The sequence below is a fragment of the Vipera berus genome, assembly GCF_964194415.1.
Source record: "Vipera berus genome assembly, chromosome: 6".
Classification (NCBI taxonomy): domain Eukaryota; kingdom Metazoa; phylum Chordata; class Lepidosauria; order Squamata; family Viperidae; genus Vipera; species Vipera berus.
The window spans coordinates 51,332,146-51,469,833 of NC_138208.1; the positions used below are offsets into that span (position 1 = coordinate 51,332,146).

The window sequence follows — 137,688 nt, forward strand, 5'->3', positions numbered from 1 at the left end:
GCTACTATTCATTATAATCCATCATGAAACTGCATTCTAGCTGTTCAGATAATACTGATTTTCTTTTTTGAGACCTACAGTCAATATGTAACATGGAACTGTTGTGTAAGGAGCACCATAATTAAGACTTTCCTCAGTAGCTGCTACAGCATGATATAGGGATTGTAGAAAAGGTTATTCTTGTTATTAGCCTAAAAACCACCATTTTTGCTTCTGTGCACTGTGTATGTGTTAGAGATGCCATTTTGTGAAGGCAGAAAGATCACATACACAGACCCAGAGATAGGGGAAAGAGTGGGAAAGTAATAAAAGATTATTGGTTAATCACAAGTGTCACCTTTTGGTTGGTTGTTACCTGTATATAAATAGAAATGCCTAACTGACCACCATGTGGATCATCATCATCATCATCCCGCAGAGTCGGCCTCCTCACAGTTCCGTCGGTTAAGCAATGCCGGCTGGCGACCCCTAGGGGGAGAGCCTTCTCTGTGGTTGCACAGACTCTCTGGAATGAGTTGCCTCCGGAGCTGCGGATGGCCCCTGACCTTCAGTCCTTTCGCTGTGACCTGAAGAGAATGGAAGTTTCAACAATTGGGCCTGGACTGACTATGGTTTTAAATTTGGTTTTATGGGGTTAAATTACTATGTATTGAACATATCTACTGTTTAATTCTTTTTAAAAGAATTTAAATTATCGCTGCTGCTTTGTCAGCGATAAGTGACTGGTTTAATTTAACACAAGCGAGATTATTAAACCTTGAGGGTCATGATTTGTTATTTGGATGGCATGCATATTTATTGTATGATAAGAAGGTGGATAATGTGTTTAAGATACATATTTTAAGGTATGCTTTGTTGCGAGTCTGGAAAAAGTATAGACATAAGTTAAATTATAAGATACCTATTTGGGCAATACCTAAACACGCAATAGAAAATATAAATGTGGGATCTAAACATGATGTGACTACATATAAGGAAATTTTAAGTTTTGAGAGGAATGTATGGCAATTAAAGCCATATAATATTTTAAAAGAAGAAAAGATTGTACAAACTTGGTTTCAGTATGGGCAATTACAGGCTAGATGGAAAGAGGACCAGAAAACTGGTTTTTCAATAATTGATGAAAATTTGGTAAAGCAAATTAGAGATCAAGTTCAAGCACATATAAAAAGGATATATACTGCATTGATAGAAATTGATTCAGAGACGGAACTTGTTAAAGACTGTATGATAAAGTGGGCTCAGAATTTTCAAGTTATTACAATGGATACTTGGGAATAGATCTGGGTTAGAAATGTAAAATTTACACAGGCCCAAAATTTAAGAGAGAATTTTTATAAAATGTTTTATAGGTGGCACTTAGATCCTAAAAAATTAGCAAGTATGTATCTGAACTGCCAGCCCAAATGTTGGAGGTGTGGTTGTGAGGATGCAACGTATTTTCATATATGGTGGACTTGTAAAAAGGTTAAAGCTTTTTGGATTAAAATTTGGTGGAACATGCAAAAAATATTTAAGAAAAGGATAAAGTTTTCTCTGCAACTGTTTTTATTGGGTATTATTACAGATACCACCGTTGTAGATACTAAGTTGATGTTGAATTTAATTACGGCAGTGAGACTTTTAGTAGCGCAATATTGGAAGAAAGAAGAACTGCCGACTATAGAAGAATGGACTTTAAAAGTTTCTAACTTGGTGGAAATAGCAAAGATCTCAGCGTATTTGAAAGACCAATCGCAACAGAGATACATTGTGGAGTGGAGGAGATGGATTGATTATATTCAGAATAAATATGGGACTAAAAAGTTTCACTTAGAATTTGAATAAGTAACGGATTTATATGATGTATAACTAGCTTGTAGTTATTTTACTAAGAGTTAAAGTGCAATAGAATTTAATATTTTATTGTTGTTTGCATATTTTAGATTATGTTTGTTTGTATTTCTATACCCTGTATTTAGCTCTGGGAAGTCGGGGAGGGGGGAGGGAAGGGGAGGGTTGGGGAGGGTTGGGGAGAGGGGAGGGGGAGGGGGGTTGTATTCAAAAATGTATTGTAAAACTTTTCAATAAAAAAAATCTTTTTAAAATTTTGTATTTTCATGTTCTTTTTTAGTTTTTATTGTTGTGAGCCACCCTGAGTCCTTAGGGAGAAGGGCGGCATATAAATATAATAAATAAATAAATCAAATCAATCAAAGTTGGAAGGGATCTTGGAGGTCATCTAGTCCAAACCCTTGCTTAGGCAGGAAACCCTACACCATTTCAGACAAATGGCTGTCTAGTCTCTTCTTAAAAACCTCCAGTGTTGGAGCATTCAGAACTTCTGGAGGCAGGTTGTTCCACTGATTAATTGTTCTAACTGTCAGGAAATTTCTCCTTAGTTTTAGGTTGCTTCTCTTTGGTTAGTTTTCATCCATTGCTTCTTGTCCTGCCTTCAGGCACTTTGGAGAATAGCTTGACTGCCTCTTCTTTGTGGCAATCCCTGAGATATTGGAACCCTGCTATCATATCACCTATTGTCTTTCTCTTCATTAAACTAGACATACCCAATTCCAGCAACTGTTCTTTATGTTTTAGCCTCCAGTCCCCTAATCATCTTTGTTGCTGTTCTCTATACTCTTTCTAGAGTCTCAACATCTTTTTTTACATCGTGGTGACCAAAACCGGATGCAGTATTCCAAGTGTGGCCTTACCAAGGCATTGTAAAGTGGTATTAACACTTCATGTGATCTTGATTCTATCCCTGCTGGCTCATATTTAAGTGATTGTCCACTAGGACTCCAAGATCCCTCTCACAGTTGCTACCGTTGAGCAAGATACCACTATGTTATACCTGTGCATTTGGTTTTTCTCACCTAAATGTAGAACCTTATTTTTTCACCACTGAATTTCATTTTGTTAGATAGTGCCCAATGTTCAAGTTTGTCCAGATCCTTCTGTATCTTAAGCCTATCTTCTGGAGTGTTGACTATTCCTGCCAACTTGGTGTTATCTGCAAATTTTATGAGTTCCCCATCTATCCTCTCACCCAGATGCACTTCCATTGAGGGCCACATGCTGAGTACGGCCAGTCAGCCAGCTACAAATCCATCTGGTGATGATGCTGTATAACCCACATTTTTATATCTTATCAAGTAGTAGGATGTGGTCTACTTTCTTAATGCCTTATTGAAGTCCAAGTAAATTATATCCACAGCATTCCTCTGATCCACTAATTTTGTCACGTGGTCAAAGAATGCAATAAGATTTGTCTGGCATGATCTGTTTTTGACAAACCCATGTTGGCTTTTGGTAATGACTTTGTTTGCCTCTAGGTGTTCACTGATTTGTTGTTTGTTCTAAGATCTTCCCAGGTATTGAGGTCAGGCTGATAGGTCTGTAGTTTCCTGGATCCATTTTTTTCCCCTTTTTTTTGAAGATGGGAACTACATCCACTCTTTTCCAGACCTCTGGTAGTTCCCCAGTGCTCCAGGATCTTTGAAAGATATAGTTCAGTGGTTCTGAGATTACAACTGCCAGTTCTTTCAGAACTTTGGGGTGTAGTCCATCAGATCCTGATGGACCAGAATGCAACTGCCAGTGTTTCAGACAGTGTTCCACCCAGCAAGTTCACTTAGCCAAATAAAATTCTGTTTGACTTGAAGCCTCTGCTTGAGTCTCCTAATTTGCCCTCTTGGAACTTCAAGTTCTTCTGGTAGCTGCTGACCCTTACAATGAGAAAATTGCCCACAATTTATGATAGGACAATGGACATAAAGAGCTGCAGTTTAAAATTATTTAAAATAAAGTCTATAGGACTCTTCTTTTCTTTGGTTTAAAAATTATTTATAGTATTTAAATATAACAGCAAATCAGGTTAAGGCTTAACATATTAGTAGATATTGGAGCAAATGGGACCCAGTAACTGAATTAGGTTTATTTTTAATGTGATAGGCATTATAACACAATGCTGCCACCTTGTGGGAGGTCAGTACTGTGATGGTTGATGGAAAATGGAGCGTACAGTAATTTTCCCTTTTTAAAATGTAGATTATAAAGTACATATATAAGCATGTATACTAACAGGAGTAAAAGCCTTGTTTTTATCAAATGAAATCTAAAGATTTTGAATACTAGAAATATAAGACTTAGTACTTGAAAGACTGATACACATAAAACATATGATCATCACAATTTTATTATACAATTATACAACTGCTTTTCACCAGAAAAACTCCCATGAAGATTTTTAAGAAATATTTTATTATGAAGAGTTTCTCTTCTGAGGAATGAAGGCAAGGTTTCTCTTCTTTCCACTTTTTCATTTTTATTTAATTGGTATCTGAATATAGCAGTTAAACAATTTATTCGTGGTTGCAACAAAATTGAATTGTGAGACATATCAGAGTACTTTGAAAAAACTGATAGTTCTGTTTAATGTATTGTATTTTTCAAACAATTTTAAAACATCTTCTTAGTAAAATATATCAAGTGTCTTAATCAAAGCTAAAAGTAAGCAAAAGGATACTTGATCCAGAAGCTGGATTCTATTTTACATTTGCCTTTCTTAATTATGCTACAGAATTCAAATATAATTTTATCGGAAGACCCGATTAATTTTAAAATTTTTGGAGGTGTAGTAGTGGTGGTAAGAGATCTACATGTTCCTGCTCTGGTTGATCATTCCATTCCACCCAACTGTTGCTAATGTAATCATAAACAGTCTTTACCAATAAACTATTTTTAAATCCCAATAACTGAAAGTTAAGCGTTGGAATGATATAAAAGCACTACGTTAAAGCAGTGGTGGGATTCAAGTATGTGAACAACCAGTTCTCTGTGTGGTTGCCGCTTCCGGATGTCCATTTTGGGCCTGGCAACAAAAAAAATTAGCTACCGATTCTGCCGAAGTGGTGCGAAACGGCTGGATCCCACCACTGCATTAAGCTCAACTATTGCTTTGATATAGTTTCCTAATACTTTTAACGATGGCTAGTTACCTTTCAACAGGGAAGGGTTAGAGGGGAGTCGAAAATGGGGGTAAAGTTTCTGTTGGCGAACGGCCACGAAACTGCAAAACGAATGTCTATTTTGAATAACGAAAAGGGGTAGAAATATCTCCAGAAATACAGAGCCTTTCACTCCCAACAAACCAGCCGCTGGTCCTCCACAGCTTGCCTCTTTGCTTTCCTTCTATTCCGGTCACTTTGAGCTCCCATAGCAAAGGCGAATCCGCCCACGTCTCCTGTCACTATGGTTACACTTCCTGCAACAGTGAAGCTCGCTGCTCTGAAGTCTTGCATTCTCAATCAGGTGGGTGATTAGCGACGTCAGAAACAAGTAAAGATCAAGGGTTTCCGATAAACGAGAATAGGGATTATTCTAATCAATCTTCAAATAAGAAATATCATGGAACATTTTTTTAAGCGTCGTGATGAAACGGGCCAGTCTTTACCTGAAAACAGAACTCGAAACTACGACTCCCAGCATTCAACAGGATACTTTCAAATAAGCTTTTCAGGATTGCTTTTCAAATGCATCATGGAACTGGTAGTCCTCATGCACTTAGAAGAAAGCGGAGCTCTACGGGCAGGGTAGGGACGAGTTAATTGAAAATCTGAGATAAAGAAAGATAATTCCATCTATCTTTCTATGCCTATGTAATAGTTACCGTGAGAAAGAAAGAATGCTTTCTGGTCGTTGTTCATATTTAACTGAATTGTGCACATGCCACCTCAAACTTGGATAGCCTTAAATTGGATAGACTGTTGTTACTTTAATGTAAACTTGAACGCTCCTATTTTTTAAAAGATGGGAGTTGCAACTTCATATGTACCACACAGAGAGACACGTAAACACAGGCAATATGAGAGGAGATGGATTAACGAGCATTTTACAGGTTATCCAATTAATGACTGGATAAATAAATATTCATGCAAGAACTATTCTCAACTTTAAGATTTTGCATGTTTTAATTATTTTTCCTACCATTACATTCACTATTTGTGAGACAAGTTCTTTTTTATTTTAATATGGCTTTTGTAATTAAGGGCTTAAAGATAACACTAAATAGAAAAATGAATATTTTATATATAGATTTAGATAGATGCATACATAAATAGATGTTTATATGTATTCTTTGTTTTTACAATAGAAAGGATGGAAGAAGAGTATGATGATGTAGGAATTGAAGAAGAAATAGAACTTGACTTGAGGAAAATTAACTATTCTTCATATGAAGCAGACGATTGTAATACTGATTTATCAGCAGAAAGTTCAAGTGATAGTGAAACAGTAAGTATTCCAGAAGAATACTGTGGAAGCAATAAAAAAGATTTTACTATATTAACATTATAAAATAATCTGTCATGTTCTATATGTAAATATTCTTAGACTGACTGATAAAATGAATGTTTACAGAGCATTTTGTGTCTGTATATTGAAACATGCACAGCAAACGATGACACACATCATAATGCAAATGTAGTTATTACATATTTGTATCCTTATGCCTGACACAAATATGTTAGTTGCAGCATTTGTGTAATAATGTCACACATGTTTTATCATTTAGTCCCCTTGCTCCATATGGTCTTTTCATGTAGAATGCTTTTTTTCCCAGTTTCGTTTCCCTTTTCTGAACCTTTTTGGAGGTGTATTTTTATTTTTCTGACTCCAATTTAGGAATTAGACCCTTGTCCTTCCTTGCTGGTGAAAGCCTTCAGGACGATGACCAGCAGGTGCGGTTCATGCAGCAATAAATTCTTCACTGCAAAAGGACACATTTTCAGGACTTTTTAAGGTCAACTCCACCTACCTAGACAACTTTTGTCCAATTTCCCATCATCTCTTTTTATAGAAGATGGTAGAAAAGGTGGCTGCTTGGCAGCTTCAGGGGGTCCTGGATGAAACTGATTTTCTGGACCCCTTTCCATCAAGATTCAGATCCAGCTATGGGACAGAGACAGTTTTGGTCACCCTTATGGACAATCTCTGGCAAGAGCAAGATGGGGGCAATGCAATCATTCTGGCTCTCTTTGATCTCTCAGCTGCCTTTAGCCATGGTGTCCTTTTGAGCTAGCTACGGGTGTTGGAGCTGCCAGGTACAGTTTTGTGCTGGTTCAGCTCCTTTCTCCAGGGCCAGTCCCAATTGGTGTTGATAGGGAGTGAAAGATCCATTCCCCGACAGCTCACTTACAACATTCCTCAGGACTCGCTACTTTCTCCTCTCCTATTTAACATCAACATGAAGCAGCTGAGTGAGATCATCTGTCACTATGGGTTGAGATATCATCAGTATGCTGATGATACTGAGCTCTACATCTGTACACCTGGTGACTTGAATGATGCTGTTTCTACACTCTCATGATCCCTGGAGGCTATTGGGATCTGAATGGGAGACAACAGGCTTTGTCTGAACCTAGAAAGACCAAATGGCTTTGGGTGCATGGAGCCTCAAAATCTGAGTTTTTGTCATCCTTAGTTCTGGATGGGTTGCACTACCTCATTCAGATTCAGTTCTCCTGAATTCACAACTCCTGCTCGAAGAGCAGGTGGTGGGCATGACTAGGAGAGCCTTTGCACAGCTTTGGTTTGTGCACCAACTACAACCCTACCTGGATCTTGACTCCCTTCACTCAGTAAGTCAAGCCCTAGTCATCTCTCATGTGGATTACTGAAATGTCCTGTATATTGGTCTACCCCTGAAATCCATTTGGAAGCTTCAGTTGATTCGAAGTGCAGCAGCAAGAGCAGTCTTTGGGGGCCCTAGAATGACCCATATTACACCACTGCTCCACAAAATACACTGGCTACCAGTCTGCTTCCAGGTACAGTTCAGGGTGTTGGTTATGACTTTTAAAGCCCTTAATAGCATAGATGTAGACTACATGATAAACTGACTTATCCCACTAGGACAAGCCTACCAATTTGTGCCAGTAGAGAGAGCCTACTTCGAATCCCATCAGTCAAAAAACTCTTTGACTATTGGAATCCAGAAGAACAGCTTTCTCTGCCATAGCACCCACTCTTCGAAACATCCTACTCTCCAAGGTGAGATCTGCCTCCAATCTTTCCATAAGAGCCTGAATACCTGGCTCTGCCAGTTGGCCTGGGGACCCAATGGGGGAGTAACACATTAGAGGTGGCTACTAGATTGATATCAACCTTCGCTCCCTGCTTCCCTACCTGTCCATTTTTTATTCTCATATCACTGTATCATTTTCTTTTTCATTATTTATTCCATTATGCTTACACTTCTTTTCATTTCTCCATTTTTATTGTTGTAAGCCCGCCTAGAGTAGCCCCACAGCAAGATAGGCAGGATAGACATTTAATAAATAAATAAATATATGCTTATTTCTCTTTTGGCAATGCTAAAGACCATTTTAAATCTTATTTAAATTTATTGTTAAAATTCTTTGTTTCCCTATGGAAGAGAAGAATATCCTTGTTTATTTGTGTTTTTTTTTAACTCAGAGTAAGTAATTTTTTTCAAATAGAATTACAGCAATGTCTGGGGAGCTATTTAGACTCTGCAGCAATTGGGGGCAGGGTATGGGAGAATATTCTCACACTTCTTCCCTGTTTCATTTTCTTTCCCAGAAGAATCTACTTCTGCTTTCATAAATATGTTTTATATTCTGCATGCAGAGATGACTAATAGACTTGCATTCCATCAACCACCAAAGAGGTGAATGGAAGACCTGGGGAATATAAATTGATAGGAAAGGCTTGGACATGATGGTGGGGTCTATAGAGGCCTTCCACATGGTTGGATTATCTCTACATGAATTAAAGACAGAATGCTGAGTTAATATACGTAGATCATATATTTGGGACTTTGTAGATGAAATGATTGACTATGCTTTTGCCTAAAAATGCACTATAATAAAAAGTTTAGTTCTACTCCCTTCAGTAATTTATTTTACCTTAAAAGGAGAGTAAGTCAAGCTTTTCTTCAAACTATCAACATAGATCAGGCTAATTCAATTTTCCCCTTCCTCTTTCTAAAATTACTGTTCTGTCTAACAGGACTACTAACGTTTGGCTGCAAAAGTTCTAGTTCTATCTTGCACATGTAGGGACAGGTTGAAGACAAATCTAACCTAAATATAATTAATAGTAATAACTGTCAATTTTACATAATGTAAAATCTACATCTAGATTCCAGAAGAATTACCAGAATCTGTTCTCCAGTATTTAGATTTTGTGAGAAGCAGAAGTCAAAATGCAGAAAAGCTTCTGTTGCAAGATTTGGAAAACGTTGAAATCTCAAGTAAGTAATGATTTAGCAAAGTGTTTTTTCATCAGTATATGGCATATACTGACTTAAAGCGTCAGGAATGTCGGCTGGTGGCCCCCAGGGGAAGGGCATTCTCAGTGGGTGCGCCAGCCCTCTGGAACAGCTTACCAACCGAAATCCGGATGGCCCCCGACCTCCGCACCTTCCGGCGCGACTTAAAAACTTACCTGTTCCAGCAGTCCGGCCTGGCCTGATAGCTCTAATTGGGGTCCCAGTTTGTTTTTTACTATTGTTTTATTTTCACTATTGTTCATTCTGTATACCTACCTTATTCTGTACACCGCCCCGAGTCCCTCGGGAGAAGGGCGGTTTATAAAAACAAACAAATAAATAAATAAATAAATAAATATATTCTATAAAAGTTCTTCAAGTAATATTATTTTGCATCTATATTCAACTATTTAAATATACCGTATATTTCTACAAATAATAACCACCATTTTTATTCTGAAGCAGAATATTATGAGGCAAAATAATAGATTACTGCATAATTTCTGCTGAAGTGTCTAGTGATCACATGTTAGGGCATACTGGACCTATTTTCTCAATAATTGGGTTCCAGGGAGAAAACTGCTAGTGAGTGTTTGAGGACAGGGAGGAAGAATGATACTTAACCAATACTTGTCCTATTAAAGGAGAACTGATTTGGTATGAAATATATATAATCTTTGACTTGATGGAGATAGAAAGATGAATAATAATTTCAGATAGACTGACTATTACAACAAAATAGGGAGAATAGAGTGGTATTCTCTCTTTTTCTTGTTTGTTAGACGATGAAAGTCCTGGAAGATTTTGGCCAATCCTGCAGTTTGGAGTGATACTTTTGATTGTCTTTTGGCAAGTTCTTGATATAAAATTAGAAATGCAGTAGTTTCAAGACTAATGAGTTGACACCAACACCCTAATCCTAAGCATGTCTACTTGGAAAAAGATGCTAAGTAGATTGCCTAAAACTGTCTGAAGTATTTCATTTTTGTTTAATTTTGTTATCTTTGAGATATAGAATTATGTTCATCAGAAATTCAACTGGCTTGCAAGAAATATTTCATTTGAATATTCAGGAATTAAAATTAGTGTTCACAAAGTCTGACTAATGATTTTTTTCATTTGCAGGTGATATCTATTATATTGTTCCAAACAATGCTTCTGAATATTTAGCTGAATTAGCTTCTCAATATAATGAAGATCCAGAAGAATTCAAAAAAAGGGTATTACATATATTTTTAAAAAAGCATGTACCTGATTGCAGCATTTTATTTCCCTGCACCATTTTATAGCACTTTAATATTTTATACTGGGTGAAATTGAAATAAGTTCAGCAAGAGCAATTTATGCTGTCCTGTAATCAAATTATGTTGGTGAAAAGAAATCATTCAGCTGAATCTGAACAAGGAAACTCTTATTGCTTGAAACAGTGCATGAAACGTGAATCTGAGGCTTTTGAGTACTGAACAGATGTTTTAAGGACTAATAATCTTTGCGTAGCAAATCTTTAGAGTATTTTTCTTTTTACTTAAAATTTAATTACAGTATCAATAAATAGCTATTTTGTCTTTGTTTGCTGAAAAGAGCCTAACTTAGTTCAGTGGGAATTAAGATAATAATTCTCTGATAAGCATGCATTGGATAGCTTCTTTAATCTTTTGCTTTTTAGAGATTTGGGGCTAGATCATCTAAAGGATACTTCATTTTCCAAGAAGTATATTTCATTCAGACAATCATAAAAATCATTCTAATTAGAAATTGAGTATAGAAAGGTTAGATAATTGTCTCTTTTTTCTTGTGGATCTCAACCTCATTCATCAACCAGAATTCTGGGAGTTCAGTTCCACACATCTGAGAGCATTTGGAATGGAAAAGACTGCTACATCAGTGAGATTCTTTGTCCACATAGTGAACTGTTGGTGATACTGAACTATTTTAGGAGATAAATGATTGCAGTGATTCTTAGTTGTAGGAAGAGATGGGAACAATTGAATCACAGATTTGGATTTTCTAGATTCTGAGTATATAGTCAGCAATTAAGTAATATCATTACCCAAAATAGAATTATATAAATTAGTTTTTATATTTCATCTTCATACAATTAATTGAAATTATTTAAACTGACAAGTTATCAGTCTAAGATCATTGAACAAAATGTGTAAGTAATAAGATTTAGATCTTATATTGTTTTTATTTAAATAATGTATTCTATAATAATCTTTAGTTGGAAATTAATAATAGAAAGAATTTTAAAATTTAAAATGCCGCCCTGAGTCTTCGGAGAAGGGCGGGATATAAATGGAATTAAAATAAAATAAATAAATAAATAAAATAAAATGTATTTACATTATTAAAGTTTGTCTAGATTTTTAAAACTTGTATATATGGTTTTTATCTTGAAATATACTCACATAACACTAAGCCAGATGTTGATAATCTGTGACCTCTGCATCCTTTTAAGTGATCCCTAGAACCCTCTTTGTACATGCCTGCTGAAAACTGAAGGTCATTTTAGGATGAAATGCAGAAGGAAAGAGTTATACAAGGGATAAAATATGTATATCACAGTTTAGAAAGCTAATAATTGTCCAGTGCTTCACCCAGTCCCACCAACATGTTTGATAGATCCCTCAGCCCCTCCCCAAATTCTGATGTGGCACTTAGCCACCAAAAGTCTGCCAACGATCTTACTAAGCCCTGTTGTGGTTGTTTAGTCTGGATTGCTACATATTTAATGTGGCTTACTTCTGAAACAGGGACGCGGTGGCTCAGTGGGTTAGGACGCTGAGCTTGTTGATCAGAAGGTTGGCAGTTTGGCGGGTTGAATCCCTAGTGCCACGTAACAGAGTGAGCGCCTGTTACTCATCCCAGCTTCTGCCAACCTAGCAGTTCGAAAGCACATAAAAATGCAAGTAGAAAAATAGGGACCACTACGGTGGGAAGGTAACAGTGTTACATGCACCTTTGGCATCTAGTCATGCCGGCCACATGACCACGGAGACATCCTCGGACAGGCGCTGGCTCTTCGGCTTTGAAACGGAGATGAGCACCGGCCCCTAGAGTCAGAAATGACTAGCACGCCTAGTGCGGGGGAACCTTTACCTTTACCTTACTTCTGAAACAGATGTATAGGATTGCACATATTTTTATATATTTTTCTGTGAGAGAAAATACATATACATGTACATCAGGTCCTTATAATTATTTCTTTTTTATTATTTCAGCAGTATTTATTTTTTAAAGATGTAGTTGCATTTCTTTTGGTTAATAAACATGACATATGAAAATATTTTTCTATTTAGAAAAAAAAAATAAAGGGATAAGATAAATTTTGGCAGTTGCAACTAGTATAGTGTATCATGTCAGACCATAAATGTTTTGGTAGCATTTTTATGTGGATGTGTTTGAATAAATCTTCATTAATCAGATGCCACTAATTGGCTAAGAAATCTTAAATCCAAACCTATGCTACACTGCCTATGCACACAAAATTCCCTATGAGAAAATTAGTGATATTTCTGACAAGCAGTTCACAGAGAGTAAGGAAGCAGAATCCAGCTCTTCTTCAAACAGTTGAGCAATAAGTGCTACTTTTCTAACAGCTCTTTGTCCAAACATATTTGGATTGTGGCTGATACAGGTACTCTAGAAGTTTTCTTTCATAACAAAAAGTGCCTGTTTTTTTTAAAAAAAATTCTATGCAATAAAAATCCTTTCATGTAGTACTGAGCTTTCATTATTTTAAGATTCAAAATATTTGCTGGTTTTTAGGTACTATCTGAAATAGAAGACGAGCAGATGAGCGAGGCATCAGGCAGTACTATTGAGTTAAAAACCAATCAAGATATTTCTTCTAAAAATATAGCTGACGGCTATTCTTTGACAGGTAAACAAATATGCAATCAAATTCTAATTGCATTAAATTTGTTTTAAATAAGAATTAAGGAACACCTTTCTTTCTTTCAGGTCCCAGAAGTCTACCTTTTCCCCCCACCACCACTTTGATGAAATAGCAATCCCATGATTCTTTTCAGAACAGGCATTGTTAAAAACATATAAGTATCAATTGAGGTGAAGGCCACTGCTTTCTATATCACTTTGCCCAATTTTAAAAAAGCTTGGTCTTTCTTAGAGTTGTTTTAATTGTCTGATGAAATTATATACTTTTACTTAACTTTTGTTTTATAAAAAGGTATATTAACAAATACATAATTAATAATCCTCATATAAACATATATAAGGATAAAGGATTGTGGGATTAGAACTAATTTTGTCATTAGCAGAACTGGTGGGCACCAAGTTCACTATCCTAATTTATCTTTAAATTTATTTCTTTATTAAATTTAAATCTATCTAGTACTGCTAATGATTATTATATTAAATTTATTTGCCACCCATCTTGTGTTCTGAGGCAACTGTAATGTAGCCTTTAGGGAAGTGTTAAAATGGATCAGCACTGATAGAAATAAGGGTCTCTTTATTTTAATGCATGTAGATCTCTTAAAATCATCATGCATTAATGATATGATTTTACTGAAAAACATATATTTATGTATGTATGTATTCTTTTAGATGCCAATGACATACCCATCAACTTTAGTTTCCAAGAAGTTGAAGAAAGGTGCAAGCAGGAGTATCAGTATTGGTTGGAAAAGCAAAAAGTACTAGAGGAAGAAAAAATGATTCAACTGAAAGCCAAGAAGGACATGGAAATCTCTCAAAATGAAGAAGAGAAGAGAAGACGACAACTACGTCAAGAAGAACTTGAAACTGAACGGCTAAACTTAGAAATGTTTAACACGGTAATATATTGAGAATAAGTAACAATACCTATAGGTCATATTATGTAAACTATAATATAGCAACTGAATTTTGCAATGAACTATTATCGTGTGAAGGGACGCGGTGGCTCAGTGGGTTAGAATGCTGAGCTTGTCGATCTGAAGGTCGGCAGTTTGGCGGGTCAAATCCCGAGTGCCGCGTAACAGAGTAAGCGCCTGTTACTTGTCCCAGCTTCTGCCAACCTAGCAGTTCGAAAGCACGTAAAAATGCAAGTAGAAAAATAGGGACCACTCCGGTGGGAAGGTAACAGCGTTCCGTGTGCCTTTGGCGTCTAGTCATGCTGGCCACATGACCACGGAGACGTCCTTGGACAAGCACTGGCTCTTCGGCTTTGAAACGGAGATGAGCACTGGCCCCTAGAGTCGGAAACGACTAGCACGCACGTGCGGGGTAACCTTTACCTTTACCTTTATTATCGTGTGAAGTGCTCTTTTCAGAATATATCATTTTCTTTCTTTTTTTTCCTGTTCTTTCACTGAACAATCAGATTCTCTCCCCACTGAGCATGTTCAGTCCTCTTTGGTATTTTGAGGGTATTTATCCCTTTAGTTTTTTTGTTTTTGCAAGTTCTTGTATTTCTTGAGCCTGCCAACAATTTATTTGTATATGGTCAGAACCAAGGAACCAAGAACAACACAAGGAGTTGCCTCTAAGTAGTTTCTTTATTGTTACTTGCCCATAGACAAAAATCTTGCCAGACTAAAGCCGTTATTTGCATAGCTACTAGATATACCCTGCAAACTGCTGAGGGAAGTCCAGCTTTTCGCTTTAGGCATATCAAAGACTCCAGGCTTCTTTGGCTCTTTGCTTACTGGGGAAGAGCCTCTTCCCGCTGCAGCTCTGGCTCACATTCTACCTCATATATGTAGATACAGGTAGTCCTTGACTTATGACCACAATTAACCCCAAATTTTCCATTGCTAATCAAGACAGTTGTTAAGTGATTTTTGCCTCAATTTACAATCTTTGTTGACACAGTCGTTAAGTGAATCACTGCAGTTGTTAATGTAGTAATATGATTTTTAAGTGAATCTGGCTTCCTCATTGACTTTGCTTCTCAGAGGGTCTCAGGAGATGATCACATGACCCAGGACACTGCAACTGTCATAAATGCATGCCAATTGCGAAGCATCTGAATTTTGATTACATCACTACAGGGATGCTGCAACAGTTGTAAGTGTGAAAAATGGTCATAAATCACTCTTTTCAGTGTCGTTGTAACTTTGAACAGCCACTAAACAATTGATTGTAAGTCGTGGACTATCTGTACTACCAATTAAGCTTCATAAGGATCAATAGAGTACATTGAGGAGACTGTTAGTAGCAAGCCCTACTTGCAACTTATATAGGTGTTTTAATTCTTTCTAATGTGCTGGTCATTGATTAAATCTTTATTCTTTGTCAGCATTAACTTTATTTATTTTAATACTGACCAATCTTTTTTAATAATGTGTAAAGTCAAGGTGTTGAGCTCCTCCTATTTTTCCCCACATCTTTGGGCTGAGTGAAAATGACTGACCCACAATCACCCAATAAACTTCAGTATCTGAGGATGACCTAGAATAGATCTTGGGTCTCCCTGCTCATAGTTCAATACCTTAATCTATATGCTCGAGAGTAAAACTGATAATAATTTTAAAATGATTTTAAAAAGCAAACACCTTTTTGCTAAATACAAAAAAGATCTTATTTATCTTTGGTAATGTCATAAATTAAAACTATGGACTCTAGTTTTCAAAAATGTTATTTAAAATATTAACAGCCAGGAGACTAGATTTATTTATTTGCCTATCGCACAACAGTGACTTTAGATGGTGTATAAAGACGATCTGGAAGGATTAGAATTTTACAAACACTTCATTTTCTGTCAGTTTCAATTCTTTTCCATCTCATTTTGTATAATGGCATAAATATATTTACAGAGATCTGACCTGCTGTATGTGCATTTAAATACTCTAGAAATTACAGTTTCTCTATTTGAAGTAACCATTTGCTATCTGTAAATGCCTTTGAAAAACATTTTGAAGAAATTCTGTTTTTGATATTATAATTTTGCTTTTTGAAAAATAATTTCTGCAATATTTAATTGTATAATTTGGGGGTCAGGAGTCCTACTCATAAACATTCCTGTCCTTTCTGGAGTAATTCTTCAATTAATTTGTAAATGGGGCTCCTTCTTTCCTTCCTTCCTTCCTTCCTTCCTTCCTTCCTTCCTTCCTTCCTTCCTTCCTTCTTTTCTTTGCAGAAATAGAATCCCTTCATTAAAATGAGGATTCTATTCACAAATGTTATTTTTAGTTGCATATTAGCCTGGACTGCAAAATCTCTTTCTATTTATAGCATTAGATATAATCCTATAAAAGGATTGGGAAGAAATTAAATATATATATTATTCTTTCCACTAAATATAATCCTGATATTTTGATATGATTTTGGTATGACAAAGAGCAGAAAATGTTATTTTTCCTGTCTTGAAATCAATGGAAATACAAATATTCCACTGTAGTGGGACTGCATAGTGTATTGATTCCAGAGAATAGTTAAATCCCAATATGAATTAAAATAGTGACAACAAAAGTCTTTCCTCTGTACAGCAACAACAGAATGTGATAGAAGAGGAATTGCTGAAGAAAGAACAGACTTGGAAAGAACAACTGAAAGAACATGAGGTAGATTCAGGAATGTTCTCAGCTACTTATATGGGACATGCATCCCTAAATCTGCATGGTTTGGCTTATAGCTTGTGCTATACTTTGAATGATTTGGAAGATTAAAACATATAATGAATGTATAGACCCCATCCTCCTTGCATATTTCCTTTCCTTGCTGTTTGTATGATTCTCAGCAAATAGTAGTTTACTACTGCAAGAATATACAAACTGTGGTATCTCCAAGCCATAGGTTAAATGGCAATCAGAATTTCAAATTCAAACTAGAATCTGATTTGTAGATATAATATGGTTTGGCGATGAATTGAAAAATCAAGGGTGTGAATCGCATTGGAAAAAGAATCTCCACATCTGTATTTTTTCATCCAAATCCTTCTGGGTTATAATTTGAAACCCTAAAATATTTAAATAATATTTCAGTATTTGAAAAAAAATGTAACATTTTTACTTTTATAAAAATATGAAGCTGCTTGTTTTTTCACTTGCAAATAAACCTCTGTGTTGAACAAATTATTCTTAAGGTTACAATTTTATGCATTTTCAACATATTGCATGTTAGTCTTGGAGAAGCTGTATCAGTGACTGGTTAGCCTAAATGTAATTTTTTTTAAAAAAAATCATGCTGGTATTCTCCCCTTCTCAATGAAAAAGTGTGCTGAATTGAAAAAGGTAAGGTCGGGGCAGAGTAGAATTGCATTTAGTAATCTCATTAGATCAAAAACCAAAGAAGAGTTCAAATCCAAATAATCAGTATAGAATAGGTGACAGAAAAGAACATAAAGAGTTAAAATAAATGCTGATCATTTGCCACAGTTTCCTTTATACCATAAAATCACTGAGAAGCTGATAAAACACACCTAATATCAATAATGATTTGTTTTTTAGACATAGTATTGGCCCAGTTATAAATTTTGACTTTATTTTTTATCATTAATTAAATTTATATGCCGCCCAAGTCCCACTGACTCTGGGTGGTTTACAAATTATTTAAAATATGAAACCTCACCAAGAAAATTGTAAGAAACAAGAAAACAACCCAAGTTAAAACTAGGCTTCAGTCAGCCCCATCGACAGCTTGGGGAAGGAGACAGGATTTCAAGCTTCTTTAAAACACCATCAAATTGGGAACTATTTGAATCTTGGGAGAACCTCCATTCCAGAGACAGGTTCTGCTACAGAGAAGGTGCACTTCTGGGGTCCCAATAGATGTCATTGCTGAAATCAAGAGATTTGGAGTCTGTCAACTCTGCCAGATGAATTGACCAGGAAGATACTATAGGAGATAGGTGATCCCTCAAGTAACCAGGCTCTATGCCACATAGGGCTTTATAGGTGACAACCAGCTCCTTGAATTCCACCCAAAAGGAAACTGTGGCAACTGAATCCTGTCCACCATTGTTCACACTGCTATATTCTGGACGAGCTGAATCTTCTGAGTATAAAGAGTGAAAAGTTGCGAATGCAATATAATATTGCATGGAATATAAACAGAAAGTAATGTGTCCATATGAATACATAAAAAAACTCATTTTTTTAATCTTCAAGACTCTAATGAGATTTGCAGATATTTAAATTCATGATAGGCATAGTGTGAATATGTAGCTATCCAGGTTATAGCTGTGGTATTTCTTATAAAAACATCATGTCTTGTTGGAATACAGGAATTTATTATGAAATTACACATACAAATAGAAGAAGAAAGAAAGGCCTTTGAAGAACAGAAAGCAAAAGAAAGGCAACAATTGATGGAACAGCAGAATAATGCAGCTATAAAAATTCAGACAACATTTAGAGCTTTCATGATGTGCAAAAGATTTGGTCCTGTCTTGAAAAAAAAGAGAGAAGAACGGGAAAAGAAAAGAGAAATGAAAGAAATAATGGAAAAAGAAATGAAAGAAAGGGAGGAAAGATGGAAAAGGAGAGCTTTAGAAAAAATGGAACAACAAAAGAAAGAAAGAAAGCGGAGAGAGGAGAAAGAGAAGAAAGAAAATGAAGAGAAGTTGAGAAGGCGTGAAGAATATGAAAGAAAGAAAGAAATTGTGCGACTTCAACGAGAATCAATGATTGAAGCATTGAAAAACGAAGAAAAAAACAAACTAGAATTTGTGTCAGCAAAGAATACTGAATCTCAAGATATAACTGAGGATATTGAACAAGCTAGGAAAGAGCAAGAAATAGGAAAAGAAATAGGAAATACAACTGAAAAAATCCAGAAAGGAGATGAACTTGAAAATGTAGCTAACAAAATAGAATCAGAAGAGGAGGAAAAATCCCTTGAAAAGGTAAAAGTAAAAAAGGAAGGGAGAGCTCCAATAATACTGGAATCCTCAAGTATAGATAAAGCTTTAGACATAACAAATAAAGAAAAAGAAACTAAAATGTTAAAAGAACAAGAAGACAATAATAACCCCAAAATGTTAATTATGGAAAAGAAAGATTTAAAACAAACACCAGACCAAAAGTACAAGGAACAAAATGGACAAGAAACACATGAACTAAAGAATGACAAATTATGGAATGATATTGGAAGAAGTAAAGATGAAGAGTTAGAATCAGGAAAGGAAAGACATATTGAGATAAATAATGAAGCATCAGTGGAGAATAATGTAAAAAAATCTTTAGAAACTCCAGAATTTCAGCAAGATAGCAACACAAATGCTCTTAGTTTTGAAACCAATGCAGTAGTTAATCAGGAAAGTATCGTACATTATCTTCATGTTCAGTTAGATTCTGGGGACACTGGAAAAATAGCCAGATCTTCTGCTTCAGAAAATAGTAAAACAGATTTTGCTCCAAAAGAAATTCATGAGGAGGTTAATAATCAGTGGGCCAAAAGTGAGAACTCGAAAAATTTCTTTGAACAACCACTTATACCTGATTTTATTGAAGCTAAAAGATTGGCTTGGATGAAAACATGTAAATCTTGGTCTAGAGTTTATCAGGAACACCAGATGAAGAAAATGGCTGAAAGAAACAAACCACGGAAATGCTCATCTGACCAGTTGCCTCCATTGAGTGCTACTATGATAATTCAGGCGGGTCCTTGGAGTTCTCTACAACAGGTAAATCAATGCTAGAAATCTATCTAATGCCCTGTAAATATTTGTATATAGTGACTTTAAAAAAAATCTTAATAGCAACTTAGTGTTGTTCTTCTAGTTGTTGCCTGAAAGTTATGCAGGTTTAATCTGCCAGTAGGCCTGTGACCTCCATGTAATGTCCAGGAGAGTTTCTTGCACTCAGTAAAGAGCAGTTTTCAGTAAATGGGCCAGAATCTTATTTAATATCTGTAACTGGCAAATAGCATGCTCTCATAGAAATATATTATTAATCATGTAGAAATGAGTGCCTGAATGACTGATTAAAAGATAAGTTCCAAAATTCAGGAGTAGGTAATACTCACTTAGGCAGGCAAATGGCCTGGCTTGATATAAATGTATTTTCATGTGTTTTGAATAGTATTGTCTGCTCGATGAAGGTTAGAAATATTTTTCCACAGGTATGATTTTGAATTTTCCCTAGCTATTTGTTAAGAAAACATGTTCAGCTATGTAGAATTGCCATTTTTATTGCTGTTCAATTCAAATGTTACCAAAATATATTCATTTCTTATTGGATACATATAGGTGACCACAGTTAACTTTCAAGATTTGCCTGGTTGCAGTCTGTCCACATTATCACAATGTGCAAGGCTTCAGTTCTTGAGCCTTAGACGTTGTGGATTACTTGCCTTGGAAGGGTTCAGCAACTGCAAGGAATTGAAATATATAGATATAGAGGTAATGTGTATTTCATGTAGATGTGAAATATTTTAAGTTGTAACCATCTACTCCAACTATAGCGACTGAGCTGTAAATGTGATATTTGCAACTGTAACTGGATTAGAAATTAGTTTTTATTTATTATATTTTTGTTTCATTTTAACATATATTTAAAAGTGTATCCAAGAAAAAAGAAGAAAAATGAGAAAAAAAGAAAGGGGTAAATAAAAAAGACTTACAAGCTGCATAAAAATGAGTAAGAATGTTCAAAGATTAGTACTGGTGATCTTACATCAATTTAGCAATTTAATACATTTGTCAGTATCAAATAATTATTAGCAAAGTTAGCCACAATAATAAGAATCATCACTCAGAATAAGTAAAAGAAGTTTCTTTCTAATTTGAAAAAACCTGTTCTTATAACAAATCAGAAAAAAATCTTATAATTTTAAGCTTTATGTTAAGGAAAAAAAATCAACTTTGGGGGTGCTTTAAGTCCATGCACAGAATTATAATCTGTAAATAGTTTCCAGGTGAAATGCAGTTTGGTAGTACTTATGAATATAACTACTAATATTCTCAGCAATTACTTTTTAAAGCATGCCTTTAACATGCATTAGAAGTTGTAATGCTATCTAGTGTGCAGATCTCCCATTTTTTCAATATTTGAAGAGACTACAAGGCTTTGAGAGCGGGCAACTAAATTTCATTTTTGATGTGTCCCATTGTGCCCACAGTAAAAAAAAATGACAATAAAGATTATCTTATCTATCTTATCTCACTTTTCTATTAAACTTAGAAACTGAGAATTAGCTGTGACATCATGGTTTCTCTTCCTCTACCCAAACCATTTCCCCTTAACTAGAGAAGAATGTTGTATGTAATTGTGGTGATAATCCTAGATAAAAAAAAACAACAACAGAAATGTTCCCAAGCTTACCGTGAGAATCTTTATTTAAAAGATTGAAACTTCAGCCCCCCAAAATGGAATTTATGTAAACATGATTTTACAGCCTGCCTCCAATCATTAAATCATTCTTGTTGTCTGGACTGGAACAAATCAGAAATGTTTATTGCAACATGGCTTAAAATACTGGCTGCTGAGAACAAGAGTGGAATGGGACTATGATTTCTTCTACCAATTTGAAGTTCCCAAATGCACTGGATATCTGAATTATATTAGCCTATGGCTCTAGAGAATGCTGTCAGAGTGTCTAGTGAAGTACATCTTGGATGAGGTTTCTTTTTCCGATCCAATTGGAGTATTGGAATGAAATCATATAAAGGTTATCCGGACTCACTATGTTTGTCCATCAGTGCAATAGCTCTCTAAAAACAGAACTAAATATAACTAAATTAATGTGTGGGGAGTAGCTGGCAATCGAAGAAGCATGGATCAAATTGTGGACAGTGGAGAAAAAAAAATAATCCAAAAGATTCCTCTGATCATTCTTATGAAAAAAAAACAATTGGACAGTGACTCAAAATGTAGCAGTTTCTTGCATTTTAAGCCCCCCTTTCTCCCAATGACACGACACAGAGCAAAGCTATTACTAAGTGGATGGAAAGAATGCTAAAAGCCATGCTCTGAATGCTACCTTGATTTTATGTTTTAATCTTATGAAGCATTTAAAATGTTAATCATTGTCCTATAATTCATAGCATTTTTCCCCAGAAATACTTGAGTAAAGGACTCACAGTTGCACAATAAAAACAATGTGCTGCTCCAGATACAGTATTTTGCTATATTAAAGCTTGCAGCAATCAATACATGAATATATTTAAATACATTTAAAATGTGAAAATTATGACTGGAAACTTAGATATGTTTGCATCAGTGTTTTAATTTGAGAAAAATGTTTAACATGAAAGTAATGCAGTTCTGAATGACATACTACTGTGTCTAAATATTTATTTAAGATTATTACTGTAATCAGTCTGATTTTAATGACATTTCATCTTTTTCATTATACATTAGAAACTGTCATCCCAAATCTGGTGATAGGGAAATAAATTATACTTAACTCAGTGAGACTTAATTTTGAGCAGATGCTCATGGGATTGAAACATAGAATATGTTTTGTTTATCTGGAATTTCAAAGGGAAAAATTAGTCTGTGTTTATGTCATTGTTTTGCTTTGTTTTTTCTCCCAAATAGGAGAACAACATTCAGGTCATTAATTGTGAGAATCTAGAAAATCTCTGCGTTCTAATTCTGAACAAAAATAATATTTCATCCCTTCATGGTTTATATGGCTGCGGTAATCTCTTGAATCTTGAACTCTCCTATAATAAAATAACACGAATTGGTAAGATACTAATTATAAATAATAGAGCTGCACCTTTTAGCATATTAATTCATATAAATAATAGAATATTTTCTGTCTTAGGAAAAATTAATTCCTATTATTTGCTGAAATCTGTAGTATATTTTTTTAAAAAAAGACATATGCATTGAATAGGTAGGACTGATTTAGTGATACTGAGTTCTCAAGTTTGCTCATGAATTTCTCCAAATTAACAATTTATTATGATGAAGGAAGAAGAGTTTGCCATGTAATATTACAGGAAGTCTAAGTAGTTTTGGTGGAGGGTCTTTTTTCTGCCACATACAGTATATTTTTGAATAGACAGTATGTTTGGTAGCTTAATAAACATAGCAGACTTTGTTTATAAGATCTGTTAAAGGCAAACAAAATATTGAAATTACTTTGTTCATAGCTGCAGACTATTATTACTATTTCTTTAGAGTATATATAGCTATGGACAAATGTAGATTTTAAATGGAACTGAATGTATTATCTACTGGGCATCTTGTGATCCTTCAGATGGTAGAATTCAGCTTACAACATTCCCATCCAGCTTGACTAGGGATCAGGAAATATACAGTACAAGCTGAAATCATCAGCATTTGAAGCCAAGCATTTGCTCACTTACGTTGGAAGGCATTTTTTCTTTAAGGGTTAACCTGACAAATATCTTCTTCAAATATTGTGTTATTCCATAGCAAATTCATCAGTACAGTATGGACAAGACCCATAGACTATGTAGTTAAGAAACAATAGTCTCCAGTGTGACCACATAACCATTCCCATATTCACATCAACTGAAATACAGGAGGAGGAGGAGGAGGAATAATTACTTTTATTATTATGGTTGATTGCACAACCAGATATTTAGACTGGATTTGGCATTTTTATTCATCTACTGAGTCCTCCCCAAGGACATCTGATAGGTAAATATTGTTATTTAAACTTGTATGCTGCCTGACCCCCCAATGACTGGTGCATAAATGGAAAGAAATTCCTGTCCCACCCACTCCTGTCTTTTTGTAATGTGCAGCTATCATAAATGTATGCCAGTTGTCAACTGCCCAAAATTTTGAACATGTGACCATGGGGATTCTACAATAGTTGTTAGTCTGAAAACTGGTCATAAATCATGGTTTAAGTGCCATTGGAACTTTAGTGAATGGTTGTAAGTCAAGGACTACTTGTACATCTAAATTGTTAGTGTAAATCTGTCAATGTAGATATGATCAGTCACAATCAGGACACTGTCTGTATCAGGCATGTCAAACTGCCAGCCCGTGAGCCGGAAGCGTCATGCCAAAACCGCACCCACTCCATTACCGGCAATGGGAAAAAAGTCCCGACATGTCATGCGATGTCATTTGATGTCGTGAGTTTGACATGCCTAGTCTATATCATCCCACAAAAATAAAAAATCTACAGATAGATTAAATAGATATGCAACATATATAAAACTCAGGCAAAGCATACACCACACGTCTCATGCAAAACACTGGATAGAACAAAACTAACATGCATAAATGGAACATTTTTACTTGATGCATATCATTGGATTATTCTTTTCAGATAGTTAACATTTTTAAAAGTTATGTAGTCAATTCTATTTGCTATGGTTTTGTTATTACTCATGTTAAAATGACATCGTTTTCTTAGCCACAAGCTTCTAATGAATGTTGGTGTTCATTAAATGTCAAAAATCAGTAACCCAAAGTAAACCAACAAGGACCAACAGAAATGATGGAATCTACATGCAATCTGTCTTCAGTGCCAGTTCTGCTGTAAGGGATTTCTTGTTTTGGATAGGTTTCCTTAGGCAGAGTATCTGAAAGGTTAATATGAAAATGGCATAATACAAATTAATGTGTCTTGGCTATGAAGCCTACACAGCCGACAGTGTAAAAGCCTCTTGTCCTGTCTGTATATATATAATGAAAACACTGTGCTTATACATGAGAAGAGTCTGAATAAGAAAGTAGATTTTAAAGAAAACCAATTTGTTTCTGCTTTTCTGTCCTCATCTGCTTTGAGGAGGTCTGGTTGGTAGGCTGTGTGACTTACATTTCATGTTATACATAAATATATTGATCATTTTTAAAACATAGAACCATACAAAGATATCCTTGTGCTGCACTTCTTGCATGTCTAAATCCAATAGAATTTCCCAGAGGTATACAGTACTGGAAATTCTGAAGCTTTCGCTTTAAAATAAGGCTTAGTATCTTAGTCACCTAACTATTTTTTAGTGTTTCTTTTATTTATAAATCTTCTTAAACTAAATAGAGAACCTTATAAAAGTGATAAAACTGTGTTTGTTAGGAAAATCTGTTTGTTCTGATATATAATATTAAGTACAGGGTGAATCTATAAACTGTACTCCATCAATAAACTATTTTAAAAATAGCATAGATGTGAGGGTACTGAATTTCTTCAGCATAACATAACATTTTATCAGCTGATTTTCATCAGTACCAAAGATAATCAAGATTTTCCTTCTGAAGATCCTTCCCAAAGGGTTCCTGTCCTTCTTTCTATTTGTTGCAAAAAACAAATGTAACATGGTAGAATAGAGCTCAACCTCACAGCCACCTTTAATGATTTTAAGAGGAAATTTCTTTTGTGTTGGGGAAAAAATGAAAAGTTTTCCCCATATCTTTTCTTAATTATTTGTAATAATGTAAAATCTTACTTGGTTTGATCTTCTTGATAAGGCTTGAGGAGTATCTACAGTATTTTATGTAGAAATCCAAACCAATAAATTAGAATAGAAGGAATTATACTTGTTGTGGTATCATCTCAGAAAATGTCTGTGGATGTGCATTTCTATTCCCATGTTTTTTGCAAACTGAAAGTTCAGATGAAATAGTTAAACATCCTTCCACTGAACACATACACAGATAGATCTAATGACTTTTTGTACTATTGTTGTATTTTATGAATCCACTAGATGGTGCTGGTTAGCTTCTGAAGCTATTTTCAGACAATTCAACAAGTTATGTGCAATTTTTGGGGATAAAATCAGAAGCACATCTAAAATTATTTCCTAAGTAAGTGGTCAAGATTAAAATATATGAAAAAATAATATTTTAGTTTTTAGCTTAAATATTTTTTCTTTGTTAAGAAAAAATCTTTGTATTTTTTACAGTGTAGAGTAACACATGCTTAGGTAATAATATATATTATAGTATTAAAGTTTAACATTTTTTCCTCTCTTTCTTCAGCATTCAGCATCCATTATAAAATGCTCCCCCCCCCTACATTATATTGTTTTGTGATATAATGACTGTTTGGTGCATTTCTTCCCATATAGTCAGACTCAGTCATCAAGTCTAATGTGATTAGGATGTACCTGTCTGGAGGGTTTATACAGACAAAGTACAGATAACAAAAATCAAACTGATTTTCTTTACTGTTGTCAGTTTTGGTAAGTTTTAACCATGAAATCTGGAATAAGAATTTGTTGAGGGACAAAACATAAAATCTAAAGAAATGCATTTGTTTTTATGAATAATATAATGGCACATAATTCCAAAAATAGAAAATGAAATACATTGTGTGCAGGTACTAAGTTAATATTTGTTACTGGTTTCAAGAGAATTTGAATAATAATCATATTATGGAAGATATTTTTATATTATAAGCATATTTTACAAAAAAAACATTTAAACCAAATAGTGTACACCATTATAAATCAATCAAATCCAATTAATTTTAATATGCTATACAGTATGAATTTTTGGTTTTTAGGAGGCTTGGAGACATTGAAAAAACTCCAGCGACTGGTTGTGGATCACAATCAATTGATCAGTACAAAAGGGCTCTCTGCTACTCCAACTCTGCTATACTTAGATTGCTCCTTTAATCATCTCAGTCATATTGAAGGCATTGAAAACTGTGGTCTTCTTCAGATTCTGAAGTTACAAGGAAATAATCTCAATGAGGTAAAAACTTGATATTCTGTGGTAAAACTAAATACTTAATTAAAGAAATGTGTATATGAGTAAATCCAATAATTCCCTATCAAAAAACACTTCCTTTGTTTTTGGATAATAAATTTCATTTTAGACAAACTCCTTGTTCAGAAAAGAGGACACATCTTTCTTAATTTATATTATTATTATTATTATTATTATTATTATTATTATTATTATTATTATTATTATTATTATTATTATTATTATTATTATTATTATTATTATTATTATATTGTCTTGGAAAGGATTTGTACATTTTCATTTTTCAAGTAACATTTCACATTTTATATTATTTTACTTCAAAAGGAATGTATAATTCAGAATTCCATTCTTTGTCATGATTTATATTACAGCAGCACTGTCAAAGAAACTATAAGTAAATATCTGTGTTTGTTGCACTAATGATGTAAGCAGACATGTGGGTAAGAAGAATTGAAGACAAATATATAGACATAGTGACATAAACCTATAGAGAGAAACACACGCATGCACGCAAATACATGTACAAAACATGAATTATCCTTTCACCCGCTGCTGTTGCCAGAAGTGCTCACTGACTTTCTTTATACACGTTTGAGTGTGTCATGAATTTCACAGCAAACAAGAAGAGGCCTGAATAACAAATTGACAAATATGATAATGTCCTCATATGCACTTCAGGTCTGATAATTAAAATACAATTTATATTTTTGATTGTCTCAAAAGCATATCAGATAATTGAAAAAGTTATGAAAAAGGGCAAATATAAGATGAAGACTAAAGAATATTCCCCTATGAGAGAGATGTATAGTAGCTGGAAATTTGTATCTTGGAGAGAAGGGAATTTCAGCTTTCTTATGGAAGTGATTCAGTAAATTTAGTTCTTGCAAACTTTAAATTGTCTCTAAACTATGCTTGTGACAACCAGGGTAACTTGTCTACCTTTCTCTAGAATTTGACATAACTAGTACAATACTACTATAATGGAACACATTCCCATTCCTTTATTTCACCTTTATATTAGAGACTTATATTAACAGCTTTTTGCTGTTATACCGTAGTTGTATTAAGGATTACTGCCCTATTAACTATAACTGATATACAATGGTTTATATTAAGTACATTTGCACGTAAAGATTATTTATGGAGAAAGAATTCAGCTATTTTTGCATTGTTTTGTTAATATATTACTAATTTATATTTAGTTCCCCAACTTGGAAAATCATGTTTTGCTAAGAGAATTATACTTGGAAGACAATAACATTTCCAGTTTGGGAAAATTTACTGAGTACTGGCTGCCTTTGCTACAGATACTTTTCATCTCACAAAACAGGTAAAATTAAATATTTTATTGGCAGAAAGGAGTTATAAAGGGAGATGGGAAGAGACTAATACTCTACATAATACTCTAATACTCTAACAGAGAAATGCAAGTTATTGACATCTTAGAAGCTGGCTTTAAAAAAAAAAGCTTACCAAGACCTGGTAGAGGAATGGTGGAAGGCATGAAAATACAACTTGTTTAGGCTGAGGGCCATACTTAGCTTTGAATTATTTTTGAAGCCTCATGTACTGTAACTCTGATACATCAGATTTTGATATAAACCGAAAAGTTTGGTAGAATCCCCTTAACATGCTTTTTCACTTGTATGGAATTATTTTCTGCTAATGGCAACTAAGTAAGTTAAATGTAAGGCTGCTTAGCCAAGATGTTAAACTATCATAAAAACTAATTGAGTAGCAAGAAGTATGGTAAGGGGACTCATCTACCGTATCGCAAAGCAATGTGGCATAGCCATTACTAAAATGACTTCTATTAATCCACTTTTGAGCTGTCACTCTATAATTGTCTGTTGCAAAATGAAATAAATTGCAAAATTGGATTTTTTTTAATTACCTAGATATCTTTGCTAAAATAGAAGTATCAAGTAGTTACTGGTTTGGTTGGGAATATAATTTAGTTACCTTTTTTAGCACTTGGATTTTTATGTGCAAAAACAAGAATCCTTCTCTGGGATTCTATAGGGAGTCCTATAGAAATGAAATCTATATTATGGTAAATAAATCGTGGTTTGTGTTACTTTTTCACGTATTTACTACTAACATCTTTACCACAGTAACAGGTTTCCATAAATTAAATTAGTAAATATGTCATAACCAAAATTATATTGGGATATGGGTCCACCCAAATCTTTTATTGTAGCCTTAGAATCCTGCACACTGTAGTATTCAAAGTACATATTTATTTATTATTTTGACTTCTATACCGCCCTATTCCCGTAGGACTCAGGGTGGTTTACAGGGCAATTCAAATCATACAATACAAAAGTTAAAATAAATTTAAAACAAGTAATTAAATTTAAGCCCCAAAATTAAAACTTTAAAACCCAATTAAAAACCCCTCAGTCTAGGCCAGACAGCTCAAAGAGCCAAGTTTTAAGGTCCCGGTGGAAAGAACGGAGGTCGGGGGCAGTCCTAAGTTCCATAGGAAGTTGTTTCCAAAGGGCAGGCGCACCCACAGAGAAGGCCCTCTCTCTGGGAGTCACCTGCCGGCAGTCCTTCACCAGCGGTACCCTAAGAAGGCCCTCCCTGCGGGAGCACACAGGACAATGGGGAGTTGATGCCAGCAGCAGGTGTTCCCTCAAATAATCCGGACCCAAGCCATTTAGGGCGTTATAGGTCATCACCATACTGTTGTGTCCTATGTTTTAAAACAAATTAATGACACTGTCGCTAAAAAATCTGATAGCACAAACCTAAGATGCCTATTCAAAAGGAGATCCAGTTGTGCTTACTTTCAAATAAGCGTGCATAGGATTGAAGTAAATCAAACTGAACTCCAAAGGATTTACTCTCAAACAAACAGAATATGATTTCATTCTGAGTCTCAGAGCCTTTGAAAGAGATGGGTTCTACATAGCGGTATTTTTTATTTTTATTTTTGCTTCTTGTATTGAACATTATCCTTTTCTTATCTATTTTAGATTTTCTTTATTTTATTTTGGTCTGGTCTGGACAAAACATCCTTTAAAAAAAGCAGATCTGGATGCATCTTTCTGACAGAGATATTTTCCAGATCTGCTTCTTTTTCAGATTTTCTTTTAAAGCTGGAAATATAAAAGCTTGAGACCAGGTTCTTCTGAATATAAATTATATGCTATACTACCAAAGCTATAGGTGTCTTATATATTTCAGCCCATGATGCTCCCTCATACCCTCCCCCCCCTTACCACTCTTTTTGATGCTGTGTATTACAGTTGACAGCTGGTGAAGTACTTCCTGTTGTATAGAAGGAAGCGCTTTGTCATAATCACTGAGCAGATATCTGGCTGACATTTCTAGTAGCAAAAACGTCCCCTAAGTCTGCTCTATGTGTCAAGATCTTTAACATAAATCATTTAAGCAAAAGTGAGAATGAGGACAAAATGAATAGCCATGACTGTAGATGTAGCTAGAATGGATGACAGTATCAGCAAAATGCTGATTAAAGCGGTAAAAACGTAATATCAGTAGCTGATATTTGTACTTTCTTTATCAATATGACTATGTTCTAAGCAGCTCCATATGCTTTTCTATGGCATAAGGGATTGGATGTTCTGTATAGAAAGGACTGAATGTAACGGGATAAGCTGTTGAAAGAAAAGCCGTTCCTTTGCTTTTATCCTACAGTTGTGGGATTTCTTCTCAAAAATGTGCAATGAGTGTCATTTCCTCTTTTGTTGATTGCAGGAAATCCTTATTAATGTTAGGATTATGAATCCATATACTTCTTAAGACTAAAGTCAAATTTGCAAGCGATAAACAAGTCTTCATCTTTAGTTTAGGAAAAATGTATTTTAAATGTTAATACGATGCTAAATAAAAAATTTTAATTATCAGAATTCAACTGGTAATGCCTAAATATTTTTAGAAACATTGTGGACATAGCAAATATATTTTAAATGCAAACAATTGAACAGTCCACCCATTTGACTCCCTACCATTGTTAGAACATTGAGAATTACTTGTACAATTCAATACAAGAGATTTTTTTCATAAGAAAAAGATTTTGTTTACATACTATATCAAACTGTAGTATGATCTATTTGTTTACTTCCTGGCCCAAATATTGTACAAACCAGTGTTTGGGGCCAGCAAATCAATTACTTTTTTGAATGCTACAGGTGATTCCAGTTGATTCTAAATTTGCAAGACTAAAATAACTAGGATTATACTGCACAGGTGTAGCATAGGTGGTACCACACTCAATAGTAGCAACTGTGAGAGGGATCTTGGAGTCCTAGTGGACAATCACTTAAATATGAGCCAGCAGTGTGTTGGAGCTGCCAAAAAACAACAACACAATGCTAGGCTACATTAACACAGGGATAGAATCAAGATCACGTGAAGTGTCAATACCACTTTACAATGCCTTGGTAAGGCCACACTTGGAATACTGCATCCAGTTTTGGTCACCACGATGTAAAAAAGATGTTGAGACTCTAGAAAGAGTACAGAGAAGAGCAACAAAGATTATTAGGGGACTGGAGGCTAAAACATATAAAGAACATATAAAGAATTGGGTATGTCTACTTCAATGAAGAGAAGGACTAGGGATGACATGATAACAGTGTTCCAATATCTCAGGGATTGCCACAAAGAAGAGGGAGTCAAGCTATTCTCCAAAGCGCCCAAAGGCAGGACAAGAAGCAATGAATGGAAACTAATCAAAGAGAGAAGCAACCTAGAACTAAGGAGAAATTTTCTGACAGTTAGAACAATTAATCAGTGGAACAACCTGCCTCCAGAAGTTGTGAATGCTCCAACGCTGGAAGTTTTTAAGAAGAGACTGGACAACCATTTGTCTGAAATGGTATAGGGCAGGGGTAGGCAACCTTGTCTCTTTTATGACTCGTGGACTTCAACTCCCAAAATTTCTGGGAGTTGAAGTCCACGAGTCATAAAAGAGACAAGGTTGCCTAGCCCTGGTATAGGGTTTCCTGCCTGAGCAAGGGGTTGGACTAGAAGACCTCCAAGATCCCTTCCAATTTTTTTATTATTATTATTGTTGTTGTCATTGTCGTTGTTGTTGTTATTTAGATGGTAGTATATGTTAACAATACATAAGAATTTTTGTTAACAAAAGCAGAATCTTTTCATTGGAGTTTCTCAGTCATTGAGGATTCTCTGTGCAGATAATTAACTTAAGAAACTAATTCTTATCTTTTAGCATGCCATGTTTTTCAATTCTTTTGCACAATTGTGCTAAACAAACTTAGGGATAAGAAATCAATAGCTTCTCAGAATTCTTATGAATAACATACTAAAATAATACATATTAAATAGATCTATAATTTTATATTGCTAACAAAACCTTTGCAAGGTCCATTAGTTTTGGCAATATGATAAAAATAGTGTCAAGCCATCTTAGGTTCCATCCGTATATATATATATATATATATATATATATATATATATATATATATATATATATATATATATATATATATATATATATATATATATATATATATATATATATATATATATATATATATATATATACACACACACACATATATATATGTGTGTGTGTGTGTGTGTGTGTGTATATAAATAATGCCATGATAGATATATAAAGAAGGCATAGTTTGCATCACAATGGCACCATTTCCCTCCCTTGCCTGCAGACAGCTGATTACTAGTAACTTGTCCTTCCTATATTTAATGATTTGCAGTTTTATATATTTTATTAGATTCTATTACTTAAATTACTATTTCTTAGAAAAAGTAATATAAACATATTAAATTAACCTTGTTTTCAGTTACTGAAACAGCATGTGCACAACTGCTACTACCACTTGACTGAACCAGAATATATCCTGGTCATTAACAGCTTATCATATAGCAGGTGTTTTGTGGCCTGCAGTTCTTAGAAGTTAGCATTTGTCAGGGAAGAGTAATTCCATATACAGTGTATGTTTCTATTGATAATATGGTGGGGTTTCCAACACCACCACCAGGAGATGGAAAAATCTGAAGTGTTAAATATCTTATCCTGAACCCTGCTAATAGTAGTTTTATTCAGAAATTAAGAAACTAATTCCTATGAAGTAAAGTTGAAAGAATTCAGTAGAGTCAGTCAGATAAGTCAGATGTGTAATATGATAGCATACTTTAAATATATGAAATGTTGTAATACAGTAGGAGTGATATATAGGAAGAAGAGAATAGAAGCAAAAGCATTTAGTAAAAAGTACAAAGGATGAGGTTCAGGCTAAAATGTGAGAGGAAATTTCTGGCTGGTAGAACATGCTGCAGCCTGAAATTGTGAGATCTTCATAGCTAGGTTTGCCAACACAAAGTAAATGACCATATTAAAAATGCTTTAGAGCAGGCTTTCTTATTGTCATTTGGGCAAAAAATGTTTTTTGAACTTCAGCTACTGCACGATGCACTAGTAGTGGAGAGAATTTTTATACACACAACTCAGTTTCTATACTACCGTTTTGTTGTAAATGTTGTAAAATGTGATTGTATAGGTGAGAAGTGAATTGTGTTTTCATTTTTTCCCCCAAGTCTTATGCAATTATTTCAAGGTACCTTCAGGGTAAAATAGTTGAGAAGGACTGTTTTAGTGGATCCTGAACTGAGCAGGAGGTGCCAACAGGAAAAGTACAATGTTAGTAGGTGACCCTCCTGGCTATGGTCTTGGCCCTGCCTACTTCCTGCTCAGGTGCATGTTGCAGTTTCTAATTGTGGCAACTTTTCTACTGGCATTACCTATCTTCCTAGAGAAAGGAAATGCTTTGACCGAGCCTCTTCGCCAGCTTGCAAGAAAAATGTGGCTCTCATAGCTATGTTTAATGATTGTCTGGTTGAATGAAGGGGAGATAGGTTTGCCTTATTTCTCCGTGGTGAATGGGGAATTACCTATTCACTACAAGCTCTGAGGTCCCTTCTCTGATACTATAGTTCTGTGAAATACTTGAAAGAATATCCAAAAAAGGTCATAATCTGCTCTCTTTTATTCCATATTCCACATAGAATATATATTTAAGTTACAGGAATGCTTATTCTGATTGAATGTGTGGGAGGAAAGGTTTTTATTTGAGCAAGGACCACTTAACCAGAGAGATGTGTTCAAGAAACGATAGCCTTCTGTTGGGAATGCTGCTTGTTTGTATGGGGATAGAGTCAAGGGGTGATATTGCAACTTAATTTACAACTCTATGATTCTGTATCTCACTAAAAGTAAGCTTATCTTCAACTTAGAAATTGGTGTAACATTGAAGCTTTAACCATGTGTATATCTCTTAGAATTTGAACTAAAATATTCCTTTGAATTGTTATATTACCCTACAGATTATTTTGCAAAATATGTTAACTGAAACATAAAATAAAATAGATTTTAGTTTATTCCTTTTTTAAATGAAATGTTTGTTGCCTTTTAAATTTTATAAATTATTCTATTCATAAATCTTTAATTCAGTGTTAAAATGGATATTCTGATAAATAATCTAACGTCAATTCAAAGATCTAATGTTTAAACTTCACTTTTTGGAAGAAAAATCTGTTGATATCATGGAAAACCTGCTGGCATCAAGCACGCAAATAGTAATTGTGTTTTGGATTCAGGGCATGTCTAATATGTTTATTGTAGACTTTAAGAAACTTTGTTTTTTTTTCTCTCTTCTGCATATGTGTAATTTCAAGTATGTTTCAATTGTACTTTTTTTATACATGCTTTGCTAACTGTCCAGTTTTTGTGAGTGCTTTGGGTTTAAATGATACCAGAAAAAGGAAGCTATTGGATTCTTAAAAAATATCTTTTTGGTTTTGTGTCGTCTTTGTAATTTATATCCTTTTAAAGCCCAGGGCTAGTGGGACAAGGTCAAGTGGTATTAGGTTTTCTGTAATGTCTTTTGTTTTTCTGGTTTGAATTTTCTTTTAAAAGAAAAAAAAAGAAAAGGACAAAGACTCCCAGTGAAAAGGAAACTATAGAATGACAAACTGAAAAGGATCTTATTATTTAAAGTAGAGCATACATTATGAATTTTATATTAAAAAACAGGTTAACCATTGAGTTTTTTACATCATACTACTCTAAATGCCATTATTAAAAAGTAATATATGATGTGAAATTTACCAAGCAGGTAGTTACTCAAATTAAGTTCTTCTATTTTACCTTGGTCTATAATTTTACTGCATAGACAATACTTATTTTACAAAGCTAATTAAAAATTAGCAGTACACGTTCCATAAAATATGTTTGAATTATGATTAGGAACACCATCAAATCAAAATTTGACTTGTCAGCTGCCAAACTGCTCCAAGTAACGAAGCCTCTATAATTCATGACAGCCATAGTTTAAGTTTTTAGCAATGGAAGAGCTTCATTAAAAACTTCACTGAGCATTACTGTTAATTGTTCTGTCCAAAATTATAAACTACCTATCTGCAATTTTTAACTCTAGAAATGTAAATATAACATTTGGAAAGAAAGAATAAATTGATTTGTATTTGAAACATCTCACGAACTAATTATTGCTGGTTATCTATCCTCTACAAAAAGCTTCCATCTTCCATAATTATAGTTTTCTATTTATGTTAGTTTCTCTCTTTACAAATTTGGGAAATGTAATAACATTTATCAAAATTAAATATCAATTTAAAATAGCAAGTCATATGCAAAGTATTTTGCCTCACCCCAGAATCTACTTTCCAGAATTCACAATTACCTATAAGAATGGACTTTAGTACACTTTAAGCAGATAATTCATTACTGAGTTATTTTAGCTGAGAAAATAATTGAAGGATTAAAAGAAACTGATTTTAAACTTTATATATATTCTGCAAATTGGAGGTAAGAAAAAGTTGTACCATTTAAAAATAATAATTTAGAATAATAGATTATAGATATTTCTTTCCATCACAAAATATTTTCAGTAATCTGTGATCAAATTTCATGTATTTGAAATAAACAAAATGCAGTTTTTAATATTTAACACTTGCAGTACTAGTCGATTACTTTTAGAAACAATAGATAATATGACACAACTGTAGAACAAACGAAGCAAAACGACAAAAGAAAATTAAAGATGTGTGATATTCAGTCCAGCTTATCAATGTCTCTGACACTGTGATATCTATATTGCGACATCTAAACAATCACACATTTTTTTTAAAAAAAACACCTCCATATATATTCAGGTTCAGTACACTACATTTTCAATACATTTTCTTTCTTTCTTTCTTTCTTTCTTTCTTTCTTTCTTTCTTTCTTTCTTTCTTTCTTTCTTTCTTTCTTTCTTTCTTTCTTTCTTTCCTTCCTTCCTTCCTTCCTTCCTTCCTTCTTTCTTTCTTTCTTTCTTTCTTTCTTTCTTTCTTTCTTTCTTTCTTTCTTTCTTTTTCTTTCTTTTTCTTTCTTTTTCTTTCTTTCTCTTTCTCTTTCTCTTTCTTTCTTTCTCAAAAATAGCTATTTTTGTCACCTTAAAGTTCAAAAATATTTCATATTAGAAAGAGTAGAATAACAATGTGTGGATTTGGGCTTAAAATGTAAAAAGACTTGATACACACAAAAAAGGGCAGGGTGGGAAGAACAAAAGCAAACACAGAACCCATTTTAAATGTATAATTCATATGATTTTCTGTGAGAAGCAATCAAGTAACCTGTGCAGGTGTCAGACAGCAAAACATCAAATGAGGGGCTGGCAAATGTGACTGAAGAAGCAATAGAATGTCTGCATTCTTTTTCCTCAACTGCTTTGCAACCTGTTGGAGTAACTATTCCTTGTAGAAGTTTGTTGTATTTGTTGCATAGTTGCATTTCTCTTCCATAGATTTGTCAAATGAAAATAAAAAGGAGTGTGTAATTTTCTTATTTAGTAATATATATTTTACAGCTATTTTAAATTGAGCTTGGCCTCTGTTGATTACACAGATAGATCTGTGTTAATGGTGCTTTCATCTACAACGTTTTCTTAGCAAAATATAGAAGCAATTTGACATTTTGTTCTTTGTAAGTTTTCAACTACCCATTCTCATCTTCAGCCTTGAAATGCTTTGGTGTTCACCTACCTAAATACTAACCATGTCTAACTCTATCTGGTTTTTGGGAGACCAGTCAAGGTCAGATAGGTACGCCACCTGTTATGATGCTTTCTTCATTATCCTCTTTTCTGTAGATTGGATTTCAGCATTTATTCATGATTACTGTGCTCCCGACTTATAAATGTTGTACTCAGTTTAAATTTTTTTAAGTGTTTTTATCTTATTGCTAGTTCATTTTTAGTTAGGTATGTGCTTAAAAGGGATAGCATTAACTGTCACAACAAAACTATGTACCTGTCCAAATTACTTAAATTCTTCTCTATATTTAGTTGTGGGGAGGTGTCTTTTTAATTTAATTTAATTTAATTATTCAGTCTTCAGGTGATCCTGAACCTCAAACCTTATAGTACATAAGTATGGAGATATTTGTCATAGAACAGATTAAAAAAACGTGTATTTACTCTACCAAGAATGTCTCTGTGTGTGTTTGTGTGTGTATTGTGGTGAAATTTTTAGAATATTTTGAACATTATAATTATATGCAAAGAAAACATTGAACAATTTGAACTGGACTTTCTATTCAAACTTTTGTTAGAAATGAATTTTATAAAGAATTTATAAAATGGATAAAATAAATCTATACCTCACAGTAGGCACAAAAAAAAATCCCTAATGGATATTTAAATAGATCAACAAGAGAAGGTTGCCCATTACACTCTTTTCTTCTCTTGAAATACTGAATTGAGACATAAGACAGGATGAAAGGATTAAAGGAGTATGAGCATACAGATTATAAAAAAATCTTACAAATTGAGAAACTTTGCAAATGACTTGATGAAGGTTTTAGAAGATCTTTTAAATGGAATTGATGTATCAGAAAAACTAAAAATTTGATACATCAGCAGGTTTTAAGATGAGCAAACAGAAAAGAAAGATGTTGATAAAAAATATAAAAATACAAGATCAAATAGACAGAGAGAGAGAGAGAGAGAGAGAGAGAGATCTGAACATTCTTATTATATTTTTCACCCGATGGGATTTAAAAAAGAGGCAATATCAGGAAAGATGCTATGTAAAATCCTAGGCATGGTACTTGGTCAACGATTTTGCCATTCAAAGTAGCTCTAATTACCCAAGTAAAATAAATCTATTGCAATTCTTGTTAAGAACTTTTTCCTCTAATCTATGGAGTATCTTTAATCATCTCTAAAAAATTATTTCTTCCTTACTTTGAAAGCTGCAGCTCTTATGCAATTGCTGGCACCTTGAAAAATGTTTCCTTGGTACTTAAAGGAAATTTCCATAATTTAAGACAGTTAATAAGCAATTTATAAGTTGGTAACACATGATGAATCATTGCCTGACTTCTAGCTACACTTGGCCTGTTATATGCCAGCACCCAGAGGGTAGATTTAGTACAAATCTCTATAAAACTCTTGGTTGATTATTTCTTTTTCTTCTAGTTTGACACAACTTGTATCTTTTTGTTCGTATGTATCATTGGAAAAACTAAATATAAGTAACAACTGCTTACTAGGTAAGTTTACAAGATAAATAGGAAAAATTATGTTCAGTTTCCAGTGCCACATTTTAAACCATATGTGAGTTTGATTACTAACGTATATATCAAAAAGGCTAAAAGCTTATTTTTCTCTTCCCATTATATATAAAGTTCAGTTTTGCAGCCAGATTCATGCATTGTTCATTTTTTAACATTGAGCATTTCTGTTAGCTTTAATCATGGCGGAGGTTTACTTTACAGGTAGTCCTTAATTTATGACCACTTGCTTAATGACCATTTGAAGTTAAGGCCTTGGAAAGGTCTTTATGGCCTGTAAAGCACTTCCATCCATCATTAAACATGGTGGTGTTCCCCCATCACATGACCATTTCTTGAACACTTGACAACTGGCTTGCATTTATGACCAATTGCAGCATTCTTCAGTCACATGATCATGATTTACTATTTTTTTATGGTTCTGACAAAAGACATCCATTCAAGAGAATGGATTTGTTTAATGACTGTGTTATTTGGACTTACAACCATATGATTTGCTTAACCACCACCATAAAAACAGATAAAGAATTGCTTAAAAAGCCAGGTTTGGTCACACGGGTGCCTCAACATATGACCACAATGACTTACAACTAAAACTCTGGTTCCAGTTGTGATTTTAATTCAAGGACTACCTGTATTCTATAATATCTAATATTTATAGTGAAAAGAAATTGAGCCAAGGTTTTAATCCTTTTAACTTACTAGTAGACCTTATACAGTAGATAAAATTTAATCTTGATTAAGAACATTTTAAAAGTGGGAAGAAAATATTCTGATTATTCCACGATTCATTCTTCACTCCATAAATATGTTAAAATATATCATATGCTGCTGTTCAGCTTAGAAGACCATTCCCTGTATTCTAAGTTTAATTATCCATTAAATAGATTAAATAATGATTTTTTGTTAAGCCACTTGCCTAAAATTATTTTGTACATATATTTTGCTAATAATTATTACAGAAATGCTATTATACATACAGTTGTTTCATTAATTATTTACATCTTGAAGTGTCTTCATATAAATTTCAAACTTGATGAATGACGTGTCAGTTGAGGAAAGAGTCTGAAGAGTAGTCAGTATTTCAAAGATAAATTGTGTATATAGAGCATTTCTGTACAATTAGGATTCCAACAGATTTTTAAAAGGAGACTATTTAATGGAATATTAAATTTGAAACAAAAATATGCCTAATTAGGACCTAGAACCCTCCAATGTCATTTCTTGCATTTTGAATGTTGACATTGCACCAAAGTGGTTCCAATGATTGCAGTATTATTAGAATGGAGTACACTAAAGTAAAACTTAGGGATTTTATTTCATTAGCCATTAAAAATGCTTGAAAGGGTGTTCCCAGACATAAAGATTTCATTGTATTTGGTAGTTATTTATTGTGATCCCTGTTAAAATATTTAGAATTATTGATATTTGTTTTGTCCTTAACAAATGCAGACCTGAAGACTCTCATCCAATGTCTTGAAGGCTGTAATAGCCTAAGGGAACTATCCCTACTTGGAAATCCTCTTCTTCAAGAAAACAACTGGAGGTAAATAGATAAGAGAAAGTGGATCTGAATATATTTTTATAAACAAGTGGATAGCTTTATACAGCATTTAATATTATTATTGATATATTAATAGAACAATAGTGGTTTTAGTTAATTTATATTAATATTCCAATAATGGAACTGATTACATTATAGGATAAACATTGGCAAAGTCTTTTCATCTTCCCAAATATTTTCACTTATTTTATGTTTTATAGAAGTAGGTTTCATCAGGGGTTTTCAGTCTTTTTCAAGTCATGGAAACTGTTGGTTAAAAAAATAATAATAACTCTTGGAACCCTTGATCCCCCAAATGGCAGCCATGATTCTTTTTCACAGGAGAATAAGCCCTACTTTCCCCCCCCCCCAATATTTTAGAAAAAATGCTCTGGATGCCCCTGACTGTGTTTGAGTAAACTTTTTTTATTATTATTGTTTGTTGTTGTTAGCTGCGAAGTCGTGTCTGACCCATTGCGACCCTATGGACAACGTTCCTCCAGGCCATCCTGTCCTCTACCATCTTCTGGAGTCCATTTAAACTCACGCCTACTGCTTCAGTGACTCCATCCAGCCACCTCATTCTCTGTCGTCCCCTTCTTCTCTTGCCCTCAACCTTTCCCAGCATTAGGCTCTTCTCCAGTGAGTCCTGACTTCTCATTAGGTGGCCAAAGTATTTATTTATTTATTTATTTAATTAATTAAATTTCTATACGGCCCTATTCCCGAAAGACTCAGGGCGGTTTACAGGGCAGCATAAAATACAATATAAAAGATAATATAGAATTAAAATACATTAAATTAATTAAGCCCAATTAAAACAATATTTAAAAAGCTAAAACCCCTTCAGTCCAGGCCTGATAGATTGAAAAACCAGGTTTTCAGGTCCCGGCGAAATGAACGCAGATCGGGGGTGGTCCTAAGTTCCACGGGTAAATCATTCCAGAGGGCAGGCATACCCACAGAGAACGCTCTTCCCCTAGGAATAACCCGCCAGCATTCCTTAATCGGTGGTATCCTGCAAAAGCCCTCCCTGTGGGAGCGCACGGGACGAAGGGAGCTTGATGCCGGCAGCAGGTGTTCCCTCAGATAACCTGGACCCAAGCCATTAAGGGCTTTATAGGTCATCACCAGCACCTTGAATCTCACCCGAAGGGCAACCGGAAGCCAATGCAGCTCGCGGAGTAGAGGTGTTACATGGGAGTATCGGGAAGCCCCCATCACAACTTCAGGATCTGGCCTTCTAAAGAGCAGTCAGGGTTGATCTCCTCTAGGACTGACCGGTTTGATCGCCTTGCAGTCCAAGGGACTCGCAAGAGTCTTCTCCAGCACCATAGTTCAAAGGCCTCAATTCTTTGGCGCTCAGCCTTTCTTATGGTCCAACTTTCACTGCCATACATTGCAACTGGGAAGACCATAGCCTTAACTATATGCACTTTTGTTGACAGGGTGATATCTCTGCTTTTTAGTGTGCTGTCTAGATTTGCCATGGCTTTCATCCCCAGGAGCAAGCGTCTTTTAATTTCTTGACTACAGTCCCCATCTGCAGTGATCTTGGAGCTCAGGAAAATAAAATCTGCCACTACCTCCATTTCTTCCCCATCTATTTGCCAGGAATTGAGAGGGCCGGATGCCATGAACTTGGTTTTCTTAATGTTAAGTTTCAACCCAACTTTTGCACTCTCCTTCTTCACCCGCAACAAGAGGCTCTTTAGTACTTCTTCACTTTCTGCCATTAGAGTGCTATCATCTGCATATCTTAGGTTGTTGATATTTCTCCTGGCAATCTTAATTCCAACTTTTGATTCATCTAGCCCTGCCTTTCTCATGATGTGCTCTGCATATAAGTTAAATAGGCAGGGTGACAGTATACTGTATAGCCTTGCTGGACTCCTTTCCCAATTTTGAACCAATCAGTGGTTCCGTGTCCAGTTCTCACTGTTGCTTCTTGATCCGCATATAGATTTCTCAAGAGACAAATAAGATGGTCTGGTACTCCCATCTCTTTAAGAACTTGCCACAGTTTGTTGTGATCCACACAATCAAAGGCTTTAACATAGTCAATGAAGCAGAAGTAGATGTTTTTCTGGAACTCTCTAGCTTTCTCCATGATCCAGCGTATGTTGACAATTTGATGTCTAGTTCCTCTGCCTTTTTGAAATCCTGCCTGTACTTCTGGTAGTTCTCGATCCACGTAGTGCTGGAGTCTAGCTTGTAGGATTTTAAGCATAATTTTACTAGCATGTGAAATGAGTGCAATGGTGCGATAGTTTGAACATTCTTTGGCACTGCCTTTCTTTGGAATTGGAATGTAAACTGATCTTTTCCAATCCTGTGGCCACTGTTGAGTTTTCCAAATATGCTGGCAAATTGAGTGTAGCACTTTTACTGCCTCGTCTTTTAAGATTTTGAATAGCTCAGCTGGAATATTGTCACCTCCACTAGCTTTCTTGTTGCTCAGCTTTTCTAAGGCCCACTTCACTTCACATTCTAGGATGTCTGGCTCAAGGTCAGTGAGCACCTCATCGTGGTTATTAGGGACGTTAAGCTCGTTCTTGTATAATTCTTCTGTGTAATTTTGCCACCTCTTCTTAATCTCTTCTGCCTCTGTTACGTCCCTGCCATTTTGGTCCTTTATCATGACCATTTTTGAATGAAACGTTGCCTTCATCTCTCCAATTTTCTTGAAGAGATCTCTAGTCCTCCCTATTCTATTGTTTTCTTCTATTTCTTTGCACTGTTCATTTAAGAAGGCATTATTATCTCTTCTAGCTATTCTCTGGAATTCTGCATTCAATTGGGCGTATCTTTCTTTTTCTCCCTTGCCTTTTGCTTCCCTCCTTTCCTCAGCTATTTGCAAAGCTTCCTCAGACAGCCATTTTGCTTTCTTGCATTTCTTTTTCTTTGGGATGGTTTTAGTTGCTACCTCTTGTGCAATGTTGCGAACCTCTGTCCATAGTTTTTCAGGCACTCTGTCTATCAGATCTAATTCCTTAAATCTATTTGTCACCTCTACTGTATATTCTACAGGGAATACCTGGGTGGCCTAGTGCTTTTCCCTCCTTTCCTCAGTTTAAGCCTAAACTTTGCAAGAAGAAGCTCATGGTCTGAGCCACAGTCAGCTCCTGGTCTTGTTTTTACTGACTGTATAGAGCTTCTCTATCTTTGGCTGCAGAGCACATAGTCAATCTGATTTCTGTGTTGACCGTCTGGTGATGTCCATGTGGAGAGCCATCTCTTGGGTTGTTGGAAAAGAGTGTTTGCTATGACCATCATATTCTCTTGACAAAATTCTATCACCCTGTGCCCTGCTTCATTTTGTACTCCAAGGCCAAACTTGCCTGTTATTCCGGTTATCTTTTGGCTTCCTACTTTAGCATTCCAATCACCCATGATGATAAGGACATCATTTTTTGGTGTTAGTTCTATAAGGTCCTGTAGGGCTTCATAGAACTGGTCAACTTCATCCTCTTCACCACCGGTGTTTGGGGCATAGACTTGGACTATTGTGATATTGAATGGTTTGCCTTGGATTCGAACTGAGATCATTCTGTCATTTTGGGGATTGTATCCCAGGATTGCTTTTCCTACTCTTTTATTGACTATGAAGACTACTCCATTTCTTCTGAGGGATTCTTGCCCGCAGTAGTATACCTGATGGTCATCTGAATTAAATTTACCCATTCCTGTTCATTTTAGTTCGCTGATTCCTAAGATGTCAATGTTCAGTCTTGTCATCTCTTGTTTGACCACGTCTAGCTTGCCTTGATTCATGGATCTTACATTCCAGGTTCCTATGGAGAAAAAATCTTTACAGCATCGGACTTTCCTTTCACCACCAGATACATCCACAGCTGAGCGTCCTTTCAGCTTTGGCCCAGTTGCTTCATTCTTTCTGGCGCTACTAGTACTAGCCCTCTGCTCTTCCCCAGTAGCATATTGGACATCTTCTGACCTGAGGGGCTCATCTTCCAGTGTCATATCATTTTGACTTTTGGTACTGTTCATAGGGTTTTCATGGCAAAGATACTGGAGTGGGTTGCCATTTCCTTCTCTAGTGGATCATGTTTTGTCAGAACTCTCTGCTATAACCTGTCCATCTTGGGTGGCCCTACACGCCATAGCTCATAGCTTCATTGAATTATGCAAGCCCCTTTGCCACGAGAAGGCATTAATCCATGAAGGGGATCTGATGTAGCAATAGCCTTTTTCTGGAGAGGTTTATGGTAAAATATGAATTTAAGGTAAAAATATAACAACCTGTTAACAGTTGTGGTTGGTTTCTGTAATTATCAAAAACTGATAGTCCTGTAGGATGGAAAAAATATCAGTTGCACTTACTTTTCAGGGTTCTATCACTGGCAGCCTAAAATAGTTATGAAGTATTAATGAGAGCATATTAATTCATATTATTCTTACAACTATAATCATAGTTATACAATTACTGGGGATAGTTTAGAATTACCAACATGTGCAAACTTCAGAAAAGCCAAGGGTTTTGTTTTACTTTTGTCTTGTTTATTAGCTAACTATATTAAATACCTAATGGCAGAGTACATGGAATTATTTACATTTTCCTTCTTTAGAAACTACATATGCTTATTATCACCAGCATTAATATTTGTGTTGTTTTTATTTCACACTAATTATATTTTATTATTTTCTGTTAATAGAAAAGTTGGAACAACTTATGCTTGATCTCTGCTTTGATGAGAATATTTTAAACAAATTAAGCTCAAATTGTATTAAATATGTATAACAAAATTCAATTTCTATTGGGTTGCTATACATTTGTTTTGTTTTGTTTTGTTTCCTAACCTTTTAAAATTATCCCATTTTAATCATATTTTTCATATTCTATCCATTGATTTATTCATAGTTGGGTGTTAATTCTCTTTTCAGTTATACTTAATATGCATCTAAGCTTTGTTAAGACACTCATAATAGATTCACTCTCCTATATTTAAATTTACTTTAGCTCAGTCTGATCTGATAGCTGTCCAACATAATCTTGGATTGGAATAATCATACATTTTCAACATCTTATATTTATTTTCTTCCTTTGTTTTTTTTTTGAGGGGGGGGCAGTGGGAGGATGCTAGGCTAATTGTAGAAGGTAGGAAATGGGAAGTAAAAATCAACTCATTTTGAGTTTTTAAAGACTTAGAACTTCCATTTCTGTTTTGCTACAACGGTAACCTTCTTTTGTATCAATTCTGTCCAGTTCAGTATTAACTAGTAAGATTGAAATACAAATTGTCAGATGATTAGCAGCCTTAAGTACTTTACAAATTATTTTTAAGTGGAAGCATTAGTAATAATAAATAGAATCTATTCTTAATAACTTGCCCTGTATTAAGTTCCTGTTTATTTTCATTTCCATTTCTCAAATAATTCAGAGTTCTTTTTTTTGCAGCTGGATTGGTCTTCTGCCATTTTCCTCATTTAGCTTTACAGTTTGTTTATACTTATGCTTCCAAATGTTCTGGATTATTTTTCCATTATCTCTTTTCCCCACTGAGATTGGCTAACACAGTTTTCAAAATCTATTTTTCTAAACTTAGTCATTTTAGCTGTGCATATGTGCTTAGGAATTTCATTACTGATTGCAAAGTTAGAAAATATTAAATAAACCTTGAAAACCTTTAAACCACGGAATCAAAACTCCTTCTCCATTAAATAGTACTGATTTCTTGCAAATAACAAAAGAGGAAGTAGAGGAATATTTTTAATTGGCACATTGTTCTTAAATTGATGTATTTTTAATTGGTGTATAATTACTATTCCACCTTAATTCAGTTTAAAATAACTCTTGAAATTCCAGAGTCATCAAGATCCTCCCACACTGCTTGGCCATTTGAGTTTTCATGATCAGAGAAAGATTAATTTATCTAATGGGATAAATTATGGATTTGTTGAATTCAGCATTGACTATAACTTCAAGCAATATGTTTCAATGAACTTTACATAACCCCATGATACCAACAAAGGAATTACTTGTAAAAGTTCCCAATTGGTTTCTTACTTTCATGTCTAGCCAGTGATAATACTGAAGAAGCTGAAATACTGAGAAATCACTTTTTGGAAATTAAACCCTAAGATCTGTTTGAGCATTCCTATGGGGAATATGTTTCATTTGAGTAATGATTAATAGAACCTCTTAAGTGACAGAATATTCACTAGGAAGTTTTCACTAAATGAAATATTGATTCAGCCTTCACTAGCAGAAACCCAGCTGGAAAAACTAGATCTAAGATCCCATGGCTCTAAGAAACCATAGTTTCCAACATTAATCAACTTGATATGGCACCTTTTGAATATCTCGTTATTCAACATTGTCTCCAATATCTCCAGACATATTCACAGTTATTCATTTAACATTACCATCTGACATGTATGCACTTGTAAAAAGGAAATGCAGATTTTAGATTTAATTTTTTTGTTCTGATGTAAAATGGAATTATGATTCTAATGATATATATTGAAGAAGGTATATAAGTCAGCCAAAATTTGAATCCATCATGTTAACTTTGTGGAGCTTAAATATGTGCTTATTTTTCAATTCAATTATTTGGAATTCTTGGCCAGATTTTGTCTATATTTTCTTTAATAATTAATTGTAAAACTTGGCATAAGGGTCTATTCAAGCTAGACTGGAGGTAAAAAGGGTTTAGTTCAAAAAAATATTCCCTAATCTGTAAATCCTTTCCGTGAAATATATTGGACTGAATAGGATTTTTTTCCATTTCCTTTTTCTGAATTGTGTTCTCCTATTGACACTGTTAGGTAGGTTATTTTTATTTAATCCTTACAGAATCATCATTGGAAATAATTCCATAGGCCAGACATGTCAAACTCACAAAAGCACATGACTTTGTGCAACGTATCAGGACTGTTTTGCCATTGCCGGCAATGGGGGGGGGGCACGGCTTCTGTGTGACGCATCCGGCCCATGGGCCAGCAGTTTGACACTCCTGCCATAGACCATCAAATGCAACTCACTTTGTATCATCTGTAGGAATCCTATGTAAAATATCCTCAACAAATGTCTAACTAACATCTGTTTGAACACATCCATGAAGGGGAGTCCACCATCTCCTTAGTTAATTGGGTCCATTATTAAACTGTTTTTGCTGTGAGGAAAACATTCATCTGTTTAACTTTAGACATCCCATTTCCTGCAATCTGAGATGATAGAGAACATATTGTATCTTTCTTCTGTGTGACATCCCTTCAGTTACCTGATATACAAAAATCTCATAAATAAACAAGGGTTTATTTAATAATTGGACTAGCTCCAACATCAAGGTGCCACTTTCAGCTGGAGAAGCAAGCATTATCAGCAGTATTTAACCCCATTATTATTCTCCTTTTAAAATGCCAATTTCTGTTTGATTAAGACATTGCTGCCTTTGTGTTTTGAGGTTGTAGTCATGGATTTTCTATGTAACATGCTTCCTAAAGCTAACTTGTGCTAAAATTATGGTTTCTGTGTCCTTTTAAAGATGCTCCTTACTGAAAAATTTGCCCACTTTGAAAATTCTTAATGATGAAAATGTAAGTTGTGATGCAAAAAAAGTTTATGAAAAAGCCTTGAAGTCAGAAACATTTGCAGCATTTTGTCAAGCTCAGATTCAAGAAATTGTATCGCTCAACAAAAAAGCTACAACTAGATTGTAAGTATTTACAATTAATTTCAAGAAAATAATTTTCAAGTTTTTTGTTCCCTGTTGCTTATTATTGATTTGACAATATATACATTGGAATAACAATATGGTAGAAAACTGATGAAAGTCTATTTTAAGTTTTTATTGATTATTAATGGTTTCTGACACCTTTTAGAAATCTAATCAGATGGATATACCCTTCATAGATTTACATGAAATAAAGTAATCTTTCTTCATTTCTATTGTTTTATATTCGCTAACCATTAGAATTAATTACATGGATACTAAATTAATGACTCTTAATGAAGTCTTGTCAATCTGAACTGCAAAAATCTGGAAGACTCCTAGATATCAGAAAATAGGTGGATTGTAATTTTTTGCTAATATCTGTAGTCGTCTGGATTTTTGCAGCCTGGATCTAGTAACCCTACTTAAAAAGCTTAATTAGTGCTAAATCTATTTCAAGAATATTGAAATATGTGCAACTACTATATGTTGCATATTATAGGTATGAAATTCCTACATGTTCAATTGTAAGTGTATAGTGCCTATATAGAGCATACATGGGCAAATGTACAAATTGAATGAAAACAGAAGCTGAATAATTGTTGAAAAATCCATAAAGAAAACCTTTAAAGTGCTTATTCAAAACATTTCAGTCATCTTGTAATATCACCTTTCTGCATAAAAATACTCTGTAAAGAAATTGTATTTATAGATGGTAGAAGCAATGGTCAGGAGGGTCAGGAGGAAGAACTGCTAGCAAGGCAACAGTCAGATAAAGGTAGGGTGAGCCTCAGGAAAGAATGTAATATGAATAAACATCTCAGACAAGCTGCTCCTTAGTTCACAAAAAGATAAATGGAGAGGGAGGAGAAGCTTATTCAGCACTGCAATATTCCATTGCTAAAACTTACAATGAAAATAGTAGGGACTTACTTGGTGTTGGTTTCCTAATCTGCTCTATCTTGACAGTAGTAGATTGGAATTTCAATAAGGGAGGTGTTGTTTAATGTGACAGTTTGGTAACAAGAAGTTACCTATGCTGTTTAAATTCATTCTAGTGTTTTTCTTTTTTTCCTTTTTTTTATTGAAAAGTTTTACAAAACAGTGTTTTTCTTGAGATCATGTCTGTGATATGTCATACAAAAACTGCTAGTTTTTTTTAAAAAAAATAGCTGAATATGTGAGTTAATTGAAAATCATTGATGTATAGATATTGTATTTGGAAATTAGAAGAAGCACTTATCCAAAAAGGTGACCAAGATTATTTGCTTGTATTTTTTTTCAAAACTGTACCCAAATTTGCTTTTAAAAAATGTAACAAAAATTCTAAACAAAATGAATGGCAAAATATAGGTGTGTATATTTTAATGAAATGTGCTTACTGCCTTGACTTATATAGTGTATATAAAAGGTAGGGTATAAATATAACAACATCCGCCTATCCCAGGTCCTCAAGAAGGACTCAGTAGGTGGATAAAAGTGTCAAATCCAGTTTAATCATCTGGCTGACTATGCAATGAACCATAACAATCATAATCTACATCGGGGATGTCAAACTTCCAGCCCGCAGGCTGGAGGCGTCATCCCAAAACTGCGCCCACCCCATTGCTATCAATGAAGAAAAAGCTCTGATAAGTTGCACATCATGTGATGTCGCAAGTTTGACATGTCTGATCTAGATTTTAGAATTCAAGCAGACAAGCACCTGCTATAGAATATTCCAGACTTAACTATTATTAATAAGAAAGACAAAACATGGTGAATGTTGCAGTACGTGGAGAAAATCACAAAATACAAAAACCTGGAAATAGAAGTAGAACTACTATAGCAAAAGAAAGAAAAGATAATACCAATAGTAATAAATGCCTTGGATACAATCCCAAAATATCTGGATCACTCCTGAACACCATTGAGATTGACAAATTAGTCAATTGCATCAGTCAATTGCAAAAGGAACTTTACTTGAAACAGCTGGGACAATACTTTTAACAACGCCAAACAACAATATCTACCTATCTGAGGTCTTTGGGAAGGATTCAATAGGTGGATAAAAATTTCAAAGCCAGTATAAACATTAGCTGATTATGCAACAACAATATTAATAATTGCCTTCCATAAGGCGCAATGGGATTTTTCCCCCTAAAAAGTCTCCATAAGATTGTAGTTTTAACATTATATTCCTAAAGAACAGTATTTAATCCAACTAACATTTTGGCTGTTTGTCATTTCTTTAAATAAATGAGACCTTGTAGATACAACCTGAAGTAAGTAAACTGCCACATATAATCGTAGCCATGTTTACTAAATTATTTTTTTTACAACAGAGATGTATACCTAAATTGGGATGTTCCATCCTGGTTTCACATAAAGTGTGCTCGTGTTTAAGAATAATATGCTTTTTAAAATTAATTATTCAGATCTAATAAAAGGTCTGTCAGTTAATCTTCCGACACCTGCTTGAAAACAGCTATGCAAAAATGTACTTCTGTTTCAGTGTTTTGGCTTTCAACAGGCCCTTGTACAGTGGGCTGGAAATAAAAGACCCTAATGGAAGCTGAAACCCTTTTAAACACTCACAATTTAAACAGGTGAAAATGACATAAAAAGCTTATAAAAGGAATTGAAACTGAAGAAATATAAACATTAAAACTCTTTATGAAGTTTAAAGGCTTTTTACAAGAAAGAAGGAGCAATAAGAATATTAGCAGATACACCCAGTTATATAGAATTACATAATATTACTGTATTATTTATTTGCCATGGCTTTTATTCTTTGTAGAGATATACACACACACGTATGCTCCCTCTGTGTGTGTGTGTGTGTGTGTGTGTCTTTCAACTGAATTTTCTTCTCTGCAAAGCATTCTGCTCAGAAGACAAACATTTGTTCTCTCTTAAGTTGGAAAACAATATAGTATATAGTATTTAAGTTGTTCATGCTTTCCTGTTAAATGAAGATATGTTGATTTGTTTGAAATAAAATAATTATCTAATTCACATAAAATAAATATATATTTATATGTCATATATTTAAATATATAATATTTAATATACTAATTTTAATTAGTATTGATATTTAATTAATATTAAATTTAAATATATAATATAATATATTATATATTATATTAATATATTAATGCTCTAATTAAAAATTAAATCATATTTAATGCTAAATTTTATCTCAGATCACAGTAATTGTGATTGGGCATCAGTAGCACCTAGGAGGGGTATAGAAAAAGAATGTCAGACATCAGCAGCATTGTAGAATTTCAATGAAAATCTTAGCTTTTTTCCCTATATGTATTGTGATATCCCATGGATGCCTCAAAGTGGCAGAGTTCTCAATGAAAAGTTACAATGTCACTTTCAATGGATTGACCCCCAAAGCAAGTTCTTTTCTAGATATTGTCAAAGCCTTACTTGCTGGCCCACCAAAAACAGCAACTAATCTGTCTTGGCCAGAATATAAGAGTTTATCAGTAAAGCTCTCTAGGGTGATAACTATTTCACTAGAGTTGTATTTTAAGATATATTGATGTTTTTTATTATTATTTTAAGATATATTTAGAAAAACAATTAGCTAATATATACATAATGCATTTTCATGTTATTAAACTTATAAACCACTCTGGGAGAGCTGTATGCCTGAAATAAATTGTTGTTGTTGTTGTTGTTGTTGTTGTTGTTGTTATTTAGTAATAGATATGTTTAAACTATTCCTTTTCCAGAGATAAATTTTCAGAAGACTCTGTACAGCTCCAGTGTTGGTATTTTAAAAAGGTGATGAAACTTAGTACTGAACATCGCTATGCACATGAGAATGGAGTTCTAAACATTACAAAGACAGAAGAAGCAAAAAAACAGGCAGATCATTTGACTCAAGACTTCATAGAGAAAAATAACTTCTTTACCTCGGGTGTAAAAGAAAATAAGCAGGACTCATTGAATATGCCTGAAAGATGGATTACTTCTGGCCCTACTCACACTGAGCCTATTAACTCCTTCATGACGGTTCCAGAAATAGACAAAAATCAAATATGCAGACAAAAGAATACTCAATATTCTACAAATGACAGTGAGGAGAGCAGTGCATTAATCAGTCCTAAGAAAAACAAATTCAACAGGCAAATTACAACCATTGACAGAGGAAATTACCTTCAACATTTTGACAATTCACAAAAGTAAGATCAAAGGGTCATTTTTTTAAATGGAAATATAACTATATCTCTGTGTAATCTTAAAGCGTCATCACTAAGTACATATACTGTACACTTACTTTGACAGCACATCAGTAATAATAGAAACACTTTAGCAGCATATCATCAGTAAGAAAAAGCAACTATCACGTTGCCTTCAATTTCTATTCTTTCTCTGTTCTGTATAAACATAATTATATGAATGTACTAAGAATATTTCTATAAACATTAGGCTATGCAGTGCATTGAAAATCATTCCATAAAACTTATTAGCATAAACAAATCACCTCTTCCTGAAACATTTAGGAAGCTGAATCTTTTGATGTATAGCAGGCTGGGGAATTCTGGGAGATGAACTCCACATGTCTTAAACTTGCCAAGGTTAAGAAACACTGATGTATGTTGTTGTTAGTTGTGAAGTCGTGTCTGACCCATCACTGACGCCATGGACAACATTCCTCCAGGCCTTCCTGTCCTCTACCATCTTTCGGAGTCCATTTAAACTCACGCCTACTGCTTCAGTGACTCCATCTATCAACCTCATTCTCTGTCGTCCCCTTCTTCTATTGCCCTCAATACTCTGAAATTTTCAAATGAATTTTTTTTCTCCTCCATCTAGAAAGGCTAAAATTTAAATGGGAGACAGCATGCATAAAACAGCACCAATAATCTTTCACCTCTTTATTTGTTTTTTAATTTAACATTCTGTAGAGGAATGCATCTTTTCAAATGAGGATAGGAAAAAATAGATAGTTAGCCAAGATTTGAAGCTCACTTACTTAGTTGTTCAGGCATGTTTCAGGTATGCCTTCCAATCAGATAATATAACTTTTTCAATATTTGAATTCAATAGTGCACAAGTACTCCTGGAATGTAAGGTTTGTTTCCATAATTAAAGATTTGAACCTTACTGCACATTAAAATCTAATCTGATAGTGATAACATCTAAGGCTTTCTGTTAGTTCTTATGAGTGAACATTGCATACAAAGCAGCTATACTAAAGTAGAGTGAACTGATTTTGAGAACAATATATACTAGTCTACTTTTTTTTCTAGTACATAAACCTATTTCATCAGTAGATAAAACACCCTAGGGCTAAAAACCAAGACAGATGTTTAAATCTTAAAATGCAATGTTATCAGCCATAAAGGAGACAAACTGCTATTTGATCAGTGAAAAAGCAGCATTTTGCTATCTTCTGGTCTAAGCATATAGATCACCCCTAAATTCTACTTTATAGGCAATATATAAAATAGTCTGGTACATTCTTAACAGAAAACTCTTGAAAATATTTTCTAGTTGGCCACTCAACTCATCTGGGATGGATAGGGCACAGATCTACAATCAGAGATGTCCTAAATTTGAAATCTTATGAACTGCTCTCATTTGCCTTCTCGCTTTACAGTTTACTGCTGAACAAAGAAAACCTTTGGTGTAGTGATTAAAGCATCAGGATAGAAAGCATAAGTTTTAGTCCCATCTTCAATACAAAGTCAGCTAGGCGAGTTTGGAGCAATCATTTCTCTCATCCCTAGGAGAATGGTGAGAGCAAACCATTTCCCAAAAGTGCTGTCATGTAAACTGCAGGATCTAGTTAACGTTGTCTTGAAGGCAGAGACAAAAATGATCAGATCAAAGACCGAGTTGCATTTGAATACCTTGTTGCATGTTATGCCTTTGTAAACTGTGAAATGTAGATTGGCCTTTGGGGGATTTTTGAGCTTCAGTGAGTACATTCTATGCATGTGCTTATTGATATTAAGGCAGAAGGTTATTACAAATGCTATTTAATGAGTGATTCAGAAGTTTACACTCTACTTCTGCATTAGGAACAGAGAAAAGCTTCAGGCCAATAGGAGAGAAACGTACTTTTTTCTGATACTAGTATTAAAAACAAATCATCCTGTTGTGAATTTTTTCTGGATTTTTGTGACTCAACAAGCTGCAAAAAAAGTCCCATCAATTCTGGCTTGATTCCTGGAGGCTGCATGGATAAAGGCTGTCATTTGAATCTTTCCCAAACAATAATCGGTCATTCTTCCACAGATATTACGTTTTCCCACCTATCCATCATATTTGTTATTTTCACTTTTTTTCTAATAGAATAGTAGTTCTAGTCTTATCATTCATACACATCAGATGCATTTCTGCTTGTTGCCTCAAGGGAACAGTTGGTCTTTCAGGATCAATTGATTAATTCTTCTTGCAGTTCATAACATCCATAGCAACTGTCTCTAGATCCATAATTCAGAGTCATCTGTCTTACCTCTCTGATTCTTTCATAGGTGGACATTTCCACTGGGAAAAAAATCAGTGCTTTGAATACTATGATTCTTGTTTTCATAGAAATTTTCCACATTTATTCTTCTCCATATAATTGTTTTCCTGATTATCTCACTGATACACTTCCATTTTTATCTGTTCTTGAGCCCAGTAATACAAAACTAACCTTCATTACTTCAATATCAACTATATCATGAAGCATGCTAGTTGTCATTACCTTGTCCATATTTTTCATTTTTTTTAAAATTCCATTTATATCCCGCCCTTCTCCGAAGACTCAGGGCGGCTTACAAGCTTTACTTTATAAAGTCATTAAAGGTAAAGGTAAAGGTTCCCCCGCACATGAGTGCTAGTCGTTTCCAACTCTAGGGGCCGGTGCTCATCTCCGTTTCAAAGCCGAAGAGCCAGCACTTGTCTGAGGACGTCTCCGTGGTCATGTGGCTGGCATGACTAGATGCCAAAGGCGCACGGAACGCTGTTACCTTCCCACCGTAGTGGTCCCTATTTTTCTACTTGCATTTTTACATGCTTTCGAACTGCTAGGTTGGCAGAAGCTGGGACGAGTAACAGGCACTCACTCTGTTATGCGGCACTCGGGATTTGACCCGCCAAACTGCCGACCTTCTGATCGACAAGCTCAGTGTCCTAACCCACTGAGCCACCGCATCATTACATTCATATAAAAATAGTATTATCTAAAATTAACACTGTAATTACCAATGCTAATTCTAATGACAATTAAAATCCAAAATTATTGTTTAAATACTAATAATTTCCTGTTCTGATTTGAATTCTGATTCTAAGTATCCTATCTTCCAATTCTGACATTTCATATTTGCTGTTAAATAAATTTAACAGGTATGAAGATAATATGTATCCTTTCCTCACTCTGTTTTGGATTCCCGTTCCAACCTTCCCAGCAAGAATGATCCCACCAAGAACTGCCAAAATCACTCTCAGCATCATTAAGTTTATTATGCATGGAAGAAGCTGTTATCTCCTTAGAATGATTTAACGTATGAATTTAAAATTTCCAATACAAATTTATTTCTAATTAATAATTAGTTTGCATGTGTAATGTAACATGCATCAACGTCCAGTGTCAGCATCAATAGTTATTTGGCATCAAGCAAAATAACATTATTGTAAAATGCCTGGAAAATAAGTCTTATCAGTCTTCTTCATTCTCCCTACTTCTTTCTTCAATTCTGCATGAATTAATTCTGTAATATTAAAACTTCATTGCATTCAATAGTCTTCTCTCACATGATAGGGAGGATTCTTTCACAACAAAGTATACATAAGGAAAAGGACTAAATTGGGCTTTTTGCCAGTGCTCAACTTGTCCTTGGTTTCCAGTAAAAGAACATTTATATTTTTTAGATCTAATCTTTTTTACTTGGTCCACAAATAGTATCCCACGTGTTTTTTTTTAAAAAAAGCAATATACAGTACAATTATTGGCACAGCCTATATTTTTTAAGTAATGCTTTTTTATTTTATTTATAGCTCAGCAGCTATAATTATCCAGTCATGTTGGCAAGGTTATAAAGTTCGTAAAGAGATCAATTTTTATACAAGGCTACATCTGGCAGCAACTGTAATCCAGTCTGCTTGGCGGAGCTACTGCATCAGAAGAAATATTGTCAGTTGTGAGAAAAAAAATAATCGTTTCATGGATAGGCATAAAGCTGCTACTATACTTCAGGTTAGTAAGCCAAGGTTGGTAATGCGTGCCCTCTCACCTCCTTTTTGAGAAGTCAGCTAAATGGATTTAAAGGTACTTATTCAAAGAAATAGTAATTAGCTGTTGAATTTATGCAAACTGAAATATAAAGTTGCAAATATGGTATGTTATTCTGGATGGCCCTCCTGTGGCCTTTCAGTAACACAAGTAGTTGGCTTGTATAATTCAAGTCTCTTTTGAGTGATTCCTAATGGGTTACAAGACCATAAGAGCAAGCATCACTCACAGAGATATGTGCAAACCAACATCTTGAGTCATTCTGGTAATGTTAATCTTTAAAGTATACAAAAGTATTTTGTCATTGTTGCAATGATAAAATTGCAGATTGTCTTATATAATCATATTCTATACCCTGACCCTATAAATCAATTATTATATATGGATTTTTCTAGCAAACGTCATTACTTATTTGGAGAAGCAATTCTGTGGCAAAGCAGGTCTCTCAGTGACAAAAACAGAAGAATTACAAATTTAGTGTTTCATTTTTAATTTAATTTCACAGCATATTGAGTTTGAAATATTCTCAAATGCAGCTTCTAAGAGTTTTATGCTAGAAAGTAAATGATTAGATGGTGTGTATATATCTGTGGGGGAGTTATTAAAAATAAATATTTGCAGAAATGTCTAAATGTGTTGGAGATTTAAAAAAAATTATTGAGAAGTTTATTTGAAAGGGATGCGGTGGCTCAGTGGGTTAGGATGCTCAGCCTGTCGATCAGAAGGTCGGCAGTTTGGCGGGTCGAATCCCGAGTGCCGCATAACAGAGTGAGCGCCTGTTACTCGTCCCAGCTTCTGCCAACCTAGCAGTTTGAAAGCACATAAAAATACAAGTAGAAAAATAGGGACCACTACGGTGGGAAGATAACAGCGTTCCGTGCACCTTTGGCGTCTAGTCATGCTGGCCACATGACCACGGAGACGTCCTCAGACAAGCGCTGGCTCTTCGGCTTTGAAACAGAGATGAGCACCGGCCCCTAGAGTTGGAAACAACTAGCACACATGTGCGGGGGAACCTTTACCTTTACCTTATTTGAAAAGTCTACTAGTAGCAGAAATTATTTAAATTTATAAAAGAAGTAATAGAATTAATGCATACATTTATAGGATGCTTACTGTAAGTCAGTGTTCCAGATTTCTCCTGCACATTAGTTTTATTGTATTTTATTTTTCAGCAGAATGAATACACATAAACACACACATACGTGCATATATATATATATATATATAAAACACATATATATACATAAACATACACACACATATTTTTCTACACTCATAGTAGGTCCTGAAGGGATTGTCAAATAATTAATTAGTTGACCTTGGTTTGTAGTTGAAGGAGTTTAGGATTCCAATCTGCTTGCTTGAGTCAAACCTCCAGAGTGTTCTGAGCTCTAGGCATATGCTGATATTTAATTTGTCTTCTAGTTTGAAATGTCACATAAAGTTCAAAAAACAGATTATTAAGCTATTGCTAGGGAAAAAAGAGTCTAAAATGTTTTATCTTTCTAATGGGATAACATAGAGAATCTGGATGTGGACTTGATCTATGGCCTCACATAGCATGCTTTACATTTTTGTTTAGGCACTTTGGAAAGGGTTCCGTTTGAGAAAGAAACTAGCTAGTGCTTTGGCAGCTGTTAAAACTCATGAAGTTGAGGATGACTATAAAGAAATCAATGTGGACGAATTTGTGTTTAATGAAGTAAGTAGGTAATGGGATATGACTTTTGATTATCAGTCCTTTGAAATTAGTGAATGCTTAAAATGTTTCAAGTGCAAAAAAAATGTAACATATATTTAAGTCATGTTTAAATAGCTAGAGAAATTACATTTCATATATTCATATGAATATGAATATCATGTTCATATATTTTTTCATATATACTCCTTGCTGTATCCTTCACTAAAAACCTGATTAATTTCATTTCTTTTCTCTAAACTGTATCTACCAGAGTAATATTGTTACATCTATCATAGTGTAATTTACCTTAGCTTTTTTCATAAATAAGCTCATTCAAAAAAAAACCAAAGCCTTGTCTTTGAAACACAAATTTTTCAATGTTGATGTCAATAATAATTTCATTTTATAGTTATATAATCAATGCGGTTTAAAATATTGCAAAATTAGCATATTTGAGATAAAATGTACTTCTCTAGTTGGATTGCTCCAATTACTGGTATGAATATTGCACTATTTATAACAGTATTGTTTATTTCATTTTTATGAAAGTTATATAGCGCCATGTTATAATACTTAAGTTTAAGATATTGAAGTATTTATTTCTTCAAACTACTGTCTTTTTTGAGTCCCAAAACTCTTCGTATCCCAAGCACTAAGAGTTTTAGGATGCCTTGTATTTAGACACTGTTTTTTTGAAAGTCATCCTATTATGTAAAAATAAGGTCTCTTTTGAGTCATCTTGTTTGTAGGTAACTTCATGAATACATCCATTTAAAGTTTGCTTGTTTGGAAGTTTCTTAGTAGTCTTCCATCTGTATACTAATCAGGACTTGCTGCTTAGATTTTTAAGATCAGCCAATGTTAGTCAGATGTTGCTGTGTAGTTGTGCCTCCCTTTACGTATTTTTTAAAACATGAATAGTTAAATGTTGGATTAGTGGAATCCAAGTTCAACCAACTGACTGAGTAAACAATTTTAACTCCTGGAAAAAAAATCATTAAATACTATATGTTAAAGAATGTGTTAATTATGTGCCAGTATTAACTTTCATCAGAGCCAATTTGGTATAGTGATTAAGGCATCAGGCTAGAAAGTGGGAGTCAACTTAGACTAGGTGAACCTGGTCTAATCACTTTCTCTCAGCTCTAGAAAGGAGGCGAACCAATTCTGAAAAAACTTACCAAGAAAATTGCAGGACTTGTCCAGGCAGTCTCCAAGAATTGGACAAGATTGAGCAGAAAAAAATAAAATAACTTTTATATTTTGTTTTTTTAAAGGTTGTATACATCCAAATTCATACCTACTACCATTATTATGCTTTAAAATTATTCTGATATAAAATTGTAAGATGTCATAGGTACCATCCTCATAAAAAAAAGAGGAAGAAATCTTTATATTTAATGAAACAAACTCCTGTGTACAGAATCAAGCTGGAAGACTAAATTTTCCGTGCTTCAGATAATTTCTTACCTTCCAGTAAGAATCTTCCTTATTCATTCATATTTCTGATCTGGTTTGTTACTTAATGTAAACTAATTTGGTAAGGAAAAGTACTTCCTAGTTATTGTATTTCAGTGAGGTGAAAAGATAACAAAATGCCAAGTATTTATATAATGTAAGGTCAGAGCTATATGTGCTTATGAGCTATCCTCATATAGATGTAATTATATAGTATGACTTTAGACTTTTGGTCACCTAGATTCTGGTGATTTGTCATCTATCTATCTATCTATCTATCTATCTATCTATCTATCTATCCCTATCCCTATCCCTATCCCTATCCCTATCCCTATCCCTATCCCTATCCCTATCCCTATCTCTGTATCTCTCTCTCTCTCTCTCTCTCTCTCTCTCTCTCTCTATATATATATATATATATATATATATATATATATATATATATATATATATATATATGTATGTATGTATGTATGTATGTATGTATGTATGTATGTATGTATGTATATGTGTGTGTGTAAATTACTAACAAAGAATTAAGGGAGACTAAGATGCATTTCTGACTCTTTAGTCTTCATCAGTCAGTCATACCCTTCTGAGATTCGAACCTGGGCTGATTGCATATTAGGCAGTATTTTTACCTTTTGAGCCACAGATTCTCTCTCGCTCTCTGTTAGCTTTCTGCAAGGGGAGATATGAGTCAAATGTTAACTATTTAGATTACCTTGCTAGGCCCCAAACATGGGGCAAATCTTTATTTCCTGTTTTCAGCCTTATCTCAAAGGCCATCGAACAGGCTGTAGTCACACCAGTCTGTGATTTTTTACAGGCTGGGGTCCGGGCGTCTTTCCTTCTAAAGTTGAAGAGCAGCTGTAGTATATCCCAACTTGAAAGGCAGGTGGGGAAGGCAACAGCCACAGCAGTGGCTTAGCTCTAAGGACACATTTGACTCAGGAACTGGGCGGGCTGGCTGGAAAACCTGGAGCGGATCTCCCAATTGGTCTTTTTTTTAAATCCCATTTATATCCTGCCCTTCTCCGAAGACTCAGGGTGGCTTACAATTTAAAGCACAAATCAATGTGCTTAGCAATAGCCTTCATTCTGTGTATATGCCTGTTTATTAGGGCTTTCACCCCCCCCCCAAGCAGCATTATTACAAAGTCAGCTTATTGCCCCCAACAATCTGGGTCCTCATTTTACCTACCTTGGAAGGATGGAAAGCTGAGTCAACCTTGAGCCTGGTGGGATGCGAACCTGCACTAATTGCAGGCAGCTGGTGTTACTTAAGGCTCTGTGCAGGGAAAGCTTTAGAGTGAATTAGGAAAAGTGAAAAGGTGAATTAGGAAAATAGGGAACGGTTGCTGGAATTGGGTATGTGTAGTTTAACGAAGAGAAGGGTGAGGGGTGACATGATAGCAGCGATCCAATATCTCAGGGGCTGCCACAAAGCAAAGGGAGCCAAGCTATTCTCCAAAGCACCTGAAAGCAGGACAAGAAGCAATGGATGGAAACTAGTCAAGGAGAGAAGCAACCTAGAACTAAGGAGAAACTTCCTGACAGTTAGAACAATTAACCAGTGGAACAACCTGCCTCCAGAAATGGTGAATGCTCCAACACTGGAGGTTTTTAAGAAGAGACTGGACAGCCATTTGTCTGAAATGGTATAGGGTTTCCTGCCTTAGCAGGGGGTTGGACTAGATGACCTCCAAGGTCCCCTCCAACTTATTATTATTATTATTATTATTATTATTATTATTATTATTATTATAGTTTAATCCACTTGCACTGTTTTATGTTTACATGTTTGATGACAAACAGCCTTATGTTTATAAGTGACAGTTTTCCTACTAAGCACCTGCATGTCATAAGCATTTGAATTAAAATTACCATATTAAAATCAAATCTGATGTTTTTTAATTTTTATTTGGTGTGCGTTGGAAGAGGGGTAGTCTTATACGGCGAGTATAGCCCAAACCCTATAATTTAACAGGAAATGTAGTGGGTCGTCTTATACGCCCAGTCGTCTTATACGCCGGAAAATACGGTATGTTAAGTGTTTGTTAATTATTTAGAATACTGACTGAGCTGGAATGCAATTTATGTTTTCTCCTGAACTCACAGTCCTTCTTGATGAGCAGGTGGCTAGGAGGGGCCTTTGCACAGATTTATCCTGTGCACCAATTGCACCTTATCCTGGACCAGGAGGCCTTGCTCATGGTCCCTCATGCCCTAGTCACCTCCTGAATGGATTATTGCAAAGCATTTAGCATGGGGGCTACATCTGACGATCACTCGCAAGTTACAAGTGGTCCAGAACATAGTGATACACACAGTATTGGATGCCCATAGGTTTCTCCCTATTATACTTCTATTGTGTGAACTGTACTGGCTCCCAATTTTCTTCTGGGTGCAATTCAAGGTGCATTTCAGTGGTTAGCACCATTAAAACTTGACAAGGCACGGGACCTGATTATTTATTTATTCATTCATTCATTCATTCATTCATTCATTCATTCATTCATTCATTTCCCTGTGAATATCCATTTGTCCCACTAGATCTGATGGGACAGGCATACTCCATTTCCTCTCCCTAAAATCTTACTCTTCCTAGTGAGAGTTGAAAAGTGTGCATTTTCCGTGGATGCTCCTACACCATTCGCCACCCTTCTAGTCTTTTGGAAGACTGTTAAGACCTGGCTTTTTACTGAAGTGCTGGAATTATATGGGTGAAGGCATGGAAGGAGGGCAACTGAGTCCGCTGATGCACAGTTTTTGTTTGTTGTTTTATTCTTTTTATTGATTTCATTATTATTTCATTTATTGGCTTTATGTGTGTTCTAAGCCGCCAAGAGTTACATAAGGTGGGCAGCCATATAAATCTTTTCAATAAATAAATAAAGCAGAGCAGAGCGGCATTCTCTGTGCCAAGAAAGCTCTTTAAAGATGATAAAACCAAACAAAAAGTTGGGTTGTTGTTGTTCTTGGGTTTTGTTATGTTCGTTGTGATTATTATTTTGAATTTCTGTCTGTCTTCATAAGGAAAAAAGGGAAATTAGGAAAAATTAGGGGGGAAATGGAATTCTTTCTTTTTGACACAGTAAAAACATGGAAACCTTTCTCTCAGAATGAGAAAGCATTATAAACCTGACCCAAATTCAGCTGCATGTAAGAAAGTGCATTTAGAGCAAAATTTTGGCTCAGAGTGATGGTAGTTCATCTGAGTGCCCAGAATATCTTTTCAAGGGTTACCTTGTCATTAGAACTAACCAGTAAACTAAGTTACAGATGACATTTCCTGAGGCTTTACAGAGTTTTAGAGACACTTTTTACAGCAATAATACAAAAATGGCTTGCCAGAATATTTTTCAACTTCCCAGACCAGTCAAGAGACCTGGAGTTGTCTGGTAATGGCCCATTTAATATCAAGTACACCTAAATCTGCTTAATTTATGAACTCAGTCACCACTAGCATTGCCATCAGATATGTCATGATATGGTGGTTTTAATTTAGTTCTGTATCTTTTATAATTTTATTATTAATTAGACTACTGGCTGAAGAATATTTCTATCTAGAGGACCTTTTCACCTAAACTGTCGGCAAATTTATTCTTTTCTGAAATTTCCAGAAGCCCCTTTCATACTGTGAGCATTGGTGTGGAAATCCTGGGCAGATGGAAAAACTTAAGTTACTATACTATGCTGTTTCAGCACCACCACTTTCAATAATTTTTTAAAGTCTTGCAGTACTTTGCAAGAGTGCCCTAAACATTCTGGTTTATGCGTTTCCGATTTGATTGACTGATTTGGGAGGTTGTTGTAAATCCAGCATTGCCTGACTGGATGTGTTTGCTTCTATGCTTTGATAATAGTTGCTCAGCTTTTATGTTGTAAACAAACATTATTACAAACATATTTCTTGTCTCCAGTGCTCCTTCTTTTGAGATTACAATTTCAAAGCTATAGCAAAGGTGATACATGAAACTGTAAGTTATTATGTACTTCTTTGGTTTTAACTGAAAATGGGGAAAAGAAGAAAATATGTGTACTTCAGGGAACAAAATTGGAATTCTTTTAATGTAAATGGTCTCAAAAGTCAAACGTCGTTATATTTCACAGCTGTAATTTTCAACTTATAAATTTTGAAAGTAAGTTTTAATTTCAAAAAGTAACAGTTGCATCAGGAAAAAAAAATACTAAAACCTGGCTTTTTTCTTGTCCTTTGGGGCCACAATGATTTGAGTTTGTGTTCAGAGGACGGTAGGAAAGTGGGCTTCTATTTGCATAGGAATGTCTTTTCAATTTTAATTGAGACTATGTATCTTGTTGCCTCTATCTCATCTTCGGTCCTTTCGCCATGACCTTAAGACATATCTTTTCCAACAGGCTGACATGGACTGATGATAATGGGGTTTTTAATTATGATTTTAAATGTTTTTATTGGTTTTAGTGGGGCTTTGACACAATTTAATTCTTTTTTAATATTTGTATTCATTTGTATTTTATTGTTGTTGGCCTCCCTGAGTCCTTCGGGAGATAGGGCGGCATACAAGTCTCATTATAAGTAAATAAATAAATATACCTTTCACAATTGCAATGTTCAAGTTTGGCAGCCATGTACATTCTTGAGACAAACTAACTTATTAATTCTCCAGACAGTACTTCCATAAGAATCATGTACTTTCATTTTTTTCTGGTGTAATTCTAAGTTTCACAAAATTCCAGTGTGCAATTTTACATAGAAGCACCTATAATATGCAGAAGTTAATTTTCTGAGTTAAATCCTGTCTCTGGCACTGTCTGAAGCTAAATATGAATGAAAAATCATTTAGAACTGATTATCTCCATTAGTGTTACTATTAATCAGCAGTAGGTTTTTAAGTATATCATTAATCCAAAACTATTCCTTTTCACTTCATATTGTTTGGCTGCATGATAGCTGACAATTCTAATATATGATTCAGGAATACTGGAAAACTCACACAGCATAGTTAAAATGCTACTTCATTAAAGTTATTAAAATGAATTTATATTGTCCTTGCACTATTAACTTCACTGCCTTTTTTTAACCAGGCTGTCATAGAGAAAGAATGGCCAGCTTTGGATTCCAACTGCTTCCTTTCACAAACAGTGCTTTGCTCAGACCAGTTGCCCTCGCCAAAGGTAACATGTCACTGAAACTTTATTCATCTTTGGCCTTTGTTCATTCCTTTAGAAACGTGCTATAGTATACTTGGTATGATTAATATCACAATTTATTGACTGAAGAAACATAATTACTTTTAGAAGTCTTTAACTTCCTCCTCATCCCCAGATATAATTTTTCATGTAGCTTTTCTTTGATTTGCTTAATTTTTTCCCCTTTATTTTGGATTTCTTTCAACACTTTACTTCACAGTAGCAAAACAAAAAATGATATGTCTCAGCTGCACATTTGGCAGTGGATTAAAAATGGCTAGATGACAAAGTGCTTTAAAAAAAGACAGAAGTGTACATTATATAGCAACAGCTGAAGGTTTTCAGAACATCTAAAAATCATTGAACTGTAATGCCTGTTAGTTGCTTCATAAGCTGAAGTGTAAACTTTCATTATATTTTCTAAAGTGTATAGTGTATTTCCTCCAGTAGTAAGAGAATGATCATAAACTGGAGAAAGTAGTGCTGCATATCTATTCATTTTCCTCTTATGAAAGTAGTTAAGTTTTGCATCCTGTTCTAAACCCATGCCCTTGAGAGAATTCATTTATTTTAGGTAGGATTCCTATCCCAGTAAAGATAACTGTAAAAATTATGTAAGTATGTTTTAAATTGAAATTCATAATCTAGAAACAGTGTAACATGTGCAGTTTTAAATCTGCTCACACCATAGGTATATTGGGAGATTTTAGTGTGTTCCAGTTTATGGTGAAATGACTGGATCCTGTTAAAGTCTGTGGCTGTGATCCAATAAAAGAGACTATGGGTATAGGAGAATGTTCCACAATGCCGGATGTTTCTTTGAAGTTTTCAGTTGGGCTGCTTCTACTGCTACAGAGGCCATTGTTTCATTAAAAATTTAAAATGCATCCTGTCTTTGCAAGATGCAGCTGTTATAAAAACCTCAAGCCTCTAACTTCACAGAGTTCTCTCTACACATAATTTACTTTATGTCAAGTCCTAAGAGAATAGTAAACAAAAACATCCTATTTTCATGCCATGCATTTTAGTGTACTTACTTGCTTTGTCTTGCATATGCATTGTGCAATGTCTTGCAAACCTTCTATAGCTTTATTATTGTGTGAAAAGTTTATTCAACAGTGCTGCATATTCCTAAATGCATAATTTATAGGTGAAGAAATATTCCATATGAACCAAAAAAAATATATAACAGTCTGCATTAATATTAAATCCAGATAAAGAAACTCACTACATAAGAACAATGTGTTATGCAAATAAGTTACAGTGTGAGGTTGCTTTGAAACCTGGAAATTTCAGCTAATGAAAAAAATGTAACGGCAAATCTATATGTATTTTGACTGTGTTACATAATTTGATCTGGCTGACTGTGCATTTCTGCACCAAGTTAAAAATCTTCATTTTACTGTTGAGAATTTTTTTCTATATGAGATTGCATATCTTAGAGGCCTCCTCTTAATTATATTCCCCGTTAGGCTTACTATCTCCACCTGTGCAAGCTCAGTTTTTAGAAGCAGACCATTATAGTAATTGCCCCAAAGCAAGTTATTGCCTCCATTCACACAATGTCACAACTCAGGTTGGTTCAAAAAGAGCATTGCTATTTGTATTTCATTTTTTATTTCGACTGATTGATTCACTTACCTTTTGATTGACTTGAAATTACCTGTGTTGGCACTGGTTTCATTCTTAGACATAGTTTAAGCTTCATCTTTTTCCTCTATTGCGATTTTTTATTAATATTTTCTTTCTTTAGTAATTAATTTGTAGATTATCTTGGCCTAAAGAAGTAGCTTATTAAAAAAATGAAAGTGATACTTAAGTCAGCCCTTCTTTCATGTTTCATGATCAGGCAAAAGTAAGATAAGTATTAATTTTAAAAACTTCTCTCTTTACAAGTGCAACAAACCAACAGGAAGTCAGGACAGCTCATTTCATTTAAAATCACCTCCTCATAAAATATGGCAGTTTAGGAAAATGTCAACATTATCAGAAAACAGCCAAATTAACAACCGGTAAGTTAAATAAATTGCTTTATTTATTGCTCTTTGTAGTTATTTGCATACTGACAACACCCAAGATGAGCACTGGAAGAATAATTGAAAACATCTAGATGCTTTGCTATCCTAATTCCTGCAAATAATTAAATTTAGAGCACATGTGCTCATAACTAAAATGGCACATACCAAATTCAGTATTTTAACTTTTCAATGAGCCATTCTTTACTCATTTAAAAAAAAGTATAGCAGTACTAAACCCTCAAATCCGAATATTTTAAGAGAACAAAAAATCATATAAAGCATCAAAGGAAAATCTCTAACATAAATAAAGTTTTGCTATACACTATATTTCTTTGCAAAAAAAATCTTGAGATATCTTTGAAGCAATTGAAATATAAATATTTTGTAAATATTTTATATAAATGTCTAATTCTTATTATCCTCCAGCATAAGACTTTCCTGGAGCTTAGTACAGATTTTATTTCTTAACTTCAGAAGATAATGAGAATTGGTAGCACAGCAAAAGATTTGAATCTTGTTGGACTAGCTTTTCAGTCTCTTGGTCTTGCTCTCCTTAGGTCAGGAAGAAGCACTGCCTCACAGCTTTCTGATATGAAGTCCTCCCAAAAGTTATCACTACAATCTGAAAAGGAAGAAAAAATTTCAGAAGAATGGTATGTTTGGTAAATTTATTTTATTTATTTATTCATTTGATTTTTTATAGCCACCCATCTCAAAAAAATGACTCTGGGTGACATACATCATAAAACATAAAAACAATTAAAAAGCAATCAAAGCAATTAAAACAACTAAAGTCGTACAAAGTAGTATACATGACACCAAATAAAACTATTACTGTGGATGTTAATACAGCCAGGAAATTGTACCCTTAACACAATTCTGGTTCCAGGCACACAGCCAAATTTTCCTGGGTCTTGAAAAAGGCCAACAATCTCAGGGTCATCATGATATCTGAAAGGAGAGGATCTAGGACAACTTGCCACAGCCAACTTGCCACAGCCAATTCCCCACGGGCAACTCACTGAGGGACAATTCAATGCTGTATTAATTGTTTCAGTCAGACACTTTTATTATTGGTGACCATGGTTTTGTCGAAATTATTATAACTCTTGTATTTCTGGACTGACTTTTTTATTTTATTATTATTGGCAATAGTTCTGTCAAAATTAATCTAACTTTTGTATTTGTCAAATTGTCCCATGGCGAGTTGTCCCATGGCAAGTTGGCCATAGTGAGTTGGCTATGGTAAGTTGGCTGTAATGAGCTGGTGTGGTAAATTATCCCAATCCAGAAGGGAGAATATCCTAGAGGAGAGGAGCTACAGCAGAGAAGACATGGTTCCTGGTTCCCACCAGCCAATATTCCTTGGCTGACAGGGCCTGCAGCATGGCCAACCTGCCTGATCAAGGTATTTTAGGTTATAGCTATTTTTCAATCATAATGGTTGGTTGAAAGTATACGGTATGTTTAGATGACAATTTTGCACATGTTGACATTATGATATAAAGTAGTTCTGCTATTCTGTTCAACAATATTGTGTACCTTGTTCATAAATGATGGCCAAAGCATTAGGTATGCTTTCATCAGCATTCCTAATAGTATCCATATTGTTAGGACATATATGAATAGTTCTGGTCTCTATGATTATAAAATATGATTTGAGTATCCATAAATCAAAATTATGTTCTATAGGTTGCACTGAAATATATGCAGCAAGTTCATTTATTTTGTTTTAGAATTGGATGGGAGAAATATATGGAACCCAAAGTATCACTTGAGCATTTTTTGTATATTTAACATTTTCCCTGCATATCTCCTGGCCTTACAATTTCTTGAAAAGACACTCCTGAAGATCAAAAGACCACCCAGAGCCATATTCAGTGTTGCAAAAGGGTTGCTACTAGCATTCAGAAGTTTCTAGCCTGCATGCTTATTAAACAAGAATAACTGTTTCTTCTCTAGGGGTTTCAAAGACATTTCTACTGCACAGCTGATGCTAAAAAGAGCACATAAGATGAAAGCAAAGAAATATAATCCTAAAAAAATTGGTGAGTACCTTTTAAATCTAATTATATAAATTATGCATATTACTTGCTTTTTAAAATCTTACCTATTACTTGCTTTTTAAAATCAGACCAATTCTGAAAATAAACCCTAGCTTGATTTTTACACATGCACCCTGTATAAGCCCTACCCCCAGAATAAGCCCTTGTTTTGGGGTGAGGCACACATGTAAAAATCAAGCTAGGGTGGGGGCAGGAGATGGAGCTGTACCATGGGCCCCACTGCTTGAGTTTTTCTGCTGCCGCTTGAGGCAGCATGCCATGTGGTTCATCGTGCTGCTGCCGCCAATTGTAGCATGAGGCCACGAGGCTTGTTGTGCCAATTGTGCCACTGCCAATGCTCACAGCTGGAGGCCACGAGGCTCGTCGCACTCAGCAAGAGGCTGCATGGCACATCATGCCAATCGCACTAGTGCTGCCCCTCTCAGCAGGTGCCCATGAGGCTTGTCACGCTGATTGCGCCCACTCGTGATCAGTGCGATGAGCCTCACAGCCTCCTACCATGACAAGCAGCAGCGGCATGATTGGTGTGACAAGCCATGCAGCCTCCTGCCATGAGTGGTGGCACTAGTGTGATTGGCATGATGCATTGCACAGTGTCTTGCTGCAAGCAATGGCAGCAGCGCAATTGGCACGAGTCACGTGGCTTCTTGCCATGAGCAGCGGCAGCGGCGTGATGCGCCACGTAACATGCAGCTACAAAAGAACTTAGGCAGCGGCGCAACAAGTGTCAGGGCATGGCAGACCTGGCTGCAGCGGTCCTAAGGTAAGCAATCCCCTGAAAATAAGACCCAGTGCCTCTTTTGGAGGCAAAAAAAAAAATAAGATGAGTCTTATTTTGGGGGAAACACAGTATTTAAAATCAGCCTTTAGTATGATACTAAGATGTTTAATAAAAAAGAAAGCCCTGCTTAATTGATTTGAAAGAAAGTTTATATAGCTAAATCTTGGTATTGCAGCCAGTTGCAATATAAAGTTTAGTTCACAAAACTGAACAGAGAAAACAGCATATATGATGACCTCACACTAATCTTTTTTCCCCTCAATTTAGTGATGGTCAGTAGGATTATTTGTTGATTTTGAATATTTAATTCTGTAGGCAATAATTAATTCTCAGTAGAATATTCTCTGGCAATCTTAAGTAATCCAAATATATATATTTTAATCTACCAGAATTATACAGTTGAATGTTCCTCATCGCTATCTGAAGCTATAGAGGTGGTTATAGTACAGCTTCTCTACTGAAGCTATGTACTGTATTTTGAAATCATTTTTTTACCATTTTTGTATTCAAAATAGTACGTTTATGTTTTATTATTTTTAGCAATGACAATTAATTAATATTGGGTGAAGGAAAAGTATTTAAGGACTGCTATCACCTATCTTTAAATATTTACAATGCAAATCAGCCATGGTGTAATAACCCAAAATAGAACATGGAAGAATCACTGTATTTATGGAGGTCTGGATTAAGTTGGAGTTTATATGGTGTGATTGATTGATTTATTTGTTTGTTTGTTTGTTTGTTTGTTTAAATGGTATTATAAGGAAGAGTAATCAAAAACCAAATAAGTTTAAAGATCTTATATTTTTGTCACCTAAAAGTGGTCCTGGTAACAGTGCTGGTCAGCTTCAAAAGAACAGCAGCTGGAAACAAATTACAAATGGGAGCCAAAATGGAGGCTGGTGGGATGAGCTCTTATGGCTAGCAATAACAGGGCCTTCTTCTAGTGTTTTCATTTAGCTCCACTGATTCTTGATTCCCTCCTCAGAGCTGAATATATGTCCAGTCCTCCCCTGTGAGTGCTGACAGTTTAGCACTGACATAACTAGAAGGGTTTGTTTTTTTTTTTCATCCTCATGAATGTAGCAGAGGTACCAGGGCCTGGGAAGGGGATGAAGAGGATGATGGTGGCATGAAGTCAAGGGGGAAGAAGGGCAAACAGTTCCACCAAGATCATAACAGCAGAGGAAGATATGGTGGAAAGTTGAAAATGGGCTGCTCATAAGCATGGTGGAACTGGTATTTTGAGTCTTGTCCAAAGTTGCAGCCACAGCATTTAATATGAGGTCAGGTTATTGGACTCTGATTGCTGCTTTTGAAAACCAGGTTGATATGCAGTAAGACTACCCTCATTTATAATCTAATTGTGGATAAGATAAATTACCTGGAGTGTGTAACCAAACCTGGATCCCCAACTTATAGGTATGTCCATCTGGTTTTTGTGTCTGGCACCAGCCGCAAATCTAGGCTGGGAGGTGAATTGGCAGTGGTTTTCTGGGAGATCTCAATGGTTTGCAGAAGCTCTGCTCTGTAGATAATGACTGCAAATATGAGACCATTTGGTTACAATTCAGCTCTAGCAAGAAGTTGAGTTTGTTGCTGTTGTACCAGCCTTCTTCCTAACAGCAGTAATCCCTTCCTGAAGAGTTCCAGAGGAAAGGCTGGGCTTTTCCAAGGATCTAATGGCAGGTTCAAAAGAAGCCTTGATGTCTGCCTGGAAGGGTCATATAAAAAGGGCTTTGAATTAGATGGTTCCTACAGGGCCTGTGGGTTGATCCTGGGGCACTCCTTAGTTTTCTGCGTAACTTCAGGAAGTGAAATGCCAGAAAAGACTACTCATCATCTTGACCTCTGCTCAGTGTTTTCTGACTATTATATGTTTCTGCAAATTGTTCTACTTCTTTCTCCTTCTGGACCATGAAAAGCTGTTTTTTTGGGGGGTCGGGGGGGTACATCAGTTGTCTGGAAAGAAATCAGGGAATAATTTATAAATCACAGGGAATGATTTATAATCATATTCCAGATGTGTCCTGAAAACCATTTGGATTTTTTGAAATCCAGGTTTTTCATGCTGTTTGTTTATCTATTCTGTGTTGCCTATTCTGATTACTGTAGACAATGTTGTCTAGTGTTACTTGTCTTCCCATAATTTTTCAAGATCTCTTTTGTATAAATTAACTTTACTGAATCTTTTCATTTACTAAGTATATATTCTAACCAAATTTCTTCCACACCATTCATTAAGGTATTCTGATAATACCCAATCTCTTTAATTTTCTAATTAAACTGTATATGTTCATTTATGTTACCTGAAGGAGATGAACAACCACAACATATTTAATCAAGTTATTTACAGCATTATTTTATTTTTCTAATCCACATCTACTTGTAATTCTATGTTCCTCTATTTTCCTAACTTTTAGTTGTACACTTTTTCCAGATTTTGTAGTACTCATCTCCTGCAATTTACTATAGAGTTCATCAGGGTCCTTCACCATTGTATTTGTAGTAGTTACACAGACTTGTCAATATTAATATACATTGGATATCCACTAATCTTGTCATCTATTGGGTTATAGCAAACAATCACTAGCACTCTTCTTTATTATGTAATATTTAAAATGGCCCATTCCAGTTCCCTTAATAATATCCACTTCATTTCTATTTTGATATTTTCAAGATTTCTTGTTTAATGCCTTTCATATTCTACATTCCAATTATTTGTGTCCTCATAAATGAAAGAATTCATTTTTCAATACTGATCCCATTGGTGACTAGTTTTCCTTTCTGCTTTTATCTGGCTATATCATTCACTGTTCCCCAATAACCAAAGAAATAAATGCCATTTCCAACTGGAGATCTTTTCCATCTGACACCCAAACTCCCCTGAATGTTACAATCATATGCATAGAGTCTCCATGGCAATTATGAAGAAGCAATTGACTTACCCATCTTCCAAGTTTGATTTGAAGTCCTTTCTCTGGAAGGATTGCTTTCAGAGACTTGTCTTGACTACTTTGCCCTTGTTATAGGTTATAATTTAGTTCCATTGCTTCCTTTTCAAATTTAGTAACAAGTGTAACACATTAGGACCTCTCACTCCCACTGGCATGAAAATCATTTATTTATACTGAGTCCTTGTATCACAATGGTTATGCTGTGTGAGTGTTTATTTAGAGTGATTGATGGATTATGTGACATCAAGTCATTTTTAACTTCTAGCAACCACATGGATATATTTTCTCCATAATAGTAATAATCTAGCGTAGGCTTTCTACAAGATTACTTAGAGTAAGCTGAAATAAATATGTCTACATTGAGAATGAATTTACCTGGATTCAAGCAATGGCAGAATGACATTTTATATACATTTTGTAACTGACATATACCAAAGCTGAAGATCCTCATTTAACACTTTAATATTTAATCCATTACCGCTAATGTATACAGTAATCACCAAGTGCAATGTATTAACTATATGAAAATATTTGGCAGGTGGGGGAGGAATTTAAGATGTATTTCCAGTACTATTTTATGATCAGGTTTTATACCTATCAGAAATGTTATTTAAATCTTGACCATGTGACAGAAGAAAATTATCTGGCCCCAAAAGGCTGCATAAAAAATAGTGATCCTCGTGGCCTTCTACCCTGTAATATTACACTATTTAGAAAACATACTGTATGTTTTCTTTCACATATGTTCAACTTCATGGCACACATATCATTGGAATGTATCATCTTTTCTCCATATGTGATCTGTTTTGTGTAACTAGTGACTAATCCAGTCATAAATATTTTTTTCTTAAAGAATATCAAAGTCAGCTATTTTGTTTTTGACATCTAGAAAGGGGCTTCTAATATTAAGGGGTTTAATATTAACAATACTGAAAATATTTTTCTTATATGTTTACCTACTAAGAAGAATTCCCAAGTAGATGAGAATGTAATTAACATAAAAATAGAGAGCAGCTGTAGCAGAACAGTGAAAGAGCATCAGACATGAGTTGTCTAGAAATTATAGGTTCACATTTAAATGCAGATCAAATAACTGCTTACTGAGTGGTAGTTTCACCCATATTACGAACTAATCATGCAAGGCATGTTAAAATGATTATGACTAATAATACAGAAAGTATTTAAGTACTTATGAAAAACTGTAAACAAATAAACTTGATTTGTATTTTTTTAAAAAAAATCTCAACAAAAATAGGAGAGTGGTAATGTAGTCTTCATTATTATATTTTTATATAAATGGTTAAAAATGAAATCTTAATGATATGTATCAGGTAATATCAGGTCTGAACAGGTTTTGGCTTAGATATAACCTAGACTAAGGAGAAATTTCCTGACAGTTAGAACAGTTAACCAGTGGAACAGCTTGCAGAAGTCATGGTGATCCATCACTGGAAAGTATTAAGAAATATTGGACAATCACTTGTCTGAAATGTTATATGGTCTCTGGCTTGCGTAGGGGGTTGGACTGGAAGACCTCCAAATCCTGTTGGTTTTTTTTCTGAAAAAAGAATAGCAAAACAAAGATATCCCAATTCAAAATAGATTTTTTTCTATCTACCAGTAACTTAATCCAAGAATGGGAAGGTTTACATCTCATTAGCCCTAGCTAGAAAGACCAATAGTCATGGGTAATAGGAATTATACCTAAGAATGTAAAAGAAATTTAGGACCTATTTATATATGTATTTATGTTTTTACCATTTCAGCCTTTAGAGACTTAGGCAGTTTACAAATATTAAGGTAATGACAACCATAATTTATATATTATTAAAAATTCAGTAATAGTCTAAAAGTTAATAAAGAATAATGCAAATATATTTAGCCATTTGTATATATGTTAGGGGTGTCAAACTGCCAGCCCACGGGCCGGATGTGTTACACAGAAGCCCACCCCATTGCCGGCAATGACAAAACAGTCCTGATACGTTGCACAACATCATGTGATGTTGTGAGTTTGACATGTCTGGTATATGTGTATCTCTGTATGCACATAAACTATATATATACATATATGAAGGAGTGGTACAGCTGGACTTGGGATAGGAAGATTTGGCCTGATATATTTATTAACTATCTTTCAAAGTCTTCAGAAATAAAAAATGCAACTATTGGGACTGTCCAGTACACACACACACACACACACACACATACATATACATTTGCATTTATTTTTTTTATTATTTCTGAAGACTTTGAGATAGGATAGATAGATAGATAGATAGATAGATAGATAGATAGATAGATAGATAGATAGATGATAGATAGATAGATATAGATATATAGATAGATATATAGAGAGAGATTTACCGAGAAAGAATTAAAGGGAGAATAGTGTAGCTATTTCGAGCTACTTAGCTCTCATCAGCTAGCCCAGGGGTAGGCAACCTCGGCTCTTTTATGACTCATGGACTTCAACTCCCAGAATTCCTGAGTCAGCTATGGGTGTGTGTGTATTTCCCCAAACTGTGGCCCTATGACTTACAGATCTGCCAGGATAAACTCACCATTGACATGGATGAACATATTAAGTGAAATTAAACACAAAAACAAAAGCAGATACTTGTGGTTGGGTGGTTTTAATACTTTGCAGAGCATTTTTGTAAGTTAACGCTTTCAACAAGACAAAATTAGATTTAGATTGATAATTCATATACCTAGCTGTGCCCAACATAATGTAACAGGTGACAAATACTGAAACTCCCTATCTCAGCTTTTAGTCTTTTCTCATTAAACTAGCCAGCCATAATTAGTAGCTAAGTGTTAATTTCCACTGGTTTTATTTAGACTTTCTCAGGATTATATCCTTTTATCTGGACCATTTCCTATTAAAACATTTCCAGTACAAATTATAATTTCTGGTGGGAAATTATACATATGGTACATCTTGATTCATGAGCATATATGTTTATGTCACAAAAATCCTAACTGGTGGTAAGTTCCCCAAAATGGATAAGGACAAAACAGATACTTATGCAGTAACCATTTGCAGAATATGTAAATGATATGCTGTTTCTTAATTCATAGTTTTCTTTCTAGGCGTTTTGTGCATTTCAGGCTTCAGAAGTTACTTTTAGATTTTCTTCTGTTTTTAAAAACATATTTTAATATTTTCTATGGACTAAACGTCTTGCAAGCAACAAACCAAAATAAAACCAGAATTTTAAATATTCATTTTTATATCATTGTATTCACTAAATCACTTGGGGAGACTTAATTTACTATTCCAGTCTCTGGTATAATGATAGTTGTGGAAGCATAGCAGGAATTAGTAGATTAAATCTTTTATGTGGATATAAAATAAAGAATATCCCCTTTGCCTCAAAATAATAAATTTGCTTGGCGGCTCTAGGGATTGACAAGTTATAATTTAAATTAAATATTCATAGTTTGTTGATATTAAAAATACTTTTGACAACGTATCTTAAATTCCATGAGAAATAAAGCAGTTGTTCACACTGAAAACAGAGTACTAACTTTAGTGCAAAATAAAATCAGTGACCAAGACCACCTGTGTGTCATATTATTTTACTCAGTATATATTTATCAATGTCTGAAAATTTACTTGAAGGAAAATTAAATTAAAAAATATAATATAAATGATATAAAATTATATAAAAAAATATAAATGTAGCTTTATCAAAAGAAAGGACTCACGGGTTTGCTTTCCATACAATTTGTACTTATCTGATGGCTGAATGTATGCATGTGGACCAATGCTGTTAGGTAGTGGCTCAGAAAGCTGTTCTCCTTTAATCCATGATAGTGATGAATGTTTATTCAAATAGTTAAATAAGTTATGGCCACAGTTTAATCAAACGAAATGTGTACTGTGATTTATTCATGTACTGCTGTCCAATCCAGCTATTCTTCTCTAGTAAGAGATAATAGAAAAGGTGTTGGCATCATACTAGAACATTTCTAACCAAGAATATTGGCAAAATCTCAAATATTCTTTAAATATGGTAGAGATAATATAATCAAGCAGTAGAGATAATGTACCTCTTTGACCTTAAACATCCATTATTAGTAGTAGCAACATATTTTATTTTTTACGCTCTGAATTCCACTAATTCAGTCAGAGTAATTTTGAAGTTGGATTGGGAAAAGGATCAGGAACTGTTTCAAGTTAACCTCAGGTTAAAGATGTGAAGAAGCAGCTTTTAAAAAACTGATTGGATAAAATTATTGTACCATAGTTGAACTATTTCCAACTCTGGTGGAGATGTGGTATAAACACAAAAAAGGTATAAATTGTCATAGATTATGGGCCATTCCTCATGTGGTTCTCCTATTTTTCAGCATCACAGCTAGTTGGATAACCCCAACTAACATTGAGAGGAAAGCTCAGTATTTTGGAAAGTGTCTGTGCATGGACACAAATAAGGTGACGATGCAAAGTAGTCTCTTGCATTGGATTGTTTCTTTAGCTTTAGCATCAGTTCATAAGATATTTAGATTTTTAATCTCAAATTAGACTCTTGATTCAATATAGTATAACATTAATTACTTAATTTCCTTAGGTTATAATACCATTCCTACCCTTATTTGTAAATGAGGGTAGGAACATCTGTAGTTGAGTGTATATTTTGCATTTTTTTCAACTTAGTAGAAAATACATGTTCAAACCAGAACATTCAACTATTAAGTAGGCTTTTTATTATAGTTTTATGACAGCAATTTTGTGTATAGTAGCCAAATTACACAATAGTTGTTTTAAGATATATGTTCAAAATTGAGGTGTTTTAACTTTAACTCTTTAATGTTAGAAATAGTACCGGTATATTTTCCTTCCTAATGTAAAAACCTACAAGGATATTCTGTTTCTCTTAATAAATGGCTAAAAGGCGAATACTTCTTTCAAGGAACGAATGAGCAAGATCTGACCTTTTGATTTTAACTTGTTCTTGTCGTCTAGACCCAGCTGTGCGACTGGCGTTGTTCAAAAACAATGAAAATAAACATCCCCCCGTGAAACCACCAAAGAAGCCACAGACTACAAAAATTGGTTACTTTGAAGGTAGGCAAAGAAATTTCATTCTTTATCTTTTGATCAAATATTCCAAATTATAAAAGTCATACCAATATTTTGATCAATTTTCTTAAAATACTTTGCTTTAGTTAACAGAAAGAAAAGCTTAAAATGCATACAATTTAAATCTGCTAATGATGCACGTATACAGGTACATAAAATGTTCCAGTGAAAATTTTAAATTGTAATATTTCAGGAGACCCATTGAAGAGAGAGCTTCATTCAGAATATATTTCCTTTATTTCTTGAAAGTTAGAAATACAGAGTGGAATTTAACACCATGAGCAAGTACACATATGTTATCTGTTAAAAGGATTGCTAGTTTGGAAAGGGTATGCCCTAGGAAGTGAAACAATTAGATTTTTTTAAAGGTTTTGTTAAACTGGAATATATCACCATTTTGAAAAATTATAAGACATCTGAGAGATTCTTCTTTTGCCTTTTTAACTGATACGACATTTATCAGTAGTATAACTAATCCTAGCATAATCTAGAAGAGAAATAAAGGACTTCTAATTGGCAACCATGTGTGAAAATGCTTTTGATGCTGTGGTAAAAACATACGACTAACTTATTTAATGAAACATATTTTTGTATTGTATATTTTCTGGATTTAAATATTCTGCATCTAATAATGTATATCATAGGAAGAAATAAAATTATTCGTATACTGTTAAAATAACACTGAAAAATAAAATGAACAGCTAATATTGCCTCATTTAAATTCCTATTTTGTTGTGGGAAGATATTTCAGTTCCTTGATCCTTGAACTGTAAATGAGCTACTGGATAGTGGTTCACCTTTTTCAATGTATTTGTATATGAATATAACTGATCTCAATGTTATGGTAAAAAAATATTTAACAAGGGAAATTGTTAGAATCATGTTTTCTCCAAATGAAGTATCAATCACACGGAGACATGTAATACTGCAGGAAGGTGAACAGATTCTGAGAACAATACAAGACGTAAAATGTCTTACACCAGTAGATAAAGAAAATGTTTCCATCTTTACTGAATAAGAAAAGTGTGTGTGTGTGTATATATATATATATATATATATATATATATATATATATATATATATATATATATATATATATATATATATGTCTGTCCCACATCACTTACTTAGTTATCATGAGTAGAACATCCTAATTTTATTATTTTCTTTCCAAAGGTTAATTTTTCTTCTCTCATTTTTTTTTCTTATCTTTTGTTTTTCCTTGAGTAGAAGATAAAGACTTTGTCCATTATTTTATTAATTATGCAAACATTTTAAAGAACATTAAGCTGCTTTTTTAATTCATTTTTTTGCATTTCCTTTTGTTTTCAGCAGATAGCTAGTTGGTGGCAAATAAGATGAGGATTTTCCATTTGTAGTACACTGACTCTGTATGATTGGCTAGTGCCTTCTATTGCTTGAGGCATTACAATACATGCTTACAATATATCTGTGTAGTATTAGTGTTGCTTAACTATAGCTGATCTGATTAGTTTTTAATTAGTTGGATCTAGAGTTAGACATACCCTGTACTTATAAGTACCGTAACTCCAATTAAATTGTTAACTATGACTTTGCCATTGATTTTGGAAGGGGAGTGTCTGTAAGCATGGCTTTTTCTGTTATGGATCTAATTTATTATGTATGTATCTTTATGTTGTATTGTTATATATTGTCTATAAGCTACTGTGGCAGCTCTTCATGTATCTTTTAAAACAAATTGATAAATAAACTACATATTTTCAAAAAAGGGGGTCTCAACTTTAATGAATTGAAAGAATGTAGAAAAAAGGCTCTGTTATAAAAAGACATATTGGAAATACAATTTTTGCATAGCCCTTTCAAGGATATTTTTAAAATTTATTTAGTGGGGAGGATTAGAGGTTATTTGGTACATAATCCTAAAAGTTAAATAAATACACATATGTATAATAATAAATAAGATAGTATCAGTGTCAATGAATATGAACATTTGTATTTTTTTAATTTTATTTTAATTCCATTTATATCCCACCCTTCTCCGAAGACTCAGGGCGGCTTACAAACTTAGCAGTAGCCTTCATTCTATGTATATGCCTGCTTATTAGGGCTTTCACACACACCCCAAGCGGCATTATTACAAAGTCAGCTTATTGCCCCCAACAATCTGGGTCCTCATTTTACCTACCTCGGAAGGATGGAAGACTGAGTCAACCTTGAGCCTGGTGGGACTCGAACCTGCACTAATTGCAGGCAGCTGGTGTTACTTAAGGAGGCATTAGCCCACTGCTCCACCAAGGCAGTGGTGACATACAATATTATGGAGCATTGTTCATTTATTAGAATGAGGAAGTATTTTCCATTGTCTGTCTTTCTCTCCCTCTCTCTTACACACACACAAACACACACACACACACACAGAGAGAGAGAGAGAGAGAGAGAGAGAGAGAGAGAGAGAGAGAGAGAGAGAGAGAGAGAGAGAAGCATTTCGGATAAACCCTTCTACTTTAGCAACACACAGTTCTTGAAATAATGCCCTTGTGGCTCAGTAAAAACTAGAGATAAATGCCAAGTCATACTTCTGCAGTGTTTATCTTACACTGTTAGACTGTATATGGTAAGATAGGAAAACTACCACATGGGGTGTGGTGCAAAATGTGCACATCATATGAATTATAAGAATCCCATATTTTTGCCAGACATTCATACGATAGAAGAAACATAATGATCTCATATAATGAAACTTCATGTTTCACCCGCTTAACAGTGCTCTTGCTACTCCATCTGAAACTTCACCTCTAGATTTTGTCAAAAGTTCTGTTTTTATACCTCTGTACATCAGTGCTCGATTTGTATGGAAACATGGTGTTATTTTGGCTTTGATAATTTTGGTCTTATGCTTGAGTTTTAAACTAATTGGATGAATTTTGGCTAATTTGAACTATTATTTTAAAAGGCCTGGATCAAACATTATTTTCACTTGTTTATAAAATCCTAAATACAACCAACTTGTATTCTTTAAATTTGGTTGTTAGAGAGAAATCTAATTAATTTAAAAATAGATGTGGATGCTTCTAGTCCTTATACCATCATGTCAGAAGAAAGCATGCAGGAGGAGCCCATGAAGCTTGTGTGTGCACACATATGTGTACTAACAGAACATCCTTAACCTCCTAGCTGAACCAATTATGCATTTTTTAAAAAATGAAACCAAAGATTCCACATTCATTGGAAGAAGGAAAAAATTCCTATTTATACAGTCAGTATATGAATTAATGGTAAATTAGAAAGTGCTTTCAGGTTAGCCCTTTCATTTTGGATATTATATTGGAACCGGCCTACATTTCTTTTGAACTAAGAGTTGCAATTTACTATTTTCCCTGTTCTAAAACAATTAGAATCCTAAACTCTCTATTTGGAAATACATAGTCCACAGAAACAATTTCCATATAATTTCCCACAAATGCATATGATGTATAGCTTGAATATAATTTGGAATATATGCATATTAACAGTAGCTTTCACGCATTTCTCAATTTTTCTAAATTCCATTTTTGTTATATAATCAGAATGTAATATGAATTTGAGTTGCAATAAAAGGTTCATTAATTATTTTAACTAAATCAAAGAGACACAGAGACAGAGACAGACAGAGACAGAGTCAGGCATGAAGAATCAGGATCACACATTAAGTTCCAGGTAAGATTATTTATTGCTGAAGCTTATACACAAGAATCTAGTCAACTATCAGTCAACACTATATTGCCACTAGAGCTAATGGAATTCAAGAGAGGCTAGACTTTGATTGCTTGTGGAAATGTAAGGACTCCAGACTGGTTACTCTCTTGACTCATTTCTCAGGCTCTGCATCTTCTTCTCCTAGAGAGAATGAGAAAGAGAGAGAGAAATATAAAGGTGTAGAGAATATACAGTGTAGCTCTAACTAATGTTCAGGTTATCTGAAACAAAGATTATGCCATAGTTTGATATTTTTATTACATCAAAAAGCAATAGACTTTTGTTACATTCATAATTCCTCTAAAAATACAGCCTGCTTATGACTCTTCAAAATTAATTTCATTTAAAGATGATTCACCAACACTATGAAATAATATTAGCTTTTGGAAACCACAATAGACTTTTTGTTAGATTCTAAACTTAGATGCAGCATGATTTAACTGGCTGGTGTAATATCTCGCAAATTATTATTACAGCTTATATGTTTCTATAACGCTTAGGATCACTGTCTCCTGATTATTAAAAATGTTTTCAAGATAGAATGGAATCTTTCATTCAAGTATCATAATCCTATAGCTTGTTTCTTATTATCTAATGTGAGCTCACAGAATTGTGCATTGAAATATTTTAAGGAATTAATGGCTCTCCACCAGTCCTTTAACATGTAAAATGAGTAGGTTACTTGTGTCCAGTACATCCAAAAAGAGCCAGGATAAAATAAACATAAAGAGTTAGATATCTTGGAAAAAATCTGTCATGGGTTTGGGTTAATCATCTCCAGAAGAAATTCAACTTGAGGCCTGAAATGTAAGACTTCTTGGAGAACTCAGCAAAGCCTGAGGCAGTGTTGATCTGAAGGAGTGCTCTCCATGGGTCAGAGCTGCTTTGCTGGCAAAGTGCAAACCCAGTTCACAATAGAACTGCTCTGAAAAGTTGTAAGACAGTAGAGACCTTACATGCGTTTGTTGAAGTTTCAGTTACATCGTTGAAATTGTCTGCTTTATCATTGTTTAAAAAGGGAGGGGTGGTTGCTATTAAGGTAAATCCTGTATCTCAATTTCTAATGTCCCTATGAATAACAAGTAGAAATTGAAAGAGAAAGAAAGAAATAGAAATAACGGTGAAGAATGAAATAATGTAAAATGATAGCATCAAATTAAAATAACAAGCATTTTCATGAAACATTCAGTCAATCAATCAGTCAACCTTTATTATGATAAAAAACCAATATAATATGAAACATTAGAAGTGATCAAATAAGACTGCATAGTAAAAGCTATTTTAATTAACTTTCTAATATGTTTTTTTATTATCTGCTATATGAAATGCTATATCTTAATTCTTTTCTCATTCCATTTGTAGAATCTCTTGATTTTGAACAAGTCATTCTTCTATGTAGAGATATAAAATAGCAAATAGCTATTCAACAAAAGTATTGAATGTTGGAAGGATTCTTATGCTGCCATAATAACATAAGGATTAATACGAAGGAACATTTGTTGCTAGTGTCATCAAAATTCTGCTGTAACTTTCCTTTCTGCAAGCTCAGAGATGACATCTCCAAATTACCCCCCCCCCTCCTCTTGTCTTTTGGTTGTAAGGGATTGGTATGGAAGAGTAAGGTAAATCTGAATTCAGGCAAGAAAAGTTTGTGTTTATACCAGAAGTTGAACTTCAGGGTTCAGATACATATCCTTTGGATCATGTTCCACTCTCACTTAAGAAACAGATACACATTATCCAGATCTTTCTAGATATAGTGCTGATGCAGTCAGTTTCAATTGATAATGTAGTCTGCTTGGGAGAAGAGAGATATAGTTTAGGTAACTTTCAGAGCTGGACTACTGCAATGATCTTAGGTGGCAATGCTCTTGAATGACTAGAAATTCAAATGGCTTAATGTGTAACTGTATGCTGAAGCATCCTTAAAGCTCTTCATTGTTTCTCATATTGAACCAACCAACCAACCAACCAACCAAATTCCCAGCTGTTATCTGAGCCCAATCCAATTTTTAAAAAAAGGCAAACTACTTGCAAAGCTCAACAAATACAGCAATATAATTTTGGTATTTGACAAACTCACTAGTTCAATCTTTCAATGGAACTATCTATGACAGATAGTACAGACATTTACATTTGACAGTTTCTCTGAACAAAGAAGTACAACACACATAGAATACAATTTTTACACAACATTACGTTTAAGTCTATTAATCTTTAATTTTCATATCATAAATAATTTAAAAACTACAATATAATTATTTATCTGGCAGGCAGCATGCTTTTTCTTATGTCCAGCTGATAAGATTTCTGAAGTCACTTATATTTCAGCACCATGTGGCTTCAGACCCATGCATCTCATTTCACCCAAACAAGGCAGTAACTAGATCCAGCAACATCTACATTAGCTGTGGATTTCTGGTTGGATTATTAGTAGGTGGCTAATTATGAATCAGCCTCCATTCGTGCACACTAAATGCATGTTCCCAGCAAGTAAATTATCCTTAAATAAACAAGAAAATGGAACGAGGGAAACCTTTTCAGAGGAAAGAAGGAGATATAGATTAGCAATGTCAGGTAAGAAAATATCTTTGTCTCCATCACTCTGCTATATTTTTAACCAGTCTTAAGTGCTTAACTAAGCAATTAAAAGCACACGGTATTATTAACTGTAGGGAATGAGAGGAAGGCTGCCTGGGTAGATTAACACTTGACTCAGCAATCAATCTCAATCTTCATTGTTGACTATGATTTTCAACTTGTGTCTTTCAATGAAAGAGCAAACCAATATAGTTCTCAATACATAAACATGAGCCTAAATCACTCCCTCACTCCTGTACCTTCAGCTGACCAGCCAATGACAGCTGAGAAGAATGTGTGCCATTTTCTTTTATTATTCTTTATTGCTTTTTTTTAAGCTGGTTACAAAATAGAAGTACATTCAGAACAGATTGATTTAAGTTTGGACAACTGACTGTTCAATATTCTGTGCTCATAATATTTATACATTCCTCTAAACTTTAGCCTAAACAGTTATCTTTGTCTATTATCTAGCATATTTTCATAAACTGAACATGTTTATATTGAATCCAATGGGACTCTATAAGAACTCTGATGACTTTTTGGATTCACTATTAGACATTTTTAAAGAACAAATGCCTATTGAATTCATATTAATTTATGATTTTTTTTCTTGCCTCTAAAATTTTTAGTCTTTATCAGATCACATAAATGTGGCAATATATCAATTATTTAAGGTTTTAATTGTATGTCTTCATCGCTGAAACTTTGCTAAATTTTCCATAGCCCACATAAATAAATAGAAGAGAAAAAAGAATGTTGACATATTTTATAGCATAAGGCAGAGTTTTGGAAGAATAAATCCTGAGTGCTGAAGCATTTCAAATCCTTTTCATTTGACCAGTCAGTGACCTGATGACTATTTCCTCCCTCTAAGTAAGGTTGTGACCCAGGTCTTAAGAGTGCAAAAGACAGATAATTTTAGTAACAACTAAAAATTCAAATAGATTTAGCCAACAGGAGAAGGAAAGGGACAAGTTAATGAATAAGAATGTTTAAAGAAATAATAAATAAAATAATGCTTATACATTATAAAAACTCTTCTAAACAACAAATAAAATGCTATACTTTATTTTTATTAGTTCATTAATTGCCTCAGTTTTTATTCCCAACATGGTTATTTTCTGTTTATCTATGTTATGTTATTTTAGGTGTAGAAATGAAATCCATTGCCATTTAAATATGGCTTTTAAAAGGAAATAGTATATGTCTGGTTACCAATCACCTTGCAGGAAAGCTTTAAAATCTTCTGCCATTCTTCTGTCACAATACAGAAGCAATACAAAACAATCACTTATATGCTTTGGAAGAAAAGCTCACATTTTCATTGAAGGACATGTTTCTTCAAATGTAAATGGAAAATGAAGGGGCTCATTCTAAACTGGGATTAAGAATGTGAATGATTTAAATGTTGTCATTCTAATTACCTAGTTATTTAGTTGCTAGCTAAATAAGTAGCATTTTGTTTGCCCTGAGTATTCTTATCAGGAAATTGTATACCAGGGGTGTCAAACTCGCAACACCATGTGACATGTCACGATGTATCATGATTTTTTTCCATTGCCAGCAATGGGGTGGGCGCTGTTTCGCCATGACACATCCGGCCCACAGGCCAGCAGTTTGACACCCCTGTTGTATACCATTCTCTGCATTTAAAAATTAGATTAGCTAATATTACCCTGTAAAACCTATGTATTATTTGTACCATAATCACAAAGCTTGGTTAAAGAGTCCATTACTACTTTTTTACATATGAAATTTTTGATGTGAATGTTATTTTGTATTTGTACTAAATTGTGTAAATTACAAGTGGTACAAAAATTAGATATTTTTATCGTGTAATTCCTTAATAAGTATATACTGACAAATGGGCAGTAGATAAATTATTTTATGAATATGGAGGCATATATATGTTAACTAGTTAACATATTCTTTAGTTGTTTCCCCTCAACAGAGGTTTTTTGCTGCTGAAATCTTTTTGACATTGTATTATTACTCCATTTCCTGCAGTTTCTACCCTCCATTTTGCTACTATGGTTTAAGAAATATTTCTAAGAAATGATACCATTACAAATGATTCAGAAGTCATTTCTAATAGAATTATATAAAAATATACTTTTATTCTCTAATAAGGATTAGAGAATGTGTTTTATATATACGTTCTCCTCTTTTGTTTCTTCACATTTGAATACAGTTAAATGTGCACTATGAATATAGCTATGCATGCCAAAGAAATAAGTCAGATGGTATGTCAGCAATTTTTGACAACTACGTATACATAATTGTATTCTGTATATACATGGCTCAAAACCAGGGGACTATTCTACTGTAGTACAATATTTAGGGGTACATTTGAACTGGAGGCCAGAATGCATCACATCAGAATATACATTAGTTTACTAATAGCCATAGAGGCAAAGACAGTCATAAATAGGGTAGAACTATAGACATATGTAAATTATAATATACATGTAATTGGAAACAGCAAACAAATATTTCACTTCATGTGCCTAGAGAAATCAGTAAACCCACCAAGATGTAATTATGAGGTAAAGGGACAGAACTACAAAGACAATGAGATTTTAAACAAAGAGGTAAATTATTCCATGAACACAGCTTCTTTCTAGGGAGTTACTTGCATTTGCTTTCCCAAAGCTCTGCTCACATCCTAGTGTCTTTTCCCAGTTTATTACCATTCCTTGGCTTCTAAATATTCTGTGTCTAGGCTAATAGTGCTATTTCCCAACAAATTGCTTTTGTAAAGTGCAGTTATTCAGTTTGAAACTCTATAGTCTGTGCCTTGTTTTTTCCCCCAGAAAAATGTATTTTGGTTAAGGATTTTAACTTAGCTCCACAAAATCACCTATTAAAGTCAGCCTTTGACAGGTTGTTCAAAGGCAGGAGAAGGGAAGGAACGCTAGTACTGAATGTTCTCATTCTCCAAGAACTAGTGCATATTGCCAGCATATAATGAATTAACCATCTGTAGCTTTGAATCTGTATGATTCATTTTGCATGAGGAGAGTTAATCCATCCAATAGTTTTGGGAATAGTATTGTTGGGGTACCTATTTCCAGAAATGTAATTTTGATGTAGACTTTTTCTTTTACCTGTGGGTAGAACTTAGTGAATACAGCAAACTGTCAATAAAACTCTCACCTAATAAAGGAGATATCAACAATATTAACTGTCTTTTTCTTTTTATAATGCAAGGGCCAGTAGCTATTCATTTTTATTCATGTAATGCATTAGAGTAGTGTGGGATGATAAAACACCATCATAATTCAAAGGTTTTACTGAAATGAATAAAATTAATTTTATTACAAAATTATTCTGTACCACTATTAGGTCAAAACTAAAGCAAGGAATGTTAATAAGAATGTATCTTATAGGAAAGAAAACTATATAATTAAATAAGGAATAAAGTGAATGTTAGCAAAAAAAAATCTGATTTAACCTATAGATGACCTGGTGCTGTTTGTTCAGATGACAGCTCTAAAAGTGTACATGGAATATTCCCTTGTAATACAATGATTTGCCGCAAGCTCTGACCTACTGACTGTTAGGGAGCAGGCCTGAATTGGCCCTTTCTCTGATATTGTGACACTGCTTCTGTTGCCTCGATTGTGACCTCTGATTGAAAGGAACTCCTGGGATTTCTGTATAATAAGCATGACTCCTGACTCTTAGCCAGGTCTGCCTTCGTAGATTTTTGTCAGAGTTTTCTAGTAGGCCAAGCTATGCTGAAATTTACTTCAGCTGTCAAAGTGCTCTGTGCATTTTGTGCACTTTTTGAAATCTTGTTTTGGATTGTTGTTATTGTTTTAAAGACATGCATCTTGTAAATAGGAAAATATCATACAGTTATGTAGTATATAATTCACTTTCTTGGGGTGGGGGGTTTTCTGTGTATGAAAAACAGATATAAGAAAGATTTATTCTACCACTGCTATAGTCTGGGAATGCTAAAACTCCTAGCTATTTACAACCTTTCATTGTTTTATTCAAACAATAAAACCAATTTATAAATAAAAGTAAATAAAAACTTAAAAAACCTCTTTGTGCCTATTAACAGTAACAGTCTATAAATGAAAAATCCTATGAAAGGGCTTCACCTTCGTAAATGATAAAGGGAGGACACCACATGAATGTTCAGAGCTAAGAAATTCCCAAAGGATAGAATCATTATTTTGAAGAAAATTTATCTCCCCTCTTCCCCCTAATTTCAGATAGGAAAACCTTTAATAACCCACAGCTTCACATGTAAACAGATAGTTTGCTTCTCCTGGTTTAGTCTAAATTTCTGTTTTTGTTGTGAGTTATTTTTTTAAAAAAAAAATATGTTGAAATCCTACATGTAACAAAAATATAACACCAACTTAGCAGATAACTCATTTTTGAAAAAAATAATTTTGTTAAATATTTTTTTTTTATTGAAAAGTTTTACAAAATTTTTAATAATAAACCCCCCCCCTCCCCATCAACCCTCCCCCCTTCCCTCCCCTCCCCCAGACTTCCCAAAACAGAATACAGGGTATTACATATAGCAATCTTGAAAAGTTTTAACATACAATTTTTCCCTTTAAAAAAAAAAAAAAATCCCCCTCCCCCCTCCCCCCCCGACTTCCCGGAGCTAAATACAAGGTATATATAAAAAAAAAACAATCATAAACAACCATATATTAACAACCATAAACTCTAAAATCTATCACTCTCTAGCTTATATAGGATAAAACAAACCTTAATAATATTAAATATATATATAAAGAAAAGAAAAAAAAACCCAATATAGAAAAAGAAACAACAACAACAAAAAAAGCCTTACTCAAATATAAAACTTCTTAACCCTATCCTTATTCTGGATAAACTCAAACCATTCTCTCCCTTCCATAATATAGCGTTCCTGCAAGTAATCTTACAAATAGGCCAAAATCTTCGCCATTTCAACCAAATCGGAAACCTCTAAAGCCCACTCTTCTATGATCGGCAGTTCCTCTTTCCAGTAATAACCTATCAAAAATCTTGCTGCCGTAATTAAAACCTTTTTACAGGTCCACCATACATGAAAATATATTACATCTTCATCACCGCACCTCCAACATTTAGGCTAATGATTCAAATACATACTTAACTTTTTAAAATCTAAATACCATCTATAAAACATTTTGTAGAAATTCTCTGTTAGATTTCAAGCTTGTTTAAATTTTACATTCCTCACCCAAATCTTTTCCCACCTCCCACTACTTGGCTGTAAGTACGTTGCGAAAGTTCCATAGACTTCTGTTGTTCTTGTTCTTTTATCTTCTTTGATCGTTTTAAAGCAGCACGCGTCACCCTCTGTTCTCTAAAATCATCCAAAAGTGTTATAACTTGATCTCCTCCAGCAACATTCTCCTCTGTCTGTCCACCTTCAGCCTCTTGATGTTCTCCTTCTCCAGATCCCTTTGCAGCTTCCAGAAGTGTTAATGGAGTTGCTTTTAAAACATCATTATAAAAATCACGCGCTTGCATCACAGTAACCAGACGATACCTTTTACCTTCATGCGTCACCATCAGCCCAGCTGGAATCTCCCATCTAAACCTTATATCTCGTTGCTTGAGCTCTTGCACAAGAAATGTAAAATCCTTCCTTCTCCTTAAAATCTTTGGAGGAATTTCTTTTAGAACCAAAACTTCTTGATCAGCAATCACGACTTTAGTGTCATAGGTAGCTTGTATAACTTCATCTCTAATTTCCCTTTTTGCAAAATAAACCACCACATCTCTAGGCAACTTTCTCTGTCTAGCAATCCATGAATTCACACGAAACACTTTATCCATGCCTCCTTTTATTTCAGATGCTGGCTGATTCAATACCACTTCAAGAGCCTCAGAAACCAGCTGCTTTAGATCTTCCTTAATATTCTCCTTTAAACCTTGTTAAATATTTTGAATGGAACAATGACAGTAATACAAACTGGAAGAGATAAAAGAGAGAGCGGGAAGAAAAAAGAATAGATACATACTGTATGTACATACATATTCCCACTTCCCTCCGCTAAAAAAACAACTTCCCACCCTCAACATGGCAGGTATAATATAGATAATAAAATAATATAGATAATATAGTAATATAATGTAGTAATAATTTAGAGCCACTTTGATCTGGTAGTTAAGGCACCAAGCTAGAAACCAGGAGATTGTGAGTTAAAATCCTGCCTTAGCCATGAAAACCAAATGGCTGCTTCCCTCTTAGTCCAACCCATCTCACAGAGTTGTTGTGGGGAAAATAGGAAGGAGTGTTAGATTTGTTCACCACCTTGAATTATTTGTAAAAATAATAAAGGCAGCAAATAAACAAATTTCCATGATCTCTTCACCTCCTTTCAGCTAACAAATATAAAACACTTTACCCCATATGTTGTGTACTGGGTTCTTTGCAGCAAGCAGGAGATGAGGTGAGAGAGTTCAGGCAGGAACATGCTTTATTGAATGCAGACACTGAACTGTTAACCAAGGCTTCTATGCAGCTATTTATACTGCTGGCCACTAGGCAGCGGCCAATAGGTTTGAAGGAGCCTATTGCCACCCTAGAGCCAACCAATGGTGGTCCTGGAGACTGCTTGTCTGAGGAGCCAGTGACCGTTACTCAACTCCCTGCTTAAGCAATCTCAACAGCAATCAAGACACGGTACAGTTCAAGTAAAATAGGCCCAATACATTACACCATAGTCCATCTCTTAACAACAGACAAATCAAATAACTTCTTCAATCTAGTTATCAGTGAAAGATTAAAATTCAACAGTAAAATTTAAAGTTTGGAAAGCTCAGCAATGATTTTTTTCCCCTTCTGTTCATTTGTGTCCAGTTTACAGAGACTGGAGAAGTCCTTGCAAGTTTTCTTAGCAAGATTTTTCAGAAGTGGTTTGCCATTGCCTCCTTCCTGGGGCTGAGAGAAAGTGACTGTCCAAGGTCACCCAGCTGTCTTTCTGACCAGTTCCTAGCCTCTTCCTTAACCACTACTCTCTCAATGAATTAAAATGTCTTAATTACCTTGCTATTTATATATTCCTTGACTCTGAAGCCCAAATCATTTTTTCTCATTTTCCATCATTATTGTCTATATTTTTTTCCCTTTTCATTCTTCCAGAACAGAGATTAGATCATTTTAGTAGCTCTTATTGTAAGTAGGCCTTAGAGGTACAAAGTCTCACTGACATTCAAATCTCCCAATAGGATTCTTCTCTCAGGAATTGATAATCTGGATGCTTTAAAGTACTTTTATTGCAGTTTCTAAAGTCCTTTTGGTTTTTCTCCAACATTTAGGTTATTCATTGTTTTAGGTCTAAAAATAGGTTTCAGAATGATAAAATAAAATTTTAATCTCCCACTTTCTATCCCTCAGCTTTAAAAAAGAAACATTCAGGGAAAAGTGAATACAAAAAAAATATGATCCCTAGTTAACAACTGTTACTACTATGCTTTTGTCAATATATAAGCATATTGAAAAATTTTCCAAAACTGAAACATCTAGGAAATAACAAAGAAACAAAGTTGTCTTTTCTACTTCTAGTTATTACACAAATGGCATATGTGATACTTGGGCTGGTTCAGACGTATACTGTATTCCCAGTTTTTAAAATTATTTTAGAAATTAGTGTTGGTCTCCTATGGTGCTTCTATACCTTGCTTGGCTTAGTTTTCTCATTGAAAAAAAAGGCTTCATGCCTATTCTGGATTACTGTACCATAAGAAATATATTAGATATATTAGAAATGAAGAAGTTCAGTTCTTATCTGGTATTTAGTAGGATTTCAATGCATGGTTTTAAAATCTAAATAAATATATATCTAAATAAATGCATACCTGGGCTGTTGATTTGATCTCTGAGCTTGGTGATTTGGCTGCAAGTGTTTTGTCTCCATTCAGGGAGGGACGGCATCTTCAGTGCACTTTGAATTGTGCTCATCTCTCAGAGCACTGGCCTTTAAATATCTTTTTGTGTGATGTAAATTGGTGTGGGTGTTATTTATCTGGATGTTACTGAGTTATGGTCTGGTTTTGGGCTGTTTGATTGGCTGTTTGTTGTTGCTGGCCCATAGTCCTTGTGTTTAAGTATCCTCTGTGCAATGCAAATGGAGTTTGTTCATTTGGTTGCCTCTGAGTCATGGTCTGGTTTCGGGTTGTTTGGATGGATGGCTGTTGTTGTTGAGATGTGGTCTGGCTTCTTGTGGGGAGTTGTGATTTTTATGTGTGGTGGTGTCGGTTTGTTCATTGTAAATGCTGCCTTTGGAATTGCGGTTAAAGTAGTTCTTTGGTTCTCAGTGGTTGGTAGATTGGGATGATGTCAATGTGTCTGTTTATTAACTTACTGGTGGAGAACCAGGCTTTGAGCAATTCTTTTTTTCTCCTGGATTTCCCTTGGGTTACAACTGTGGTCCCAGTTAGATCAAACTTGTTTCCTTCTGAGTCTTTGTTGATGATATGAGGGATAGTGGGTCATGTCTTTTGATAGCCAGGGAGTACTCATGCAGTCTGGTAGATAGCTTTCTTCCTGTTTTGCCCACATAGTTCTTTTCACAGTTGTGGTATATGACACCTGATCGTTGGTTTGTTTCTGTCTGGTCCTTAGATTTTGACAGGGTGTGTCTGAGAGTTGAGGTTGCTTTGTCGGCTACTGCAAGGTCATGTTGGTGTAGTAGTCTTGCTGTCATCTCTGAAACATTCTGTATGTAGGGAATTGTCTGGTGGTTGTTCTTCCTGTTGTAGTTGTGTTGCTTTGGGTGTTTGTATTGTTTGTGTTTAGGGATCTCCGGATGAAGTTTCATGGGTTCCATTTCTTTCAAAGACTTTGTATAAGTGTTTTTCTTCTGCTGATCTGGCTTCCGTGGTGTTGCAATGGGATTCTGCAGCTTTGTTTGTGGCATTTGGGGTGGTTGCTGTGGAAGTTGAGGATTTGATCTGTATGTGTTGCCTTCTTGTATACAGATGCTAAAAGTTGGCCATTGGTGGTTCTGATTACAAGGACGTCCAGGAATGGCAGTTCGTTGTTATTCTGTTTCTACTGTAAATTGGATGTCTGTGGAGACATTGTTGATTCTTTGGTAGGTTTGGTCAACTGGTTGCTGTTGATTATCATGAACCCATAACTTGGGGTTTATTTGTGGAAGTACAACTTCTTCAATTTTCTGCATGATGACTTCTATGACCAGGCCAGATATAGAAGATCCCACAGGCAATCCCTTCAGTTGTTCATATATCTCTCCGTCAAATTTGAAGTAGGTATATATAGGTATTTATACATACCTATAAATCAGATTAGAGAGTATATACACTTACATCAGCAAGAATCAAGGAAGAGATTCAGCAAAATATGAATTCATACCTCTGTTATTTATTCCCAACTTGCTAAAACATAATGAGGCCAGGAATATGCAATTGAACTGGACCATATCAGTCTGACACATATGCTGTTTAACAAAGCCATTCAGTTGTAATCAGACTTACCTTTCTATGCAGTTTCTTACACATGTCAAAGTTTTTCTGATCCCTTGGGATAGATTATATACATTGTTGACAATACTATAGGCAAAAGGCTATTTTCAGTTGTAATAAGATCCCACATCTCAGAAATTTCAAAAGAAATAACCAAGATTAGGATCCAACAAAAGATATTATGAGTCCTCCTACTATAATACTTTTTTGTTCTTTCAGGCATAGTAATTATTGCTGAAAGTGCAAAAACATGTACTGGTGCAAATTTGTTTGCCTGAATCATTTGATATCTGTAATGCACATATCTTGTTTATACTGTGTATATGTTATACATAGATGTGTAATAGCTTTATTCTAAGTGTACTCATTTCCCAGTTTACAGTATTGACTGTAAATCATTATTTTATAATGTAATGGTATAATAAAAAGATATTGGATAGATGTGATTTTCTTATTTAATTTTTTAGATATATAAACTCTTTCCTTAATGTAAACTTTGTTTTCAAAATCTGCAATCACTATGGACAAAGAATAAACCACTTACTTTTATAAGTAAAAAATCTCAATTACTATGCTTTGCTTTCAGACCACAAATAAAATTATTCTGATACCTATCTTCTTTTTTAATGCAACCTCAAGCCAGCTGAGTTTTTTTTGTTGTTGCTGCTGTTAAATTAAATATAGATCTAGAAGTTGGCACAGTTGTACAAGGCTGTGAAATTCATCCATGTTGTAGGAACTGAATAACTACTTTCTTTATTAATCTTATCTTGGCAGCAGTAGCATTGATGTTTGTGTGGGTAGTAAATTATTCCTATAAATCAGAAAATTAAATAGCTCTTTAAATTTTATTATGTATGTGGTTACCATATATGCACATTTTTATTCAGTCCTTCCCTGTGCCTCTCCTTTGTACAAAAACCTATTTGGATTTTAACTAGTTCAGTTTCAGGGAACATTGTTATACTGAAATATTCAGCCTTGGTGGAGCAGTGGGCTAATGCCTCCTTAAGTAACACCAGCTGCCTGCAATTAGTGCAGGTTCGCATCCCACCAGGCTCAAGGTTGACTCAGCCTTCCATCCTTCCGAGGTAGGTAAAATGAGGACCCAGATTGTTGGGGGCAATTAAGCTGACTTTGTAATAATGCCGCTTGGGTGGGTGTGTGAAAGCCCTAATAAGCAGGCATATACATAGAATGAAGGCTACTGCTAAGTTTGTAAGCCGCCCTGAGTCTTCGGAGAAGGGCGGGATATAAATGGAATTAAAATAAAAAAAATAAAAAAATAAATCTTAGTTGTGTTTATCAATATTAGAAAATATTCATTATCGTGTTTGAAACAGATCCTGCCAATATATTGAATATACTGAGTTAAGATTAATATGTTTATAAAAAGATCTATTGCAATGTGCTCTACTTGAGGCTGCTCTTGAAGCTACAGCCTGTTCAAAATGCAGCAGCGCAACCAGTAAGTAATGAATGCCGCTCAGAGTGCCATTCTGCTTTGGCTGCTACTTGGCTTCCAAATGCAATTCAAGGTGTTGGTTCTTATCTATCAAGCTCTGTATGGCCTGGATATCTAATATATCTCCCCTCTACAGGTAAAGGAGAAGAATTTTCTTATTTAGATTTTGCAACAGAGAGGATGCAAAGAAGTAAAGAACGTACACGCCAATGGCTTTATACACAGGTTTGGGATTATGAAGGAGCTAGTCCCAGAACTGAAAAATGGTGAGATCATTGCTTTTAAGTTAAATATTTGGATTTTTCTAATATTGCATGTAACACAAAACCCATCTTAATTATTTTAAAAGAATACACTTCCCCCCCAAGGGTACTATTGCTAAGTTTGAAATGTGCTCCTGTTAAGAATTAATTTAATAAAAATCTCAGCTCATTCTGCCAGTTTTTAAGCTATTGCTATGACACACCAGCATGGAGTATCTCTTCAATATAACCATGAACATATTTTTCTGAACATTTTTTATGAACAGTACAGGACAAAACTATTTTCCTATAGTTTTAAAATTATGGAATAAATTTAAATAATTGTAATTTAACAGCCAGCCAGATACAATAAAGGAGGCCACGATATGCTAAAATATGGCAGGTGAAGTTTTTGAACTAGACATGGACTAAGCAGGAGAGTCAACAGCAAAGTGAAGGACTAAATTTGTGAGAAATATAAAGAAAAGTAATTAGGTTAAAAACAGAAATATTTTTATTCTTTAAAAATCCTATAAGTATTCATGTTTCTATAGCTAAGGAAACACTTTTTCTTTTGATTTCTATTCCTTTTTTTCTAACTGTTGAACTGTAGTTATTTTAAATCAGGGGGAAAATACTTTAAGCAAATATGTCTCAGCCTGAAGTATTGTATCTTATATGTATGTCTTAAAATGAGGAATAGATATTTTTGCTGTGTTCTGTAAAAATCAACTTATAACCTTTCCAACTATATTTTAAATGATAAAAATTAAAAATATCAGTTAATGAAGCATTTAATTTTGAAAAATAATTGTTATGGTTATGTACTATTTTTCAAATCAAATGTTCTGAATGTGTATTTTAGATGAGGAAAAAACACTAAATTAAAACTTTATATTTTTTCATCTTTGCATTTAATTCTTGAAAAAGAATTAAAATTTAATTCCAAGAATTAAATTTGAATTAAATTATCATTGCATAAAATTGCATTTGAATACTTGTTTGTATACTGTTTTGTTTTTAATCTTTTAAAAACATCTAGAAAATATTTTTAAAAATGTTATTCCCTTATGCCAGGGGTGTCAAACTGCTGCCCCGTGGGCTGGATGCGTCACCAGGAAACTGCACCCACCCCATTACCGTGACGTCACATGATGTCGCTAGTTTAACATGTCTGCCTTATGCAATTTGAATGGTTTCTAAATTGTAATGAGTTATTTCTGTAGACCTATATTGCACTTAAATGACTATAGGATGTATTAAGATAATATAGATGTTATAATGGTTAGAATAATGTAAACGTTATAATGGATTCCATTATTCTGGGTATGATGGTAAAGCACCTTATAGAAAAGATTGTGTTCAACAGCTGTTAAAAATATCTGACAAAATCCAAGATTATTGCAGCAGAGGTACATTTCAATTAAGTAGTAAATTTGATAAATTTGTAGTTACTCAACTTACGTTTCAAGAATTTTCTTAATGCTTAACTAGTAGTATCAAATTACTTATTTGTTCTGGTTAAATGGTTAAAAATATGTGTTTAAAACAGGAGCCAAAATTGTTAGTTATATGTTAACATTTGATAACCAATATAAGGAGTTTTACTGTCTAATTCTAAATCTTTTTCTAGATGTAAATTCTACTGATTATTATTAAATTTGTTAACTAATAAACAAATGCACTCTTAAGTCAGGAACCAAGAATTGTACAACTATGTTTTTGTATGTGCTCAAATAAAACTGTGGTTTAACTAGAAAGAGAAGTATATCCCACTTTGGATAAATGTTGTACCTATTTTCTAATCACTATATAGCAAGCATTTCTTACCTGAGATAGATCCAGAAGTTCTCAAGGGAGGAAGAGTTCAGCTTGTGGTAAGATACTTTTTCCATGATAAAATGATAATAATTTTCAATAAATGATTGAGGCTGTAATCCTGTGTAGGCTTATCAGCACTAGTAATAATAAATACTTCTAAACGAAGATGTGTAGGACTATATTGTAACAATACTGAAATATGTATTAAATTCTTCTAATTTCTGTAGTTTTACATTGTTTTACAATGTTTAAGGCTCTAGTCACTTTGTCACCATTTATTAAATTTTAATTCCATATAAAATTTAGCTTCTGATTTCCGGAAGACATACTGAAATGTCCTATCATAGCTTTCAGGCTTCTAAGGTAATAAAAAATGAGAGAGCATTTATGAATCTGTCAGCAAAAAAATGCATAAGCAGTAGCTTATATTTTTTTCAGTTTGTTTATGCTTCTACTTCTTAAAACTCTTTCGAAAAAAAATTCAATTTACTGGCTTCTGAAAGGAGACACTTGATAAAAAAAATACATACATTTTCGACCTATTTGCACAATTTAATTTTCATATTTTATTATCTATGGAGTCCTAGGATAGAACATTGTAAAAATCCCCAAGAAGTGCAAAATAAGAACATGAAACTGAGTGGGGGGAAAGGAAAGATTTGTTTCAGACAGCACAGCAATAAAGGAGCCTCTGTAGAGCAAATACATCACGTTGCTCACCCTTTTACATTTTAAATCCTGATTGCAACTACTGTGTTTCCACGAAAGTAAACCCACCCACGAAAGTAAGCCCCAGCTGAGTTTTGAGGGGTGGGCCTAATATAAGCCCTCCCCCTGCAAGTAAGCCCTACTTAAGGGCCTGCAGGGACGGCCTGCCACCAATTCTGTCTGGTTTCACCATAGACACAAGGTAAGGGGGGGATCTGCCAGTGCCTCTGTAATGAGGTGAAGCCGATGGGGGAGGGGGGATCTGACCCACGGTACCAATATACTGGTTCCTTACTTCCGCCCGGCTTGTTCTGCAGTCTCATGGCAGTGGCATTGGACACAACAGACGAGGCGACAAATGGCTGGTTTCAGTGCAATGTGGCCACTTGCCACTGGCCGCGGCCATTTGCTGCCTCACACATCATGCCAAATGCCACTACCATGAGGCCGGGTAGATCCTTCCCCCTTCTGACCCATGTGCCATTATATTCCTTACCACCGCCCGGCTTGTTCCGCGGCCTCATGGCAGTGACATTGGGCAGGAGGCGGGAAACAGCCAGTTTCGGTGCGACATGACCATTTGCTGCTGGCCACGGCCATTTGCCGCCTTGTGTGTCACACCCAATGCCACTGCCAGGCCTACTGTACATTAACTCTAACTCCCACTGCAGCCACATGGCAGCGGCGTTGGGCAGGAGGCAGCAAACGGCCTGTTTTGGTATGATGTGGCCATTTGCCACCTTGCATGTCATGCCCAATGCCGCTGCCAGGTCTACCATACATTAACTCTAACCCCCACTGCCCCCCAACCCTAAAGAGAGATGGAAAGTCCTGGGGAAAAACTGCTTTGGAAACAAATGGGAAAAAACATTTTTCCCCACCCACGTTTTTCTGTTTTTTTCCCCAGGGCTTCCCATCTCCCATTAGGTTGGGAGGCAGTGGGAGTTAAAGTTAACATACTATATGCCTGGCTACGGCCTCACATGGGTCAGATGGGAGGGGAATCCACCAGGCTTCATGGCCGCGCCATTGGTGAGTGCAATGCAGCTCGGCCGAAAGTGGCTGCGGAACAAATGGGGCAGGTTCCCCCATCACCTGCCCATTCTCTTCTCTGTCACTTCCAAGTCAGACTTCGCAGCTCTGCCTACACAGCACCAAAGTGGCAGGTGGAGCACCAGAGACTCAGGGAGGGAGAGTGGTGAAACGGGCAGGCATCCTGCCATCAGCACCCATTCCAGCTGTCCCTTCCCCATGGAGCCAGAGAGCTTGGAACACCACCACCCAAGATGCCCTCATTTCCCCCAGGAATTGCATTTCTTTGCTTACCTTACTCCCAGCCCCATGCCGTTTCTCCTTCACAATTTGGTGCTGCTGTGTGCAAGGAAACAAAAGAATTTTTTGGGGAGAAAAAATGGTCAATCAATCAAGGTTGACTCAGCCTTCCATCCTTCCGAGGTAGGTAAAATGAGGACCCAGATTGTTGGGAGCAATAAGCTGACTTTGTAATAATGCCGCTTGGGGGGGGCGAAAGCCCTAATAAAGCAGGCATATACATAGAATGAAGGCCATTGCTAAGCACATTGATTTGTGCTTTAGGTTGTAAGCCGCCCTGAGTCTTCGGAGAAGGGCGGGATATAAATGGGATTTAAAAAAAAACAATTCCAACTTTGCAAGATTTTTTTTGTTTGTGCAAGAAGTTGGAATTGATTAACCTTTTTTTTCCTCAAAAAAACTTTGTTTCCCTGCACACTTGCATAAAAAGCTACTTCAGGACAAGCTTTCCACCCACCTCCCAATTAGGTGCTAAAACTAAACTTTCTCTTTGGTCTCCAATCTGTATCCCTTTTAAAAACCTCCAGGCTGAAGAGTAGAGGAAGAAAGCAGCAAGGAATTAAAATCTTTCTACAACTTTTTCCCTTAAAGAAAAAAAAAATCATCTCTTAAAAGTTGTGAAAACAAATGGAGGACTTTGCAAGTTTTAGCTGTCTGCCTGACTGCCTGTAGAGGGCACTCTATTGTCTCTAGCCTAGCTGGGTTCTACAGGGAGTCAGAAGGATAGCTAAGGCTTGCAAAGACCCAGCATCCTCCATTTTGTTGCACAGCTTGGAGATCAAGGGTGGTTGTTTTTTTTTCAATTTCAAGGGTAAAAGGTGCAAAAATATTTTATTTCCTTGCTTACTTTGTTCTTCTACTCTTCTGCCTGGAATCAAGGTAAGGTGGGTCTTTGTTTTAACGTATGTCAGCTTCCCACTCCTTTTACTTTATATATTTTTAAAAATACACACACACACACACACACACACACACACACACACACACACGGAAACTTGGAGGCCAGCCAAAGTGTTATGTCAGTAGCTTTGTTGCAAATATGTCAGTAGCTTGTTGCAAAGAAGGTTCCTTTGAAGCGGGAGATTCTGGTGCAATTATTGGTTAATGTTGTAAAGGCGGGAAAACCCGGGCTTGTGATTGGATACAGTTTAAACAGCTCGAGTATAAAAGCCAGAGTTATTTGACAGTTGTCAGTTGACATATGTGTATTGAATAAACCTTATTGCTGTTAACCTCACTGAGTCATTCGTCTGCCTGGACCAAACAACTGGCGACGAGGGTGGGATTGACGGCGGACTAGTGAAGGATCGGCGAAAACAGCTGCGCGTAAGGCGGTAAATTCAAAAAGAATTCACAGTCAACCACAAGCGGCCGCGGCGGAATCAACAAACCTCCGAATGGCGCAAATTGGGTCTTTAAAAGAATTCGATCCAAACTACCCAGAGGACTGGGAAGAATATGTGGGACAGGTCGAAGGGTTTTTGCTAGTAAATGGCATAACCGATGACCGGAAAAAGGCGGCTGCCTTACTGACTATCTGTGGCACACCAGTGTACCGGGTTGCCGTGGGACTTTGTCAACCATTGCCGGTATCCAGCGTTTCGTATGCTGACTTACTGGCCAAATTAAAGGTACATTTTACGCCGAAAAGATCAGAACTCTTTTGGCGGCGTATTTTTGAAAAACGAAATCAGAGACCCGGCGAGTCAATAACTAAATTCATTGCTGCTGTTAGAGTAGCAGCGTTACGGTGTAAATATGACAATTTAGAAATAAGAATCCGTGATAGAGTGGTGCTGGGCTTGCGAGACGAACAGTTACAAAACAGAATCATCGCTAAGCCCACCGGTGACTTGCAAGAAGTCCTCGACGAACTCTTGACATATGAATCCACTGGGTATCGCGACCCCCCCCCGCAATAGCATGGCCGCTTCTGCCGAAATAAATCAAGAAAGCCTTGTGGACTGTGGGGAGGTGGACCAACAATGGGAAGCCGACATAGCCGAAGTCACCAGACGGTTTGGAAAAATGGCGGCAAAACCATCCCGAAGCGACGGACCAGAACCGAGTCGCCGATTCCAAACAACAACACCACAACGACAACCAACAACACCACAACGACAACCGAGAGACATTCCAGCAAGACAGCGCGACAGCAACAACAGATGTGGAAGCTGCGGGGGCAACCATCCCTGAGCAACATACAGATTCCGCTCTGCTAGATGCAGATTGTGCGGAAAAACCGGCCACATTCAAGCCATTTTCAGGGGTCGTGCACGCGACAATCGTCTACACGAAGTCGACGTTTGGCCCGAAGGTAAGGTAACCCCTTACTATGGTGGCAAGGAGACCCCTAGACCTCGGGCACAATACCCCAACCGCGGGGAGGTGGCGCGAGTCAATCACATTGGGAAAAGAAAAATAAACCATATTTTGGGATCAAAATTAAAAATTGTAGTCCAGTTGCAAGGAATCCCTTGCAAAATGGATATTGATTCTGGGGCCTCAGTGTCCATAATATCCAGTGAAACCCTTAAAAAGATTGAACTTAAAAGTGGTCGCAAAATTCCACTTAGTTCAACCAAAATTCAATTGGCAGACTTCCAAAAAACCCCAATAAAAATTAAGGGAAAAGTTACCCTTAGAGTTAAATATAAGGGGTTTAATGGAATACTAGACTTAATAGTTACAGAAGGCCATAAAACTAGTTTAATAGGCCTTAACTGGTTCCCTGCCCTGGGAATTTGGGTCGGGGGAATAAACACCGTTATTAATAATAAGACCCTCAAATCTGTCTGCGATGAATTCGCAGACGTATTTGATGGGTCTTTGGGTAAATATAAAGGACCCCCAATTAATTTTAATTTAGACCCATCGGTTAAACCCATCAGGCTTAAGGCCCGACGGGTGCCTTTTGCCCTTAAGCAAAAAATCGAGGCCGAGCTCGATAAGCTTGTAGGCCAAGGCGTTCTAGAACCGGTCAAGGGTGGTTTGTGGGAGACGCCGATCGTCACACCCCTTAAACCTAATGGGGATGTGAGGATCTGCGCTGATTACAAAGCCACCCTGAACCTAGGAATGAAAAAGCATGCTTACCCAGTCCCGACGGTGAAGCAGGTCCTCACCACGATACAGGACGGCGCCATATTTGCCAAGTTAGACTTGGCGCAGGCATATTTGCAACTTACTGTTTCCAGGGAGGCTGCTGAAGCTCAAACTATTGTTACCCACAAGGGGGCGTTCCGAGTCCACAGACTGCAATTTGGTATTGCAGCAGCTCCAGGCATCTTCCAGGAGGTGATGGAGAGGACCTTAAAGGGCATACCTGGTGTATGCCCTTACTTTGATGATGTTCTAATAGCTGGAAGAAATGAAGAAATATTAGCTGAGCGTCTGGAACAGGTACTGGGAAGATTTAGGGGGGCTGGACTTAAATTAAAAAAGGAAAAGTGCTGTATTGGAGTTAAATCCACAGAATTTTTAGGATTTAGGATAGATAAAAATGGAATTCACCCTACACCTGATAAAATTAAGGCAATCAAATTGGCACCAGAACCAAAAAACAAGGCGGAATTACAAGCCTTTTTAGGATTAGTCAATTTTTATCATACATTCTTGCCACATAAAGCTGCCATCGCGGAACCACTACATAGACTATTAGATAGAAAAACCCCATGGCAGTGGCAAGATAAACATAGAGTCAGTTTTCAAACATTAAAAGATATTCTTTCAAGCCAATCCACAGTTACTCATTTTATTGAGAATAAACCAATTTATTTAGCTTGTGATGCTTCACCTTATGGTGTGGGGGCTGTTATCAGTCACATGGATAGTCAGGGCATTCAAAAGCCAATTGCATACTATTCCAGGACGCTTACCAAAGCTGGACGGAATTATGCACAGATTGATAGAGAAGCATTAGCAATCGTGGCAGGAGTAAAAAAGTTCCATGATTACCTTTATGGTAGGAACTTTACCATACTCACTGATCACAAACCATTATTGGGACTGTTTACCACTGATAAACAGACACCCCAAATAATGTCTCCCAGAATGCTGAGGTGGTCAATTTTCCTCTCAGCATATTCATTCTCACTGCAACATAGACCTGGTAAGGAAATGGGCCATGCAGATGCCCTTAGTAGACTGCCTTTAACCAACACAGAGGAGGACCCTGCCCCAGTAGGACAAATTATGTCATTACAGGAAATTCCTGAATGCCCTTTAACTGCTAAAGAAATAGCTGAGGCTACTAAAAAAGACCATATTCTCAAAAGGATTATGACCTGGGTTCTTGGTGGTTGGCCTAGTACTAACCCTGAGTACATCCCATATTTTAGGAGGAAGAATGAACTATCATCCCATTTGGGATGTATATTGTGGGGCAACCGTGTTGTTATTCCTGAACTTCACAGAACTACAGTTTTAACGGAATTACATGAGGGTCACCCTGGAATTGTGCGAATGAAGGCATTAGCTAGAAGTCATTTGTGGTGGCCAGGGCTTGATAAAGATATTGAAGAATGCGTTTCAGGATGTTATTTGTGTCAGCGATCTAGACCAGAGCTGCCACACACACACACACATAAGTGGGAATTGGCCAGGAATCCTTGGTCTAGGATTCACATTGATTTTGCAGGGCCATTTCAAGGCTTAACCTTCCTAGTTGTGGTGGACAGCTTCTCTCGGTGGCTGGAGGTAGTGCCTGTTAATTCAATGACATCTAGTAGAACAATACAGGTTCTAAGGGGCCTCTTTGCCACTCACGGGTTACCTGATGTGATTGTATCGGATAATGGGCCCCAATTCACCTCTGTTGAATTTCAGGATTTCCTCAGGGCCAACTCGATTAGACATGCAACATCAGCACCCTTCCACCCATCCACCAATGGCTTGGCTGAACGCAACGTGAGAACCACCAAAGACGCCTTGAAGCGAATCATCCGTGGCGACTGGCACCAAAGACTTGCAGACTTTTTGCTGACCCAACACACAACCCCTTGCACGGCTACCGGGAAAAGCCCTGCGGAAATGAGGTGGGGCAAACGGCTAACCACCAAACTGGACAGGTTACATCCTGACAAACTACCCTCAAGTGCTGAACCTGACATCCCAAACAGGTCCTTCAAAATTGGAGACTTAGTCTGGGCCAGAAACTATGGACAGGGGGACAAATGGGTTCCTGGGGTAGTCACTGACATAATGGGGCCGTTGTCTTACACCATTGAGGGGGAAGGGAATAGAATAAGTAAGACATATTGATCAATTAAGGAAGAGAGTTGCTGGAAGTATGCCAGTCGATGGGGGTCAAAACGTACACAGGGGTGATACTGCATCTTGGCTTAATCAAAACAACTTGCCAGTTAGCGGTGAAGCGGAAATTCAAACCAGTGTGACTACAGCTAACCCACAACATTGTCAAATTGACTGGGAGCTGTCCCCTATGAACAGGCCAGCAGTACCTGAGCAACAACAACAAACACAACTGCAATCACAATCTGTTAGTAGGGAATCTTCAGAGCCTGTAATTCAAAATTCCAGACCCATAAATATAAGCCAGCCAATCAGACAGTCAGTTAACAATGACTTAAGTAACCAAACCAATAGATACCCATCTAGGGTCCATAGGCCACCCAAATACTTGAGAGATTACGTCAACAAATAACATCAACTGGGGGGGAAGGGGTGTTATGTCAGTAGCTTTGTTGCAAATATGTCAGTAGCTTGTTGCAAAGAAGGTTCCTTTGAAGCGGGAGATTCTGGTGCAATTATTGGTTAATGTTGTAAAGGCGGGAAAACCCGGGCTTGTGATTGGATACAGTTTAAACAGCTCGAGTATAAAAGCCAGAGTTATTTGACAGTTGTCAGTTGACATATGTGTATTGAATAAACCTTATTGCTGTTAACCTCACTGAGTCATTCGTCTGCCTGGACCAAACACAAAGAGTTCTCTGCAAATGTATTGGCAGTCTGAGCTCATCTTAGGAACCTCAGTCCTAGGCAGTGCTTTTTTTTCTAAAAAACAAGGTGCCGGAACTCTCATCTTGGTGGGCACAGGAGGTGAGGGGTGGGGGGGTGGCGCTGCTGCAGTCATGGGTGCAAGGGGTGTTGGTGGCAGGCTGCCCCCCGGGGCCACAGCTGGCACGGCTGGTGCTGTGGGAGCAGGGGGGGCCTGCTCTATATGGTAGGGTTACGCGGGGCAGGTGGCAGAGGTGGTGCAGGCCAGGCTATGCAGGGCAGCCACTTAGGCACGCAGGGCAAGGTGACAATGGCACAGGTCCAGCACCAGGTAGGCCACCAGCCTGGCTGACATGGGTGAGCACAAGGAAGGAATGCACATGGACTCCGCAGAACCCACCTCCCACTCCTTGTCCTCTCTTACTTACCTAGTTGAGATGGTGTAGTTGGGCAGCAAGGAGGGATGCAAAGTTCCTGCCAAGTCGCCTTCTCTGCAGACAACTTGCCTGTGCAATGTTTTCTGGCCAGGTCTTTTGGCACACTCAGCAGCAATTCCTATTGGCTTTCGAAAGCCAATAGGCTTTTGAAAGCCAATAGAGGGAGTAGCATAGCTTGTGCAAATGCTTTTTTTGTGTGTGTGCAAAAAAGGGAGCTGGAACGCCATTCTGAGCATTCTATGAGAAAAAAAGCCCTGCTTTTATCTTATGATTTTAAAAATATTGTAAGTTGCCCCAAACCTTGCCATGTGGATTGCAAACAAATATTATATAATCAGTAAATAAAGGTAGAACATATGTTAAATATACATCAAATGATAATATGCTTCCCTACAAAGTCAATTCTTGCTCAATGACAGACCAAGGAGTTAACTCGGAAAGGCAAGAGGAAAATCTAGAAGAGGTCTGTGCAACTTGTAGAAGGGAAAGGCCCACACTGATAAATTAAAAATCTTTGTGGTCTGCAAAGGAATGCTGGTGGGCTAATCAATGATTTGGTGACTAGAGGAGCATCTACAGTATTGGAGTTCGTGGTCATCGTAAGCCATGGAGGCACTAAGCAACATGACTTTCAGGGCAGTGGTGGTGATTTTATTACTTTTTTTAAAAAAAAAACCTCTGTGCTCTGTCCAAGGGTGCTTGGTAGGCTGCATGTACAGGCCTGGTCTAGAATTTATTTTGGAGCATTCAACTATCTAGAGCAGGCATGTCAAACTCATTTTGTTTGAGGCAACTTCTTATAAAAGAATTGCCATTTGTTTTAATAAAATAATTTAAATCAATTTTTCACTTGATTTCAAATTAAATGAATTATATTGGTTGAAAATGAGATTTTTTTAAGTACAATTGCCAAATGCAATAAACTGGTTTTAGGTATATGTGTGCACTAATTATTTCAACACCAATACATTTTAGCAACACATTCTATTTGTAAATGAATGCAAATGCAAATTATACATTTCTTTGTGCAAAAATAAAACAAAATAACGGATTTAAGAGCTGTTATCATTAGTTATCCTTAGATAAAAAATAATTCCATCATCCAAAGCTTTGTTATACTGTATTTAATGAACAGATGCTTTGGGACTACATTTGATTGTGTATCACCATGGCATTAAAACAAAATTCGAACAGTGTATGAAAAATAAAGGTTCCCTAAACATCTGCTGGCTATATCTATACATTTTCTTTGAGAGCACTCTATTGCCTTCTTTTTACCCTTTTTTTCAACTTCCCAGCTTAAAAAAGACAAGGCACCAGGAGCTGAAAGTTACAGAGACTGTTAAGCAGGTTGCTAAGCAACCTATTCACACTCGGCCCTTCTTACCCTCCCACTTTTAAATTAGCCTGTACAGATCGCATTTCCTTCAATTTGAGCCATCTGAAGGCCTGTCACTGTGATGCATTCTGCTGCTCTGCAACCTGGCTGCCCAAGGAGAATTTGGCTCTCCGGAACAGTTTCCTTCAGCTGTGTGTTTGTGTGTATGTCTGTGTGTGTGTGTGTGCAAAAAATGGTGCCGGAACACCGTTCTGAGCATTCTATGGGGAAAAAAGCCCTGGATATATCACATAAAATTGAAGATTGTAATTAGTTGTGTGTGCACATTCAGCAAGTGCGATGTATTTGTGCTGCCATTTCTAGGCCTCTTTCCAACCACATCCAGAAAAATTTGTAACAAACATTGGAATTCTTAAGGCCATGTTTGGTATTTCCCAGCAATCTGTTACTGGAAGGAAAAAGCAATCCCTGCTGAGTTACTGATCCCAGAGAAGCATTTGCATGTATGCAGGTATCCTTAGGGTGCCATAGTTATGGATGAGAAATATTGGTTGCAAAGTTGGCATTTCTGGATGTAATACAGATATTTTGGACTTATTTTTGTTTCTTTGCATGTTTGATATTTTTAAAAAGGCATATGCTACTGACTACGCTTATGCATATATGTAACATCTTTTGCTAGGATACATGACCACTGCGTGTCCAGAATGGGAAAAGTGAAAGATTGTGACTAAACAAAATTTTAATGTACAGATAATACCACCAGAAATTATTTTAGCCTTTTTAATAAATGTTGTTATTGATGTTAGGCTCACCATGGAAAACATCATATATTGTTATGTATATACTAGGTTAATTATTTAAAGACTGAAGTGCAACATAACTAGATTCTAAATAATCTATTTTTCAAAACACACAACAGTCCAAACAGTAAAAGTAAAGTCCAAATTAAGAATATTTCATTCTTAATAATTGTTTAATTTAAAGTGGTTTAGTTGTAATAGATGGTTAGATTCAAAATAGTTTTCAAGAGTATGTATAAAAGATACTTTTTTTCTGGCATCAGCTAAATTAGACATATTTCATTGAGAAAAATGTTTCTCATTTCTTTCCTGTTACCTTTATTGATTTCGTTGTAGAGATGTTAACGTAGGAAATAGATTATTTTGTTATCTAATTTTACCTTCCAAAACACAGAAGCAGATGAAAAATGTGAGGTTCTTTCCTGTTGGCTTTTTTGAATTAGCTGTTTTAGATTCTAAAAGTTTAGTTCCTAAAGAAGTAACCCTGTAAATAATTTTAATGTCCTCCACTAGTGCAGGCTCTTTTATGACTCAAGGACTTCAACTCCCAGAATTCCTGAGCCAGCATGGCTCAGCTTGGAAACCTCTCCCTTTCCCCTCAGCATGGCTGGCTCAGGATTTCTTTGAGTTGAAGTCCACGAGTCATAAAAAAGTGCCAAGATTGCCTAGCTCTGCAATAGGCTTTCAGAGGGAGCTTTTTTATTTTTTTTGCAAAAACAAAAGGTGCTGCAACGCCGTTCTGAGCGTTCTATGAGGAAAAAAAGCCCTGGTCCTAGGCATTCATATCTAGTGGGGCTGACATCAGTCTTGCAAGTCTGATTCTGCTATATCTTTTCCCATTCTTATATCTGTATGTATTAGGAAGTATCTGTTTGAGCCACCTCCACATACTTTATGCTTGCTCAAGGCATGCTTTTCACCTTGTTGCTTTGGTAATGGTTCTCTCTTATCTCTGTCAAGGTCATCCTTTCTCTCCTCAGAAAGTGACTGGCTGAAAATCACCTATTTGTCCTCTGTACTTAAAACAGGATTAGAACACATAGTCTCCTGAATTCTTGCATAGTGGTTTTTGCCACTACATCAAACTGGCCCTCAGAATAGATATAACCAACCATATACCCCTTGCAAACATTTACTGAAGAACCAGCAACAAGCAAAACCCATCTCCAATTCCTACCACCTTGGTTGATATGTAATGCTGGGTCTTTGACCCTAACAAAGTTGCATAATTACAAGTGGTCCATTGTGATTATTCAGAGTTAAGCACTTATGACTATGTAATCTGGTCATACTCGGTTGTAACTATTTTTGATCCAATTTAATTCCACAACAGAGAATAACATAATAAACAAAAAAAACTGCCTGAGAGGCTAATTAATCCATAAAATTGGATTAGGAAATGAATTTTGGATTACAATCTAAATGGGAACAGTTCAGAAGGTTGGTTTGGTCAGGTAACCCAACAGCTGAAAGCCACTTTACTAAAATTGTTTCATTAAGCCATTGAGACACTACTCTCACCACATACATTTTTTTTTATTTAGCTAAAATATGTACACAGTATAATGGATTTTCAAAGCTCAACATGTTACCAAAGAAAACTATAAAAATAAATTAAAAACTGTTATCAGAATAATAGCAGCAGAATACAGGGATAGTATCCACATAGCAGCGCTCAGTTTCTGTAGCAAGTCACAAAAACAACGTATCTTCAGATCTAATAAAAGAGATGATTCCACCGTCAAAGAATAATTTGAAGAAAAATATTGTTAATGATAAGAATTGTCTTATGGAACATAAGCAGTGGGTCTGTAGAATTAGGAAACATTAATCCTAAAGTGTGAGGTTGCAAACTGTTAAGAACTCAAATGAATGAATGGATGGATGGATAGATAAATAAATAAACATTTTTTATTTTGAACTGTTTTTTCATAACAGATTAAATGTGTTTTTAAAATTAGTCTTTTTGAAGAAACTTATTGGCAGTATTGAAATATTCAGGTACTTTGTGTCACAGTTACAAACTTAGCGATTAATATAAGATCCCTCTCCTTCATCAAATTACTTTTTTACAGTAACTTGAGCTGTAAATGGCAGTGGGGACGTTCATTATAGAGTTAGGTCAGCAGGGCTTAAAATAGATACAAATATACATCAATATTATATCTATATCTATATATCTATATCTATCTATCTACATATACATATACATATACATATACATATACATATACATATACATATACATATACATATACATATACATATACATATACATATACAAATACAAATACATATACATATATAATGATATATATATTGATACATATATATATATTGATATATTGATATATCAATACCATTCCCATGTACATTTTACACTAGCACTGATTTTGCCATAAATATTAATCCATATACAAACTGATATTTATATCTGTATATACACACAGGTAGGGACGCGGTGGCTCAGTGGGTTAGGACACTGAGCTTGTCAATCAGAAGGTTGGCAGTTTGGCAGGTTGAATCCCAAGTGCCGCGTAACAGAGTGAGCGCCTGTTACTTGTCCCAGTTTCTGCCAACCTAGCAGTTCAAAAGCACATAAAAATGCAAGTAGAAAAATAGGGACCACTATAGGGAAGGTAACAGCGTTCCGTGCGCCTTTGGCATCTAGTCATGCCGGCCACATGACCACGGAGACGTCCTCGAACAAGCGCTGGCTCTTCGGCTTTGAAACAGAGATGAGCACCGGCCCCTAGAGTTGGAAACGACTAGCACACATGTGCGGGGGAACCTTTACCTTTACCTATACACACAGATTTCAAATATTACAGTTACCTTTAAATATTACATTACATTTGCAAATCATACAGGGCTTTTTGTAGAAATCAAATTAATACACATGTTTTAGCTTCAAAAGATATGATCCTTATGTGAAAGTAATTCTTCTTTTACTTAGAAATATAAATTTGCTTATAGTTGAAGTACATATACGCCAAAAATTCTATAATATAAATATCTATATATCATCTATATCTATATCTATATCAATCTGTTAGAATTTAGTTATATAGTGAAGCTGAAATAACTTAAACCACCATAGAATTGATAAAACAGATACTTACATAAGATTAAGTGGACATATGACAACAAAAATCAGATATAACATTTCTGGCATTCAATTCCAACTTTAAATTACAGAGTGCCCAGTAAATGATCTTAAGCTGTTTAAGGTTTCATCAGTTGTCTGCAAGATTTATTTTCTTCAAAATTACAGTACTAAAATGTTGTCTTTTGTTGCTGCACTGATTCTGATCACAAACCACAATTTTAAGATCGCCTCCCATTTACCAAAATGCTTTGACATAGTGCATTTGTTCAGAATGGGCAGCAATAAAGGATTGTGGGATCATTCTGAAGAAGATTGTTTGACAGAGCTGGCTTGTTTATTTGAGAGTAATGTGAGCTGCATTCAGAAAATGTCATATTTTGTTTCTTGATTGTGTACATTCTCTCTCACTGATTCCAGACAAGCCCTGTAAGGAGAGAAGATACGGATTTAGAGCTTGTTTCCCTGACCAGTGGAAGTACTTCGACTCAGAACAGAGAAAAAAATAATCAGCCACACAGACATTCTGCAGAATCTTCAAGTAAGCTGAGGTTTTTCCCCCCAATAATAGTAGATAAAATTCAAATCATCTGATTGATCTCCATATTACAATTGTTTTTAGTAGCGTGGTCAGGTTTTTGCTTTGGATTCTGTTCTTTGAAATGTTATTTGGCTTATGTTATGTTATAAGGTATATAAAACTTTATATGGGCACATTTAAAATGTATAGACTTAAACAAGTTTTTATTTCTGCATTTCTCTAGCATGTGAGTGTTAACTAATTAAATGTATCTAGAAAAAGGGGAAATCTTTGTATATTTAAGTTTATATGTGCATATATATTGCCTTATAAATTTAATCATGTGAAAAAATAGAGTCATCAACAATTTTGTTTAATTTGAAAACTATAATTTAATTACTTATTCCTGTACACCTTACCAAACCCTTAATATTTAATTTCCTAAGGCAGGTACTTATCTCATTTTTAAGTCACAGTCCTAAAACCATTTGCTTTTTAGTAGCTTTCATTTAATGCTTGCTTTAAATGATTTAAATAATCATTATTTATGAATATTTTTTTATAATTGTAATTTCTACAGAATATAATGACATAGTAGCTGCAACAAATTTATATTCTATTCTTTTTCTAATAATATAATTTTGATTATAGGGCCCAAACAATTACATTAGGAGCACTGGAGAGCATGCATGTGATTTTATTTCAAATTACACACAGAATCGCACACTATTGGAATGATTAGCCTGTTACTTCAAAAAAAAATCATTTGGAGATAATTCCTAATAAATACAAATTTAGATCCTTTGTTTGGAGCTATCTTAAATGTTTAAGACTATTTCCTAGGTACATTGCTGATAAGTCTTGAGAACCAGATTGCATTTACTTCTGAGAAATTATGGCAAGGATTACACTATATGGAACAGTACTTTCCAAAATACTTTTATAATAATACTTTCATAAGAATATAAAACACTATAGTACTTTGTTTTACACCTACCACTGTTAGGTAATTACAGTTATTATTAATGCAAGCCGTACTTATTTTACTTGGATCAATAGAAAATCATATGCATTATCTTAAATGAGACATACTGAAGTTTTGGGTGTTCAAATTCTTCTCTTTTTAAAAAAATAAGTCTAGTATCATCAAAGTTATGCTGTGTTACCAACAACAGAAAGAATGATCACCTGTCGATATCTTCTGTTTTCTTATGAAGCATTAAAAGCAATTCCAATACTCTAGGAACTTGAGTAAGGCGTAAACTCCATTACTTCCCTATTGTAATTTAAACTGGTACTGTATTTTGGAAGTAGAGAAAATAGAATAGATGCATAATATCAGATTGAAACCGTAGATAGTGGGAATTTTAAACATATATGTATTAATGGAATTGCAAAGAAGAACTAAACATTTCATGCTTTCAGCCCAAAAAAGCTATTTTTATCCCTTTGTCTAATCAGAATCCATATCAATACTAATATAAATTTTTGAATGAAATCCAGTATGATTTTCTCCTTTCAAAGTGAGACTAGACTAAATAGGAGCTGTTAGGAACATAACTGTGCTCTTCCCCAATTATCTTTCATTTCAGTATCATTTTTGGAGATGTCTTCATGAGTTATGTCTTGTGGTTTCAGATTTACATGGTTATCTTTTAGCTCTTGAGAACAGATGTTGGTGTTTGTTTTTTCTTTTTTCCTTTGTAAATGGAAAACAGTTCTAACTTTATCCAGACGATAGGAAGTAATTAGTGCTAATAGATGGACAAAGAAACAATTTATAACTGTATAATATTTGTAACAGGTAGCAATATGTAGTGACAAATATGGAATTCATATCTTATTCAGAAATAGTAGCCTTAAGGGGTTTTTAAGACTAAATTCTTTCATAAGAAAATATCATTTTCAAAATCTCCAGTGAAGCTCCTCCCTTTTTTTAACAGATTTGAAATTTGAAATTTTGCCAAATTTAAAATTGTGCCTTAAAATAAAGAATCTAATTCAATTATATTTTCTCACTAGGCATAATTAGAAACCTCATCAAAGACATTACTCAGTATCAGCATTTTACATCAGCTCTTTTTATATGTAGTTTCCTGTATGGTTCTTATAATTTCTATGAAGAGTTCGTAGCATATCCAGAGTTGTTCCTACTGATATTCTACTGCATTGTACACATTTTCAGTGCTTTAGAATTAATTTTAATGCTTCTTTGTATTAGCAGAGCTTTAACTGACCAACAGGCAATGGCTAAAACCTACCAAGAGTTAGCAGCAGTGTTAAAAATTCTGGAAAATAGAATCCGTTTGGGGCTTAGTTGCTTGGAAAACTTCTACTTCCATTAGTAGATTTACGGCATTTACAGACATGTAGTTCAGCTACTTATAAAGATGAAAACCAGCTATTGAGTGTTGTTGCTTGCAGCTATTGCGTATCAAGTTTCTTTTAGATGTAACATGGGAAGAAGATATTCATAGGGATGTAGGTTGGAAACCAAATATATCTGGTGTCTCTGGAAAACTCTCTCTTCAGATGGCAAGTTCATTTCCATCTGATTGTAGTTTTTTCAATTAAAAGAAATTGAATGAGAAGGTGACATGCTGTAATCTTTGATTCTATCTTTGTTTATAATAATGCTTTTGGATGGCTCACTAAGCCTGTCCTTCCTACCCACTGCCTGTTGTCTCCTGCAAATCATCGTCTCCTAGCAAACAGTTTTCTCAAGTAGACACACTGAAAAGCACGGAGAAGAATGAGGAGGAAAAGAAATAGTAATTATTATGGGTAGACCAATAGATACTGAAAGGCAGACAAACAGGTGTATATGCCAGTTTGGAGGCCTGACTATAGAATACTGCAGCTAGAATGGCCTAAAAAATACAATAGCTATCAAACTACATACATTGACTTCTGAGTTTATTTTCTAATTTTTCCACTGTCCTCTGCTGCAGCTTTCTACAGTCATCCATATTTAATTGATATTCTGCCTGAAAAGCTAAGGCTGGCTGGCTGGCTGCTGGTCGGTCTGAGGAAGGAAAATTACAATAAACAGTTGTGTGCTAAGTGGAAGTTATTTAGTATCATAAGAGAGAAAAATACTGATGACATTGTTGCTTGCTCATCAAGATCTTTATCTCTCAAACTGAAACTTTGAATACCATCTCAAAATATTTTACTTGAAGTATAATATATATTAATTGATCATGGTTTTCAAGCTGAATTCCTGTTCATAATCTATCATGAATAAATCATATTCAATGTATGGCATAGAACTGGAATGTGCCAACCTTACCAGAAACAAAGCTTTAGTAAACTTGGAGTGCATTCAATGATATCTATATACATAGATACTTATAGAAGCCCAAACCGCATAGCTTTACTGCAAAGCAATATTATACCAGTGGGATAATGCTTACAGCAGCAACAGACCACAATAACACCTTCCTCACCAGTGTATTCATCCACAACATCTCTACTGACACTTGGAGTTTTTCCCCACCAAAGAGAAAAGCATCATTTACTTTAGACCTGTGAACCTAGATGTAGAAAGTCTCAATTTGATATCTATCCACCTGTTTTATGTACTATTTCTTACTCATATTACCTTGAATTTTCTTGATGGGTTAAAAAATGTCCAAATCTGTGAAAATGATGTGCAAGAAATAATTGTAGGGAAATTACAAAAAAGGGATAAAATATTTTTAAAGACCATGAATTACACATTTGCTTAATTTTTCAGTTTCTTTATGTTAAATTAATTCTGAACATTTTGAGTTCCACTAAAACTATAAAAAAAAATCATTATGTTTTGGGAAGTAGCAGATAAAGGATTAAAAATATCAAGGCAATTTATATGTGATTACATAATTGTTTAAAGTAAATATATTTGTGCTCTTATGTGAAAGATTGTTCAGTACTGTGTTGCAAATGTAGTCAACATTGACACATCAGCATTTGTCATCAAAGTTTTATAATCAATTCATGATTTAAATGTAGTTTGGAGGTTTGGATATTAAATGTAGTTTGGATGTCCTTATGAAATCTTATTGAATAACAAAATCAAAGCATCCTGGGAAGTTGCTGTTTTCCCATTAAACTTAAAGAAAGATGACTGGATTCAAGCAAAGTCATTTTAATAATATTTTCTGTTTCTGTAGAAAAAGACACACCTTCACCTGAGAAATCCGAACTGAGCCCTGCCCACAAAGAACGGATATCTTTTCGAGACCATCCAGTTCAACTCAGTGCTGGATGGGGAAGTGGCAAAAAGAAAACAAAATTACTGAAATAGTAATTGACCCTCAACATTTAAATCTAAATGTAATTTTTTCTCAGTTGGCGTATGAATTATCATCATGTTTTAATGTCCCAGATGCAAATTACTGAAATATTGTGTGTGCTCTATTTAATTTTATTCTGTGTGATTTTCCAACTTTTCATTTTTTGGCAAAGAAGTTTTATAAATGTTAAATAAAATTTGTTACTGAAATTTATTTTTACAATGCAATTTAAACTTCAAAAACACATCTGCAATTATAAACAAGTGATACATAAATAGAAGAATAAATTTGGAAGAAAACATACAATAATGGATATATGATTTTATTGTAGTGTACAATTGAAATGGCTTGAATAAAATATTTGTATTTAGATATATTTGTTCAGGTTTTATATCAGTAAAAAAAGTAGTTAAAAATGGTTTCCAAGTCTAGATATTTTGCTTGGCTATTGTGTAAACTGCAATATATGTTAGGAATATGTATTTGTAAAGAATAAAATATGAAGTTGTCATATCTCTCCACACATATGAATACTATAAATACATTTTGTGTACAGAACTTTTCAGAAAGTACTCATGGTAGAATACATTTAGATAAGATTGAATGAGTGTATACTTGCAATGCATTTAAATTCAGCAATGATAAGGTATATTTCATATTGTTAAATTATGTTTATCATTCTGTGAAATTCTGGCAGTCTTTTTATTCTCCAGAAATAAACTCTATCTATTGAAAAACTACAAAAGTATTTTGGTCTACTCTAATGATTATTTGTAATTTGTTAAAATCTTAGTTTACAATCTTGTAATAGTTTTTTCCACTTCCATGAAATTATTCTAACTGAAGCAATATGTTAGTGCATCAGAAATTAGTGATAGAAACTGAAGTGGGGATAATTACAATGATCATTATCATTTATATTTGCTTATATATAATTGCATTCCACATTCAAAATTACTATCAAAATGAAAAAGCATGATATTTATATACAATATTATGGCTGTATGTAAAACCTATTATACATTCCTTGACATATTAAAACTCCCATCATATTTTCTGTTTACCTTAGTATCTTCAAATTAATATGAACTGAATATATTTTAGAACATTGCAAGAAAGCGACAATAGAAGTAATAATGGGGATCAGATATGTTATGGGTGAGTTATAGAAAAATATGCAATCACTTACCAGCAACTTACCAATTTGAAAATTATTTTTGTGAAATGTCTGTACTAATATAAATTTTTGAATGAAATCCAGTATGATTTTCTCCTTTCAAAGTGAGACTAGACTAAATAGGAGCTGTTAGGAACATAACTGTGCTCTTCCCCAATTATCTTTCATTTCAGTATCATTTTTGGAGATGTTCCATATTTTAATGTATCATATCACTGTGCATTTTTTAAAATGATACTGCAGCTAAACAATTTTAGCTTCCTAAATTTACTTCTTCAATTTCAGCATTCTGAATGCAAGTCAATTGAAAGCTAGATGTGTAAAAAAATGGAATGTAAAATGGTTAATTTCAAGTTCAAATTGCAGATATTTCCTGTTCTTGATTTGTGGAATTCAATTCTAGATGAATTTTTACTTTTCATTTTCCACCTTTGACTTAATGTAGTAGTATCAAACTATCTATGAAGTCTCAATTTCATTTGTAGTGCATCATACGGTAAGTATAAATATGTACTTGTATCCCGTTATACAATCTATTTCATAGGTAGGTGAAATCATAAAAAGGGGGAGGGGGTGCTGCTTGTAAGCATTATTTATTATTTATTTATTTATTTATTTATTTATTTATTTATTTATTTATTTATTTATTTATATTTATATACCGCCCTTTCCCGAAGGACTCAGGGTGGTTTACAGGATATTTAAAAGAAAATCAATAGAAAAGTTAAAACAAATTTAAAAAGATTAAATGAAACCCTATATTGTTATGTTGCGGGTTCTTTGTGCAGGAAACAAATTGTCTTTTGTCATCAATATAAGTGAATTTTACTTAATGAATAGAATAACAGATACTGAGAATATGTGAATGAGAACATGATTATCATGTCTTGGTCTCAACTCAAAGTTGTCATCTTAAGCGCACTATTTTGAAAATTGCAGTGTAATTTGAGAAATTGCAATATTATTGATACCAATAAAAACTCTTGTGAATAGGTTTTTTTTTACTTATATGGGCCTTATGGGAAACTAAAAGTGGTTTTAGATCTCCTAAAATTTAAATTTCAGGTGCTTTAGAATTATTTTTATTTTTTTTAAATGTTAAGATGAGGGAGAATGGTTGAAAATAATATATTAAAAAGGATATAATTATTGTAAATTAGTTAATATATTAAAATATTTTTTAAAACTTTTAAAATGCTACAAAAAGAATATCACTTTTTACAAAACAGCCAAATGACAATATATCCAATTAAAATGGCTATGACATTATCAGCCTCTAAAAGTCCAGAAGTTTTACCTCCATTGGTGAAGGTTTTTACAGAAGTTAAACCTAGAATTCATTATTACAAAAACTACAAAATACTATAAAGATGAATTTAAAAAATACACTAATTTAGACTACGCGGTAACTTTTATTGCAATTATATTTTAGGTTTTAAAAATATGAGTATATTTCTCGTTTAAAAACTCAGCCAATGAGGAGGAGGAGGAGGAGGAGGAGGAGGAGGAGGAGGAGGAGGAGGATATATTTTGGACACTACAATAGATGTTTGAAAAAGAATTATTGTTATTTTTTTGTTGTAGATGTAACAATTTTAAAGGAACATTAGTATGTATGCTTTGGATATAACCACTGGTAGTTTCTTCTTGGTTAGATACAAATACTATGGTGAAGCAGTTTCTTGCAAATAAATTAATTATTTAACATAAATTAAACATAAATTATATTTGCACACTTTAGAACCTCACTGTATGACAGCTCTGAATATATAATACATCAATGGTAGTAAAAAAGATTATTTAAGGAAATTCTTGGAAAGATTTGTAAATATCAGATTTTAAAAATAATTCAATTAAACCTGTCAGCTCTCAAACAAGATCAGAAAATATGATTCATGTGTATGTTTAATTTGTGATTTGAAAACTGAATGCCACAATGATTATTTAAAAGAGCCAAAATTGGTTTCTATCTCCCTTTTTTCTATTTTTTTGTCATTGTTTGATCACCTCTTTCTTCTGTTTGCTAATGCAGCTTTTTGTGATATTAAATGAAATGAAGTCTAATCAAGAAACAATACACCTATGAATATAATTGTTTGAATTTTAATTATAGTAATTATGGGATGTGAATATGAACATGTATGTACTGTATGCATGGTCTTATTGCCAGTTTTCTCTGCAACTCCAAAAAAAAGCAGTTAATTAAAATTGGCAGCTTGAGCTACAGAATTACATTTACAGCCATAGCAATTGTTTCTTATCAGCTTTTTGAAGTTTCATTGCCGCATAAAGATATCTGGAATGCAGTTCCCACTCTTCTAGAATTTGATTATGCTTTTCTCTTTTTTTAATCAATTTGTTAGAATATAAAACCCACAAATAAATCAGTAGGATTTGCTACAGAGTACAGAACTGAATGAAATGTTTCTAGCTGTTTGAGTTTTAAAAATATCCCAATTTGTCTACTATAAAAAAGAGCTGGAGCATTAAGGACAAACTTTAGTAGAAATGGGAGGAAGTTCCTAATAGTTTCATCAAAATTTGCATCTCAATGAAGTCAGGAGCAATTGCTAGGGGAGCGGGTGTTCAGTTTCTATTGTAGGACAAGTCAGCATCCCCTGCAAACTTACTGAAATTCTCTCTATTTCTTTCCAACCTTCATCGTCCAAAACAGACCTAAAGACCATTTTTTTCTTTCACATCCTACTAAGTCTAAGTCTGCAGCATTAAATTAGCATATTTCCCCTCTATTGAATCACTCCATCTTCTAGCTTTCCTCAGCTATAAGGGAGGAAATATAAAGCTGTCCTCAACTATTGGGTGATGTTCTGTGATACTATGTCACTAACAGGAAAATCACCAATGAAATATTAGCAGTTATAGAGAAGGGAAAAAAGTCTCAAGTGACTTCCTTATATCACTGAAGAATGAGGGATTCCTAAAGCTGTGTGATTCTCTCCCATTTATTTTCAGTCCAGTAGAAGGCAAGAGTCCTATTGGCTGCAAAGTACTTGTCAGATTAGAACTCTTAGTATTTTCTATTATTTTGGATAGGAATTAAGACTTCATATATCATGGATTATTTAGATTTGTCGGTGATTTATAATGAAATAACAAAAACTGATTTTAACCAAAAAATGAAGACTCTTTTCTAAATATATCCCCTACGAGTTCCTTAGCCTGGGGGATCTGGCATAATTCAGGTTAAAAGTCCAAAATAGGTCGCTGGAATAGCAAAGCTAAAGCATTTTCTCCACCAGCTGCGAGCTGCCATAGCCCTTTAGTAGAAATGATGGTGATGTCACATGTGCCATGCTGTCATCTGGCAAATGTCAAGAATCATGTGGTCTGCATTATTTGCACCATGATGTCATGAGATGCCTGGCGTCACATTTCTTCTGCAGACACCAAGTCTGCACACGTGGTCCCCATGAAAATTAGGTAATCCAGGGACATTGTTTCTGGTATCTCTAGTAGCTGCTCCTAAAGAAATCAAATTTAAGTACTCAAACTCAAAAGCAGCTAAACTATAAGTAGGCTTGATCAGATATATGTGCCGAATGAGAGGTTCTTTCTCACTAATCTGTAAGCAATCTGTCTGATCAGTGCATTGAGAGTGTTCTTTGATTGTTGTATGGAGGCCCATTTACTTCCACTGGAACACATTTTATTATGTTAGACTGAATTTCAGAGACTTCCCTTCATGTGAGGAGGTTTTGATTCCTATCTAAGAGAGCATGAAAGAACAAATATTAAAATAGGGCTTTAAATAGGAACAGTAGGCAGTAGCTGGCTTATTCAGTCATGTCACTTTATATCTCTGAGAAAGAAAGAAAAACTCTCAAGGAAAAGAAACCATTTAGTCATAAGATTTAGATATTATGCCCTTTTTCTACAAGCCTTTATATAAGCCTGTTAAGAGAAAGATGATCAGTTAACCAAAAAGTCTCAGCAGTCCTATATCCACTCTGTGCTTGTGGGTGTAACTTTCCTATCAAACCAAAACTGTCCCATCCATGGAAAAAGATTTGGCAATTCTGTAGGACTGTCATCTAAAGTTGCTAGAGAAGCAAGCAGGTGTGACTGGGGAGGAGAATTAAGTGCATGGCATACAAAAAACGTGGGATTTACCAACTGGGTGACTTTGAGCCAGTCATTTTTTCCTCAATCCAGCCCACTTCACAGGATTGTTGTTGTGGGGGAAATAGGAGGAAGAATACACGTTGATATGGTTTGCCACCTTGAGTTATTTGTAAAAATAAAAGCAGGAGGTAAACAAACAAACAAACTATATATGGGGTGGGTGGGTGTTAAATAAAATTTCATACAGCAACATTTTGTTCCATCTTCCACTTATAAAACAACCACCTTGATCTGTACTAATCTGTCATGAGCTTGTCCGTGCATTATGTGTGTGAATGAGAAATGTGTGTGACACGAATTGAAACTTTGAACCAATCCACGTCTGTCTGTGAAGAAGCCCAATGAAACAAAATCAGGATGGTGCAAAGCGCTGCGGGTCAGCAGAGGCTAAAAGAGCCACGCTTGTCTTTCAACCTGAAGCTAAGGAATAAAATCTCACACTGGAAAGCGACGAAACGGGAACCAACGCGGTCCAGATCTTCGTCCCCAGGTTGGGACGGAGCTCTCTCTGTCTGTCTGGCCAAACAGAGACGAGAGAAGCGCCACAGAAGTTCTTACAATCTCGGCTTCTGTTATTGTTCCGCATCATTTTCAGAGAAAATCACGACGAATGCAAGGTCCTTCAAAAGAAGCCTTGAACCTCCACTCCAATGTCTTGGTTTTCTTTCAAGAAATGGGTCCCCCGCTCTTTTTCTGCCGCTCGGGTTGAGGGCAAGGGACGACAGAAAGGCTGCTCTCAACAGCAGGGTCCAAACCTCCAGCACCAGAATACCAGGCAGAGACAAGAACCTTTCTCTCCAGCCCTCGCAGAACCGGGCAAGTTAAATCTCTGCCGGCCAAGCCCAAATGGATGAGCCTAGGAGCTGCATGGAAAAGCGAGGTCCCCGATAGTGGCTACTTCCGTCTCCAAAATGTCTCTAGAGAAGTGCTCCTCTGGGTTCGGTGAAGCCAGCCGGTTTGCCCGCAGAAACCCCTCGTGGTGCCCACTCGCCCCATTTGGAGCAAGGGTTTTAAGGCACCTTTAAAGTGGGGGGGGGGAGAGTTCAGGGGCCCAGTTCCGACATTTGTCCATCCCCGAGGCTTCTTCTTGAATGAACAACTTCTACTAGCCCCAGCCGTGGGAGAGATTCCCAATCATTCTCAATTAACCCAACCATGGGAATGATGGGAGGTGTGGACCGGTAAAACGGGAGCCGGGTTAGAAAAAGATCCTCGAGGCTTTTATTCCGAAGTACTTACTCCCAGCAGCAAAGAGGCCTTTTGGCCTTAAAAATTCACATTGAGGGCCGGATAAGCATTGCAGTTGCCCTCAAGGGGCAGGGTGGGTATGGCCAGGGTGGGCGTGGCCTACTGGGTGGGCGCGGCTAGAGTGCGTATGGCCTACTGGGTGGGCGTGGCCAGCTCTACATCGTTCGCATCAAGGGTGCCTATGGGGGCCTGAGCAGGAGTGGGGCAGATCTGAGGGTCTCTGGCAGAAGGAGGGTCTCTGGGCCAGGGCCAAGGCAGTGGGGGCCGTTCCCTCACTGTTTCCAGGATGGCTTCGCAGGCCACATGAAACCACTTTGCGGGTCAGATCTGGCCCCCAGGCCTTGTGTTTGACATCTCTGCTCTATACTGTAGGTTGTATTCCCCCCCCCCCAGGGATCCTTCATATTCTGGATCCAAACGACCTTCAGTGAGTCAGTTTAAATTAGATAACCGAATAAATGAAGGAAAGCAAACAACCAACCACCACCGGCCCGTCCTGCAGTAGTTTTCTACAAAGAAAGGGCATCGAGAGTATCGGAAGTCACTATCCTAAAATTCAAGTCGGAGTCGAAGCTGACATCCGGCCGACTCTGTTTACCCCAGGAGTTCATCCACGCAATACAATCCCGATTCGTCAGAAAAGCCAATGTGTTGGGTGAATGCAGATGAATAGGATGGTGTCTCCTGCACGTCCTCCTTCGGGGCAAAACAGTGTCATTTTAAAAACCTCTCCCTTACAGAAATGTAAATAATTGCTGTTTCTTTTCTTTCTTTCTGCAAAAATATATATTTTAAAAATTCTCTCTGTGGCTCTGGGTGGATTACAATAAAACGGGCCCTTGTTTCAGTCATGAACTGGATCAATAAAATAATTCATGCTTTACTGTGGGTGGATTTAAACGTCTTGGCCAGAGGGCTTATTTGTGGGGTTAGAGGGAGGGTGTCTAACTTAATTCCCAGAATTACCATCTTTAGCTGTCCTAAAAATGGCTCTTCCCCCCCCCCCTTTTATTTTCCCCTGCTTTGAACTCAGAAACCTAGAGGCTTGGGCTACCACATGGAAATAAACAGAAAGGAAAGGTCGCAACACTGGAAGTAGGAAAATTAGTAGCACAAAACTCCAGGAGGCTAAGCCAGCAAAACCCTAGGCATAAGGTTAGTTGAGCTACGGTCCTGCCATGGATGAGGGAGAGTGGCTAAACAAGATGTCCTTCAGAGGTCCAGACACACAAAAGAGGGAACAGTAGTAGAGGTCCAGACACAGCAAGTGTGTGGGAAAGAAAAAGATGCTTGTAATCCTGAATCTTTCCAACAGGTTATGGGGCCTTGGACTTGTGCCTGAACAAGCCAAGATAACTATATCCTGAGGACAGCCCCGAAACCAGGATGGGGTCACAATCCATCAGCTTTCTGTTCCTAGACAATTTACACATGAACCTGAGCTTCAAGGAAACTAGATTCCAAGCAAGCAGAATCAAATTCAAATTTAGCCATCAAAAGCGCAGACAAAAAGACTGTCACCGCTTCCTTTTACGTTTTGTATAGGTAGCACGATACAATTGAAAGGAAGACAGGCAGGTCCGACAAAGGAAACTCAGCTTCATCTTGGTATTTTACATCGTCCCTTTCTTTTTGTCAGGCAACGCTTAATTTTCAGGTCAGTAACAACTGGAAAAGATTTGGCAGAGCTGCCCAATCCAATCCTTTGCCTGTTTGTTCGGAAGTATGTTCAGCAAGCATCTCCTGCTTCTTTTAATTCTACTCTGTGTATCAAGCACTTGTTATTCTAACAAAATAAAAACAAAGAGGAGGAGGAGGAGGAGGAGGAGGAAGAAACAGCAGCTAATTTCTGAAACACCAGTCTCACCACATTTAGTTATTTATAGCTGGATTCGGTCATAAATCTTGATGCTATCAGACACACTGCTTCCTATGCAATGCATATTTGAAAGCGTCAGGCAATGTACAAAGAGATTTATTTCCAAACCAAAACTCTCCGGAGAAAGAGTAGTGACATCTGCAAGTCTAAAGCTACAATATTATGCTCATTAACCCCGTGAGTAAGCTAGGCAGGCTGGCCTGTGGTTGCTGACATTTTAAAAGTCTTACTGGAGGTGAAAACAGCAGCCACAGCATTTTGTGGTAAAGGCTAGAATACACATATAGAAATATATCTTATATCTTGTGTGTGTGTGTGTGTGCATATATACATATCATATTCATACATGTATATATGTATATACATACATATATGCGTGTATGTATTCCAATGGATAAACACATACACCAAGATAATTGAATGAATTCTGAGCCATCATTTTTGTGCTGTTCGTTTGCTTGTTGCTGGTAAAATACTCAGATAACTCGCCGGAAAGTGTTACCTAGGAAATAAAACTGAAAGCGCTTATTATAGTTAACGTTTATAAGGCTACGTTATTACAAAACTACTTTGTGCCATCCTGATGAAAGGTCAGATCAATAAAGGTGAATCAAATAAAAAAAATATATAACCTGAGGAAATGAGCCTTGGTGGAGCAGTGGGCTAATGCCTCCTTAAGTAACACCAGCTGCCTGCAATTAGTGCAGGTTCACATCGCACCAGGCTCAAGGTTGACTCAGACTTCCATCCTTCCGAGGTAGGTAAAATGAGGACCCAGATTGTTGGGGGCAATTAAGCTGACTTTGTAATAATGCCGCTGGGGTGTGTGTGAAAGCCCTAATAAGCAGGCATATACATAGAATGAAGGCTACTGCTAAGCTTGTAAGCCGCCCTGAGTCTTCGGAGAAGGGCGGGATATAAATGGAATTAAAATAAAATGAAATTATACAATTTAGAGTAAAAAAAAGTTTATGAGAAATAATTATTGTGTTGTGTACAATCCGTATGCCTGTCTCAATCTCTGGAACGAAACGCTTATTTCTCCAAGGGTTTTTTTTTTTTGGGGGGGGGAAAGTCCTCATTAACACCATACTTTTGTCCGACCCTCCGAGTTCGAACTGATTTCTTTTCATTTTCCTGAAATTCTGATCCGGAAACATTTTGCTTTAAGGACTAATGGATACCCGTTCCCCTTTTTCTAAAGGGAAAATACTGAGACACGAATGTTCAAGCTCGCCCAGTCCGACCACTTCTTGTCCAGATCGGCCAGCCGTTAAACCAGGCGCCCACTGCCCCTCGACGGTTCTATTGGAGCAAACCGGAGGAAAGCTGCTGCGATTTTGCATCCGAACTTATCTGACATTCCCAGGGGCCACTACAGATTCAGATTACATTGACTCTGGTTGTTGAGAAATGGACCCCCGTGCTCCTCCCCGCCAACTCTGCGTCACCCGACTCCGGGCGGAAAGGTGCGCTCGCTCGATTTAACTGGGCAAGCCGGATCCGAATTCTAATTCGCAGAAGGCAACCCGGCTAACAGCTATTGTATCTCCTAATATAGGCACCCTGTTTGGAGCGTAGAGGCGGCCTCTCCCTGGCTTACACTACACGAAGCCCTAAGAACCGAACTGGCAAACTGCGTTGTCTCCTCGAAGGTTTGAACGCAGAAAAAGGGAAGCTCGCTCTTTTAGACGAGCAACTGGGTCTCCCGTGATGAACTCTCGCACTCTAGATATTAGCTTGTTCGTGAGGATGCCGAAGCTCTCTTGCTTCCGTATTCTTAAATCACAGACAGGAAACGGGATGCCTGCCAGATCCCACCAGCCGCAGCCGGCAGGGCCAAAGGTAAAGGCCGTGGGTATCGCAAATATCTGCGGGCACCGGGTCGCTTCCTCGAAGAGAGAGAGGTTGGTTGATACGACTCTTAATGCTCGACTTTTTTAAAAAAAATTCAGAATGCCGGCGGCCTCTGAGGTTGCAAGCTACGATACCCGCTTCAGACGACCAAGATTTCTCGAGTCCTTTCTCTGCTTAAACTGAGGAGCTAAAATGCCCGGCTGAAGCAAGACTAGAAGATCGGGGAACCCCCCCCCTTTTTTCCCCCTGCGGAGCTTTCCACTGGGTTGAGCCCAACTGCTAGACAGAGACGCAGCTTTCTTACCCAGTTCCAAAGAGGAACATCACCGTTCAGTCTGGAGGGGTGATATTCAACAGGTTTCCTTTGCTCCCCCGCCCCCTCCGGAAAGGCGAAAAAAAATTCGCAAATGGTGGGGAAAAAAACCAAACAAGCATCTATCTGAGCGATCCGCTGAGCAATCCAATTACCCGGCCCATTCCGGTTTTCTGCGCGACCCCTTGGACGGATTCCTCTCGGCGCGGATTCTGCTTCTTGGAGGTTAAGCGCCTCCTGCTCCGAAGCAGAAACCCACAGGATGCAATCGCTCCGGCTTTTTTTTTTAAAAAAAGATTTAGTTTTATTTATAAGCAGAAACGGCGCCGTTCAACCGGCCTTTGCTGAATTCAGGGAAGTTTACTCAGGATTAACTGCATGTCGCCTCCGGGTCATATTGGCTGCATCCATGCCATTCATTTCTAGCCTTGGACAGCGGAGCTCTTATGGGGCGGATTGTCAGTTACAAATCATACCATTTAGCCGGCGCTGCCCCTAAATAGAAAAAAATTCACTTCGTGCTCTCCTGCCTGTAAGTCGGTTTGACTGACCCACGTCCCTCTTTGAGGAGTAAATGTGGATCGAACAAGCAGCTGAGATACAATACTGTACAATCTTCTTGGTGGGATATGAACAGCCTCATATATTCTGCAGCTAAATTCTTAATATCAATTAATCTGAATCCCAATTACTTTTGGTTAGCCCATGAGTTCTTATTACATAATATTTTAATACATTTGTGGAATTAAGATTGCACAGCAATCAATTTTTTTTCTTTTCTTTCCAAAAACAACAATGAAAAAAATCTGAGGCATTAAGCAAGAGCACATTGCTTGTTCTATTTAAGAAAGGAAAATATTTGCATTTAGTCTTCATATTATTGGTCTTAGAATTGGTGCAACTAGAAACCCAGGCCTGTGCTTAATTTTTTTTTCTGTTGGTAACCTGGGGGATTTTAAAGTCTTGAACAGGCTGGATCTCATAGCAATTTAAAAATAAATAATGGGTTTAGATATTGTGAACATAGATTTCAAATATGGAAACAAACATGCAGTGTAGCTCATAAAAAGGAGCCTGTGTTGTACTTCTAGCAATGAATATAGTAATTTAAAACAACAGAAAGAAAGAAAGAAAGAAAGAAAGAAAGAAAGAAAGAAAGAAAGAAAGAAAGAAAGAAAGAAAGAAAGAAAGAAAGGAAGAAAGGAAGGAAGGAAGGAAGGAAGGAAGGAAGGAAGGAAGGAAGGAAGGAAGGAAAGAAAGAAAGAAAGAAAGAAAGAAAGAAAGAAAGAAAGAAAGAAAGAAAGAAAGAAAGAAAGAAAGAAAGAAAGAAAGAAAGAAAAGCAGAGGGGTAGGGAGTCAGTAACCTTTTTTACAATTCTTGGCTTAAAATGCTACATTTTATAGTTTGTTAGTATTTTTTTAAAAAAATCATATTTCTTCCTAAAGCTAATTACAGATCTGTCTCAGGAGAAACTGGTTTAGCCTAATCCTCAAAACTAGTGTGCAGGAACTCATTCATGGCATAGGTTTATAATTTTTCCCACAATAACTTCCTTGGAATCTTGTCACTTTCAAAATTAACAAGAGTCAATAACATCGATTGGATTGGATTGCACAGCACTTTGTACCAGAAAGCTTTGCTTCAAGTAGAGCTCACTGACACACTAATTTTCAGAACTTCAGAGAAACTGAAAAGGCACCATCTTAAGGGGGGGGCAACCCAAAAATGAAATGCTTGAAAGATATACTGCAGTTCTGCTTCCAAAAGAGATAAAGAGTCCACCAACTGTGATGCCTCCAACAATATATCCACTCCTGTCTGACACTTGCAAGCTGGTATCTGTATGTTCAGGTAGGAAGGGCCAAGCACTACTGAAGTTAAGGGTTAGGGTCTTCCAGGTAGACATTTGCAGATTCACCCTCTGAGGTTGCAGCTGTCATGGAATGGAGCAAACTTGGATGGCTGGGTTTCCACCACCGGCTTAGCTAGATTGTTTAAGAGTTAGCAGCTGCATTGCCATTTGTTAAACCCTGGTTAAATGCTTTTTTGTAATTTTGCCTTGTTATACAACCCATCTCTTTAAGATTCAATATATTATAAAAACTCAGAAAAAAGAGGTTAATTCAGAAATCAGATTAAGTGTTTTAAGAATCCAGTAGTGAGACGTCTTATGAGTCAAGTTTCTTAGGCTTCTCCTTCAGAGTTGTAATTTTATTGCAAATATTGAGGTAGGGCATGCTACATGACTGCAATCTTGTATTTGTTTCCCTGGGAGGAAATCTTAAATGACTAATCAAAATGTGGCATGATTGGGTTTCTTTTAGTGTGTCACATGATCTCATCCATGCTTACGACTTAGGCCCGGTATTTATGCCTTCTTAGTAATTGTCATTTGTTCAATAAACCATAGTTAAATATGGGGGTAGATAGTTGTGGATTTGTAAGTATAGGGTCTTTGGCATTCTCTGAGCTTGGTTGTTCTCTTTTAGAGGTTTCATCAAACTAGAAGACATCATCAATACAAGAAAACAACAAAGCTCAAAGAGCACCAAGGACTCAACAGTTCAATCCTGAGCTATATTCTTCTCTATTGGTATTTACATATGTGTGTCGGTCATGTGTGAATAATTGTCAAGTCAAGATTAAATCAATAATGCTCAATAGAGTGCAGTTTCTCACAACTGACAAGTCTGCCTTGTAAATAAGAGACTCATAAGCACCAAGCAGGTCTACTGGGGACTAAGTTGGGTTTCAAGAGTTTTTGGGTTCCCCTATACCAGGGGTAGGCAACCTCGACTCTTTTATGACTCAGGAATTCTGGGAGTTGAAGTCCATGAGTCATAAAAGAGCCAAGATTGCCTACCCCTGCCCTATATACTGTAGTCTCCATTCAGGATGCCCTGTTCCAAGAGAAAGGATACCCAGAGCCTGATGCTGTTTGAGTTAAGAGGAGGATGCCAGGTCCAGATTGAGCCCTATTGGGAACCTCATCTCTTCTTATATTTATAGAACTAGCTCTCAATCCCTTTGAGAAATATCAGGGGTGGGGAACTGTGTCATCCAGATACAAACCTGATTTTAAATGAGTCACCTTTTTCACCTAAAACAGTGGAAAGAGAAGATGCACGCAAGCCCCCCTAAGATCTGCTCTATCAATGGTAGAAACAGCTACATCAATTCTAATATTAGTGTGTGTGGGGGGGACCTTCACCAAGTCTTTTTTATCCTAGCTTCATTTTTCCCCCAAAGGCACATGCCACCAAAATGCTGGGCTGTTGCAGGTGATAAGCTGTTCTAATTGGATTTAAGTGGAAATTTGGGCGGGTACCAGCAGTCTAGGTTTAGGGCCTATGGAGTGGGCACCAGGGCAGTTGAGCTCCCATACTGTATGTAGACCTCCCAAATGGGTTCAGTATCTGCTGTGATCACCTATAGCTATGAGGTTTTTTTAGCTGAGGTGGTAAAACTAATTGGCTAAATTATTTCAGTTATTTTAGTTTTCTGCACACCGAATGAGTTATTGGCCTTTGGTTTCAACTGACGCAAAACATGTGCATAGGCATGGACCAAGAGTGAGATGAAAGCTTTGCATAGATGTTGTGTGTGCGGACATGTCCAATGGAAGTTCTGCACCTGAGTTTCCCCAAATGGTAAAAAGATCCTGTTGCTGCTGCTGACTTGCTTTATTTGAGGCTCCTTCTCCAGCCAAAAACTGAGAGGCTAGTTATTAGCTTGAACATAGATTTATTTTCCTTCCTTTCCCCATGCAAGTACAACTGGAAGTAAACTACATTAAATTAACAGAGCAAAGGACATTTGAGATTCTGAATTATCTGTTGAATCTCATATTTACACATTTACTTCTCTTTATATCCCAAATCAACACAATTATTTATAGGACAAGATCAGTGGGTGTGCTTGGTGATTTTATTTTAATCTATTACTTTGACCATTTTGAATGAAAAAGATCAATCCATGGGCTCCTTTAAAGACTGATCTATACTTTGCATGGTGGTTTCTCCTAATGTGGGATATGGGGCAGATTCGTCTGGTACCCTCCCCAAAAGACTAAAGAGGGTTTTGTGTTAAGATGAATATTTCCAGTTTTAATCCAAGAGAGTTGTTTATGCACTCTGTGCAAACAAGATAGAAAAGTGCATTTCTGAACTTGGACTGATTCCTGCTCCAAATCTGTACTGTGACTTTCTCATTGTTATTTCGAATTACATCTTCCAACATGAGCACATGCCTTTCAGGACAGAGACCACTTTCACCACTCATAGAGACAACTTATATTGTACTCGAACAGTATAGATTCCATCTGGACCCCTTTGGGCTATGTTGGAGTAGATTTCCATTATCCTCAACTACAAGGACCGATGATGATAGGTGTTCTAGCTCAGAACATCTGGAGGGCATTAGGTTGGGGAAAACACTGGTACTTTTTAAAATAGATTCATTGCCATAGAATGATCAAGGTTTAAAAATCCTTTCCTTGCACCACTTCCCCAGGAGCAAATCTCACAGAACTAAATAGAGCTTAATTTGGAGTAAACCTGCAAGTTGCAGTTTAATGCCCACTTGACAGAAAAGATCCCATTTGATCTCACTGGGATTTTGGAGTAAATATGTTGAGAACAGGGCAAATGGGACTAGGCAAATAAATGGGCGGGGAGGTCTATCGAGGGATCCGTCCAGGCAAACAAATAGATGGCAGGTCCCCCCCCCCCGACAAGATCCTCCGTGAACAGCCATAGTATATCCCCAGATTCTTGAAACAAGCACTGACAGGGGCGGAAGGGAGACGAGGTTCATGCCCTGCATGTGAACTTTTCAGCGCATCTGGAGAACTGCTGTTGGGGAGAAAACATAGAACGGAGGCTCCAACTTCCCTCAAGCTAACTTGGCATTCAGTCCTGTTCAACTCCCGTCGTGGGATTTTCCGACCAAGCGATCATTGGACGGATTTTGGTCTGGATCCAGAGGGCGATTAGATTTCTTTGGTCCCTCTCCTGAGCCCAGCAGGGTTGCTTAAGGGATTAAAGTAAAGCTGACCTTCGGCCGTTTCTGTGAAGGATACCTGCCCGTTGAGACAGAGACCAAACCGCTCCCCGCGCTCGCCTCTAATTCGAGAAGGAACCGAAGGCCATAAGCCCGAGAGGTGCATTTCGACTTTATGAAAGATGATACGCCAAGAAAAACCAGTTAGGAAGAGTTTTCTTGAGCCAGGAGAGGCAAGAAAGCGCTGGAGTCTTTTAGACGGCTTAGGCAAGCGGCCAAGCCTCGACGACCGGCCCCAGGTCGTTTCTTGTGCGTTGAGGGCTCCGTCTTGATCCTTCTCTGCCCGCCTCCCAACCTTTCAAAGCGGCAGGGCTCCTGCTTCGGCAGGAAGAAAGCCATGAGCATCCACGTCACGGCAAGACTTTGGGTCCCCATTTCTCGGTATCTACTTCACACTGGGCATCCGAGGACTCTAAGTACAGCCTTGGCGATGAGAGCCAATTTTCTTTCCCTTCCGAGACCAAGGTGGGGACCAGCGCTTGGGGCGCCCTCAGGGCTGAGCCGGGTCCCTTCAGTCTAAAGCTTTGGCGGGCCTAGAAATTACTACATGAATATCATTTCCCCTTGTTTGTTAAGTTACCAAAGGCCGCCGAGTTGCTGTGTCAATTTAAGATTAGCAGTGAAACTTTCTAAGGCGTGTGCAACTGCGCATTCGTGTACACCTACGCCACTAAGTGTGACTTATATTGAACTCCATGGGGTTTACCTGAGTAGAATTGGGTGGCACGTAAGCCTATATTCACTTACTGAGAGTCAGACTCCTTCAGCTCGAGAAGACGTGTTGAATACGAACCGCGCAAAGGCAACGAACGAGCCTGCAACGCTTGAAGTTCCCTAGTTCCAGGTTATTTGCAGGCGTCTTAGAGCTTCTAACTTCGGGATCTTCACTGGGCAGGAGTTTAAGAGCTTGTGAAATCGGATCTGGCGATAAAAGTAGAGCGGCAGATCCAAGCGCGTTTTTCTCACATATTACCCAGAAGTTTGCTCCATCCTTAGAATGCAATAGCTTACATCTTAATGGCACTAAGTATTTCAGAAATCACACTTTCCTTGCAAGTGAGAAGAAGAAGGGAGCATTTTGGCCCCCTCGAACTGCGGAGTCCTGCATCTTAAATCATTCTGTGTATGTATACATTTTCTAGTAGTTTAGCCTCTGCCCAGGTTTATCTGTACCTTAGAAGTGTTTGGCTGTAATACCACTGGAGGAACTCAAGTTGAACAACCCATTTTTAATTATTTATAACGGTTAATGCCATAATTATAAGAGATCCTTGCAATGAAATCTGGATAAGGCAGAACACACACAAACACACAAGCTATAACCTTACCTGACTCTGAAGACCATATAATCAGCAACGCAGGGAAAATTGAGATAGAAAGATTTTATTCTTATTTACAGAATACAAACCTAGGTTCGAATAGGTTGCTCCGCTTCTTCCCGCTCCGCCTGCCTAGATTTGGAACATTTAAAAATATCCCTCATTCTCGTTCGGCTCCTTAGTGGATAATCTTGAGTTTATATTCCAAAAAAAAAAGCCCAGGGAAAGGGATCCGGGAGAGAAATCTCTTTTTGAGCGATTTTGTCCTTTCCCCTGCCGCTCATTTCGAAGAAAGCTGGGAAACCTGGACGTGGTGCCTCTTTGCAAGTCGGGCAATAAAATCGGTGCCTTGTCAGCAAGAAAGAGCGCAATAGGAAGGCCAGCTCTCAACTTTACCTAAGGTGTTTTTCTGAGTGTTGGGGGTGGGAGGGTGGGAGAGCGGACCGGGGGAACAAGCTCCATTGAAACTGGAGGGCTGGGAGACCCTTCTTGAAATAAACGCGGACTTTGAAACTGACGCAGCGCAGCGTTCCTCGTAGGCGATTTCAAAAGGCGGTTCTTTGAAGGGTGAAAAGTTGGGGGAGGGGAAAGCTCCCAGTGTGTCAGGAATTATTTTTTTATTTTATTTTATTTTATTTTATTATTTATTTTTTATTTTACTTTATTTTATTTTATTTTATTTTATTTATTATACTTTATTATTTTATTTATTTATTTATTTATTTATTATTGGGACTTATATGCCGCCCTATCTCCCAAAGGACTCAGGGCGGCTAACAACAATAAAATACAAAAAATACAAATATTAAAATTAAAATTAAACTATCAGTAGCCCCAATCCCATAAAACCTTAAAAACCAGATTAAAACCCCATTATCATCAGTCCAGGTTGGGCCTGTTGGAAAAGAAATGTCTTAAGGTCACCACGAAAGGACCACCGGAGGTCTGGGGTCATCCGGAGCTCCAGGAGAAGCTGATTCCACAGGGCAGGTGCCCCCACAGAGAAGGCCCTCCCCCTGGGGGTCGCCAGCCGACATTGTCTGGCCTACGGCACCCTGAGGAGGCCCTCTCTGTGTGAGCATGCACAGGGCGATGGGAAGTCGTTCCTGGGAGCAGACGGTCCATCAGGTATCCCGGGCCTAAGCCATGTAGGGCTTTAAAGGTAAGAACCAGCACCTTAAATCTCACCCGGAGGGCAACCGGTAACCAATGCAGCTCACGCAGGAGGGGTGTAATATGGGAGTATTGGGATGCTCCCATCACAACCCGCGCAGCCGCATTGATGCTGAGGGGTGGTTTAAGGAAAAGGAAGAAAGTGGGCAGTGTAACCAAATAGCAGTTACAATAATGGGAAAGGGGAGCTGACTACTTAATACAACAGCAGACGGGCCTAGTGATTTTTCTGTTATTTGAAGAGTGGCAGCGTGTTGGAAAAGAACATTCTCTTTCTTCGTCACTCCCTCGGCGTGAGGGAGAAGAACTTGTGCAAGCCCGAAGGGATTCTATTGGTTACTTGGAAGGTTGCCCCGACGGAGTCTGTGAAACTGGGCTGGGTGGAAAGGAAACCGTGAGCTGAGCGGAGGGGCTGATGGGAAAGCGGGGGTCTCAGAGACAGGGTCCCCGCTTTCCTTCCCGCTGCTGAGCCACAGGGGAGCGCATATTAAAAGGCTTAATTACTAGCACTAAGAACATTGTAACATTTGAACTGAAGCTTTTAAAGCAAGTATCTAATTCTTAATTGTAAGGGCCTTTTAAAACTTTTAAAACTGTAAAAGGTAAAGGTAAAGGTTCCCCCCCCCCCCCGCACATGCGTGCTAGTCGTTTCCGACTCTAGAGGCCGGTGCTCATCTCCGTTTCACAGCCGAAGAGCCGAGGACGTCTCCGTGGTCATGTGGCCGGCATGACTAGATGCCAAAGGCGCACGGAACGCTGTTACTTTCCCACCGTAGTGGTCCCTATTTTTCTACTTGCATTTTTACCTGCTTTCGAACTGCTAGGTTGGCAGAAGCTGGGACGAGTAACAGGCGCTACTAAAAGAGCTGTGTTTTGTTTTTCCTTTTTTAAGGAATAATCTCCCCCCCCCTTCGGGTTTTTTTTATGTGGAGGATAGTTATCTTAAATGTTTAACGGTTTTCCTTTAGGGTAACTCAGGTTTATAGCAGAGGCAGATGATGAACACACACACACACCGCGCTGGAAGAATACACAGTGCTCCTCTCCCTTTCATTTATTTCCTTCCTTCCTCCCCCCCCACCGCACCCTCCACCTTTTCTTCCAGCGACTTCCCAGCCGCGTGATCTCCCCCCTCCCCCACTCCTTCTGAAGCGAGTCGCGAGGTGTCCTCTGCTCCTGGAGCTCATTAGCTTCCCTCCAATCGCACCCTCTGAAGGGAGAACAGCCGGGGCAGACCCGATGCTGAAGGCTGACGCAATTCGTCAGCTGCACTTTTCAGCGCCGTCCGTCAACAGGCCGGCTCCTCGCCGCCTGCCCGGGCTGCGGGGAGGCAGTTTGCCCGGGGTGGCTCCCGAGGTTATCTCAGGAACTGTTTCCCTCCTCTTGCGCACACCCCTCCCGCCAAGAACCGTCTCCCCATCCAACCGACACCCTTCTGCAGCCGGTCCCGAGAAAGCTGCATTTCTGGAACACAGCCCCACATCTGCCTCCCGGCCGCTGGGAGAAACCTGACCGTGTCTGGCTTTTGCAGCCGGAGAAGGCGCCCTTCAGAGGATGCTCTTCGGAGCGATTGCGCCTCTGACTCGTTGGAGCGGGCGGACTGAGGTGGGAGAAGGCGTGACAGAATAGAACAGGACAGAGAAAGCAATCCGGTCCCTTCCTTTCCTCCCAAGATCTTCTGGCGGGATCTGTTTTGCGCTTCTCCGGTTTTGGAGATGCGAAGGGCCTGCGAGCCGAGGCAAAGGGCAAAGCTGCGCACCAAAGGTAACTCAGAAACAGTTGCGAAGAGAGACTATAGCAGGGCTTCTGGTCTCCCAATTCAGCGAACCCGTAGAGTAGACTCTTTCTCCATCCCTTCCCTTCCCTTCCCTTCCCTTTCCCTTCCTCCGCTTTAGGGAAGCGTTCTGCTGGTCCGCCTCCCTCGTCCCTCCTTGGGCTCGATCTTATCACAGCCAAGGCTTATAAATCACGGGAGCTTGTCTGGCGAGAGGTCACACCGCCTCCCTAAATCCAGGGCAAAGCCGCTGGAGACTGTGCACGAGCACAGCGGAAGACGACGAGGGGATCCTCCAAATTCCAGGCGGCTTCCAGAGAAAGAGGGAGGAACAGGGTGTATGGCCTGGCCAACCCTCCCTGGGAAAGGGAGGAAGGGAGAATCGGGGGGTGGGGTGTCCTTCTTCCTCTTCCCCCCTTCGTTCTTTCCTCGCGTCGGCTGCCTTTGACGGCAAGGGGGAGGGCGCATATCACTTTCATTTCAAAGACACAGAAAGCCGCATCTCTCTGGCTGATGAAGGCTGGGGAGGGAGGAAAGGAAGGTGAGGGAATTCCGAACTCGGGAGGTTATCCTGAGGTCCTGTGACGATTTTCAAAGCTACAGCCCTTTAGACACCTTTTTCTTTTGTCTAACTGCACAAAACTGCAATCCCATTCCAATTGTTAACATAGTAAGCTGCTTCTTGCCTAAAAAACTCCCTCCCTCCCTCCTGTGTCAAAATTTGGGACTGGTTCTTTATCGTGTCACCCCTGAATTTCATCCCAAGTTCAATAGAAACTGATTCTCAGTCACAGCTATTTCTGGCCGCAGGCGGGGTTTTTATGCCCGAGACAAGCACGAGGCACGGTTGCTTTTCTGGAGAGGCCACAAAGCCAGCAAACAGTCCCCGATGGCGCATCCATTATTTTGTGACAGAACCCTTTGCGCCAATAATCCAATCCATGTCTTGTCAGGCAGGATAAGATAGGATGGGCTCTTCCAAACGAGTATAGGACTTTTGTGACTGACCCGAGGGGATTTTGACTGGCTCCTGCAAAAATCCGGCTCTCCAGATTGAAAGAGTTCCGGTTTGACCTCGGAATTTGGTAGCCAACTCCGGCGAAATGCCTAAGCATTGACGTGCGGTTTAGAGGGTCGTCAGCGACAGAAATGCTCGTATTGTTTGGGATTCTGCAGCACAGAGAGGAGCATCACCTACTCAGAAGCTCTTTTACTCAAAGCCCTTCCTGGAGTGGGCAAACCGTGGCTTAAGGCAGAGGAATCCACCGGCAGACGGGCGGCTTGTACTCAAGTTCGCCTAACGCACATTTCTCCCCAAACGAATCTGGCTCCCGTCTCACGTTTATTTATTCAACACCAATAATACCCCCAAGTGACCATAGGTAGTTGTGAGGTTTTGAAGGTGCACGTTCTTTCCTACTTCAGGTTTAGAAAAGAGAAAGCTTTTCTTCTTTCCGCGGTCTCCAATACTTATCAGGAAGCGCCAGGAGCATCCGGAGTGCTGTAAAACGCCTAGCAAAACGCTCGATGATTTCGAAGCCGTGGGAGAAAACTCGCCTATTTGAACCGCCTTAATATCTTTCCACTCCTCAGGGCCCAAAAACTCGCCTTGTAAAAGAAGGGAGGTTCTGATAGGGGAGAATAGCACCGACGTGTTACGAGTTTCTGTGAATTCATGTAACAAAAAGCAAGCGACCCCTTCCCCCCCCCCTGCTTTCAAAGGAGGAGAGGGAGGCTTCATGACTCTTCCTCCCCAACCCCCATTTCTCTTAATCCTAGAGTTGCAAAGTTCACAGCCGAGGGAAGAATGCGAGGAGGGGGGGCGGGTATCCTGCAAATTTCAGCACAAGAAATGTTTCGGGCCAAAGGCCGTGCCAAAGCGAAACGTGTCTATTCTGCACACTGTTCCTACGATCCTGAGAAACGGAGGGAGTGGGTGGGTGGGGAAAATCTAAGAACATAAGAGACTGTAGGGGACCTGGAAATCTGCTCGAGCGCCGTAAGAGATGCAAGAAGGAATAAAGGGGAGAACGGCGGCAGCATTCCCCGTGTATTATTATTATTTTTTCTGGAATGGAAGAATTAACAGCAGATAAAGATTCAGATTCGACGGTATTGTTTTCTTAACAATAAACAGCACGATGGCCACACTTATGCACGAGGCAGGCTTGCTTTAAATAAACAGTACGGCACTTGTAGCGTCTTAAAGATTAAAGAGGTGGGGGTGGGGGGAGGAGAAAAAAAGAAGCGCTTTCCTAATTCCTAGGTTACAAATTCACCTGTTCATAAACAACTCATTAGCCTTCCAGATACTACAAGAGTTTAGTTAATCAAACTAAAATTGTTTCACCTTCACCACCACCACCACCATCATCTCCTTTCCAAGAGTTCACAGTGTATATAAGATCCACACAGACCCATCCTTCTGCTTGAAATATTAAGTCGCCTAATATTTTGATTGATTGAAACGGCAAGATACCAGACATCTCTCTATGTCTTTCGGTGTGTCTCTCTGTGTATGTGGGGGGGGGGGCGTTCTCCTCGGAAATCGCCATCTTATGGCTTACTTGACGGTAACTGCGCCTTCCTCGAGTGAGGAGCGCTTCTCCAGATCCCCCCGAGCTCCCGCAGGCAGAGGCCGGATCCGAGTAGGCGACTTCTTTGATCTGCCTTTCTAGTTAAGTTAGGCGGAGCTGCTCCTGACGGTAAAAAAGGTCCCTCGAAAATAAACGCAGGGACAAGGCGGCTGTCCTTCGAACCCGGAGACGCTCTCTAACCCTAACCCAGCCAGCAACAGTCTTCTTGAGTTTGTTTCGGATCTGGAGTGAGGAATTCAGAGCCAGAAGCCACTAAGGGGACCGCATACTTCCAGAGAAGTTCAATCAGAATAAAGCT

At 36.4% G+C, this 137,688-nt stretch overlaps 1 protein-coding gene across 1 annotated transcript; it reads left to right on the plus strand.

The window, feature by feature from the left end:
• Positions 1–6,138: 6,138 nt before the first annotated feature.
• LRRIQ1 (leucine rich repeats and IQ motif containing 1) lies at positions 6,139–115,056 on the plus strand (the record flags this gene model as incomplete). The annotated part of the gene is made up of 26 exons (XM_081330389.1): positions 6,139–6,273; positions 9,145–9,256; positions 10,400–10,494; positions 13,043–13,157; positions 13,844–14,073; positions 16,708–16,782; positions 18,444–19,844; positions 20,409–20,561; positions 22,702–22,852; positions 26,600–26,793; positions 28,011–28,138; positions 38,301–38,374; positions 39,848–39,941; positions 47,444–47,614; positions 51,340–51,792; positions 55,601–55,799; positions 57,421–57,540; positions 64,048–64,137; positions 66,049–66,164; positions 66,728–66,823; positions 68,133–68,218; positions 76,950–77,051; positions 94,439–94,568; positions 96,361–96,421; positions 110,469–110,589; positions 114,726–115,056. The coding sequence occupies 26 exons, from the start codon at positions 6,139–6,141 to the stop codon at positions 114,857–114,859; spliced, it is 4,836 nt and encodes a 1,611-aa protein (XP_081186515.1). The 3' UTR covers positions 114,860–115,056.
• Positions 115,057–137,688: the final 22,632 nt, after the last annotated feature.